This window comes from Myxine glutinosa, chromosome 5 (assembly GCF_964187855.1).
Source record: "Myxine glutinosa chromosome 5, kmMyxGlut1.1, whole genome shotgun sequence".
NCBI classification, from domain to species: Eukaryota; Metazoa; Chordata; class Myxini; order Myxiniformes; family Myxinidae; genus Myxine; species Myxine glutinosa.
The window spans coordinates 103,405,695-103,549,557 of record NC_136265.1 but is presented as its reverse complement, the minus strand read 5'-3'; the positions used below and the strand labels follow the sequence as shown (position 1 = coordinate 103,549,557).

The following is a 143,863-nucleotide window of genomic DNA, read 5'->3' as shown; positions in this document are numbered from 1 at the left end:
CATGTCTCAATTTTTTCTATTCAGCACTTTCGGAGATATAGAGGTGCAAAATGTTTCGATTTTATCCAAGATGGCGGCCGAACCACATGACCTATTGTTACGTGTTCCTCCCTGACCTCCTGGTCTCGGTATACCTCCGAACCCCGAGAGGAGCCACGGCAGAAAAATACGTTACTCTGGGTTAGAAATCAATAGTGAAACCACACCCATGATTATAAACAAACAAATATTGTATTGAAAATCACACCAGAATAACGGTACAACCAATGCAATAGCAATCAAAAGTACACTTCATACATCTTATGATGGTACCATCAGCTAACAGGCATAAGGTAACTCACTGCGTTCCCAGTGAGTGAAAAAGAACCCTCCTCAATGTCTCTATAACTCCAAGGTGATCCCCTCCAGCGAGTAGTGATGAGACGATGAGGCGAGTAATGAAGCGTAGGCAAAGCGTAGACAGTCACGTGGTCCAAACCAAAGGTAAACTGGCAGCGGGATGGGAAGTCCCAAAGGCCCCCTCCAGACGTGCACGTTCACAGCTCAATCAGCAAACCGCAACGTAATTGGAGACGAAGCAGTCGCACACACACATCCCCGACAGACGGTAGGCTGTAAAGCTGACGCGAAGCAAAACCCTTGTAGGTGTCCGAAGCGCGAGGTTCAAAATGGCCGACGGCTCTTACTTGAGTCGATGCGACTAGGCGAGGATTCGTCGAAATCTCAGCGCCCAAACCTGACTAAGCAGATTTCTCAATTCCAGTGATAATTCCTATCGCCGGATGTCCTTTCAAGGAACTCAAAATTCCCTCACGACTTTCGGTAGACCACGCTCGCTACGGAGCCTCGACGTCCCCCGTCTTTGCTCGCCACGCCTCCTCCTCTTTTCTCCTTGTCTTCCGGTTCCCGATCCTGCTTCCTGTCTCTTTTTTACCATGAACGCTTTTAACCTTTTAACCACAATAACCATTTCCCTTAAACAAGAACAATTATAATGCATAGAACCAGAAGGGTTTCAAGTGGATGAAAATCACAACAGCGGAAGGGACGAATCCGTAACAATATGCCATCATAATGATCGTAAAGAATTCTGCAGGTGGGGCTACACCTATGGTGAAAAGTCCCTGTCAATCGGACCAAAGGTTGCAGAGAAAATCATATTTATTGTGTGGACAGACAAACAAACAGACTCAAATAGAATACCCTCTCCGAAGGTGAGGGTAACAATGTGACTGTCACCAATATGCCTCCGCATAGTCCCACAATGGGTAGTAGGGCGGGCCATACTTTTTTTTTTTGTAAATCAATCGAGAGTGGTGTTCATATTGTTGCGGATATGGGATTTGGCCTCCATCCATATCCGCTTGTAAATATTCCCCTATTTCCCCAATACTCCCCAACTATCCCCAATCCCCCATTCCCTAGTCCCATTGTCTGTAAACAACACTCTGTAGAACCGACCTTCCCCTTTTTCCCCCATTAAATGTCGTGCCCAGGTTCACCGCATCTCACGTAGACAACTATAGGACATCTTGCTAGTTATTCTTAGTCTATGTCAGTTAAGGACTCGTTTCCATTAATTCTGACTCTTCGTTGCACCAGAATGTGATTGTATGGCACCAGTAGTGAGTTTAGGACCTCCCCATACCTCCTCCCATCTTCCTCATGAAACTACAACAACAACAACAACTACAACAACAGCGCGCGGGGAGTGTGCGTCCTCACTCCGGCTTGGTTAGCCGCCATTGCCCATGTGCTCGACGGGGTTACCAAATAGGGGCTCCCTGTCAGCTCCTCGTCAAGGACGGAGCCCGGTAACCCCCCGCACCCAATAAGAAGCGGCGGGCCGATTCCATCTGGGGCGGAGCTAACGAGCCGAGGGCGTGTCACTCCCCGCTGGATATACGCAGCCACTTACCGGACGTGACGTGAGATGCGCCCCCAGCTTGAAGAGAACCAGACGCCACCTCCAGCGCGACGATACCTCCCTGCATCTTTTGGACCGCGCTATCCTGTCCCTGAGCCAAGGTGCACCTTGTGCTGTCCATCGACTACCTGCCCTTCCTTGCCATCAATCCCTGTGTGAGTCAGTCTTGTCCCGTTTATCTGTGGTCTGTCGGGAATAAGATAAGTGTGTCTAAGTGCCTACCTTCCTATGCTGTACCTCTTGTCCTTGTAATCTAAACGTTCCGCATACAAATATTATAACCTCCTCCGGAGGTCTTGAGAACTGTACCCCTGGTGTCGTGTCATCTAACCCAGCCGTTGTGTCCTTTCCTTCATTGATTTACCATAGCGCGATTTGGCCAACGTTCGAGTGTAATCGGGTAAACTGTGCAGACGCGGTCATACCAAACCGCTCGGTGAACTAACATCCAAAACCGCGTCTGTAACATTTGGTGTCAGGAGTGGGATTCGGACCTGGGACTAAATTTGTTAGGCCCAAATTTTGGAACACCAATTGTACTATTAGAGTAACATTTGGTGTCGGGAAGTGGGATTCGATCCGGAGCGCGTTTCACGCGCTCGAAATTATAACAGCGAAATTTGATTGTGTTTTACAAAAAAAAAAAAAAAAAACCCGAATTTTGAAAGTCGCACTATGGCAGACCAAGACGGCTGGGTTCCGGTAGAGGAGAGTGAGGCAGGGTCGATCCAGGACCAAATTGAGGGACATGAGGAGAGCGAAGCAGTGAGGGTAGCAGACGCACAAAATGGCGCCTCGCACATGGCCACGGCGACCATGCCCGCGACCGTGGTAGCGCCGCTGGTGGATTCGAACCTTTTCCTCCTGCAAATGAGGGCCCTTATAGACCAAATTGGAGGTTTGAAAAACAGTATAGAGGCTCAGGGTGAGCGGTTGGGAAACCAAATTGTGGGAATGAGGGCTGATAGTGAGCGATTGGAGGGCCAAATGGGGGTAATGAGGGACGAAGCGAGGGGTACTGGTGAGGGGTTAGACAACGGGATAAAAGAGGTGAAAAATGGGTTAATGGGGGTAGAAAACAGAATGGCCGCTCAAGAGAATCAAATGGAAGGGATGCAAAAGGGGTTAGAGGGGTTAGAAAACAGTATGGAAGGCAAATTGAGGGACATGAGGGACCAAGCGGAAAGGGAAGTTAAACAAATGGGGCAACAGATAGAGGGGGTCAGAATGGGGGTAGAAACCAAACTGGATGCTCACAGGGAGGAAATGGAGCAGATGAGGGTGGCATCTGGGCAGGAGATGTAAGTGATGGGAGAGGAGATCAGAAGAGGTGTGAGTGAGGAGGTCGGAGGAGTGCGCGAGGAGGTGAGGCACTGTAAGGAGCGCATGGAGAAGGAGGTGAGAAAGGGGACTGTAAAATTGCAAGGGGGTATAGAGGAGTTGACGCTGGGAGTTGAACAACTGACAGAGGGACAAAAAGAACTAACGGACCAGGTAAAGAAGAACACTGCGGTATTAGGAGGGTTAAAAGCGACACAGAAAGAACTAAAAGACGACTTGATAGCGACGAAGAGGGAATGTCAGATGGTACGTGAGGGACTGACAACGAGGTTGGACGAGGTGACAGAGGTAATGGAGACGAAGGACCGGCAGGTGAGGACGCACATGGAAACGGTCAAGGTAGCCTTGGAGGACGAGCTTGAGGAGACGTACCGGGAAATAAAAGAGGTGAAGCAGAAATTAGAAGAAGTGGAAGAAGGGGTGAGCGAAATTAAGAAGCGACGGAGAGGGGATAAGAAAGAGATAAAAGAGGAGATAAAAGTATTGGTCCAAAGTCTGTGTTTGGATCGTGATGATGTGCTCATTAACCGGATGAGGGATTCGCAGGTGATGGAGGTGAAGCGAAGAGGAAGAGGACCCGGTGTAAGTGGTGACCAATATGGTCGTGCGTATGATGCGCCAGGTGATTTAAGAAGCTTGGGGGTCGAGATGGACCCGGGTGTTCGTGAGAGGCCGTTGGTGAAGTGTGCGACAGGTCTGGGGTGCGAAAAAGGAGGTGTGCGAGAAAGTCCGACTCTGGGGTGTGTGAGGAAAAAGTGCGTGCCAAGGAGTGAGGGTGCTGGCGAGAGTGAGTCGGTCGTAGCGCGTGTGCGAGGGAGCACATGGAAGCGCGGTGTGGTAAGTGTTACAGAGGGTGTGACGGGAGAGTGTGCGCAGGAGTGTGCGCAAGAAAGGTGTGTGACGGACAGGTGCATGGGGAAAGAGTGCGCTGTCAAAGGCAAGGAAGAATGCACGCCTGTGGTGAGTGTTACAGAGGGTGTGACGGGAGAGTGTGCGCAAGAGTGTGTGGGAGAGAGGTGTGTAACGGACGGGTGCATGAGGAAAAAGTGCGCTGTCAAGAGTAAGGGTGAGTGCGCTGTCAAGAATGGAGGTGAGAGTAGTGAGAGTGACAAGGAGCGTGAGTTGGTTGTGACAGGTGAGAAAGGATGCACACCTGGAATGGTAGAGCGTGAGTGGGAATGCACGCTGGAATTGGTAGTGAGGCACGTGGTTGGGTGTGCGAATGAGAGCACACCTGTGATTGTCACAGAGGAGGTGACCGAGGAGGGGGCGCGAAGAGGTGTGTTGGTGAGGTGTGCGAGCGGCGAATGTGTGCCAAGGTGTTCGGTGGTCAGGTGTGTGACCAAGGCTGGGAGTGGAATGAGTGTACCGAGGTGTGTAAGGAAAGGTACGAGGAGCATGGAAACGGCTGGATGTGTGAGCAAGGAACGGGCTGCGGGGTGTAAGCATGCAGGTGAGGCATCGAAGGTAACCGGGTTAGAGGTTAGAGCGACTTTTAGCCGAATCGGGCCCTCGGTGCGTGCTGGGCCTCGCTTTGAACGGCCGCGTCCGTGCTCCACTAGGCGGAGCGGGCGGCTGGATAGGAAGGGTCGTCATGGCGACCACTTTTTGTTGAGGCATTCCGGCAGGTCGAGATCGAGCCATGGGATGGCTCCGTGCCGAGATGGTGCGTGGGATCTCGGCCCGGGTAAACCTCCTTCCCTGCACCGAATGCGGGACGTATCCAGCCGCTGGCACCAAACAACCCGCATTCATTGCTCGGCTTTACGAAGCCGGGCTTTGGACAGGAATTGGCGCACCGAGAGGCATTAGTGAGTAGACTGTGTGATGAGGTTAGTGTTTTGGCCCCGAAATTAGAGAAAAACAAAATTTGATGATTGGCAAAGGATTGGCAGTAATGATTGGCAGATGATGGGTAGTGATTGGCAAATTTTTGATTTGTTGAAATTTGATGTGCAAAATTGGTAGTGAGCGATGGGCCCGGTGGGTAAGGGTGGCATCCCTGCCACCCTTCCCATGGTGGGGCAAATGCGCACTAGCTTATGGGGTTGATGGCAGTGAAAACTAGCCCGGGTGGGTTAGGATATATCGTGTGTAGGGCCCTAGAAGAGATTGACATTAGGTGACGTTAAGTTTAGTTAGTGACTGATACCTGTAGTGGGGACGCAGGTAGTTTAGTGTGGATGATAATGACGTGGGAGCGCAATAGTTTAAAGGGACGACTGGGAAGCGCAAGTTTCAGAGGGGAGTAGTTAGCTGAGATGATGCCGTGTGTTTGAGAATTGAACAGGTGTGATTGCACAGGTGTGCAACTGGACAGGTGTGTGGAGCAGTGTGTGAGTAGTGAGTGTTGTGGATCAGCGCGAATGCGCTTGGGGAGAGAAGGGTGCAGGTGGCACCAGGTGTGAGAGCACAGGTGTGCAAGTACAGGTGTGTGGAATATATGGAGCAGGGAATGAGTGGTGTGGAGAGAGTTGGAGTAAGTGGTACGGAGTGGTGTGCATGGTGCGAAGGTGTGGATGGGGGAAGAGTGGACCCCTTTCACGAGTACCCGGGGCGGGTAGTGTAAGTGTTAGGTAGAGGGTATAGGTAAATTGTGGGTGGTGTGGAAGTGTAACTCAGTGTAACGTATTGATTGGCCCTGGTAACTCATTGATTAAATCTGGTAACGAAGCAGAATGTGCATGAACATGATAATCTCTTGAAACACCTGGTCAAGGCCCCAGGCTAGAGCACCCTCCTACTGTGTAAATGGAAATCACAGCAGGAGGGGAGCGAGTTGATGCCAGGACTTGGTGCAATGCATGACCTCGGGGCATCAGCGGAGAAAGGATTAACGTTTCAGCGGACAGAGGATTAAGTCCAGTTCGTCCATATAAACTAGAGCAAACGTGGAGTCGACAGGACTTGCTACGAGAGGCGCTGACCGAACGGGAGTGTCGGATGAACGAGAAGGACCAGCGAAAAGAGTTAACCTGATCCATTATATTATGCGGTATCATTTTGGTAATTGGAATGAAGTAAATACAGTTAATAAACTAGACCTTTTGTAAACCTGTGTGCGGTCATTGGAGTCCTGTGAGTCATACACAAAATTCTTCCACAATCTGGAGGCACCGCTGAGATCAATTGTACAAGCAAGTAAAAGGTGAGTGTGTCTTGTTTTGTCCAATATGATTTACGAACTTGGAAGTTATGTGTACATACATGGGGGAGCAGGTGGTCTGGGGCTTCTTTGCGCACCGATGCCGCGATATAGGTGGCGTGAGCCATCACGAATGGGATTTCGATAAACAACTGTAGCAATTTATTCGTTTTTTTTTCTAAATGATTTCTGTAAATACGTATTTTTGCGCTGGTTATTAAAGGGCCTTGCTGTGACCTGGAAGCAAACGGAGCAAGTGTGCACCTTGCGACCGCTTGCTTCCAGGACGTGTAAGGCCGGTACACTCGTTTACCCACCCGCACACGACACGTATAAAGTACTTCTTTTTTTGCACTTGTTCAAAGCACTCGGCGAGCGAGCGACTTGCTCGACGCTCGGCGAGCGACAGGGAACCGGGAAAGGGAATTATATTTATATATATATATTTTACCTCATTCCAATTTATGGTATTGCGACAAAAAGGCTTATATCTTTGGAAACGACTGGTCGGATTTAGACAAATTAAACCTCGTTCGATCAACAAATAAATTCATGACAGACAACCCCCCCTCATGCCGGTCCAGAATTATGATGAAAGATGGCGATGGAGAAAAAAAAAAAAATTGCATAAAATTTTGTCCAGGTCCATCACTACACGTCGAAATGATTGGATTTTGGTTCAGGTCCGAATCCAGATCCGGCCTATCAGTGGGATACAAAACATAAACTGGTCACCAAGGCGGAGATATAATAATAATAATAATTCTGTATTATTTAGTTAACCAGTTTGTGTAAAACCTCAACCTAAATATAAAAATTGATCTGCTTGATGTTAGTTTAAGGGCTGTTCCAAATTTATCCTGATTATGAGACAAAAACAGCAGAGTGGGAATCGGCAGACAATGGAACAGCTAGCGACGAGTGTTTTGTGAGTAGCAACCACTCTCTGGTCGAGGCTCATAGAGAAAAAAAAAAATTGATACTTATTGATTTGGCACGCTTACAATAGATATTAATGGCGAGGGTTCTGTGGTCGTAACTGCCACGTGGTTTCAAAGTTTTGTTGTTGCTTGCACGCATGTGTGTTTTTTTTTTGCAAGCACGTACGGGCAAGCACGTACGTGCGGGCACGCCCTAGTATATATAAATAGAGGTAATTATGAGAGATAATTACAGGAAATGTGTACTGTTCTTGTTGTGATTATGAGAGATAATTACAGGAAATGTGTACTGTTCTTGTTGTGATTACTAGGGCATTGCCCGTACGTGGGTGCCCGTTCCGTGGCCAAAAAAAAAAAAAAACGCTACCCGTACGCTCTACCCCGCCCGTACGCCCGTAAACAAAAAAAGCAACGCTCTTCGCTTCCGCCCTTCGCTCTGACTGAATTGGGAGAAATAATGCGCATAAGAAATCGAATTACGTACCGTAATGGCGGTCAGCTCGTAACGCGCTCAGCTCCGCTCGTCTCACATCGGCCACGCCTACGCAACAGAGCGTTCTGTGATTGGCTGCCGGAAGATAAGTCGTCACTGTCCGGAAGTTCGCAAATCGCAGTTAGGATGAATCGTTTTAATTTAATCGCAGTTTGAATTCGTTTTAAAACATAGTTTAACGGCAACATAGTTGAAAAGCCTTGCCTTGCTGCAAACAGCTGCTGCAAACAACAACAACATGGAAGGCTGCACTGTCCGGAAGTTGGCATATCGCAGTTACGATTATTTTAGTGTTAATGGCCAATTATTCAATTAGCGCCAACGTATTTTGGCTGTTTGCAATTTAATCGCAAGGAAAAGTAGAAAGAGAAGAGGGAAAAAAAGAAAAGCCTTGCATTAACGCATTAACGCTTGCATTGCATTAACGGTTCGGCACACGTGATAGCTCGCTGCTCTCTGATTGGTTGAAGCGTTTTTTGGACATAGCTCGGTAGGTACTTGTCCGATTAATTACAAACCTTGAAAAGGCACATCCTCGGGTCCCCAGCAATATACCTGGCAAGTTTCAAGTATATCGGACCCGTGGTTGTCGAGAAACAGCGGTCACAGACACACAGACAGACACACAGAGATTGCTGGAATTATAGATAGATGAGAGATAATTACAGGAAATGTGTACTGTTCTTGTTTGGTGAGTATGAGAGATAATTACAGGAAATGTGTACTGTTCTTGTTGTGATTATGAGAGATAATTACAGGAAATGTGTACTGTTCTTGTTGTGATTATGAGAGATAATTACAGGAAATGTGTACTGTTCTTGTTGTGATTATGAGAGATAATTACAGGAAATGTGTACTGTTCTTGTTGTGATTATGAGAGATAATTACAGGAAATGTGTACTGTTCTTGTTGTGATTATGAGAGATAATTACAGGAAATGTGTACTGTTCTTGTTGTGATTATGAGAGATAATTACAGGAAATGTGTACTGTTCTTGTTGTGATTATGAGAGATAATTACAGGAAATGTGTACTGTTCTTGTTGTGATTATGAGAGATAATTACAGGAAATGTGTACTGTTCTTGTTGTGATTATGAGAGATAATTACAGGAAAAGTGTACTGTTCTTGTTGTGATTATGAGAGATAATTACAGGAAATGTGTACTGTTCTTGTTGTGATTATGAGAGATAATTACAGGAAATGTGTACTGTTCTTGTTGGGATTATGAGAGATAATTACAGGAAATGTGTACTGTTCTTGTTGTGATTATGAGAGATAATTACAGGAAATGTGTACTGTTCTTGTTTGGTGAGTATGAGAGATAATTACAGGAAATGTGTACTGTTCTTGTTGTGATTATGAGAGATAATTACAGGAAATGTGTACTGTTCTTGTTGTGATTATGAGAGATAATTACAGGAAATGTGTACTGTTCTTGTTGTGATTATGAGAGATAATTACAGGAAATGTGTACTGTTCTTGTTTGGTGAGTATGAGAGATAATTACAGGAAATGTGTACTGTTCTTGTTGTGATTATGAGAGATAATTACAGGAAATGTGTACTTTTCTTGTTGTGAGTATGAGAGATAATTACAGGAAATGTGTACTGTTCTTGTTGTGATTATGAGAGATAATTACAGGAAATGTGTACTGTTCTTGTTGTGATTATGAGAGATAATTACAGGAAATGTGTACTGTTCTTGTTTGGTGAGTATGAGAGATAATTACAGGAAATGTGTACTGTTCTTGTTGTGATTATGAGAGATAATTACAGGAAATGTGTACTGTTCTTGTTGTGATTATGAGAGATAATTACAGGAAATGTGTACTGTTCTTGTTGTGATTATGAGAGATAATTACAGGAAATGTGTACTGTTCTTGTTGTGATTATGAGAGATAATTACAGGAAATGTGTACTGTTCTTGTTTGGTGAGTATGAGAGATAATTACAGGAAATGTGTACTGTTCTTGTTGTGATTATGAGAGATAATTACAGGAAATGTGTACTGTTCTTGTTGTGATTATGAGAGATAATTACAGGAAATGTGTACTGTTCTTGTTGTGATTATGAGAGATAATTACAGGAAATGTGTACTGTTCTTGTTGTGATTATGAGAGATAATTACAGGAAATGTGTACTGTTCTTGTTGTGATTATGAGAGATAATTACAGGAAATGTGTACTGTTCTTGTTGTGAGTATGAGAGATAATTACAGGAAATGTGTACTGTTCTTGTTGTGATTATGAGAGATAATTACAGGAAATGTGTACTGTTCTTGTTGTGATTATGAGAGATAATTACAGGAAATGTGTACTGTTCTTGTTGTGATTATGAGAGATAATTACAGGAAATGTGTACTGTTCTTGTTGTGATTATGAGAGATAATTACAGGAAATGTGTACTGTTCTTGTTGTGATTATGAGAGATAATTACAGGAAATGTGTACTGTTCTTGTTTGGAGAGTATGAGAGATAATTACAGGAAATGTGTACTGTTCTTGTTGTGATTATGAGAGATAATTACAGGAAATGTGTACTGTTCTTGTTGTGATTATGAGAGATAATTACAGGAAATGTGTACTGTTCTTGTTGTGAGTATGAGAGATAATTACAGGAAATGTGTACTGTTCTTGTTTGGTGAGTATGAGAGATAATTACAGGAAATGTGTACTGTTCTTGTTGTGATTATGAGAGATAATTACAGGAAATGTGTACTGTTCTTGTTGTGATTATGAGAGATAATTACAGGAAATGTGTACTGTTCTTGTTTGGTGAGTATGAGAGATAATTACAGGAAATGTGTACTGTTCTTGTTGTGAGTATGAGAGATAATTACAGGAAATGTGTACTGTTCTTGTTGTGATTATGAGAGATAATTACAGGAAATGTGTACTGTTCTTGTTGTGAGTATGAGAGATAATTACAGGAAATGTGTACTGTTCTTGTTGTGAGTATGAGAGATAATTACAGGAAATGTGTACTGTTCTTGTTGTGATTATGAGAGATAATTACAGGAAATGTGTACTGTTCTTGTTGTGATTATGAGAGATAATTACAGGAAATGTGTACTGTTCTTGTTGTGATTATGAGAGATAATTACAGGAAATGTGTACTGTTCTTGTTGTGATTATGAGAGATAATTACAGGAAATGTGTACTGTTCTTGTTTGGTGAGTATGAGAGATAATTACAGGAAATGTGTACTGTTCTTGTTGTGATTATGAGAGATAATTACAGGAAATGTGTACTGTTCTTGTTGTGATTATGAGAGATAATTACAGGAAATGTGTACTGTTCTTGTTGTGATTATGAGAGATAATTACAGGAAATGTGTACTGTTCTTGTTTGGTGAGTATGAGAGATAATTACAGGAAATGTGTACTGTTCTTGTTGTGATTATGAGAGATAATTACAGGAAATGTGTACTGTTCTTGTTGTGAGTATGAGAGATAATTACAGGAAATGTGTACTGTTCTTGTTGTGATTATGAGAGATAATTACAGGAAATGTGTACTGTTCTTGTTGTGATTATGAGAGATAATTACAGGAAATGTGTACTGTTCTTGTTTGGTGAGTATGAGAGATAATTACAGGAAATGTGTACTGTTCTTGTTGTGATTATGAGAGATAATTACAGGAAATGTGTACTGTTCTTGTTGTGAGTATGAGAGATAATTACAGGAAATGTGTACTGTTCTTGTTGTGATTATGAGAGATAATTACAGGAAATGTGTACTGTTCTTGTTGTGATTATGAGAGATAATTACAGGAAATGTGTACTGTTCTTGTTGTGATTATGAGAGATAATTACAGGAAATGTGTACTGTTCTTGTTGTGATTATGAGAGATAATTACAGGAAATGTGTACTGTTCTTGTTGTGATTATGAGAGATAATTACAGGAAATGTGTACTGTTCTTGTTTGGTGAGTATGAGAGATAATTACAGGAAATGTGTACTGTTCTTGTTGTGATTATGAGAGATAATTACAGGAAATGTGTACTGTTCTTGTTGTGATTATGAGAGATAATTACAGGAAATGTGTACTGTTCTTGTTGTGATTATGAGAGATAATTACAGGAAATGTGTACTGTTCTTGTTGTGAGTATGAGAGATAATTACAGGAAATGTGTACTGTTCTTGTTGTGATTATGAGAGATAATTACAGGAAATGTGTACTGTTCTTGTTGTGATTATGAGAGATAATTACAGGAAATGTGTACTGTTCTTGTTGTGATTATGAGAGATAATTACAGGAAATGTGTACTGTTCTTGTTGTGATTATGAGAGATAATTACAGGAAATGTGTACTGTTCTTGTTGTGATTATGAGAGATAATTACAGGAAATGTGTACTGTTCTTGTTTGGAGAGTATGAGAGATAATTACAGGAAATGTGTACTGTTCTTGTTTGGAGAGTATGAGAGATAATTACAGGAAATGTGTACTGTTCTTGTTGTGATTATGAGAGATAATTACAGGAAATGTGTACTGTTCTTGTTTGGTGAGTATGAGAGATAATTACAGGAAATGTGTACTGTTCTTGTTGTGATTATGAGAGATAATTACAGGAAATGTGTACTGTTCTTGTTGTGAGTATGAGAGATAATTACAGGAAATGTGTACTGTTCTTGTTGTGATTATGAGAGATAATTACAGGAAATGTGTACTGTTCTTGTTGTGATTATGAGAGATAATTACAGGAAATGTGTACTGTTCTTGTTGTGATTATGAGAGATAATTACAGGAAATGTGTACTGTTCTTGTTGTGAGTATGAGAGATAATTACAGGAAATGTGTACTGTTCTTGTTGTGATTATGAGAGATAATTACAGGAAATGTGTACTGTTCTTGTTGTGATTATGAGAGATAATTACAGGAAATGTGTACTGTTCTTGTTGTGATTATGAGAGATAATTACAGGAAATGTGTACTGTTCTTGTTTGGAGAGTATGAGAGATAATTACAGGAAATGTGTACTGTTCTTGTTGTGAGTATGAGAGATAATTACAGGAAATGTGTACTGTTCTTGTTGTGATTATGAGAGATAATTACAGGAAATGTGTACTGTTCTTGTTGTGATTATGAGAGATAATTACAGGAAATGTGTACTGTTCTTGTTGTGATTATGAGAGATAATTACAGGAAATGTGTACTGTTCTTGTTGTGATTATGAGAGATAATTACAGGAAATGTGTACTGTTCTTGTTGTGATTATGAGAGATAATTACAGGAAATGTGTACTGTTCTTGTTGTGATTATGAGAGATAATTACAGGAAATGTGTACTGTTCTTGTTTGGAGAGTATGAGAGATAATTACAGGAAATGTGTACTGTTCTTGTTGTGATTATGAGAGATAATTACAGGAAATGTGTACTGTTCTTGTTGTGATTATGAGAGATAATTACAGGCAATGTGTACTGTTCTTGTTGTGATTATGAGAGATAATTACAGGAAATGTGTACTGTTCTTGTTGTGATTATGAGAGATAATTACAGGAAATGTGTACTGTTCTTGTTGTGATTATGAGAGATAATTACAGGAAATGTGTACTGTTCTTGTTGTGATTATGAGAGATAATTACAGGAAATGTGTACTGTTCTTGTTGTGATTATGAGAGATAATTACAGGAAATGTGTACTGTTCTTGTTGTGATTATGAGAGATAATTACAGGAAATGTGTACTGTTCTTGTTGTGATTATGAGAGATAATTACAGGAAATGTGTACTGTTCTTGTTGTGATTATGAGAGATAATTACAGGAAATGTCTACTGTTCTTGTTGTGAGTATGAGAGATAATTACAGGAAATGTGTACTGTTCTTGTTGTGATTATGAGAGATAATTACAGGAAATGTGTACTGTTCTTGTTGTGATTATGAGAGATAATTACAGGAAATGTGTACTGTTCTTGTTGTGATTATGAGAGATAATTACAGGAAATGTGTACTGTTCTTGTTGTGATTATGAGAGATAATTACAGGAAATGTGTACTGTTCTTGTTGTGATTATGAGAGATAATTACAGGAAATGTGTACTGTTCTTGTTTGGAGAGTATGAGAGATAATTACAGGAAATGTGTACTGTTCTTGTTGTGATTATGAGAGATAATTACAGGAAATGTGTACTGTTCTTGTTTGGTGAGTATGAGAGATAATTACAGGAAATGTGTACTGTTCTTGTTGTGATTATGAGAGATAATTACAGGAAATGTGTACTGTTCTTGTTGTGAGTATGAGAGATAATTACAGGAAATGTGTACTGTTCTTGTTGTGATTATGAGAGATAATTACAGGAAATGTGTACTGTTCTTGTTGTGATTATGAGAGATAATTACAGGAAATGTGTACTGTTCTTGTTGTGATTATGAGAGATAATTACAGGAAATGTGTACTGTTCTTGTTGTGAGTATGAGAGATAATTACAGGAAATGTGTACTGTTCTTGTTGTGATTATGAGAGATAATTACAGGAAATGTGTACTGTTCTTGTTGTGATTATGAGAGATAATTACAGGAAATGTGTACTGTTCTTGTTGTGATTATGAGAGATAATTACAGGAAATGTGTACTGTTCTTGTTTGGAGAGTATGAGAGATAATTACAGGAAATGTGTACTGTTCTTGTTGTGAGTATGAGAGATAATTACAGGAAATGTGTACTGTTCTTGTTGTGATTATGAGAGATAATTACAGGAAATGTGTACTGTTCTTGTTGTGATTATGAGAGATAATTACAGGAAATGTGTACTGTTCTTGTTGTGATTATGAGAGATAATTACAGGAAATGTGTACTGTTCTTGTTGTGATTATGAGAGATAATTACAGGAAATGTGTACTGTTCTTGTTGTGATTATGAGAGATAATTACAGGAAATGTGTACTGTTCTTGTTGTGATTATGAGAGATAATTACAGGAAATGTGTACTGTTCTTGTTTGGAGAGTATGAGAGATAATTACAGGAAATGTGTACTGTTCTTGTTGTGATTATGAGAGATAATTACAGGAAATGTGTACTGTTCTTGTTGTGATTATGAGAGATAATTACAGGCAATGTGTACTGTTCTTGTTGTGATTATGAGAGATAATTACAGGAAATGTGTACTGTTCTTGTTGTGATTATGAGAGATAATTACAGGAAATGTGTACTGTTCTTGTTGTGAGTATGAGAGATAATTACAGGAAATGTGTACTGTTCTTGTTGTGATTATGAGAGATAATTACAGGAAATGTGTACTGTTCTTGTTGTGATTATGAGAGATAATTACAGGAAATGTGTACTGTTCTTGTTGTGATTATGAGAGATAATTACAGGAAATGTGTACTGTTCTTGTTTGGTGATTATGAGAGATAATTACAGGAAATGTGTACTGTTCTTGTTGTGATTATGAGAGATAATTACAGGAAATGTGTACTGTTCTTGTTGTGATTATGAGAGATAATTACAGGAAATGTGTACTGTTCTTGTTTGGTGAGTATGAGAGATAATTACAGGAAATGTGTACTGTTCTTGTTGTGATTATGGGAGATAATTACAGGAAATGTGTACTGTTCTTGTTGTGATTATGAGAGATAATTACAGGAAATGTGTACTGTTCTTGTTGTGATTATGAGAGATAATTACAGGAAATGTGTACTGTTCTTGTTTGGTGAGTATGAGAGATAATTACAGGAAATGTGTACTGTTCTTGTTGTGATTATGGGAGATAATTACAGGAAATGTGTACTGTTCTTGTTTGTTGGGTTTTGCTGACGTTTCCACAACGTCGCTACAACGTTTCACTTTCGTTGTTGCAACGTTTTGCTCCAACGTTTTGGGGACACTCAAAATGTTAAGTGAATCGGATAAGAATTCAGGAATTATTTCATTATTAGCGATTAATGAAGTACTTATTTAATTAATTACATTGCTTATTAAATTACAGTAATTACATTACAGTAATTACCTGAGGTAATTACAGTAATTACAGTTCCGGTAATTACAGTAATTACAGTAATCATTACAGTAATTGCAGTAATCTTATTACAGTAATTACATTACATTAACTCAGGCACCTTTTGAGTAAGGAAGCTGATATTTGGACATGACACTGACCGAGTGATATGGCTGTCAAGGAAAATTTTGATTTATTGATTAATCATTTAATAAATTAACTCGTTGATTTATAAATGACTTATTTAATTAAAAGTCCTCAGAGACACATCTTCGGATGAAATACTTGCAGATTGGTTATGCTATGAGCCAATTGATTAAGGAAAATATTTTGTGATGGCCATATTGGCAATTTCATGGCCATATTCGTGGCAACTCAGTTAGTGCCACTGCACCTTTAAAATGCATCCCTGCGTTCATTTTTCGATCGATTGAGTTGAAATTTTGAACAATCGGATCTGGACTGTCGTTGTTAACGACTCTAGCACGCACTCGTCCAATCAGGATGGAGCGGTATGGTCCCCGGATCATCACTGCCCGCAGTTTTAATTAATTTTACTTTTTCTCTTGGTCATATAATTATGAAGACATGCGTGTCATGATAGAGGAAATGTTTGTTCTGTTGAACGGAATAAATGTTGTTTATTTGTGTGGGAGTGTATTTTTGTGTATTTTTGTGTATTTTGGATATATTTTTCACGACTAATTCCAGTTAACATCCTGCACAATTTGCTCGTTTGCTGGCCGAGTCGAAATTGCGTTGAGTTTCTATGGCATGCGCCATTAAAAGCGCTGTGTAATGGTTGAGCTCCCTTTATTTCGTTTTGGTCATGCGGATGAGCAAACAAAGTGACAAATGCTGCGACTGGAGCAGTAAAAGCGATGTTTTTTTAAATGGAAACGATTTAATGAGGAATTAAAAGTGGGAGGGGGCAACACCACGCATACCTCTTTTAAGGTGTGTATAAACCCTGGAATAAACGTGGGAGGGGGCAACACCACGCATACCTCTTTTAAGGTGTGTATAAACCCTGGAATATTTCAGCAATCAATACAATGCTGAAACTATGTAAGTTAATTTAATGAGTAATTTAATGAGTAATTTAATAAGTAATTTAATAAGTAATTTAATGAGGAATTAAAAGTGGGAGGGGGCAACACCACGCATACCTCTTTTAAGGTGTGCATAAACCCTGGAATAAACGTGGGAGGGGGCAACACCACGCATACCTCTTTTGAGGTGTGTATAAACCCTGGAATATTTCAGCAATCAATACGATGCTGAAATGATGTAATTTACTGTGTAATATGGTCGACCTTGGGTTTGTTTGGGTTTGTTGTTTATTTTTGTGGGTGTCTATTTTTGAGTATTTTGGATATATTTTCACGACTAATTCCAGTTAACATCCTGCAAAATTTGCTCGTTTTCTGGCCGAGTCGAAATTGCGTTGAGTTTCTATGGCATGCGCCATTAAAAGCGCTGTGTAATGGTTGAGCTCCCTTTATTTCGTTTTGGTCATGCGGACGAGCAGACAAAATGACGAATGCTGCGGCTGGAGCAGTGGAAGCGATTTTTGAATTGTTCAATGATTATTCGATATTGTTATGACTTATTGTCAATAGGTATACTAAGTGGCCATGAGGTAGCCTGTTGCTATGTACAGTTTTATTATATTGTTGATTATACCACATAGCTGTGGTGATAAAGGAAATGTTCGTTTTAAATAGATGATTATGATAGGACCATGACGATAAAATCATGATGATTATTATGAATGATATCATAGGGTTCAAATGCAGAATGATTGCATGAACTTGGGAAAGAACTTTCAAGCCCTATGGGATAAATTGGGTGTTACAAGCGATGGAGTTTCCAAATTTAGCATGATTGAAGGAATTTTACAGTCTTATTTCAGGAGTTTTACGAAATTTAAATTGCCAAGAGATTTGGGTACTATTAAAAGAAAAATGATGAGATATTTTTCCCAAAGAACTTTAATATCTGCCATCCATTTTGGCTGTCTCACGAATGAAGGATGAGTTGCCTTTAGTGGTTGCAAAGAAAATTTGTGGAGACCAGGCAAAATGGGGAAATATGTCAGATATGACCCTAGGACAGGACGGTGATTCATCAATTAACATGAGGTACGAACCAGAGGTGACGACCGATGAGATTCGATCTCAGTCAATGGATGGACCTGTCCTGACACCATTGGGGAAAGGGCTTATGCAAGGAGTCATCCAAAATGATTAATTTGATTTATTGATGAATATTGATGAATTAATTGAAATTGAATAATTGATTGAATTGTTAATTGATTGAATCTAATTGACTGAATTTAATTGAATAAATTTAACTGAATAAATTGAACTGAATAAATTGAATTGAATATATTGATTGTTTGATTGATGAAAATGCGGTCTCAAGAAAGAAGCTTTGATATCTTTGCGAGATATTAACAATGTGGAGACAACCTGGGAAAATTGAGCAAGGGGGTGAGTTTATATACAGATATACATGTGCGGTTACCATTGTGTGATTTCCCCGTCAACAGAGCGGACACCTGAGGATTCACCCATTTCATACTGACCCTCCGGCTCATCTGCAAATACTGATCTGTGAGATTGGATTGTGCAAAAGCCACAGCTGAGGGAGATTCTCTGGAAATCACCGTGTGAACAGGTGGAGAGACCCTTCCTGGAGGTACGAGTGAAGCTTTAGAGGAACAAACTACAACACATCCAACGCTACTTTGATAAAAGGCAGAATGGGAAATGGAGCCTGCAAGAACACACAAGGACAACCAGAGATTCCACAAAAAGGTACTTGTACACATCATATGTACGACCGTTATGGTGCCGAAGCTATAAGGCAGGTCGAGAATTGGTATTTGTGGACAAAGGGACATGATGAGGAGTTTCCAAGAGATGGTACATTTGAGCGAAGTCGATTGGAAAGATTGGAACAAAGATTGAAAGCCAGGAAGAGACAGAATCTAACGGTAGACTGGCTTGCATTCCATCTTTGGGATGGTGAATCCAGACAACGGGAACAGCAAGAACGGATAACGGATCTAGAACTTAAAATAAAAAGGATACAGGATACAGTGGAGGAGACAAATGCACAACTGCCCTCGAAATTAGGAATGAAAGTGACAGTTGTCCCATCTGATTTCCAGTTGTCTCCCCAAAAAGGACGGTACAGAGAATTTTTTCGTGTTTCAGGAGACAACGAGAGATTGCAGTGGCAACTCAGGGATGTAGAGATGCAGCCCAGCAATACAAATGCACAGGTGCACAGATCAGACAACGACAGAAACCGGTGTTTCAAGTGTGGACGGATGGGACATTGGAAAAGAGGATGTCCGTATACCAAAAGGAAGACAAGTTAATAGGGTAAACCAAGATCAAGGGTACCAGTGCTGACCGATACCTCAGACAATGATTAGGCCTTCATTGCTGCAAATCCCAAATGATGATTGGCCTCAACAGATTCGATTACTGGACAAACATGAATAACTGTCGATGATTCTTGGGTCTGAAAAGTTTTCGGAGCAAGAATTATTCATTCTTTCTTTTGCTTGTAAACAAATTAGTAATAATTGACCAAATGCCGAAATTGGATCTTTTATGTTGGGCACACAATTTTAAATTTACAAAGTTGGAACAATTGCTTTGCAAATTTTTGAAACTAAGTGACAAGAGTCACATGATGATCAGGTGGGAATTTCGGACTAGTGTTCCGCATGATTGATAGGTCAGTGGTCGACTGACATGCAAATGGGTGTGTAGTCAAATTAGGATAAATTATGGTGGGAACTGAAAGGGTAATTTCAATGTGACATTATAGGGGTTTTTCTAAGAATAAACTTTTTGGTCTATTTGTGTATTAGCATTTATAAAATTGAAGGACAAATTTTATGAAATTGAAATAAAATTGACACCCATCTTGATCTGTAAATAATGGTTCCAACGCAAACAAATATGCATAATGCATGTGTGTGTGTGTTTTTGTGTATCAATCTTACAAGATTGTTGACACCGACAGTGTGCCTGTCTGGAAATGGATAGTTATATGTGGATGGGATTGGGATATGTGGATGGGATTGAATATCCAGAGAATCCGTAAAATAAAATAGAAATATAATTTGATTATGAACATTATCTCTTTTGTCAAGGGAAATGGAATATAAAAATTTGATGTGCTGGGTTATGAGCAGCCATTAATTAATAGTAAAATTGTGAGTAATTTTGGGATTCCATTTTTTGATAGAATGTATATGAGAATAACATCTATTTATGGATATGAGCTTCATAAAAGGAAATGAGGAAGTACAAAATCATCCAAATTTGGGAGAGGTCTTACACTGACTTCCCAGAATACTCTGCTCATGGATTTTATATATATGGATGTGTTTTAGGCATAGATGATATGGGAAAATAGTAAAGAAAATTTTGCTGGTTTGAACTATTGTGGGTTTTCAGTTCTGGAGTTTAAACAAAGTCACTGGTTAACAGATGAGAAAGGATAGTAAATAAATTATTCTCTGCTGGGCAAATTAAGTACGATATTACTAAGACTTATGAGAGCTATTGTTCCGCCTTACAGCAGTGGAAAATTATTGGGAAAAATTAGATCCAACATAATGAATCTATAAAAGAATGTGATAGGGATAATATCCTCAATTTGTACTAATTATTTGATTGTGGGTAAAGGAATTAAGTCATCGTAGTGGATTGTTAACAGCAGCCTGAAAATGTCCTGAGAGTGTGCATCCATGTAATCAGAAATCCCAGATGTGTTTTTTACAAACAACATTTTGGTAGAGGTCTTGTGTGGAACACTTCCTTGGTAGATAAAAAACGGTACTGCATGCTGGCAGCCACTTTTGCGGCCAGTTAGGCCAAACAAATTGAGAGGAAATTGTAGTTAAATACGTAAGTTACACATGGCTATTTGTAAAAAAGGAAATTTGTTGAGATGGGAAACATTTTTTCGAAGGTTTATTAAGGTGTTATAATATGACATGTGGCAAGGCAAACTATTGGATGGGAAAATTAGATCTGGCTATAGAATAAATTTATTGACCCCTTGAAGTTAATTCTTCGAATCATTGTTTCACTGGCATTTTTAAAACCTTTGGTTGCGGTATCTTGGAACGAAATGATAAACCATAGGAGATTGATAAGAATAGAAAAAAAGATGGACCCAAAATAGAAAGTTGGATTCATGCCCCTCATTGCAAACAAGCACATGGGGCTAAGGTGGACGATCCCACAGAAAATGAGGCTGCACCTAGCAGCCCAGCAGAACATTCAGTGGTAGATAAATGATAGTCGTGATTTACAGTCATTTGAATTACATTTTAACACCCCTTGCATTGATAAACATTACATTTTCAACATGTGATATTCCTACTTGGAATAGTGACATTTATTTGCCTACATGACATACAATTACCTGCTGATATTAATACAGCATGAGTGAAAAAATGTATCACAACTACACTCATGATCAGGGGATTGAGTTCAACCCCGGGAGATAGGGGGATCAGGGTAAGACAAATAATCTGATTATGTTACATATTAAGGGATTTTCTTTATTTACCTTTTAGGAAGCTTGTTAGTTTGGTATATAATGTTAAATGTCATCGACATATAACTATGTCATAGATATGAATATATACAAGGAGTAGCAGACTTGTTTGTTGGTTTAGTAGTTATATTGGCAATTGTTTTAGTGGTGGCTTGCTTGAAAGCCTTAGTGACGGTGTGTTTGAATAAGGTAACCAACAACACGATGATAACGCATGAAGTGACAAATGAGGAAAGAAATGTGGAACCAGAAAAGGAAGACTTTTATGGCGACATAAATACTGAGATTAAAAGATTAAATCAAGTGATGTTGCAAATGAATACAGTAGAATTAAGATAATGGCATAACGACAATGTTATGAGTTGTGTCAATTACAATATCAGTGAACTCATATCACCACGAGTGCCACACTGTTAAGGGAAAAAGAGGGAAAAGAAAAAAGTGGAGAGGAATTATGGTAATAATACATTATGTTTAATTTGTTGGTTTGGGAAAATTGTTGTTGGGAATTAGGTATTCCCGTTTGTGATTGTAATCATATACAATTTATTTTCTTAGAGTAGTGCTAAAATACCTGCATGAGTTAATTTTTGAACTATATTAACCTGAAAGCAATTGTGGATGCTATTCTTAGTTTAGTAATAAAATACATACCTGATTGAATATTATTTGTGTGACGCATATAAATGAATATAACTTTTTGTGTTAAGGAAAAACAACAAATTGTTGAATGTGAAACTGTCGGAAGATATACATGATTATGCTGATTTCATGGTAAGATGCACCCTATCTGATCCAGTGTGTGCGGAAAGCAGATTCAGATGTGACTGAGCATAAAGATAAGACGAGATCACATTTTGGAGGGATTGCTAACGGAATTGGGAAGAAGTTCGAGAAAGAAAATTTGTGGCTAAAAAAATGAAGTTAATCGTGGCATACACCCTCTTTCTCAAAGAATGATGAAGACATTCTCCCGTGTAACTTGGAGATGAATGCTTACCTTCACCAAGGAAATTTATGTGACCATTTGCCTGGATCACACTGCAACATATGAAAGAAAGGCGATCACTTACTCTTGTTCGAAGACTTCGAACATTCACCACATCAGAAGTTGCAGGACAACGACATTTTACCTGCAACCTCTGTGAAATGCGGGGACATATGTTATTACTTCACCAACGTCCGGGGAACCAGCATGGAGCTGCAAAAACGGCTGTGCCCTTGTCACAACAGCTGTGCACGATTCTGCTGGTTGCTCCTGGTAAGGACCATGAATGACCTGAACACCATGGTCCCAACATCAGTGTGGATGCATCCGGCATCCCTGTTCCACATCTTGCTGGCCAATCAACGTCACACCAATACTTGCTGCCCACTCACAATGAGGGAGGAGGCAAGTCGACTACAACTGGGTGAAGGCCTTGTTCAAGGAATCATTATGGTTCACAGCAAAAAAGTGGCAAGAATGCTACATGGAGAGAAGGGTCAGTCTATGACTCCGCAGTGTTACCACAACAGCGAAATCCTACACGAAGTAGTGCAGGAGCTATGAAGACATTAGGAGAAAATGTTTCATACCTGGATTCAAACACAAGTGATCAGCCCTTCCTTTCAAACAAAGTCAACATTTGTGTGGAGGCAAACGTTTTTTGCCAGATGGTGCAGATGCTTTACAAAACTTGAAAATGAAGTGAAATTGTTGTATCTTGGTGATGGTGAAGTGTTGTTTTGAAAATATATTTGTGATGCAAATGCAATAGATTGAACAATATGGAAGGAGTCAATGACCAACGAAATGTTTTGTGATTCTTGCAGGATGACGGTGTATGCCTAAGGGAATTTGATTACCAAAGTGATTGATTATTTACTTATACTTGTAATGATGTTTACTAGTAGTGATTGATTGTTTACTTATATTGATGTTTAGATTAATGGTTAATATAAACAAAAACAAAAAGATGAGGGAATTGTGGAAGTGTAACTCAGTGTAACGTATTGATTGGCCCTGGTAACTCATTGATTAAATCTGGTAACGAAGCAGAATGTGCATGAACATGATAATCTCTTGAAACACCTGGTCAAGGCCCCAGGCTAGAGCACCCTCCTACTGTGTAAATGGAAATCACAGCAGGAGGGGAGCGAGTTGATGCCAGGACTTGGTGCAATGCATGACCTCGGGGCATCAGCGGAGAAAGGATTAACGTTTCAGCGGACAGAGGATTAAGTCCAGTTCGTCCATATAAACTAGAGCAAACGTGGAGTCGACAGGACTTGCTACGAGAGGCGCTGACCGAACGGGAGTGTCGGATGAACGAGAAGGACCAGCGAAAAGAGTTAACCTGATCCATTATATTATGCGGTATCATTTTGGTAATTGGAATGAAGTAAATACAGTTAATAAACTAGACCTTTTGTAAACCTGTGTGCGGTCATTGGAGTCCTGTGAGTCATACACAAAATTCTTCCACAGTGGATATTGGCATTTGTGGTGCGGTTGCAGAATGGTATTGCGGATGGGTGCATTAGTGTTGTGGAAATGGCTGGGCGTGTAGCCTGTTAGTGTGTGTAGTTGGTTGGGCACTCCACCACTGTGAGGATGTCGGCCAGGTGAGGCCGCAGGTGGGCTCTGGGAGCCGTTAGTGTCAGTGGGGCCCGAGGATCCGGAGGACGGACCCGGGTAGCCCAGTGCCAGAGAGGGCACCGAGTGGGGAGAGCGCCAGAGGGCCTTCCCCAGGTAGTTAGGTTAGGGTAAGGAGCAGGTAAGCTCGGAGGCAACTGCAGTGGTGGAGGTGTGCAGGTGGGTAGACCGGCTAGGAGAGCTACACGTCGCAGCCCAGAAATTGTACGAGGGCACCGGGAGATGAATCGGGGGAGTGAGGCCCCAAATTGGAAAGCACCACAGTTTGGTCAATGGGAATTGGTTTTTAGAACCCATAGTGTAAGAGGGCCAATGGTTTGGCAGGAGAAAGACCCCGGGTAGTGTAAAGTTGTTAAAGTCATTTAGGAAATAGTTAGGATTGATGAACCTGTCGCACCATACGCAGCCACTTACCTGTGGTGATGATGATGACTCCACACCTGTGTTTTCTTTGTTCTGTGTGCAGGAAATAAGAATTGCTGTTTGGATTTGTGAGACGCATCACGACGTGGATGAGACATTGGGGTGATTCCATCTCTCCCTCCTTAGGAGGGACTGATGATGAATTGGTGATGGCAAATTTTGATGTTGAGTTGGAGATGGCAAATTGTGATGAGAGTTGAAAATGGCAAATTTGATTGGTTAGGAGGGAGAGAAGACGAATTTGGTTTATGGGAGGAACGGGGAAGACAGTAGGGACGTTTGTTGATTTGTAAAGTAGACGTTTATGGGTAGTGTTGTGTTTTGTGGATACAGTAAGGGGTAAGGGAGGGGCCATGTAGGTTACCTGGTGGGGGGGGGGGGGCGTACGGTAGGAACGTACCTGTCTCACCTGGTTCCCATGTGCCCCCAGTGTGCATTACCTTACATTGCGTGCACTTTTGCGCCCTTACCACCTTACTCACTTGTCTTTTCTTTTGTCTCCCACCTCCGAGGATCTGGCTTTGGGGCAGAGAGAGAGGAGAGAGAGGTGCTGGCTCCGCAGTTGTGGGCCTGCACTTTCGCTGCTTGCTGCCGGGATCGATACACCATATGGACCGCAATTTTGGTGGCCACCCACAATGGACCGCAGTTCTTTTGCGGCCAAGCACCACCCATGGATGGACCTATGGGTCAACGTGGCACCTATGCCATACAGGTGAACCACTAATAGTTGGCCCCTGACGGCCACAATAAAGAAATGGACGCGGTTGGCGCCTTTCTTTATTTTTGAAAGAAGCAAGAAGGCCAAGTGCACCACATGAAGGCAAGACCAGCGGCAGAACATCGGCCGGCTGCGACACCACCGGTGATTTATGAACGCTTTATTGGTGCACCGGATGGTGCTGACTGTGTTATGGGGTGGTGCTTTTGGTGCTTGAATGGGGTGCTCTGCACATTATTAAAGGCCGTAAGGCCACAGAGCACTCGTGGGTTGGTGTATCGATGCTGGCATGCGTGCTCTCTCTATGCATAACATCTGCATGTGTTCCTCCAAAAACAGGTCCTGGATCGTAGTGTAAATATCAGTGTAGTCTTATGTAAATAATGCTCCCTACCGGCTGTATGTTTAGTTTGAGGATTCTTTCCGCGATTTGGTTATCCTGTGGGTGTGTTTCTGTGAGGAGAAGGGTGCAACGTCGCAGGGGGACATATTTACTCATTTGTGAACATCTGTAAAACTGTCGCACTCAGGGTAGAGTTAATAGTAGAGGGAACTACATCTGAGTGCCACACTAAAGTAGGTAAAGATTTATCGGGTCGGGACGCCCCGAGGTAGAGAAGGGTGCAATGTTGCGGATATGGGATTTGGCCTCCATCCATATCCGCTTGTAAATATTCCCCTATTTCCCCAATACTCCCCAACTATCCCCAATCCCCCATTCCCTAGTCCCATTGTCTGTAAACAACACTCTGTAGAACCGACCTTCCCCTTTTTCCCCCATTAAATGTCGTGCCCAGGTTCACCGCATCTCACGTAGACAACTATAGGACATCTTGCTAGTTATTCTTAGTCTATGTCAGTTAAGGACTCGTTTCCATTAATTCTGACTCTTCGTTGCACCAGAATGTGATTGTATGGCACCAGTAGTGAGTTTAGGACCTCCCCATACCTCCTCCCATCTTCCTCATGAAACTACAACAACAACAACAACTACAACAACAGCGCGCGGGGAGTGTGCGTCCTCACTCCGGCTTGGTTAGCCGCCATTGCCCATGTGCTCGACGGGGTTACCAAATAGGGGCTCCCTGTCAGCTCCTCATCAAGGGCGGAGCCCGGTAACCCCCCGCACCCAATAAGAAGCGGCGGGCCGATTCCATCTGGGGCGGAGCTAACGAGCCGAGGGCGTGTCACTCCCCGCTGGATATACGCAGCCACTTACCGGACGTGACGTGAGATGCGCCCCCAGCTTGAAGAGAACCAGACGCCACCTCCAGCGCGACGATACCTCCCTGCATCTTTTGGACCGCGCTATCCTGTCCCTGAGCCAAGGTGCACCTTGTGCTGTCCATCGACTACCTGCCCTTCCTTGCCATCAATCCCTGTGTGAGTCAGTCTTGTCCCGTTTATCTGTGGTCTGTCGGGAATAAGATAAGTGTGTCTAAGTGCCTACCTTCCTATGCTGTACCTCTTGTCCTTGTAACATAAACGTTCCGCATACAAATATTATAACCTCCTCCGGAGGTCTTGAGAACTGTACCCCTGGTGTCGTGTCATCTAACCCAGCCGTTGTGTCCTTTCCTTCATTGATTTAGCATAGCGCGATTTGGCCAACGTTCGAGTGTAATCGGGTAAACTGTGCAGACGCGGTCATACCAAACCGCTCGGTAAACTAACATCCAAAACCGCGTCTGTAACAATATTATGTACAGACTTGGCATTTAATATGGAATATTTTTTTTTTCTTGACTTGGGTTTACTTTCTGAACTCAGTATATCAATCTGGTGAGTTCTTTTTATGCTTCGGTGATTTCTTTGTTAAAATAACCATGTCACTGATTGTCTGTCACAGCAAGAAGTCAATAACAGGATTATATCACAGGTGGCGTGACAAAATATACGGACAGGTACATTTGACGATTGGCTTCACAATCGGGTATATAAGGGTTGTTGCATTCTGTATTAGTGGAAAACAACTGCTGCACATCTACAAAAGTTATTGCCGCATCCTCTGGAGATGGTCCGTCAACTCGACAATGCTGTTTGTCATGGAGTGGTGGCTTTACGAAATTCCGGCATGAAACAGCGTGCTATTGTTCGGCAGTAAGGCATCACTCAAGGTCAGGTGTCAAAGATCCGGAAACGAAATGCTCAGAGGGGTGTCCCTACTCCAATATCAAGCTGCAACGGAGAGGGGTGTCCCTACTCCGTTGCCAGCTGCAACGGTTGGTCCGCAATGGCCGTACCAAGTCAGCTAATTGGCTTAGGGCTGAGTGGCAGCAACTGACAAATGTGCCTGTATCCAGAAGGCTAGTCAACCAAATGACTGGTTCAAGCAGGCTATCAGGGCAAGCATCCCCTGAGAAAGCCACGCCTGACCAGACAACACCACCAGCGCCGATTGCAGTGGGCCAGAGAGCACCGTCAATGGCAGCCAGGACACTGGAATCACGTGATCTTCAGTGACGAGTCTAGATTTCTGGTCTGTCGTCAAGATGGCCGTGTCCGAGTGCGCAGACAAGTGCATGAAGCCTACAATGAAGATTGTATAGTGCCAAGAGTCCAAGCTGGAGGTGGTGGGGTGACCGTTTGGGCTGCTTTTCATGCAGGTGGCAAAACTGACCTGGTTGTTCTGAATGGAAACCTGAACCAGTTCAAGTACAGGGCCATTCTGTAAGAAACATTGCTTCCATTTGCTCGTGCAGCCTTTCAAGGAAACTTTGTCTTCCAAGATGACAATGCACGGCCTCATCATGCTCGCATGATCCAACACTTTCTTGCTGACCATGGTGTAGAGCATATGGAGTGGCCTGCCATGTCCCCGGATATGAATCCGATAGAGAACTTGTGGGCAGAATTAACGCGTCAAATCGACAACTTGGACCAGCAGCCGACCTCTGTGCGTGAATTGCAGCAGGCTATTGTCACTGCATGGCAAGAAATTCCTGTCCAAACCTTGGCAAATCTCGTGAACAGCATGCCTCGACGTGTACGTGCTCTCCTGAATGCTCGTGGGGGTTACACGAAGTACTGAACTGTAATTTTACTGTCCGTAATCCCAGTCATGATTTAACTTTTGTTTTTGTTAAAAAAATTTTTGGCTCATGTGCAAAATAAGGAGTTACTTCTGGAAAACGTACAGAAGTTTAACACAGTACTGTCCATGAATTGAGTTCGATATCAGTTTACATCACTTTCAAGGATCAATTTATTTGCTTCGAAATGTCAAATGTTATGTGGTTTTTGTTTATTTTAAAGGTCACATTAACAAAATCTAGAATAATTTCAACATAATTCCAATGAACTTTTGGTTCTAAGACATCTTGAAAAGTAAGTTCACCCCCACAAAAAAAGTGTTCCATATTAAATGCCAAGTCTATATTTTGGTGTGTAGAACACAAATCTGAGGTTTTAAAAAAAAATTCTGATAACCCTAACCTACATCAATTTGCAGTTGATTATTATTAAATTTTTGATTATTTTGCTATTCTTCTAGAAAAAAAGAGACGTTTTTTATTTTGAAGTTAGGGCTTTTATTTTGGTAACTTCCTGTTGGGACGGCAGTTGTAGCCATCTTGTTGCTGAAAGCTCGATGTTGAGGAGATTGGCAATCCTTATCCATCCGTCTTCTCTTCTCTTCTTATGGCATTGCCAGTAAGTACATTTTTGATTCGGAACCTGAGGATTAGGAACCTGAGGAATAATAATTTTAGATGTAAATTACCTTGTTTTATATTATATTTGTTAATTGATTTGTGTACTTACCTATTGCTAGCCTGAGTTACATGTGAAGGAAAATAGTGACCTGTGAAGTGAATATTTTGACGGTTTTCTGTAATACCTGTGTAATACCTTAATATCTGTCTGTAGTGGATACTTACCTGTGTATTATTGTTTTTATTTGTGTGAACTACTAAAAATGGCTCAAGTCAGAACAAGGATGAAATCAAGTTCTCATTTAAGTAATCTTGTTGGCACTGGGCAGGAGCTGTTGATGTCTGAACTGCCAACTGTGAGGGATATCCTGAGGTATGGCATCTACTTGAGGGAGCAAAGTGAAGATGACAGGAGGAACTACCCAGTGGACCAGCTCGTGCCTGACATCTACCCTGGTCTGATTTGTCAGTGGAGCAAAGCTAATGCTCTTTTCAAGCCTCCTGTTATCAATGAAAAGGTTACCATCATGTCCAAGCTCAAGGAGGTCTGGAATCAGGCAGTGAAATTTTCTCTTGGGAAGGGCAAACTTGATGCCAAAGTGAGGTTCATTGTCAAGTTAGACAAGTTATTTGATATTTTGACTTGCAAGTGTCAGATTACCAGTTGTGAGGGGGGAGGCTGTGAGGCCGGTGAGGGATGTGTGATCCAAGCCCACATTAACTGTTCCTGCAGCAGAGAGAAAATGATTCCTGTGAAAGATCTTGCCTACATCAAGGGACAGAAAGAGAAGGTTGGAAGTAAAGGACCCCACCAAATGGGGAGCCCTGATCTGCCAGAGCACAAGAGACAGGTGAGGACATTGGAAAGGCAGGAAAAGAAAAAGAATGCAGAGAAAAGGAGAAGGGGCAGGGAGGAAAATGCTGCAGCAGCAGAGAAGGCAGCCAGGAAGGATGTTGAGATTTTTGTCAGATGGTGATGAGGATTGAGGAATGGTTGATCAGAGTAGTGATGGCAATGTACAAAAGAGCACGCACAGCTGTAAGGACGAAGGATGGGAACAGTGGTGAGTTTGAGGTGAAGGTGGGAGTGCATCAGGGGTCGGTACTAAGTCCACTACTATTTGTAGCTGTGATGGAGGTGCTGGCTCAGACCGTAAAGGAGGGTTTACCGTGGGAGTTGTTGTATGCAGATGATCTGGTGTTGATTGCGGAAAGTATGGATGGACTGAAGGAAAAGATGAACAAGTGGAAGGAATGTATGGAGACAAAAGGTCTGAAGGTGAATATCGGAAAGACAAAGGTGATGGCAAGTGGTAAAGCATGTGGTGAGGTGGAAAGAACTGGGAAGTGGCCGTGTGCTGTGTGCAGGAAGGGTGTCGGAGTGAACTCCATTCAATGTACAATGTGTGCTGAGTGGGTTCATCAAAAATGTAGTGGTCTGAGAGGGTCATTAACCAGTGTGGCAGCTACATTCAAATGTAAGGTGTGCACAGAGGGAGCTGCAGATGGAGGAAATGTTGAGTTGGATCTTGGAGACGGCGTGAAGCTGGAAGGTGTGAAAACATTTTGCTACCTCGGAGACATACTGAATGGAGAAGGTGGATCAGACTCGGCAACGGTTGCTCGAGTGAGATGTGCATGGAAGAAGTTTCGGGAACTGAGTGGCGTGCTTATGAGGAGGAGAATGTCGCTGAAGCTGAAGGGAAAGGTGTATGCTGCATGTGTGAGAAGTGTTATGATTTATGGGAGCGAGACATGGGTAATGAACGTAGAGCAGCAACGAAGGCTGGAAAGGGTGGAAATGCGAATGGTTCGATGGATGTGCGGAGTATCGTTGAGAGAGAGGAAGACAAATGATGAATTGCGAAAGATGATGGGAATATTGCCTGTGATTGATGCTGTGAAGAGGAACAGGTTGAGATGGTTTGGTCATGTATTGAGGAAGGATGAAAGTGACTGGTTGAGAAGAGTGATGGAAGTTAATGTAGAAGGAAGTAGAGGACGGGGAAGACCGAGAAAGACTTGGCTAAAGATGGTGGAAGAAGAAATGCGGGCAAGGGGGTTAACAAGGAGAGATGCAGAAAATAGGGCAAAATGGAGAAGATCGTCATGGGGACCGCAAGGCTAACCCCCGCTCTAGCAGGGAACATGGCCTTAAAATGCATGTTGTTGTTGTTGTTGGTGATGAGGATCTGGAATTGGAGAGAAGTGGTGCTGAAGATGAGTTTGTCACTGAAGTTTTTTTTTTTTTTTTTTTTTTTTTTGTATACTGAATCGAGGCTCGTAAAAGAGCTAACATTTATTTCACAAACAAATCAACCAGACAAACAAAATATACAAAAAGAGGGAGCGGAAGACAAGATGGGGAGAGAAGGGGAAGCACACAACCACAACATTTGAGAGCAGGGAGAAGTGTGGGAGGGAGAGGGCTTGGGGGCAGGAGGCGTGGGAAGGGGGGGGGGGGGGGGGAAGAGGTATAAAACACAAGGGGACCGAAATTAGCGGGGGTAGCGTGGAAGTTGAGCTCTTCCCTGAAACTGACACTGAGCCTGCAGCTTCAGCAAAGGTCCAGAAAAACTATGATGAGATTCCAAACATTGCCCTTGCTAGTGTAAGGTATGGCATAGGGCTGAGGCCAACTGCAGCGATAGCAACTGCAGCTCTGATTGATGCAGGAATCATCACAGAAGACAATACAAGTAAAGTTATTGATAAGAACAAGGTCAATAGAGCACAGGAGAAGTTGATGATAGAGCTGGGGGAAGAGTTTGATGAGAAGTGCAGGGAGGAGGGGGGGATCTCCTGCATCCTCTTTGATGGGTGGATTGACCTGACCAATGTGATGATGGAAGCTGAGGGCAGTGACCAATCTTTTCCTGCAAAGATCAAGGAAGAACACTATAGTGTTGTTAGTGAGCCTGGTAGCTACTATCTGTTCCACTTTACCCCAGAGAAAGCAACTAAAGAGGAGTCACATGCGGAGCAGATTGCTAAGGTCCTGTTTGCCTGGCTGAAAGAGAGGGGTTTTGATAAGACCTTGTGGGCCATTGGAGGAGACTCAACAAATGTCAACACTGGTGTGAAAGCTGGAGTAATGCGGAAGCTGGAGCTGCACCTGGGGAGAAAGCTGGTCTGGTTGGTGTGCAACCTGCACACTGGTGAACTTCCCCTGCGCCATCTCATTGTTCACCTTGATCGCCCTACTCTGTCAGACAACACATTTTCCGGGCCAATAGGAAAGCTCCTTGCTTCTGCTACAGACTTGGATATCAATCCAAACTTCACCCGGATCTTTGTTGGCCCTCCACTGATCAAGCTGTCTGACAAGGCCATTGAAGATCTCTCAACTGATCAACACTATGGCTATAAAATTGTCTGTGCAATCAGGGATGGAGTGCTTCCTGCAAAGCTGGCTCTAGTGGAGATTGGACCAGTAAACCACAGCCGCTGGCTCACCACAGCGAACAGACTTCTCAGGCTCTGGGTGTCAAAGCATGGACTGAAAGGAAAGAACCAGAAGAATCTGTGGAATCTCCTGCGATGTAGTCAACACCGAGGGCCTTTCACTCACTCACCGCAGGCAGGTTGGTGGTCTTTCTGTCTTCTACCGACTCCTCTCCGGCCTTGCTCCCCCAGCTCTCTCTGTGCTCTGTCCCCCCAATATTCCTTCAGGTCGCACAAGATCTGCCTGCAACCCTCTTATGGTTAAACTGCCAAAGTCTAGGCTCTCTGCTCACCTTCACTCTTTCATTCCCCTTTTCTCCCGCCTCTGGAACAAACTCCCCCACTCCCTTCAATCCCACTCCTCCCTCCAGGTCTTTAAAACAGCTGTTCACCACCATCTCTTATCTTCCCCCATCGAAAACCTTGATCTTTTCTACCCCCGGTAATTCACCCCAGAGTCCTTGCAGTGTTCATATGTTTTATTCCTCTCCCACCTCCCCCCCAAGTCCTCCCGATGTCCCTGCTCTCAAATGTTGTGTTTGTGTCCTTCCCCCTCTCCCCCCTCTCTTTTGTGTCCTTCCCCCTCTCTCCCCATCTTGTCTGCCGCTCCCCTTGTTTTTTGTGTTTTGTGTGTCGGTTTGTCTTTTTGTGTGATTAATGTTAGCTCTTTCACGAGCCTCGATCTTGTATACAAAAAAAAAAAAAAAAAAATCTGCAATTCATTGTGGAATTCATCATTGGAGTGTATTATCCATGTTGGTTCAACGTGAAAGTCAAGCACTCCTGGATCGAAGGGCCTAGGCACATCTTGTTTCAGCTGGACTGCCTCAAGTCCCAGAGGAAGGAGGTGCTGGACCTTGTGATGCCGACTGTGAGAAGATCTGCTTGGTATGCCCACAGTGAAGCCATCCTCCAAACACTGCTTTGCTCTGAGGATCAGAAGGAGAGGACTGAGGGGGTGGAGAGAATCCTGGCCATCAGGGGAGAGGGGGACCCAGACACTCGGCTGGGGGACTCCTCTGTCAGGACCAGAAAGACACCTGACATCAACTGTGATGTTTCCAGCATTGGTAACTTGATCAGCTGGTCAGAAGGTGTGTCAGAGCCACCTCTCACCTGCTCCCTAAGCACCTCGGAGGTGAAGAACTTCATCAACACCCCCATGGAGGTGCTCAACTGGCCTTGCCACACACAAAGCATTGAGAGGGTTGTTAAAATGGTGACTGAGGCTTCTGCTAAGTACTTCTCACAGGAAAAGAGGGATGGAGGCATCAGGGCTCAGGAGACCAGCAGGAGGCTGATGTCCAAGAATGAGTCAAAGCAGGACTTGTGCAACCTGGTAAAGTTCAAGAAGTAAGGAGATTGATCTTTGTAATTGTAACCAGTGATATACATGCAGTTCACCTGTTAATAAATATGTACATTTGATTTGGCTGTGTCAATATGAATGATTTCCCTTATATCTTTTAATATCTTATAAAGGGGTTCGAAAGGGTAAAATTGGCAATTTAGAAATACAAATTGATGTAGGTTAGAGTTATCCTATCCAAAAAATAAACTCATATTTGAATTCCCCATAAACAAACATAATATAGACACCCCTCATGTTCGGATTTCCTTCAGATTCATTTTGGCACCTGAGTATGACCCGCCCTAATGGGTAGGTGCCCTCGTTCACCATCCTAAAAATAAACAAGTTTGATTTAAATCCTTCAGCTGTTTTCAAGTATCACATTTTACCAGATTTTACCAGATTATCCCTGGTGTTGGGCTAGTGGCTAGGGTGCCGGCTTAAGATACCTAGGATCCTGGGTTCTAATCCTGGTCGATCGCTGAATTAACAACCAGGGGGGTTGACTCAGCCTGTTCATCCTTCTGAGGTCTGGCAAATTGAGTACCAGTTCACTGGTAATCCCCTGGTTGTCGTTAAAGGTGGCAAAAAGGGTTGGCGTCAGGAAGGGCATCCGGCTGTAAAACATTGCTTCAAAAAGGGGACCAAAAAACAACAACAACCACGGTTCCCGAAAAAGGCCAACCCCTGCTTTGCGGGGAAAAATGGCCTCTAAACGTGGTTATTTATTATTTATATATACATTTTTACCAGACATGACAGATTTCACATTGACGGGTGAACCGGTTTCAGAGAAGGGAATTTTTTAAATATCTGCTTTCAAGCTAATATGGCTGACATAGCACATGAGTTGACATGACATATGACCTTAAAAATGTACACTCTGCATATGTATGGGTAAGGGATCATGTTTGTGAAGTGTTGTGTTGATCAAATAATGTTAGTTTTCTATACAAGATGGCTGCCAAACCACGTGACCTATGACATCATGATTTTCAAACGATATGCAGCAATGGTGCTCGATGATATTTGTAAAAATTCGCATCGATAGGGTAAGCGGTTTCAGTGATATAATTATTTAATATTTTCCTTCAATCCAATATGGCTGCCATACCATGTGACCAATGATGTTTTCTTGATATTATTAATCTTTTAATCGCCATGCCAAGTCAATAGCACACGTAAAGTTTCGAGTCAATCGATTTGGTGGTTTGGGAGAAGACGCTTTTTTAAGGTTTTAGGTTAAATCCAATATGGCTGCCAAACCATGTGACCGATGATGTCATAAATTTAATATTTCAATACAAATGGGTCATAGATCATGGCATGGAAATTTCAGATTTTTAGGACAAGGAATGTATATGAATGAATGATCGTTTTAAGGCCATTTTCCCCGCTAGAGCGGGGGTTAGCCTTGCGGGCCCCATGACAATCATGGTTCCCTGTTTGAGGCAATGTTTTTATGGCCGGATGCCCTTCCTGACACCAACCCTTGGTCACACTCCTACGATGCGCAGGGATATGGTTTTTTTTTTTTTTTTAGGATAAGGAATTCGATTAAAACATTTTTGGCTGGTATACCACTTCACCTATGTCATCATTATGATGCTTTTGTTCCCCATTGGGAGTACTTGACAATGTGCCAAGTTTCAAAAATTTTCATTCAGTGGTTTCCGATAAATAATTTTTGAAATATTTGCTTTTAATCCAAGATGGCTGCCATACCACGTGACCTATGACGTCACAATTATCCTAAAAACATTCGGCATGGATGTCACTCCTACCCTGAAAGTTTTGTCTCAATTGAACATGTGGTTACTGAGAAAAACTAGGTTTAGCTAATACGGACGGTCGGACGGACGGACGGACACCCCGAAAACATAATGCCGAGTTATGTTTAATCCAAAAGTTAGTTTAACCCCCCCCCAAAAAAGTGGAAAATCCAAAAATATTCCATCAGGTGTGTGACACAAGACGTCCCTCGTTTGAGGGTTCACTTAATGCATTTTGAAGAATCACCATGGTCTTCTGTTCTTCAGGAAGATAATTCAGCAAAGGGATAAGGATTACTCAAATTCACAAGGAGTTAGGAATTCTTCCACATGGTGACTTTCACGGCAAATGCAACATCACAGATCTGGACCTTACAAAGAGAAAATCGGGATTGCAGAACAATAAACCAACTTATTGAAGGATGAATCACTGCCTGGAGGTTTCTCCACGAGTTTGAACCTAACTTTTCCAAAATAAAGCAAACACTGCCAAACATTGTGGAAGTAGCAACCATGGGGATGGATGAGAACCTTAATCAAGGATTCACAGAAAATGAGAAACGAGGCAGAAAACTGCTGGAAAACATTTATGGGCACAATGATGAAAAACATGAAAAACAAGATTTTTGGAAGATAATCAAGAGGTATTCACATCATTTTCTACCATCTTCAACCCAGTGTTATACTCCCAAAAATGTGCAGCCCGACAATGAAAATGACAATCGTTTTGGTGGAGAAATCAAGTACACCAGTGATCATTACTCTGAATTTCCAGGTTTCACAAACAGCATCGCACAGCAGGATTCACACAGTTCAAAAGGAGGTAATAAAGTGTTGAAGTAAAAATTCACCATTCATGCCAGAGTTGTGCAGACTATTCTGACTTGGCCACAAAGAAGACCTTCCACAGTTGGTGAAACTGATTTAAATTGTAATGGGTCCTCCTTTGTCCACTGGAGATGCTGTGAGGGGATTCATCAAGCAGAACCCGAGAAAAACTAGAACAAGTACTCAACATCAGTCAAAAAATTTCAACATAATTCTGAAGATTGCAATTGAAGGACCCCCGATAGAAAAACGAATTGAACGGAGTATTGAGTAATTAATTGAAAGATAGTCTCTGCTCACCTGCCTATCCTGGTCTCCCACTCTACTGTAAACCCCCTGTCTTCTCGATTTGGGCTCTGTGCCGTCTGCTCTCGGTTATCTGGCCGAACATACCTGGATAGTGGTCCGCACCATTTTCTAAGCTGTATTGCGGCATCACCATTGGGCAATGCGGGTCGAGCCACGATCTGAATTCACACCTTGTTATGCAGCCTCCCTTCTTCCAGTCACAGGGTAAGAACTTCATGACCTTCCACTCCTCAAAGGCCTGTGGTACACCTGCATATGTATGGGTAATGTCGTCATCTGCATGGGTCCTTGCTTTCAATTTTCGCATTTGGTTCGTTCTTCATCGATTTATCTGAGACTAGGATATTGAAGTTTTTGCAGATGTGCCAGTGGATTACTCCACATACTTTGGTGTGCCTTTGGCTGTACAGGTGTTCTGACAATTATTTGTTTTAGCTCACCTGGACTTTAGTCCAGTGAGTTTATGCAACCGAGCAGTGTCCGTAGGTAAGTCAGTGCGCGAATGAGTCCGTAAACACTTCAGTAATAATCGCTTGAACCAAACACAGGGTTTTGATGAAACTTGACCACAAGCTTCATATCTGATGCCCAAGGAAGGCATCGATTGACCGCATCAAAATCTACACTGATTAAGGGGGTCTTGGTGTTTGACCCACCCCCAAAAAAGGTATTTGAGCTCTTTTCTGAAAATGCACACACAATTTCAATTAAACTTGATCACAACCTTCATCACCCATGATGTACCAAAGTTTGTTCACGGCATTAAAAATATCAGGGTCTGAGAGGGTCTGCGGGGGGTTTGAGTGACTGCTGCTTCTCATCTGGTGAGCTTCAAGACCCTTGGTCCTATTTTTTAGGATGTGGCTTTCTCTTTATATCTTGCAAAACCTACACTTGTCCGATTGACTCAGTCCCGCGATTTATGTTTGTGGTGACTTTGGTCAATTCCCAATCTGTCTCAGCTCTTCCTTTTTTGAATCTTCCTGCTCTTCTATCGTTTTTCCAGTTGACGGCATATATATTTGTTGATATTTCATCTTGTATTTTTCCTTGGTCTTCTTTGCAATCATTGTGGCCGTATTCATTGATCTGTGCAATTCTCTTGTTGGTCGTTATCTCCATATGTGGGTTGTAGGAGGTGTGAGGAAGTTCTCCCAGAACTCAAAATCTCCACCTCCTTTTTCTGTAAAGGATCATTATTTATGAATCAGCTTGTGAAACTTCATTCTCATAGCTTCGTTCCAAGGATTCTTGTTAGAATCCGCACTGAACCTCTGACACCCTCCACTTGTAGCTCGTTTGTCGTGATATTCCCCTGAATGGTTTTAAGTACTCCATCAGGGTTTTCTTGATCATCCCTGTTGCTCCGACTATCACTGGTACAATTTCAGCTTTCTTCAATTTCGAAGTCCTCTTGAACTCATTTTTCAGATCCTGGTATTTGAGCATTTTCTTGGTTTCTGAAGAATTTAGTGCAAAGTCATTGGGAACCGAAACCTCAATCAACAATGCTGTATTTTCCTTTTTGTGTTTGAGCACTAATGTCCGGACACAATGCTTTGTTTGCAATGTCCACACTTGATGGGATCATCTTGTCATGAGTGAGCACTACATGTTCATTTTCAAGGTTCAAATTTGGTTGGTGTTTCCATGATTGTTCTGCAACGGGAATGTTGAAATGTTTACAGATGTGCCAATGGATTACACTACAGACGCTGTCATGCCTTTCTGTGTACAACTGTTTTGACACGAGTTGTTTTTTTACATCCCAAAAGGAGGCGACTGGTCCTGTAAAACCCGCATTTGTCCGATTGGCTCAATCCCGCCATTTTCTTTAAGCCATTAGTGTAGTCACTGGTCTTGGGCATTATGATGACTCGTTCTCCATCCCAATTAATTTGACCTCTTCTTAGCCATTCCAATGAGCCTCCCTGCTCAATCTCTATTCTGTCAAGCTCTTTTTTTAATCTTCCTGCTCTTGTTTTTTTTCTCTCCAGTGTGTAATTTTTGATGATTATGTAAAGTTGATGAATGAGCAAACACTTTACTGCACACAGAACACTTGTATGGCTTCTCACCGGTGTGTGTTCTTTGATGAATATCTAAATGTGAAGAACGAGTAAACGCCTTCATGCAGAGAGAGCACTGGAATGGTTTCTCAACGGTGTGTGATCTTTGATGAACATCTAAATGTGAAGAACGAGTGAAGGCCTTCATGCAGACAGAGCACTTGTACGGCTTCTCACCCGTGTGTGTACTTTGATGTTCATGTAAATGTGAAGAACTACTGAACGCGTTTTTCGAAGGTTGGTCTCCACGTTTTTCGAAGTTAAGTCTGTTCACAATTGTATTTTGTCGAAACTGTATTTATCTTTCGGTGTGTGAAGTTATTGTGTGCAACTTTGGTTGTTTCTCGGTGTTTATCTTTCATAAATTGATCGTCTGTTTGCCGTGTCGTGTCTTGAGGCCTTGTACAGTGTGCACTGTACAACCTTGAGGCTTTGTTTTTCTCTCAGCGGTCCGTCGTTTGTGATCCATTAACTTTCGTTCTCTGTATTCCCAGGCTTTTCACCCATAGGTGAAATCTGTGTAAATTGTGTAAATGTGTAAATTTCTTTTTGTAAATGTAAATTTCTTCCTTGTGTAAATCTCAACTCGGGAAAAAAAAAAAAAAAAAAAAAAAAAAAAAAAAAAAAAAAAACATTTCCTTCTCTGTTCTCATTCGTTTATTCATTCTTATTCGTTCGTTCGTTCTTCGACCACGTGTTTCTCCCCCATTTCCCGATAGTTTTCACTCATTAACCTTCAATGTTTACACTTTCCCCTCAAGTTATGTATTCCGTCATATTTTATAACACCTTTTTCTTCTTCTTCTTTAAAAGGCTGCTTTCGACTTGCTCACCAAATCAATTCATCCCAAAAAAAATATCCATCTCCTATAGTGCCTTTTTTCTACATTCCCTAAACTCTCCTGCACTCCATCCTCCATCCAGCGTCCTTAAACGTATTTTTAACTCGAAGGTCACAAGAAACTCATTTTGCAATAAATGTTCGTTTCCCATAAATCGTACACTTTCAAAAATCCAATCTCACCCCTCCCCTCCAAATCTTCCCCATAACCCCTCCCCTCCAAATCTTCCCCATCACCCCTCCCCTCCAAATCTTCCCCATCACCCATCCCTTTCAAATCTCCCCCCTTGCCCCCTCCCTCCTAAACTACCCCCTCACCCCTCCCCGCCAAGACGCCCCCTCGCCCCTCCCCTCCTAGACTCCTGCCTCACCCCTCCCCTCCAAATCTCCCCCATATCCCATCCCTTTCAAATCCCTCCCCTTGTCCCTTCCCTCCCAAACTCCCCCCTCACCCCTCCCCTTCAAATCTCCCCACCCTCATTGCTTCTCAATTTCCCCCCTCTCACTCCCCCTCCTCAAAGCGTCCTCCCCGCTTCTTCCCCCTTCAAACTCTCACCTCCATCTCCCCCAACCTTCTGCCTCGCTCTTCCCCCTCCTCAAATAACACCTCATTGTGGCTCACCCAATCACCATCAAACCTTTTGTCCGCCCCATCCTTCCCTTTCTCCGAGCTATTCTGAAATCTCTGACACACCTTCAACAGCTCTCCCTATCTCTTCCACCTCTTCCACATCTTACCCTACCCCTCCTCCCCCCTGTTCTGTATCTGATGCTCCCCCTTCCTCTTCATTAACGGTATGGACCTCAAACATCCGGGGCCTTCGTTCAAACTTAACTGATCTCTCCATACAGGTTGCTTCTGTCAAACCAGACGTGATCTGCTTAACAGAAACTTTCCTCCTTTATGATGTCTCTGATTCCATAGTATCTCTCCCGGGCTACTCCCTCCTCCGGTATGATAGACCTGAGCCTCGTCCTGGAGGCGGGGTTGCTATCTTTATCAAAAACTCTCTTCCTCACTCGCCCTGCACTGCACTCTCTCCACCTCACCCCCAGGAATACCTCTGGCTACGGCTTCCCCTTCGCTCCCACCTCTTGTTCATATGTGTGTTGTACCGTCCACCAAACAGTGATGACTCCATCTACATCTCGCTGTCTGATGATATGGACCAACTTCTATCTACTCATCCCAACTCTCTCTTCCTCATATGTGGTGATTTCAATTGTCACCATGCCAGTTGGCTGGGTGTGGGTACCTCTCTCACCAGCCATGGCTCTTCAGCAAAGGACTTCTGCGACTCACTGGGACTGACACAATCTGTCAATTTCCCGACCCGGATCTCAGTCAACGGAACATCTTCTCTTCTGGACTTGGTTATGACTAACTTCCCTGAAAATGTCTGCTGCTCTTCTTCTGCTCCGATCGGATCATCTGATCATGTCCTTGTTAAAGTGGACATCTCTCTGACCATCCTCAGGGAGCCTGCTCAGCGTCGACGAGTCTGGCATTTCACTCAGGCCAACTGGCACGGTCTTCAAGCAGCCATCAATCATCTGGACTGGTCTCCCATCTCTACCACCTCTGACATCAACTCATCCTGGGAATTCTTCCAAAGTAAATTGCTCTCTCTCATGCACAGATTTATCCCATCTCGTCTTCAGTTGTCATACCCTTCCTCCCGTCCATGGTACACGGAATCTTGTGGTGAGGCTGTTGCCCAGAAACAACTTGCCTTCGTCTCCTGGAAAGCAAATCCAACGGAAGGAAATCTCATTTCCTTTCACAAAGCCCGAAACAAGTGTGTGTCCACCCTCAGGAGAGCCAGGAAACAATATCTCTCCGTTCTCAAGACCGAACTCTCTTATCTGTCTCCCTCTTCCAAATCCTGGTGGCGTCTGGTCAAATCCGTTTCTGGTGTTTGTTCCCCCTCCATCCCCTCCCTTACCTCAAACGGCTACACAGCTGACTCCGCACGTGAAAAAGCTGAATGCCTCAACTCTGTGTTTGCCTCTAAATCTTGTGTCCCAAACCCATCCCTCTCTGTACCCACCATACCCAGTCGTACCCTGCTGCTCCTGGACTCCGTGTCCTTTCCTCCTGACAAGGTGGAAAAGTTTCTGTCAACCCTCGACTCTGATTCTGCAACTGGACCCGACGGCATCAGCCCACGGGTCCTAAAATCCTGCTCTGCCGCTCTATCTCACCCTCTCTCTGTTCTCTTCACCCTCTCTTTTGCTCAAGGTCAACTGCCATCTGCTTGGAAATCAGCCAACATCACCGCTTTGCACAAAAAAGGTGCAAAAACAGATCCTAGCAACTACAGACCAATCAGCCTTCTCCCAATTATCAGCAAAGTCATGGAATCCATCATTGCTTCGGATATGAAATCTTTCCTCTTCTCCAATGGCTTGTCCTCTGATCATCAATTTGATTTCAGACCAGGTCACTCTACTCTGGACATGCTGCTTCTGCTGTCTCAACAATGGATGGAGGTCCTCAATGCCAAACAGGAAATTAGAGCTGTCTCCCTCGACATATCACGTGCCTTCGACACGGTCTGGCACCCCGCTCTGCTCACCAAACTCTCCTCCTTTGGTATCCATGGAAATCTCCACGCATGGCTGGCGGACTTCCTCTCTAGTCGTCGTCAACGTGTGGCCCTGAATGGGTTTCTCTCATCTCCTCTTCCTGTTCAGGCTGGAGTTCCCCAAGGCAGTGTTCTGGGCCCCGTGCTTTTTCTGGTCTTCATCAATGATCTCTCTGACTCTCTCGAAAATCCTCTCTATCTCTTTGCTGATGACTCCACTCTCTGCCGCTCCATTCCTCTTCCCTCAGATCGGCAGTCTGCTGCCTCCTCACTCTCTGAAGACCTGGACAAAATCACAGACTGGTCAAACAAGTGGAACATGTCTTTCAATCCTGACAAATCTCACACTCTTACTATGTCTCTCCGAAAAGATCGACTGGACAACCCTCCCATCTACTTTCTCAACAATCCTCTCCAAGAAGTTCTGTCGCTCAAGATTTTGGGTCTCACTATCTGCCATGATCTTTCTTGGGAAAACCACATTTCCAAGCTGGCCTCCAAAGCCAGTCGCCGACTGGGCATCCTCCGTCGTGCGAAGTCCTTCCTCGGCACACCTGAGCTCCTCACCACATACAAGGCTTTCATCCGCAGCTCAATGGAATACTGTTCTCCCCTATGGGCCGGTGCTCCTGCCTCACACCTAGCTCGGCTTCACGCTGTTGAAACCAAAGCTTTCAGAATTATTGGAATCTCCCGCGATGAAGCTATCTCTGAGGGCCTTTCACTCACTCACCGCAGGCAGGTAGGTGGTCTTTCTGTCTTCTACCGACTCCTCTCCGGCCTTGCACCCCCAGCTCTCTCTGTGCTCTGTCCCCCAAATATTCCTACAGGTCGCACAAGATCTGCCAGCAACCCTCTGATGGTTAAACTGCCGAAATCTCGGCTCTCTGCTCACCTTCACTCTTTCATTCCTCTTTTCTCCCGCCTCTGGAACAAACTCCCTCACTCCCTTCAATCCCACTCCTCCCTCCAGGTCTTTAAAACAGCTGTTCACCACCATCTCTTATCTTCCCCCATCCAAAACCTTGATCTTTTCTACCCCCGCTAATTCACCCCAGATCCACCTTGTTTGAAATTCCAACTTCTTTCCTGGAAGTCCTGGCAGTGTCCATATGTTTTATACCTCTCCCACCGCCCCCTTCCCATGCCCCCCCCCCCCCCCAAAGCCCTCGCCCTCTCTCAGATCTCTCGATGTCTCCATGTCTCTCGGTCCCTGCTCTCAAATGTTGTGTTTGTGTCCTTCCCCCTCTCTCCCCATCTTGTCTACCGCTCCCGATGTTATATGTTTTATGTGTCGGTTTGTCTTTCTGTGTGATTAATGTTCGCTCTTTCACGAGCCTCGATCTTGTATACAAAAAAAAACAAAAAAAAAAAAAAAAACGCCTTCATGCAGACAGAGCACTTGTACGGCTTCTCACCCGTGTGTGTTCTTTGATGAACAACTAAACATGATGAACGAGCAAACGCCTTCATGCATACAGAGCACTTGTATGGTTTCTCCCCAGTGTGTGATCTTTGATGCATTTTCAAATGTGAAATAAAATGGAAATCCTTGCTGCAGAATGAGCACTTGTGCGTTTTCTCAGGTTTTTCATCATCTCCATTTCTGTTTGCATGCAGTTTTTGATGTATGTTTAAAGGTGTTGATTGCGGAAAGGCTTTAGGACACAAAGTACACTTGTACGGCTTCTCACCCGTGTGTTCTTTCATGAACATCTAAATGTTGAGATCTGGCGAACACATTCATGCAGAGAGAGCATTTGTATGGTCTCTCACCCGTGTGTGTTCTTTCGTGTATTTTCAATTGCGAGATAAAAGTGAAAGCCTTGTTACAGAGCGAGCACTTGCATGGCTTCTCAGGCCGGTCACAATCTCCATTTGCGCTCGCGTGTATTCTTTGATGGAGGTTTAAATGTGATGATTGTGGAAAGGCTTTAGGACACAAAGAACACTTGTACGGCTTCTCACCCGTGTGTGTTCGTTGATGAACATTTAAACATGATGAACGAGCAAACGCCTTCATGCAGAGAGAGCACTTGTACGGTTTCTCACCCGTGTGCGTTCTTTGATGTTCACATAAATGTGAAGAACGAGCAAACGCCTTCATGCAGATCGTACACTTGTACGGCTTCTCACCCATGTGTATTCGTTGATGAACATTTAAACATGATGAACGAGCAAACACCTTCATGCAGAGAGAGCACTTGAATGGTTTCTCACCCGTGTGCGTTCTTTGATGTTTACATAAATGTGAAGAACTACTAAACGCTTTGTTGCAGATAGAGCACTTGTACGGCTTCTCACCCGTGTGCATTCTTTGATGAAGATTTAAATGTGAAGAACTACGAAACGCCTTCATGCAGATAGAGCAATTGAACAGCTTCTCACCCGTGTGTATTATTTGATGTGTTTTCAATTGCGAGATGAAAGCAAAAGTCTTGCTGCAGATTGAGCACTTGTGTGCCTTCTTGCGTTGGTTTCCATTTGCGATGTTGTACTTGTGTGGTCTCTCACTTCCTTGGTTATTCTTGATGGTCTCTGTACAACTCTTGCAAGTGTGGTAGGAAGACACAGTTTCTTGACAAGCGTTCTGGGACATGTGTGGATTGAAAACTTCCAGGTCAAAGACCTGGGAACACTTGCAACAACAAACGAGTTTCTTTTGTTTTTCTGTAAAGAAAAAAGCATCACACATTAATTCCAACTTTGAAAATGTAGCATAATCGACAAGTATTTCACTCAATTTGGATTGAACGTTGCCCATAATTCTGTCTTCCATTCAAGAGAGTCACTCCAGATTAAGGATTCAACAATGGAAGCATTTTGGACCTGCCCAAATGGATCAGACATTTTCTGAGCACAAACAAACTACCTTAACAGAAGGTATTGTTATGTCAGGTGGGATAGAGGAATATCTAGAGCCAGGTAGATCTGCATAGGTAGGTACTCGACTGTCGCGATAGGGAATCTACCTGTAATAAGTTCTATGTTTAGCCCGGATGTCGGTACAAGTCGTATCTGTGTCCCTGCCGCGAGGGGGTGGGGCGTGCTAAGTAGTGCAGGGATTATGGATAAAATTCCTTCGTTTGTCATTCCCCCTGTCGCCAATCCAGTGTCCATTATGGCAACGCACTCATTTAGGCACTGAGATAGGTCCCTTAGTGCACACATTAATTAAATCCCCTCCGTTACAAAAAGACTTACAGGAAAGACGAGCAGGAAGCGGCCGCGTACAATGCTGGCGTGGGCGTCAAACATCGTGCAAGGCAGTCTATAGCCACGCCCAGGTAACGTGTGATTGGTTGAGGCGGAAGGCGCGAACATTCGGCCAGTCAGGGCGGAAGGCGCCAAACGACCATTTAGAAACAGGTCGCTAGTTGGAGGACAAGCGCCAGTGACGTCGGAAGGTGGGACAGACCAGAAAGAAGGAAGGAACGGATTGGGAACGCGCCAGAATTGACGTCACAGGGCGAGTGACAAAACGTCTCGTTCACGGGCATTCTGGCGCTTCGCTCTTCGTTCTGCGTTTGTGCTGGTCCGTTCGTTCGGAGTTCTTCATTCTTTGTTGGTTTGAAGCTCTTCGTTCTTCACTTTTCGCTCGGTTGAGGCATCTCTGAGTTTGAGGCTCTTCGTCCTGGGGTTCTGGCTTGTGCTTCGCGTGTTCGGTGATCGGCTTGGCTGCTTATTCTTCCCTGCATTCCTCCCTGATGGTCGTTGGCGTCGTCCCTGAATCTTCGTGGTGCTTTTGGTTCTTCGTGGTGCTTTGGTGCTGGGAGCGAGGTTCGGTGCTGCGAGCAAACGGACCTCGCGTGCGAGCGGAGCGCACAAACGAGGCGGACTGAGGCCTTCTTCGCACCAGCATCGGAGACGGACGGAGCCACGTTGGATGACGGACACACCATACAGACAGATAAGCTCGCACACACAGACGCGCACTACACGACGATTCTTTTATTTAATTCATTTCCTTTGTCCTGTTGTTAAGTCTGGTGTGGGGACGTCCCGATTTAGGACATTTATTTACAGGCGCGTTATTTTCCTGTCCCCCTATTAATTGTAAATAAACCCTTGTATTATTTTCCTTTCATTCAAAATCCTGCGTTCGTTTTGAGTTTATTCCCTGCAGGATCGAGGGCTGCCATCGGGGCGTCAGGTAAGCGCTTACCGCTTCTTCCTCTTCATTCTTCCTCCCGTGCTTTTATAGTCGAATCCGCATTGATCGTCGCCTCAAGTAAAGCCGTTCGGTCATCTCCAATCCTAAGGTATTAACCGAGGGATTCGCACGACAGTATTAAATTTTTCTGGACAATGCATAGCAACGAAAAAGTTTACTTAGGCTAAGAGTTACTGCCTGAAACGTCACCTTATCCTTGCTTCCTATGGCAAGCAGCACACTTTGATCAACATTCCGTGAAATACATCCATTGCTCAACCCGTCTGGCAATGTAGAAAGATTTTCAGAGCTTTTGCCTCTGCGATGTCCAAAAAGGAGATGTGGGATAAAGGGTTACTGGCCCACTATGGATAAAAATACCCCACAGTGATGTAAAATGGTATTTTAATTAGCTCAGGGATTATGTTAATTAATCCCTTGTATGTTGTTCCCTCTGCGATTTATCCCTTTGTCCCTTATGGCACCGAATTAGACACGAGTTAGAATCGCACATTTAATGGCACTCAATAACAAAACATACCGGAAGCCAGGACGTTAAGCCCTACCACTGACAATCCCGACTTTGGAGGCACACACAGGACGGGCAGGCCGAGGCCATGCCCCGAGGAGCAGTGATTGGCCAGGGTTCTTGATCGACAGGACTGGTAAGAAGCAACTCGCTGATTGGCGAGGAGGACAAATGACATTGTGGCGGACACAATGCCAGCGGGTCATAATTCCGCGCACCAGTGGGTGACGCGAGCGACCGGACGTGGAAGCAAGGCTCGAGCCACGCCCGGAGCAAAGGAGTCATGAGGCTAAGGGTTGAACTGGAATACATGCCCCGCCTTTCGGCCGACCGGCCACGCCCGGGGGCAAGGCGTGGCCTCGGGATATATACGCGGGCTCGAAAGTCGAGCCCGCCCAGTGCTTACGTGCGAGCATAGAATAAAGTGTTTGGTTTTGTTCAACGCGTGGTGCCCTACCTTCTTGGCAAACGAATTGTGTGTGCATAGCACCACAACATAAGAGTCTGGGTGATAAAAGAACAGGCAAGCGGACATTTCGCTCTCTTCTTCTTTGCTCCACTCTTCTTCTTCGCTTCTCTCTGCTCTCTGCTCTCTGCTCTCTGTGTCTGGTCTGGTCTGGATCATGGCAGTCGGCATTGATCCCTCTCGTTCTGGACAATAAAGCAAACGATTGTGCTTGGACGACGGGCTCCAGGAAGCGATCGGACCGACCATGTTCAGAGACACCACTTGCAGACGTGCAGAGGCAGAGCCGTGGACCGAGGGCTGCAGTTTCCCACCAAAGACGACGAAGACAGGCACGGCTGGAGGAGCGAGCTGCAGTGCTGCACGCAGCCCTTTCGATTCGTGCGGAAGGCCTGTTGCGCACTAGCGGGCATGGCCTAGTGAACGAGGGCGTATGGAGGGTCCAGCAGCGCGGGAGTGAGCAGATTTCCCGCCAACACCAGAGCCGCGTCCAGACTGCGCGCCCGAGGCCTGAATGATTCCTGACAAGACCCCACCAGTGATCAGAGTTAAGTGCACCCACACACACATTCTTTTCAGTTATCTTTCCCTGTGTCCGCATTTCAAGTCTGTTTGTGAACTCTGGTTTAGCAGTTTTCGTTTTATCGTGTTTTTCTTTGTGACTGGCATCTCATTAATAAAGCCGGCATTTTTGTACATTTTAATCTCGCCTCGGTTTGAGTTTATTTATTGCAGGGTTTGGAGACTGCCGGTGGGATCCATGCAGGTAGGGTGCTCTTCAGCATCAACTTCCTCCCCCTCATCCTCCTCTTTCTCCTCGCCGCATGTATTAACTCCGCCACATATTGAACTGAACGCTTCGGAGTAACAGCTTGTTTAGCTATCCGTTCCTTGGAAAGATTTTAAATCGCCAGAAACGTGACAATATATTTACACAGCAAGGCTTCACAGTTGGTAAACCAGTATAAACTATGTAGGTTTATTTCATTTTCTTAGCCGAAGATGAAAAGGAACTTTCTCAGCTCATGTCCTTGCTTCGTCTGATGTTTTTCATATAACTGGCGCGATATATCTAATTATGAAAACGCAACTGTTAACGTGAATAGGTCCTCCCCTATTCAAGCTTACACAGAGAATGTGGTCAATGTATGTGCTAAATACTGATAGGTCTTCATGATTATAAGATTATAAAGATTATTGCAATATTCACTTGAAAAACCCACATCTTTCCCTTTACAAACAGGCAAGTGGCCTCTGGTGTGCAGGACAGGGGGGAAGGCCCATCCCACTTCAAAGTCACCGGGAGAGATTCCCCCCTCCTTTCCCCTGTGTCTTATCCACCCGGCATGCACGGGAGTGTTTTCAAGCAAGCTTGGATGTAAACAACCACTTGAACTGGATTTCTGTGCCACCAATCGAATTGCACAAGTTTTGATCAATTTCAATTAAATTTAACCACCACAAGTTTTATCTTGTGGCAGTTGATCGAGGTGCTTTCTCCACCATTCGAACAATCCTTCGCTGCAATCTTCAGTCAAGTTTTCTCTTGCGGCCACGACCACGTCCAGGGAGGTTGGCTACAACGCCATGGGCCTTAAACTTCCTGATAACATTTCGTACGGTGGACACAGAAACATCAAGGTCTCCGGAGATGGACTTGTAGCCTTGAGATTGTCCATGCTTGGCTGCAATCTTGTGTCTGACTTCCGCAGACAATTCTATGGTTTTATTTATTTTCTCCCTGCTCATTGCAGTACACACAGTGAGACAAAACAGCAGAATGACTCCTTTTCTCCATTCAAACTGGATAAATGAGTGATTTTTTTTATTGCAAGCACCTGCAACTCACCATAGGTGAGTTCAATTCCAGAGTAAAGGAGAATCGCCTACTTGAAATCTAATTATTTCTAACAACTTCTTGGAGGTGCCAATAATATTGTCCGGACCATTTTAGGATTTCTGTGCTGAATAAGCTAAGGTTTCGTAATTTTTTCAGCTTTTTTTGTTTTGTTCCACTGAAAACCAAAGAAATACATATGTAGATACCAAAAGATTTTTTAATTTCAACAATTTTCTGGAAGAAATTTTCTCCTCAAAGTGTCCTCCCCGCTTTCTTGCCATTCCAACTCTTACCTCCATCTTCTTAAATCTTCTTCCTCACTCTGCCCCCTCCCCCCTCAAACAACACATCACTGTGCCTCATCCAATCACCATCAAACCTTTTATCCTCCTCATCCTTCCGTTTGTCCTAGCTCTTCTAAAATTTCCGACACACAATCAACAGCTCTCCCTACCCCCCTCCTCCTCTTCCTCATCTTACCCTACCCGCCTCTCCCCTGTCCTGTATCCGATGCTCCCCCTTCCTCTTCGTTAACGGTAGGGACCTCAAACATCCAGGGCCTTCGCTCAAACCTGATTGATCTCTCCACACAGGTTGCTTCTGACAAACCAGACCTGATCTGCTGAACAGAAACATTCCTCCTTCAAGATGTTTCCTTTTTTTTTTTTTTTTTTCTTTTTTTCTGTATACAGAATCGAGGTTCGTGATAGAGCTAACATTTATCACACAAACAAATCAAACAGACACACAAAGTATATAATAAGGGGAGCGGTCGACAAGATGGGGAGAGAAGGGGAAGCACACAAACACAACATTTGAGAGCAGGGACATCGGGAGACCTGTGGGAGGAAGAGGGCTTGGAGGGAGGAGGGATGGGGAAGATTTGGAGGGGAGGGGTGATTTTGTATTCTAGAAAGTGTTGTACGATTAATAGGGAACGAACATTTATTGCAAAATGAGTTTCTTGTGACCTTCGAGTCAAAGATACGTTTAAGGACGCTGGAGGGGGAGGGGGGAGTTGGAGTGCCAGTGAGTTTAGGGAATGTAGGAAAGAGGAACTGTAAGAGATGGAATTTTTTTTTTGAATGAATAGATTTGGTGAGCAAGTCGAAAGCACCCTTTTAAAGAAGAAAAAGAAAAAGGTGTTATAATATACGACAGAATACATCACTTCAGGGGAAAGTTTAAACATTTTAAAATTGAACAGTGAAAACTATCTGGGGAAATGGGGGTGAAACACGTGGTCGAAGAACGAATGAATGAATAAGAACAATGAATAAACGAATAAGAAGAACAAAGAAGGAAATGTTTTGTTTTGTTTTTTTGTTTTTTTTGAGTTGAGATTTTAAACAAGGAAGTATGGGGTGAAAGGACTGGGAAAAACTGAGAGAAAGAAAGTAATTGGACCACAATCGACCGCTGAGAGAAAAACAAAGCTTCAAAGTAGGACACAAGGTACTCGGCCTCAAAAAACGCGGCACGAAATAACCGACGATTTTTTTAATGCAGGTATGAAAGATTAACAACGAGAATCTTCCTAGGGACACACTATAGGTACACACAACGAAAGATAAATACAGTTTCGACAAAAATAAAATTGTGAACAATTACTTAACTTCGAGAGCGTGGAGAGCGTGTGCAGCTTCGAAAAACCGTGCCGTCGCCCATCGACGAGTCTCTGATTCGTTAATATCTCTCCCTGGTTATTCCCTCCTCTGGTATGATAGACCAGATCTGAGTCCTGGAGGTGGGGTTACAATCTTTATCAAAAACTCTCTTCCTCACTCTCCCTGCACTGCCCTCTCTCCACCTCACCCCCAGGAGTACCTCTGGCTACGGCTTCCCCTTCGCTCCAACCTTTTGTTCATCTGTGTATTGTACCGTCCACCAAACAGTGATGAGTCCATCTACATCTCGCTGTCTGATATCATGGACCAACTTCCATCTACTCATCCCAACTCTCTCTTCCTCATATGTGGTGATTTCAACTGTCATAATGCCAGCTGGCTGGGTGTGGGTTCCTCTCTCACCAGCCAGGGCACCTCAGCAAAGGACTTCTGCGACCAACTGGGACTGACACAATCTGTCAATTTCCCGACCTGGATCTCAGTCAACAGAGCATCTTCTCTTTTAGACTTGGTTACGATAAACTTCCCTGCAAATGTCTGCTGCTCTTCTTATGCTCCAATCGGTTCATCTGACCATATGCTTGTTAAAGTGGACATCTCTATGGCCACTCAGAGAGCCTCCTCAGCGCCGACGAGTCTGACATTTCACTCAGGCTGACTGGCACGGTCTTGAAGCAGCCATCAATAATCTGGACTGGTCTCCCATCTCCACTGCCTCTGACATCAACTCTTCCTGGGAATTCTTCCAAAGTAAATTGCTCTCTCTCATGCACAGATTTATCCCATCTCGTCTTCAGTTGTCATATCCTTCCTCCCGTCCATGGTACACGGAATATTGTGGTGAGGCAGTTGCCCTGAAACAACTTGCCTTCGCCTCCTGGCACAGGAGAGCCAGGAAACACCATCTCCATACTCTCAAAAATGAACTCTAAAACCTGTCTCCCTCTTCCAAATCCTGGTGGCATCTGGTCAAACCTGTTTCTGGTGTTTGTTCCTCCTCCATCCTCTCCCTTACCTCAAATGGCTACACAGCTGACTGGTCCTAAAATCCTGCTCTGCCGCTCCTTCACACCCTCTCTGTTCTCTTCACCCTCTCTTTTGCTCAAGGTCATCTGCCATCAGCTTGGAAATCAGCCATCATTACCGCTTTACACAAAAAATGTGCAAAAACAGATCCTTGCAACTGCAGACCAATCAGCCTGCTCCCAATTCTCAGCAAAGCCATGGAATCCATCATTGCTTCTGATATCAAATCCTTCCTCTTCTCCAATGGCTTGATCTCTGATCATCAATTTGGTTTCAGACCAGTTCACTCTACTCTGGCCATACTGCTTCTGCTGTCTCAACAATGGATGGAGGTCCTCAATGCCAAACAGGAAATCAGAACCGTCTCCCTTGACATATCACGTGCCTTCGATACGGTCTGGCACCCGGCCCTGCTCACCAAACTCTCCTCCTATGGTATCCATGGAAATCTCCACGCATGGCTTGCCTACTTCCTCTCTGGTCGTCGTCAACGTGTGGCCCTGAATGGATATCTCTCATCTCCCCTTCCTGTTCAGGCTGGAGTTCCCCAAGGAACTTGCTGATGACTCCACTCTCTGTCGCTCGATACCTCAACCCTCAGATCGGCAGTCTGCAGCCTCCTCACTCTCTGCAGACCTTGACAAAATCACAGACTAGTCAAACACGTGGAACATGTCTTTCAATCCTGACAAATCTCACACTCTCACTTTGTCTCTCTGAAAAGACCGACTGGACAACCCTCCCATCTACTTTCTCAACAATCCTCTCCAAGAAGTTCTGTCACTCAAGCTTTTGGGTCTCACTATCTGCCATGATATTTCCTGGGAAAACCACATTTCCAAGATGGCCTCCAAAGCCAGTCACCAACTGGGCATCCTCCGTCGTGCGAAGTCCTTCCTTGGCACATCTGAGCTCCTCACCACATACAAGGCTTTCATCTGCAGCTCAATGGAATACTGTTCTCCCCTCTGGGCCGGTGCTCCTGCCTCACAACTAGCTCGGCTTCACGCTGTTGAAACCAAAGCTTTCAGAATCATTGGAATCTCCCGTGATGACGCTAACTCCGAGGGCATTTCACTCGCTCACCGCAGGCAGGTTGGTGGTCTTTCTGTCTTCTACCGACTCCTCTCCGGCCTAGCTCCCCGAGCTCTGTGTGTGCTCGGTGCCTGAAATATTCCTACAGGTCACACAAGATCTGCCAGAAACCCTCTTTGGTGAAACTGCCAAAATCAAGACTCTCTGCTCACCTTCACTCTTTCATTCCTCTTTTCTCCCACCTCTGGAACAAACTCCCTCACTCTCTTCACTCCGTCCAGGTCTTTAAAACAGCTGTTCACCACCATCTCTCGTCTTCCCCCATCCAAAACCTTGATCTTTTCTACCCCTGCTAATTCACCCCAGATCCACTTTTTTGAAATGCCGACTTCTTTCCTGGAAGTCCTAGCAGTGTTCAGGTGCTTTATACCTCTTCCACCCTCCACCCCCCCCCCTGCCCCTCTTCCCATGCCTACTCCCCCTCAGCCCTCTCCCTCCCACATTTCTCCCGATGTCCCTGCTCTCAAATGTTCTGCTTGTGTGCTTCACTTTCTCTCCCCATCTTGTCTCCCACTCCCTTTATTATACGTATTATGTGTCGGTTTTTTTTTTTTTGTGAGTAATGTTAGCTCTTATACGAGCCTCGATCTTGTATACAACTAACAAAAAAAACAAAAAAAAACAGAGGAATTGTTAAGTTCTATCAGATGGCCAATGAAATGACAACAACGGTTTTCCAGAAAAACAGTGAGGGTCAAAACTGTAACCAATCTTACTATAAGTCACCAAATGTCCGTCCGTCTGTCCGTTCGAAGGTACCGCAAAAACGGCTGAACCGATCGCAACGATATTTTGGGTGGGTAATCCTGGGACCCCCTGGAGTAAAATAGTCCATATTGTTTTTCCAATTTCAGCTTTGGTCTCCAGCATTTTCAGGTTTGGACTCCCGCATAACGTTATTTTCCCGGGTACCGCACAAACGGCTGCACCTATCGCAACCTGACGAATGAAACACACAGTTAAAAATAATGACCTCGGACAAAGACCTTTTATAAGGACATGGGTTGAATCCCTGCTTGAGAGAATGCCAACCCCCTCACCGCCATCACGGTCATCTCTCCAACCCACAATCCCACGAGATATGCGGAAAGGACGACCCAAAACCAATTATCTTCTTTTTGATTCGTATATAAACATCCTTTTAAAGTAAATAATGACCTCGGCCAAAGTTCAAACGACGTGGGTTTCACCTCTACATGAGAGAATTCCACATAGCTATTTGGGCGGTGTATAAGCTAACAGATCGCTGTCTCCATCAATCTTGCCAAGGCCGTAACACCTATCGGCTCAAAATCCTTTTAACTGTTGACTTGGTAGTTTTTACAACGAGCAACGGTACCCGCCCTATGGGCGGAGCTTCAATTGGGAAGCCCAAATGATAAGGCAAAATATCAGAAATTGAAGGTTTTTTTATTTAAAATGATTCATATAAACATCCGTTGAATCATATCACATGTAAATCATCAAAATCTAAACAGTACATGGCGCCCATTTTGAAAAAAGATTGAATTCTGCAAAACGGAAGCGGCCGCTACACGTCTTTCTCAGTCGCACGTTTGTGTGTGAAGAGTGTGCGACGAATCTGTAACACGGAAGCGGCCGCTACACCTGTTTCTCAGTTGCTTTGCACACGCTGCCGTGTTACTTCGGAGCCGCACGTTTATATCGGAAAAGTTCATCAGGAGTTGATCTACTCTCTCCTGGTACGTATAATTTCAATAAAAGCCACATCACTATTCATGTCGGTAAATATTATTCCATTGTGTTTGGAAAAACTGGAAATTTGGAAAACTTAGAAAAATTGGAAAAACAATCTAGCCTATTTTACTCCAGGGGGTCCTAGGATTACCCACCCAAAATATCGTGGATTTTCAATTTCAGCCCATAAAAACTGATCTAAGATGTTGGAGGAAAGTGTCCAGGTTTACTGCATTGCAGTTGAGGAACGATCAGATCGTAGATGTGTTTGAGATTATCACGTAACTGGGTTACAGAACACAATTCCGCAAGATACGTAAGTAAGTTTAACAATGCGGAACTAGGTCACAAGTTTTTGAATTGACTGTGACAGACTTGTCCGATGTGATGAAACAATCTGGAATACGCATCTCATATCAAATGATTAGAAAGTCATTTACATGTCTTTCAAACTTGATGAATCAACGTAATTTCAATCGATTTCCAACTCTATTTCCACAGCGTGCCGTGCATTGGTGAAACTTAGATGTTTCAAACTTTGGATTAATGTGTTCAATAAACCCTTAGCAAAGGCCAGAAACACAAAGTCCAGAATGCTTTCTGGGTATTTGAAATGCATCCGATATACATGTCTCGATCACACAAACAACTCCACTTGGGTGCAAATCATTCAAATGGATTTGTAATTTTGGATTTGAACAGTCATTTTGTTATCCAAAGAACAAGTGAAACAAGTAAACAACATGACGTGTTCTCGATGAAGCTCGGCTTACCTTCGAGCAGCTGAGCAGCTTTGCTAGACTCTCTGGGAGGAGAATCACGTGCTTCCACCTTCACACGCTCATTGCTCAAAGCATCCTGGGAAGTCTGAAGAAAGGAACTTTTGAATTTTTTGGACTTAACCAGGTGAGCATCACCTGCAAACCATAAAACAGGTAGTTATTTTTTACTCTTGAATGCATTTGTATCATTGTTATTCACATTGAACTTTAATAGAAGGATTGTTGAGGTTTTTGTTGTGCAGACCTTTGACAAGTGAAGAATAATCATCAACGAACTCGGACTCCACCTTCACTTCTATAATATTGTTGTGGATATGAGAATGTTTTTATTTATTTATTGTTGTGTAATGAATTGTGGTAAAATGTCACCCTCCTTCCTGCATTTGTTGTTGTATAAAGGTCAAAGGGCGTTCCCGTAGTTAATTCCATAAAGCATACACGAAGGACACCATATATCTTTGTTGACAGTTATTTCCTTATTATGTGTATTAGGGTAAGGCCTTGTCTTCCATTAACTTAATACTCCATTGCACTGAATTACATAAGATAGATCCCCTTTCAATTCCCTCAAAGCCTCCATTACCAACTGCATTCCCCTTTTTGCATCCTTTGCCAACTGAATTGGGCAGTTTGCTGCAATTGCCGCCATTGAAAATGTGCTCGGGTCGGGGAAGAAAGGCGTGTCCCCACCTCGTCATAGAGGGGAGGAGTGAGTCAGCCCCACTCAACCAACCAAGAACAAGGGGTTGGACTTGGAGAGGGTGTGGAGAGAAACATCAAGGAGGTTCGCGAAGGTTCAGGGGCGTGGCATATATAACCCGCAGAAGACGCCCCCACCTCAGACGAGTCCTGGCCAAGCACGGGACGTCCCCACAGCGGCACGAGCAGACGATTGAGGCAGCAGATGAGTTCGGAGAAGTGCGAGAGAAGCGCGGGGAAGCCTTTGACAGAAGTGGGAAACAGAAGCGCGGGGAAGCCTTGACAGAAGTGCGAAACAAGAAGTGCAACGAAAGAGTTGCGCCCCACCAGTAGTTTTGGCTCCACCAGCAGTTGACTCCACCAGGCCGCTTCGACCCGTTACCCCGCGGGAACCAGATTGCGGTGGCATCGGTGGCCGTCGAGGTCCAGCCCGACGTCCCGTGCGGGATCAAGCCCGAACCATCTGCCCCAGCTGAACCTTCCCATTCCTCCTTCCAGCATTCATTCCTGCCATTCCATCCTTCTTGTGTACGTGAGTTTGTTTTGTTTGTCTTGTCCCAGGGAATAAGTTAAACTTGTATAGTTAAGCTAGTATTTTCACTGTGTCACCTGCTTTTTCCATTTTCCCTGTATATAACCTTGACTGCTCCTTTTGCTTTAGTGTGTGTAAATAATAAATCTTGTTATTCTTCTGTACGTCTTCTTCTTCCTCTTTACATTCGGTCGCTTTAGAGGTTTCCATATTGAATATCTGTGGCGCGATTTTGGCCAACGTCCAGGAATCGGGTTAGTCGGGGTAACTGTTAGGGCCGCGGCGCCATCCGCTCGGCAAAACAACATCCTATCCACGGTCCGTAACAATATAATCTGAAAACAAACATCCCATTGAAACAATTTTAAGGGGTATTTCTAAACAAACTCTTATAAAAGGCTTCACGCTGTTGAAACCAAAGCTTTCAGAATCATTAGAATCTCCCGCGATGAAGCCAACTCCGAGGGCCTTTCACTTACTCGCCGCAGGCAGGTTGGTGGCCTTTCTGTCTTCTACAGACTCCTCTCCGGCATTTCTCCCCCAGCTCTGTCTGTGCTCTGTGCCCCAAATATTCCTACAGGTCGCACAAGATCTGCCAGCAACCCTCTTCTGGTGAAACTACCAAAATCAAGACTCTCTGCTCACCTTCACTCTTTCATTCCTCTTTTCTCCCACCTCTGGAACAAACTCCCTCACTCTCTTCACTCCATCCAGGTCTTTAAAATAGGTGTTCACCGCCATCTCTTGTCTTCCCCCATCCAAAACCTTGATCTTTTCTACCCCCGTTAATTCACCCCAGATCCACTTTTTTGAAATACCGACTTCTTTCCTGGAAGTCCTAGCAGTGTCCATGTGTTTTATACCTCTCTCAGCCCCCCCCCCCCCCCTTCCCAGGCCTCCTCCCCCCAAGCACTCTCCCTCACACAGATCTCCCGATGTCCCTGCTCTCATATGTTGTACTTGTGTGCTTCCTTCTCTCTCCTCATCTTGTCTCCCGCTCCCTTTATCATGTGTTTTATGCGTTTGCATTTTGTGATTAATGTTAGCTCTTACACGAGCCTCAATCTTGTACACAAAAAAAAAATAATAATAATAATAATAATAACCTCAACCACAACACAAGTCCAGCAAGTAATTTCTTGACTGCTGGAATGAACGACTGAAGCTTAACTACAATAGCGGCTGCTAATGAATCAAAACAGCACAATGATCACATGATCACAGAGAACAAGGGAGACACTTAAAGAAATGGTGTAGCTGGATATTTACTTTGACGATGACACGAGTGAAGGAGAAGACAGTTTCAACAGTGGAAAGCAAGTTGGTGAGTGAAGGCCAATGAGGGCCCAAAAGTGATACGCACAGTGTGCAGATCTGATGGTAGCCGGAGCGGGGTTGATTAAAGCTTCTTCGGTCCCTTTGGAGGCCAGCTTGTTTCTTCAGGGTCTGAGTTTACTCAGCATGTAATTCTCCAAATAGGCCAAGAATTATAAGTTAAACCTGGAAAAAATTTATAACAAGCTGAAAATTTCAGGAAAGGTCCTTAAAAACGAGTTAAAAAACATACCAAAAGTCCCCGAAAATCCTCCTTGTGCTTTTCAAGATGACCGCCAAAATGGCCGCCTTTTTGTTTTTTATCATATCTTAACAAGTAGACATGGTAGAAATGCAAACAAAGTGTCGAAACGTAGGTTTTCAAACACAAGCAATCCAATGAAATCATTAATTACATGACTAAAACACCCAAAATATCCAAAACCAAGATGGCGGCCAGTATGAACGTCAGTGTGGCCGACAAATCCAAGCCAAATCAAACCTTACTTTTATGAGTAGGCACATATAAATTATGTATAATATAAAAGGAAATTAGGGAAGCCTCAATACCCTCTAAGCTTAGTTCTTTTCATAGTTTATGAATTGAGCATAAAGTCATTTATTACCATGTTGCTTCATGGATGATCCTCATTGTCATCTTCAGTCTCGTTATCCAATGGTATTGGTGCTGTATCTTCATCATCCATATCCAACAATGTTGGTGTAGTATTCTTGCATGATTGGCCAGTACATTTGCTGCACATTGAAGTGCAAAACAATCTCTGTTTCTTGCATCCACATGACATACCACCACATCCATCAACTTTGCACCCGCATGAAACCATGTTGAGCAAAGTGTCAGGGGCAACAGGGAGATCAGTTTCCACTGGCGCGTATTATCCTGTGACCTCCATCCCCAATCTGTTGGTGGCAAAGTATTTCCCATCCGCATCAAGAATTGTTCAATGGTCTGATCGGAGAAGTTTCCACCCAATAATGAATCAAGACGACGGATGGTGAAGTACCCCTTCTCTGTGAATAGTTTGTACTCAGCTATCGGCATGATTTGCTCCAAGGCTTCCATCTGTTGCAAATACAGTCTGGCAGATTTGGCGTAGGGAAGATGTCCTGCAGCATGAAAATGTGGAATAATTTCCCTCACACAGTAGAGATGGAGCTTCCAGTCGCCTGTCCTTTCGGCTCGAATGAAGTGTTGCAGAAGGGCCACTTGTCGGATATACTGCACCCAGAGCTTCCCAGTTCTGCTCTGACTTGCAGCCTGGTCAAGGAGTTGGGAAATGGTCTGACTTAACTGTTTAACACACTCCTCCTCGGCTATGTCTTCAAACCTATGCATTTCTATCACAAGTGGTTGCTAAGATATGAAATTGAGAACAGCGGCCATATTTACTGCCATATTGGCCGCCATCTTGGTTTTGGATATTTTTAGTGTTTTAGTCATATACTTAATGATTTAAATGGATTGCCTGTGTTTGAAAACCTATATTTAGACACTTTATTTGCATTTCTACCATATCTGGTTGCTAAGATATGATAAAATAGAGAACGGTGGCCATATTTGGGGTCATACTGGCCGCCATCTTGGTTTTGGATATTTTGAGTGTTTTAGTCATGTAATTAATGATTTTATAGGCTTGCTTGTATTTGAAAACCGATGTTTCGACACTTTGTTTGCATTTCTACCATGTCTACTTGTTAAGATATGATAAAAAACAAAATTGCGGCCATTTTGGCGGCCATCTTGAAAAGCACCAGGAGGATTTTCGAGGACTTTTTATATGTTATTTATAATACCCATAGGCATCTTTCCTGAAATTTTCAGCTTGTTATAAATTTTTTCCAGGCTTGGGCCTATGTACACTACTACTCTTGGCCTAAAAATCGGACCAGGTGATGCCACTGTACATAACACCGGCTGCCACGAGATGCCTTTTTGTACCGACAACGTATTTGTACCGCAACCGCTGACTACCTCTTGCTCTAGAGTCGGGGTTCCCAACCTGGGGTGCGACATGGAATATCTGGGGGTGCAACATGGAATATCTGGGGGGGCGACAAAGAGTGGCTTGTGTCCTTGTCGTCGTGTGTCACGAGTCATCACTCAGCCATCTGCCAACATGACATAAAACTTTTAAGTTTTTCTACTTTATTCATTTTTTGTCTTTTTCAGCACAAACTCTTATCGTGTAGCAACTTGTAACCTGTATACACCATTGTATACTTTTTACATATTTTTTTATTTTTTCTCATATTAGCTCATATTTTTCTCTTTCTGTTTTGCAGATTAACCCTTCATCATGTCAAAATGAAGAAAATGGAATGATGACTATGTGCACTTTGGTTTCACTTGCATAACGGGAAATGATGGCTTGCAAAAACCCCAGTGCACTCTTTGTAGCGTTGTGTTTTCCAACTCAAATCTGAAACCATCCAAGCTTCAAGAGCACTTCAAGAACAAGCATGGCGGAGCTGATGTTGAAGGACATGATGTTGGGTCATTGAAAATCAAAAGAGCTCGTTTTGATTCGGTTGGAACTCTTCCAAAGTTGGGTTTCGTTTCTGTTGAAAAACCACTACTTCTTGCTTCATACCAAGTGGCATATGCAGTGGCCAAATCCAAGAAGCCACATACAATTGCAGAAAATCTCATCAAGCCATGTGCACTGGAAATGGCAACAACTATCCTGGGCAACGAAGCAAGAAAAAAATTTGAACACGTGCCCCTATCAAATAATGTCATTCACAACCGAATCGGTGATTTGAGTGAAGATATTTTGGACCAAGTCATCTCAGATATCAGAGCTAGTCCTCTTAAAATCTCTTCAATTGGATGAGTCAACTCATGTCTCCAGTTGTTGTCAACTCATAACATTAGTGAGGTATGTCAATGATGGTGCTGTGAAGGAAGATTTCCTGCTTTGTGAAGATTTGAAAACAAGCACAACTGCAAAGGATGTGATGCAGCTGGTGAAAGACTTCTTTGCCAAACATGATTTAGATATCAAAGTCTTTGGTTCTGTGTGCACTGACGGGGCACCTGCAATGCTTGGAAATAAATCTGGCTTTTCTGCATTGATGAAAATGGAGATTCCAGACTTGCAAGTTACCCATTGTTTCCTTCATCGGCATGCTTTGGCATCAAAAACATCGCCTCCAAATTTGAAGAAAGTCCTTGACACTGGTGTGAAGATCATCAACTGAATCAGGGTGCGAGCTTTGAACCATCGCATCTTCAAATCATTTTGTGAAGATCTGGGAAGTGAGCATTCAGTTTTGCTTTTCCACACAGAAGTCCGTTGGTTGTCACGAGGACAAGCTTTAACCCGCTTCTTTGAACTGCGGGAAGAAATCAAAGTTTTTCTGGAAGAGCGTGAATGTGATCTGGTTGGGGCATTGGAATCACAGCAATTCGCCCAAATGCTGGCTTACTTAGCTGACATTTTCACTCGTATGAATGACCTGAGTTTCTCTTCAAGGAAAATGGATAAACATATTGAAGGCTTGTGAAAAGTTGAATGCCTTCAAAGAAAAGTTACGTCTTTGGCGTCAAAGGATGGAAAGAGGCAATCTCTCAAATTTTCTTTCACTTGAAGAGATGGTTGATGATGCTGGATCCATGACTCCTACTGTGCGTGAAGAAATTGTGGCTCATTTGGAAATGCTGTCAGAATCGTTTGATGGATATTTTGCTGCTGGAGACCTGAAGATTTCAGAAGAATGGATCATGAATCCATATTCCTACAAGATAGAGAAAATGTCAAATGATGAAGAACTGAAGGAAGATCTTATTGATTTGCGGACAAATCGAGCTTTTGAAATGCAATTTGAAAGCAAGACTTTGGAGGAGTTTTGGTATGCAGCACTGGATATGTTCCCAAGACTTGGTGGAAAAGCACTCCGTGTCCTCATTCCATTTGCAACGACATACTTGTGTGAATCTGGATTCAGTTCTCTTTTGTCAATCAAGACAAAATCTAGGAATCACCTGAATCCACAGGCAGACCTGCGGATCGCAGTCAGCAAGAATGTTCTACGTTTTGACAAAATCATGAAAGAGAAGCAGGAACAAAGAAGTCATTGAATTTTATGTTCACAATTGGGATTGATTTTACTGTTTCAAATTTTTTCTGTGTAAATTAAAATCTAATTGCTCAATTTATATTTGCATTTCATGCACTGAGTTAAAATCTTATTTTTTAGTTCAATTTGTTCACCCACAGTATTGTATGTGGTTCAATTTGTGGTTCAAAAATTTGACTTCTTCATCTTTAAATGTGATATTACTTTTGTAGGGGTGCGAACATTAATCAAATATTTCCTAGGGGTTTGGGGCATAGAAAAGGTTGGGAACCACTGCAGTCTAGAGCGAACTGAAAGTTCTCCACAGAATACTGCTTGTGGTAGTCTGTGCTCACCCATTGCTGTTTTCCATTTTTTTTGAACAGACACTTGAAGCTCATGGAAGAGCTGCAGCAGAATGCAATGGAACAAAATGGAGAGTTATATTGTTTTGTTTTAGTCACATGAAAAAGTAAGTACACCCCATGTAAAGTTTTGACTTTTTCAACATATTTAAACATACAGCTATTTGATCTTCATTTCAACAATATTGATAGATAAAGGTGATATAATATAACAAATATCATGAAACATTTACATTTTGTAGTCCATTGTATAATTTAAATAAACATAATGCAAATTTCGCACGTGGAAAAAGTAAGTACACCCTTGGCTCTAATAGGTGGTATTGCCCCCTTTGGCAGAAACAACCTCAAGTAGGCGTTTCTTATAACGGTCTACCAGTCTCTGACATCGACTGCGAGAAATTTTTGCCCACTCCTCCATGCAGAATTCTTTCATCTGTGCGATGTTTGAGGGGTTTCTTGCATGCACAGCTCGTTTCAAATACCCCCACAACATCTCGATGGGATTTAGATCCGGGCTTTGACTTGGCCATTCCAGAACTCTCCATTTCTTTCTTTTCAACCATTCCTTGGTGGATTTACTGGTATGTTTAGGGTCATTGTCAAGTTGCAAGGTCCACCTTCAGTTGAGCTTCAACTTCGCCGACAGATGGCCTCACATTATCCTCAAGCACCCTCGGGTACAATGAAGAATTCATAGTGGATTATATGATGGTGAGCTGCCCAGGCCCTGATGCAGCAAAGCTGCCCCGAACCATAATATTTCCACCACCATGCTTTACAGTTGGTATCAGGTTCTTGTGGTCAAATGCTGTCTTTGGTTTACGCCAAACATGTCTTCTGGTACTGTGGCCAAATAGCTCTACCTTTGACTCATCTGTCCTGAGCACATTGTTCCAGAAGTGCTGGTCTTTGCCTCGGTGTTCATTGGCAAACTTTAGTCTTGCCCTGATGTTCTTTCTGGACAGCAAAGGTTTCCTCCTGGCACACCTCCCATGCAGATCAAATTTGTGCAGCCTCTTTCTAATGGTGGACTCATGCACTTTTACATCAACAGTGGCAAGAGCTACCCTTTAGGTCCCGTGATGACATTCTGGGGTTCTTAGAGACTTCTTTCAGCATCTTGCGGTCTGCTCTTGGGCTGAACTTGCTGGGGCGGCCTGGCCTGAACAAGTTGGCAGTTGTTTGGAATCTTATCTTCTCCACTTGTAGATGATCTTCAGGACAGTCGAATGATTGATTTCAAATTGTTTGGAGATCTTTTTAAATCCCTTCCCAGACTTGTAGTCATCTATAACCTCCTTTCTGAAGGCCTCAGAGAGCTCTTTTGATCTAGGCATGGTGATGCCGCACACTTCAACAACAAAGAGCTAACCAAACTAAATATCTGAGGTTTAAATAAGACAGGTTCCTCCAAGATCCTCTCTAACGATGTTATAATCATTTGAACCTGAGCTGGTGCACCTGATTCTAATTTTATGTATTTGAAGTAGTGATAAATGTAGGGGTGTACTTACTTTTTCCACATGCGAAATTTGCATTTATGTTTATTTAAATTATACAATGGACTACAAAATGTAAATGTTTCATGATATTTGTTATATTATATCACCTTTATCTATCAATATTGTTGAAATGAAGATCAAACAGCTGTATGTTGAAATATGTTGAAAAAGTCAAAACTTTACATGGGGTGTACTTACTTTTTCACATGACTGTATGTCGTCCTGTGCCACCAACAAAGACCACTAGTTATGTGCTGGAATAAGCCACTACCCTTGTTCACAGAATGCTTTGATTGGGCTATCCATGGGAGGGAAGAGCAGGAAAGAAGTGTTGTAGACCAGGAGCCCAGAAGGTTTATTCAAGTGAAAAGCACCGAAGCAACTGACCACGTGGGTTGAAAGGGTTCTACCCCTACATCACAAAAATGCATTGCTGCCGGGTCAGGGCCGGTGCCTTCCCGCCCAAATCGCCCAAAATAGGGACACCATTACCAAAAATCCTATTTTCATCAATATCTGGAAAACTATACATGGCAGTATCACAAATCTGGTGTCTACGCCCATGTTTTCATGGTCAATCATTATAAAAATGCATTTCTCCTTAGCCAGGGTTGTGTCTTTCCCACCCAAAAGCACCCAAAGTGCCCAAAGTAAGGAAACCATTGCTGAAAATCCTATTTCCCTCAATATCTGGACAACTATACATGGGAGTATCACAAATCTGCTGTCTACACCTATGTTTTCATGGTCCCTTCACCTTAAAAATGAGACTTTGTAGAGTGTACCTATCAATGTCATCCTGTGTTCCTCCAATGGAAAGAAACTCTTCTTTGTACAAAGTGAAAATTACTGTTGCCAATATGGGAGTTTTGTTATTGATGACTTCATTCTCGAGGAACATTGACAATTTTTGGAAGGCTTCAGCATGCGTCTTCCGATTGGATGCTTCCTCTTCTTGCGTGTGTGTCGCATTCTGCCGCACATAGTCACGGCGACAACTGTTATGGTATTTTGCTTCTTTTGTAATTAAATCTTCACCAAGTGCAATAATCCTGCCATCACCCTGTCCATTGGCAGCAAGCATGATTGCCTTACTCCCGTCTGTGGTCATACATTGGCTGAGGGGTTCATATTTTTGTGACCTTTTCTTTCTGATCTTTCTACAGAAGAGGCATTCCGGTCCAAGGACACCCCTTGTGTTGCTGGACGGATGACTGAAACTTGAGCGAGTGGCTTTGCGGGGTGGTTCAGAAGGTTCCTCGGTAGGTAGTGCTTGCCTCTTAACAGCACAAAATCGACTGAGACAAACTGAGTGGTAATATTTGCCTTCTGGTGCCTTCGTCTTGGTGATCTCTCCTGAAGTGCTGGAAGACTTGTCACTTTGCAGTGCCATTCGACGTCTAGCAGCATTTTTAGCTGTTTCCCAGATTTCCAAAGTGAAAGACTTCAGGCCAGGCTCCTCCTCTATTGTCTCTCTGCAAATCATGCAAGCAGGGTTGTTATTTTCCATGATCTGGAAATAACAAAATAAGACAAAGTGTTCATTATTTGCTTCAACTGCAACCACAAACACACGGTGATCTGACTCTGATAGGAACATTTCTGGATGAAATACATAGTTTATAAGCACGACAATAATTTTCTCAATGTAATGATTGACCATGAAAACATGGGTGTAGACACCAGATTTGTGATACTGCCATGTATAGTTTTCCAGATATTGATCAAAATAGGATTTTCGGTAATGGCGTCCCAATTTTGGGCGATTTGGGCGGGAAGGCACCGGCCCTGACCCGGCAGCAATGCATTTTTGTGATGTGGGGGTAGAACCCTTTCAACCCACGTGGTCAGTTGCTTCGGCGCATTTCACTTGAATAAACCTTCTGGGCTACTGGTATTTTGGTGAAGAAATCAGAAGGATACGGGGTAAGGGAAGAGTATTATTAATTATTGGAGATTTCAATTTGCCAGGGATATATTGGGTCCATGATCAGGGAGCGGGGGGGAAGGGTGCAGTGTATGACATCTTTCTAAGTAATTATCCCAATATGGTGGAGGAGGTGGAAGTAAGAGTGCAATTTGAGACAAGTGACCACAACTTAGCATGTGCAAGACTTGTTAAGAGCTGACATTCGGGAGAGTTAAGTAAAGGTAGCTTTCTTCAGTGTAATTTCTTATTACCTCTGCCTTCGAAGGTGTATGGTGATTTTTCTTTTTTGAATACACTGGCGTAACTTGTCGAAGAGCTATTTCAGTGAACGGATCAGAACATAAACAAAAACAGGACACAAGACACACATGCATGGCTTGAACAAAATGGATACAGAAGGAAACTCCAAGGAGGGAAAACTGGAAAATTGCAAGGACGATGGCCTTGGATGGGGTTAACGAGGGCAGAAAAGATCATTGTTTAGGATCGGGGATGGTCTGTGATGGTGGTGAACAGCTGCCTTGAAGACCTGGAGGGAAGAATGAGATTGACGTGGATGTGGAAGTCGATTCCACAGGTGGATGAAAAGAGGAACAAATGAGTAGAGGTGAACAGTGATCCTGGATTAAGGTAGTTTTACCATTGATGGTGGACTGTGTGAGCCCTGCAGAAACCTGGGAGGGACAAAGCATGGGACGAGCAGAGGGGACAAAACCAGAAAGGAGATGGTAGAAGACAGAGAGACCACCGACCAGTCTGCAATGGCGAATTGATTGACCCATTGACTCCAATTATCTTCTTGGAGATTCCAATGACCTTAACACCTTGATTTTCACGGCATCAATCTGAGCAATATGTGAAGCAGGGGAGCCAGCCCAGAGGGGAGAGCAGGACCCTATCAAGCTGCGGATGAAGGCCTTGTCGGTGGCTTGGAGTTCAGGTGTGCCAAGGAAGGGCATTGTACAATGGAGGATGCCCAGTTAGCATCTGGCTTTGGTGGCCAACTTTAAAAAGTGGTTTGCCCAAGAAAGATCATGGCTGATAGTGAGAACCAGGAGATTAAATCACTGAACGTCCTCAAGAGGATTGTTAAGAAAGCAGATAGGAGTGTTTGCCAGAACACTCCTATCTGAACAGTCACAGGTACTAGATGTAGAATCCTCGGTCGCTCTTACTGGGTCCAAAGCAAGTGAGCCATGCATGTGTAACGTCATGCAATGCTCTTCAAAGCGCATCTCCTACCATGTGATTAGATAGTCATAAATTTGTCTTTAAAACTCGACCAATCCCAGGAACCGTAATATCAAATGGTATTATATTTCCAATGCTATTTCCACAGAGCATGTTGGTGAAACAGAGACCTTTATAACTTCAGTTTCCCATGTCTGATCAATCCTTAGTAAAAGCCAGAAATATGCAGTGCAGTTTTAAATGCAACCGAGGCTCCTGTCTAATTGTTGTAAACAAACCCAGTGGGGTTCACACAATTTCAATGGATCTGTTATTCTGCATGGATTCGAACTAGATTCAAAAGAACAAATAAAACAAGTAAAAACAAGTACAGATACATTCAAAGTACACCGCCCCCATGCCAAATAATTAAATATCCTCCAGCGCGGCATTGCCGGGGCGCCTCTGGCACCCGGCAATACCGCCGTGCAGCTCATGGAGACTGTATTTGGAGGGAGAAAAACAAAACAAAACAAAAAACACCTTTAGAGGCCATTTTTCCCCGCAAGCGGGGGTTGGCCTTTTTCGGGGACCGTGGTTGTTGTTGTTTTTTTGGTCCCCTTTTTGAAGCAATGTTTTACGGCCGGATGCCCTTCCTGCCGCCAACCCTTTTTGTCGCCTTTTTACGACAAACAGGGAATTACCAGTGAACTGGTACTCAAAATTTGGAGGGAGAGGTGCACAATAATTGATTGATTCATTGCATAATTAAAATCAAGAAAAAATGTCATAAAATATTTTCTTAATCAATTGGCTAATGCATAACTAAACCAACAGTGCTTCATCCGAAGATGCATCTTTTAGAAATTTAATTAAATAAGGCATTAATTAAAAAAAAAATTGATTAATCAATAAATGAATCGATTAAGTGATTAATCAATAAATCAAAAATATCCTTTGTAGCCACATCGCTTGGTCACTGTCATGTCCAAATATTAGCTTCCTAGCTCAAAAGTTGCCTGTGATATTGCCCAGATGAGAAAGAAAATAAATAAATGATTAATAATGAAAATAAATAAATAATAATCATAAAAAAATGAAATAATTAATCAATTCGCTAATATAACACATAAACCACCACCATTTCATCAGAATCTGTAACTTAAAAAAAAAAAAAGTTTTAGTCATTAATCGAATAATTAAATAATTAATCGATTAATTAATAAATCAAAAATAGCCTTTGCAGCCAAATCACCTGGTCATTGGCATGTCCAAATATCAGCTTCCTAACTCAAAAGGTGCCTGAGTTAATGGTCAGAAGAGAAAGGAAATTTGATTAATTAAATAACTCCTTAATTAATTGATTATTCAAAAAACAAAAAATACCGTTTTGGACAAAGGACTTGCTCACTATTGTGCCGAAATGTCAGCTTCCTAGCTCAAAGGATGGCTGAGATATCACCCGGACAAACAAGAAAACAAACAAGTACACATACATTCAAAGTACACCGCCCCATGCCAAATAATTAAATATGCTGCAGCGCGGCATTGCCGGGGCGCCTCTGGCGCCCGGCAATACCGCAGTGCAGCTCATTAAGGCTGCATTGGGAGGGAGGGGTGTACACTAATTGATTGATTAATTGTATAATTAAAATCAATAAAAGATTATCACAAAATATTTTCATAATCAATTGGCTAATCGCATAACTAAACCACTAGTGCTTCATCCGAAGATGTATCTTTTAGAAATTTAATTAAATAAGTCATTTATAAAAAATTAAATAATTAATTGATTACTCAATAAATAATTAATCGATTAATCAATAAATAATTAATAGATGAAATGATTAATCAATAAATCAAAAATATCCTTGATAGCCACATCACTTGGTCACTCATGTCCAAATATTAGCTTCCCAGCTCAAAAGGTGCCTGAGATATTGGCCAAATGAGAAAGAAAATAAATAAATGATTAATAATGAAAATAAATAAATAATAATCATAAAAAAATTAAATTATTAATCAATTTGGTCAGAGAACACATAAACTACCACTATTTCATCAGAATCTGTAACTTTAAAAAAAAAATTTTTTTTGTCATTAATCGAATAATTAAATAATTAATCGATTAATTGATTAATTAATAAATCAAAAATATCCTTTGCAGCCAAATCACCTGGTCATTGGCATGTCCAAATATCAGCTTCCTAACTCAAAAGGTGCCTGAGTTAATAATGGTCAGAAGAGAAATGAAATTTAATTAATTAAATAAGTACTTAATTAAACGCTAATAATTAAATAACTCCTCAATTAATTGATTATTCAAAAAACAAAAAATACCGTATTTGACAAAGGACTTGCTCACTACTGTGCCGAAATTTCAGCTTCCTAGCTCAAAGGATGGCTGAGATATCGTCCGGACAACCAAGAAAACAAACAAACAAGAAACCAGAGTGAAAACTGAGTACTCTCTTTCAGCGTGCGTCACTGCCGAGCCCCCTTTGGTGCCCGGCAATGACGATTTGCAATGCCTGGAGATGGCATAGGAAAGGAGCGGTGTACAACAAGTAAAGATACATTCAAAGTACACCGCCCCCATGCCAAATAATTAAATATTCTACAGCGCGGCATTGCCGGGGCGCCTCCGGCACCCGGCAATACCGCGGTGCAGCTCATAGAGGCTGCATTGGGAGGGAGAGGTGTACACTAATTGATTGATTAATTGTATAATTAAAATAAATAAAAGATTATCACAAAATATTTTCTTAATCAATTGGCTAATAGCATAACTAAACCACTAGTGCTTCATCCGAAGATGTATCTTTTAGAAATTTAATTAAATAGGTCATTAATAAAAAATTAAATAATTAATTGATTAATCCAAAAATAATTAATCGATTAATCAATAAATAATTAATCGATTAAATGATTTATCAATAAATCAAAAATATCCTTGATAAACCACCACCATTTCATCCGAATCTGTAACTTAAAAAATTAATTAATTAGGTCATTCATCGAATAATTAAATAATTAATCGATTAAATGATTAATCAATAAATCAAAAATATCCTTGATAGCCACATCACTTGGTCACTGTCATGTCCAAATATTAGCTTTCCAGCTCAAAAGGTGCCTGAGATATTGGCCAAATGAGAAAGAAAATTTAAAAATGATTAGTAATGAAAATAAATAAATAATAATCATAAAAAAATTAAATTATTAATCAATTCGGTCACAGAACACATAAACCACCACCATTTCATCAGAATCTGTAACTAAAAAAAAGAAATTTTTTTTTTGTCATTAATCGAATAATTAAATAATTAATCGATGAATTGATTAATTGATTAATAAATCAAAAATAGCCTTTGCAGCCAAATCACCTGGTCATTGGCATGTCCAAATATCAGCTTCCTTACTCAAAAGGTGCCTGAGTTAATGTTCAGAAGAGAATGTGAATGTGAAGCATTTCTGAGGTGAATGTGTAGGCCCATAAAAAAACATTTGACGTGAATGTGTAGGCCCATAAAAAAACATTTGACGTGAATGTGTAGGCCCATAAAAAAAACATTTCTGACGTGAATGTGTAGGCCCATAAAAAAACATTTGACGTGAATGTGTCGGCCTATAAAAAAAAAGCATTTCTGACGTGAATGTGTAGGCCCATAAAAAAAAACATTTCTGACGTGAATGTGTAGGCCCATTAAAAAAACATTTCTGACGTGAATGTGTCGGCCTATTAAAAAAAGCATTTCTGACGTGAATGTGTCGGCCCATAACAAAAACATTTCTGACGTGAATGTGTCGGCCCATAACAAAAACATTTCTGACGTGAATGTGTAGGCCCATAAAAAAAAACATTTCTGACGTGAATGTGTAGGCCCATTAAAAAAACATTTCTGACGTGAATGTGTCGGCCTATTAAAAAAAGCATTTCTGACGTGAATGTGTCGGCCCATAACAAAAACATTTCTGACGTGAATGTGTAAGCCCATAAAAAAAACATTTCTGACGTGAATGTGTAGGCCCATAAAAAAAACATTTCTGACGTGAATGTGTAGGCCCATAAAAAAAACATTTCTGACGTGAATGTGTAGGCCCATTAAAAAAGCATTTCTGACGTGAATGTGTAGGCCCATAAAAAAAAACATTTCTGACGTGAATGCGTAGGCCTATGAAAAAAAGCATTTCTGACGTGAAGGTGTATCGTGATGTCTTTACAGGTGTGCTTCATCAACTGTTAAGGTGAAATAAATTTACCTAATTGAAGACACTTATTGCAGGAAACCCCTTTTCCGTAGTCGATGACAAGCCTGCGTCTTGGCTGCAGTCTCACAATTTCCCACAATATCCTCGCGTGTTTCAGTCACGAGCTTCACCATGGCGACGACTGGGTGGTGTCATTAACGTCCTTTCCGGCGTCATGTGCATCAGCGTTTTGCCTCGTCCGGCGCGGGTTGTAATCGATTTGCGTTTCCATGTTTAATGCCTGAGGCGAAGGCTGCGTTATCCAAAATATGGTGAACGAGAACGGCACTTGGTAGAACGACCCCCGCCAGGCTAAACAGTTTATGTTTGTACGCACTGATAGACCAGATCTGGATTCGGACCTGAACCAAAATCGAATCGGCTTGTTCTTGTCAAGACCAACTCATCCACCTAGTTTAGTCATAACTCATCCATAATTTTTTTTATATCATGTTATTTATCGCTTTTGGTTCGATCTCTCAATGGTGAAGAATTACTTACGAAATTAAATAATACTTGTATCCGAATCCATATCCACATCTTCACCAAAATCGCGTCGATTCTGTCTTGTCACACACCCAACCTGCCGTCAATTTTCGTCCAAATCCGTCCATAACTTTTTTGAGATATCGTGTTTATCGATATCTATAGATTTTAGCCCTGCAACTCAATGGTGAAAAATCACTTAAAAAATTATCTGATCAAATACTTGGCCAAATCAGATATTGGCCAAATGATAAAGAAAATAAGTACTTAATTAATCGCTGAAAATAAATAAATAATAATCATAAAAAAATTAAATTATTAATCAATTCGGTCAGAGAACACATAAACCACCACTATTTCATCAGAATCTGTAACTTTAACAAAAAATTTTTTTTAGTCATTAATCAAATAATTAAATAATTAATCGATTAATTGATTGATTAATTAATAAATCAAAAATAGCCTTTGCAGCCAAATCACCTGGTCATTGGCATGTCCAAATATCAGCTTCCTAACTCAAAAGGTGCCTGAGTTAATGGTCAGAAGAGAAAGGAAATTTAATTAATTAAATAAGTACTTAATTAATCGCTAATAATTAAATAACTCCTCAATTAATTGATTAATCAAAAAACAAAAATACAGGTTTTTGACAAAGGACTTGCTCACTACTGTGCCGAAATTTCAGCTTCCTAGCTCAAAGGATGGCTGAGATATCATCCGGACAAACAAACAAGAAAGAAAACAAACAAGAAAACAAACAAGAAAACAACCAGAGTGAAAACTGAGTACTCCCTTTCAGCGTGCGTCACTGCCGAGCCCCCTTCGGTGCCCAGCAATGACGATTTGCAATGCCTGGAGATGGCATAGGAAAGGTGCGGTGTACAACAAGTACAGATACATTCAAAGTACACCGCCCCCATGCCAAATAATTAAATATCCTACAGCGCGACATTGCCGGGGCGCCTCCGGCACCCGGCAATACTGCAGTGCAGCTCATAGAGGCTGCATTGGGAGGGAGAGGTGTACACTAATTGATTGATTAATTGTATCATTAAAATCAATAAAAGATTATCACAAAATATTTTCTTAATCAATTAGCTAATAGCATAACTAAACCACGAGTGCTTCATCCGAAGATATATCTTTTAGAAATTTAATTAAATAAGTCATTAATAAAAAATTAAATAATGAATTGATTAATCAATAAATAATTAATCGAATAATTAAATAATTAATCGATTAATTGATTAATTGATTAATCAATAAATCAAAAATATCCTTGATAGCCACATCACTTGGTCACTCATGTCCAAATATTAGCTTCTGAGCTCAAAAGGTGCCTGAGATATTGGCCAAATGAGAAAGAAAATAAATAAATGATTAATAAGGAAAATAAATAAATAATAATCATAAAAAAAAATTAAATTATTAATCAATTCGGTCAGAGAACACATAAACCACCACCATTTCATCAGAATCTGTAACTTAAAAAAAAATAAAAAAAATTGTCATTAATCGAATAATTAAATAATTAATCGATTAATTAATAAATCAAAAATAGCCTTTGCAAACAAATCACCTGGTCATTGGCATGTCCAAATATCAGCTTCCTAACTCAAAAGGTGCCTGAGTTAATGGTGAGAAGAGTAAAGGAAATTTAATTAATTAAATAAGTACTTAATTAATCGCGAATCATTAAATAACTCCTCAATTAATTGATTATTCAAAAAACAAAAAATACAGTTTTTGACAAAGGACTTGCTCACTACTGTGCCGAAATTTCAGGTTCCTAGCTCAAAGGATGGCTGAGATATCGTCCAGACAAACAAACAAGAAAACAAGAAAACAAGCAAGCAAGAAAACAAACAACCAGAGTGAAAACTGAGTACTCCCTTTCAGCGTGCGTCACTGCCGAGCCCCCTTCGGTGCCCAGCAATGACGATTTGCAATGCCTGGAGATAGCATAGGAAAGGTGCGGTGTACAAAAATAGCCTTTGCAGCCAAATCACCTGGTCATTGGCATGTCCAAATACCAGCTTCCTAACTCAAAAGGTGCCTGAGTTAATGGTCAGAAGAGAAAGGAAATTTGATTAATTAAATCTTAAGTACTTACTTAATTAATCGTACTTAATAAATAAATACCTAATTAATCGCTAATAATTAAATAACTCCTCAATTAGTTGATTAATCAAAAAACAAAAAATACTGTTTTTGACAAAGGACTTGTTCACTATTGTGCCGAAATTTCAGCTTCCTAGCTCAAAGGATGGCTGAGATATCGCCCGGACAAACAAACAAACAAGAAAACAAACAAACAACCAGAGTGAAAACTGAGTACTCCCTTTCAGCGTGCGTCATTGCCGAGCCCCCTTCGGTGCCCGGCAGTGACGATTTGCAATGCCTGGAGATGGCATAGGAAAGGAGCGGTGTAGAACAAACAACCAGAGTGAAAACTGAGTACTCCCTTTCAGCATGCGTCACTGCCGAGCCCCCTTCGGTGCCCAGCAATGACGATTTGCAATGCCTGGAGATGGCATAGGAAAGGTGCGGTGTACAACAAGTACAGATACATTCAAAGTACACCGCCCCCATGCCAAATAATTAAATATCATACAGCACGGCATTGCCGGGGCGCATTAGGCGCCCGGCAATACCACAGTGCAGCTCATAGTCCTTGAGCCAACCGGCCATTTTTTGAAGTGAATGCTCCGGGGGGGGGGGAGTAATTCTCATTATGATTTTCCATTAGACCAATGTCTCAAGTGTCAGAAAAGGTGTGATGGACATCTGAGAACGGTAGCTTAGTGCCCGGATGGACGCCATCTTTGAAACCACCCAGCTCGAAAATGCCCATTTGGTGGGGTACATTGTTGCACGTGTATCTGGACTTCTATACTAGCTATCGATGTGCGGTTGATGACTAAATATACGTCCGATGTGTACCGTCTAAATAAAAAATAATATGAAGCATTTTGTTTTAGATTAATTATTATAAAAATCAATTATCGAAAAAAAATCATATATTTTTCAATATTTTATTATTAGACTTGTACTTTTTTTAGTGAAACAACACTGGTATGATTTTCCAAATTATGCATTGTGCTACACCGTTTATCTGTCTATAAAAATAACTCAAAAACTAAAACATATCATCCACCACGAGTGTACACAAAAAATATATGAAAAGGCATGCACTTTCCACAAACCGAAACTATGTCAGTTGGAATTTCCCGCCGATAATCAACCCACAGAACCCAGTGCCGAAAGTGACGTCAGTCTATTCTATATCTATATTCTATATTCTATATCTCAGTCTGAGATTTGTTGCGGTGACCTGATTAATTTCTGAGGGGGGGGGGGGGGGGGGGGTGGGTGGCTTAAGAACTAAAAGTGAACATGTTAGATGGCGCCACATACAACTCTATTATAGAGTTGTATTGTGGCGCCATCTAACATGTTCACTGACTTGGATGAGTATGTCTATGTAAGCTGGCGAGCTTTTCGGATATCGGAGTAATCTAACGTCAGTCTTTTTGTTCTTTCAGCTGAGATGGCCGGTGTCGAGGCGAAACGGGCGAAGATTGAACCTGAGTCCGGAACGTGCATCCTGTGCAGCAAGAAGTCGCCACTCTCTGAACTAAGCAAGGCAGCGGGCAACAGTTCTTGGAAGACATTGTGTGACGCAGCCGCAGTTAGAAACTTTTATCCAATTCTAAAGCTAGTCCAAGAAGGCGCAGTTGAACTTCCTAATATTCCAATATTATACCATAGGGCTTGTAGATCAGACTTCACTCACAAAAACCACCTAGCTACTTTGACCAATGCAGCTAGAAGTTCTTCAGTTGATACTGGCGATGCGGTGCGACGGCGATCATCACGGGAAGAGACAGGATCAACTTCAACGGTCTACGATGATAAATGCATTTTTTGCCAGCGTGCTTCAAAATTCATAAAAGGCAGTCGTACCCGTGAAACAGTTGTCTTGGCTGTTGAACTTCGAGCAGATAAGACAATAAGAGATGCTGCGACAGCTCGCAATGATGAGAGAGTTTTGGCATTGACTACACGAGATATGGTTGCAGCTGAGGCTCACTACCACTTCTCCTGCTATAGAAACTACACACGGCCCCAAAAACCTCAAGTAGAAACTGACATTGAAGATAATATCGAGAAAAAAGAAATGATACGATGTATATTCAATTTCATTCGCACTGACTTGTTCTTGAACCCGAGGATTGTTCCAATAGTTGATGTTGCAACAGATATCCTGTCTTCAGATACATTTTCAGTTGATGTTCGTGACTCCATCAAGAAGAATCTGCAGCGCACATTACAAAGAGAGTTTGGAGAATCGCTCATCTTCTTCAATGTGCAACACCGTGTATACTTGATGCCCGATAATCTGACAAAGCGAGAGATTGCTGCAGAGTGCGTAAACCTGAAAGCAGAAGTGAAAGCATTTGAACGAACGGACGGTGAAAGTAACATTGTGCGTGCAGCTACTTCACTGCGACACCAGATCAAAGATGCTCATTACAATGAACGTTGGCCGCCTCAGCCAGCAGAACTCACTTCAGATTACGTGAAGATACCAGATTCTCTTCGTGTATTTCTGCATACTTTGATTTGCGGGAGTGGGGGTAGCTCTGCGCGTGCCGACACACTGGTATGATCGATGGCTCAAGATATCATCAATGCTGTACACCGGGGTACCATCAGAACATCGAAGTATGTCCTACTTCCGTGGGTCATGAAAACGCTCACCGGTAATACAGAGGTCATCAGAATATTGAATCGACTCGGGCACGGATGTTCGTACACAGTTCTGGAAGAAATCGAGACAGCGCTATGCATAGACAAATTAGCAAGTGTGGAGAAAGATACAGTACCACTTCCGTCACATGTGCACCCTTCGGTCCCGACTGTATTAGCATTCGATAACATCGACAGGCTAGAGGAATCGCCGAGTGGTGGCGGAACATCGCATCGCGTCAACGGTATCATCGTCCAACCGAAGTCGCAGTCGTGTTTGCCGCCCCAACCTCCATCGGCAGTATCCAAAGCAGATAAGAAGCGATCTATCCCGTCATCCAGCGATTTAGTTCCAATATACAGCGGTGGGAAACGAGAGGGCCCACCTGCAATCAAGCCTGCAGATCTTTCTGACACTCTTGCAGGCGCAACATCCCTTGCGCAGCGCCGAAATCACGTATGGATTATGACTCGCATGCTGGAACCATGCGACCAGACAATCAGTTCGTGGACTGGTTTCAACATCATGACTAGAGATCGTGTTCAGGTGACGGAAGATGTAGTTGGCTACCTGCCGACTATAAACGCGCCTGCCACAGATATGGCAACAGTGCAAGAAATCCTCAGAGAAGCTCTGAACATCATGTCATCACTTCAGCTTGAGCGTATACCGGTGGTGCTAGACCAGGCACTATTTGCTAAGGCGACCGAAATAGCATGGAAAGATGTCGATCGATATGGAAGAATCGTGCTCATGATGGGGAACTTCCATACCATCTGTAACTTCATGTCGAGCATTGGGAAAATGTTTGGAGATGCAGGCCTTCGGGATGTAGCTGTTGAGTCAGGAGTAATCGCTGAAGGTTCCATCAACAGGGTTCTGGAAGGCAAGCAATACAACCGTGCTGTGCGACTCCACAAGTTGATGTACGAGGCACTAATGCGCATCATTTGGAAGGGCTTCCAGGTGTGGATAGAAAGCAATCATCCTGACAAGGAACCCCAGATTCGAAGCACTGACCTCAAAATTCGCAGCATCAAGGAGGATGTTTGCCACGAGACTCTCGCTGCTGCTCTCGATGATGATTCATGTGTACAGAGCTTTGACATGTTCGCGAAATACCTACATTTTCTGCGAACCAAACATGGAGACCTGGCTCGCTTCTGGATGATGTATATTGATATGGTAGAGACCCTGCTGGGGTTGATTCGTGCGGATAGAGAAGGCGACTGGATGCTTCACTTGGCTTGTGTCAGAAGAGTGATCCCTTGGTGTTTCGCAATGAACAAGGTGAACTATGCTAGATATCTACCAGTGTACTATGCACAGATGACGCAACTCCACGAAACATGCCCCGAGTTGTACAGGCATTTCAATCAAGGCTACTTCTCCGTACAGCTTAGACCAGGGAATCCATTTGCCAGAATCGCTGTTGATCAGACAACAGAAGAAACAGTAAACAAAGATACGCAAACAGCTGGAGGAACACGAGGTTTTAGTCTTCGACAAGGGGCTGTGTCACGATACTATCTAACTGCAGAAAATCGGGCTACTGCACTGAGGCAACTACGAGAAACTATCCTTGTGAATGGCAGCGACACATCTCACGCCAAGCACCCTGACTTGTCTACTTCTCGCATCAAACGTGATGAGTCTGGCGTCACAGCTATCTGTGATCTACTGGAAAATGACTGGACCAATCCATTCGCCGATGATCCGTCATGTCTTCTCAGTATATCTACCGGAGCGGCTGCGAGGGAGGACGTTTCTAATGACCTACTCAACACCCTGCAAAAGGGGGAAGCGGCGTATCAAAGCTTCCAGAAACGTCTTGAAGAGGGAACAGGCTTTCATGACACATTGAACAAGCTAAACTTGAAGACCTTTGGTAAGATCAAGCAGAAAGTTGTGAAGGGCACAAACAAGGAGATCGTCCTGAGAGCTGACAGACAACTGTTTGCCACCATGATACTCATCGCCAAGACAAGGAACCTCGACATGCAACTTGTCCTTTGTCACCCACTAGGGCCGTTACCATGGTCTTTGGCAAACGTTGATGGGTCAATGAAAAAAACGAACAAAGCTGCACTTGCGAAACACATGGAAGGTCTTGTGGAACCAGCCGAGAACGTTGACAAGCGAAGTGCAACAATTAATTGATGCGATGGCTCTCATACAAAAGATGCATGGCGAGAACGACACGTTCGAAGAACTATCTGACCGCATCCTTGCTGCAGCGCTTCACGCTGGTCAAGGCAGTGAGCGCATCGATGTTGTCTTTGACACATACACAGAAGAATCCATCAAAGCAGCTGAGCGTGTGAACCGCGGTTCAAATGAAGGCATCAGTTTCAGCGAGATCAGACCCGCACACAAAATCATGAACTGGCGGCGTCTCCTTGCTTGCAGCCAGACAAAGGAGAAACTGGTTGTGTTTCTGGCGGAGTCGTGGAAACATGAAACAAATCGCGAAAAGCTAGGCAACAGAACACTGTATGTCACCTGTGGTGAAAAATGTCTGGTACTGACCCGCGATAGGTGGAAGTTGGTGCAAGCACTCGAATGTAGCCACGAGGAAGCAGACACGCGTATGTTTCTCCACGCAAAGCACGCCGCTACCCACTACAAGACGATCATCTTAGTGGCAGATGACACCGACGTTCTGATCATCAGTCTTCATCTCAGCAGAACCATCGATAGTCAGCTCTTCATCAGACGAGGAACAAAGGTTCGAGTCAGAATGATCGACGTTGGAAAGTTGGCTGCGGTATTGGGGTCTGGAGTTTGCAGTGCATTGCCAGGGCTTCATGCATGGAGCGGGTGTGACACTGTGAGTGCTCTGGCTAGCCAAGGAAAGATAAAGGCTTTGAAGCTTGTGCAAGCGAATGAGCTGTATCTTCAAGCATTCACAGATCTGGGATCTTCGTGGAATGTACCAACAGACGTCTTCAATAGCATTCAGGCCTTCACGTGTCAGCTGTACGCCAAGAACACGAAGATCGTCGGTGTTAATTCGCTCCGTTATCACATGTTCTGTGCAAAGAAGGGCCAGATCGAATCTGGACAATTGCCGCCTTGTGAAGACTCCTTGATGCAGCATACGCTTAGGGCCAACTATCAGGCGGCTATCTGGCGACACAGCCTTGAAAACCTACCAGACGTCCCAACACCATCAGCAGGACATGGTTGGGAACTCGATGATGGCGGTTCGCTCACAATCCGATGGATGGCGGGTCTACCAGCTCCAGATGTCGTCTTGAATCTCATCTCATGCACATGCAGAAGGACGTGTCGACCGTCAGATTGCTCCTGCATACTGAATGGGTTGAAGTGCACTGTTGTGTGTAAGCTGCAGGGATGCTCCAACATGGTGCAGGATGATGCTATCGTGGCTCAGGATGCCAATGACTCTGATGGCGACTCTGATGATTAACTTTGTGTGCACTGTATATTGTATAGCATATGTTGTTCTCTATTATAATGCAGGCCAAATTGCCTGAAAATCTTTATAGACAGATAAACGGTTTAGCAAAATGTATAATTTGGAAGATCATACCGGTGTTATTTGACTAAAACATGACATGTTCAATGATACCTCCGCTTGCTTATTAGGAATATACATCGTATGGTGTTAAAATCAGCTCCATACGTCTTTCCAAACTCTAGTAATGAAAAATTAATATAATTGGCGGCCATTTTGAAATCCAAGATGGCCACCAAAGTGCAGATTTCCTATGTAACAATTTCCGCCTGCTTATTAGATATCGTATGGTGTTAAAATCCTCTCCGTACGACATTCCTAACTTGCGTTATCGTCAGAATAGATAATGCCAGCGGCGGCCTAAGTCATTTTATGCCTCTTTACATTTATTTGTTGTAAACTCGTGGTGGATGATATGTTTTAGTTTTTGAGTTATTTTTATAGACAGATAAACGGTGTAGCACAATGCATAATTTGGAAAATCATACTAGTGTTGTTTCACTAAAAAAAGTACAAGTCTAATAATAAAATATTGAAAAATATATGATTTTTTTTCGATAATTGATTTTTATAATAATTAATCTAAAACAAAATGCTTCATATTATTTTTTATTTAGACGGTACACATCGGACGTATATTTAGTCGTCAACCGCACATCGATAGCTAGTATAGAAGTCCAGATACACGTGCAACAATGTACCCCACCAAATGGGCATTTTCGAGCTGGGTGGTTTCAAAGATGGCGTCCATCCGGGCACTAAGCTACCGTTCTCAGATGTCCATCACACCTTTTCTGACACTTGAGACATTGGTCTAATGGAAAATCATAATGAGAATTACTCCCCCCGCCGGAGCATTACTTTTGGTCTGGCTCAAGGACTATCATATTGACTGCATTGGGAGGGAGAGGTGTACAATAATTGATTGATTAATTGTATAATTAAAATCAATAAAAGATTATCACAAAATATATTCTTTATCAATTGGCTAATAGCATAACTAAACCACTACTGCTTCATCTGAAGATGTATCTTTTAGAAATTTAATTAAATAAGTCATCAAAAAAATTAAATAATTAATTGATGAATCAATAAATAATTAATCGATTAAATGATTAATCAATAAATCAAAAATATCCTTGATAGCCACATCACTTGGTCACTGTCATGTCCAAATATTAGCTTCCTAGCTCAAAAGGTGCCTGAGATATTGGCGAAATGAGAAAGAAAATAAATAAATGATTAGTAATGAAAATAAATAAATAATAATCATTAAAAAATTCAATTATCAATCAATTCGGTCACAGAACACATAAACCACCACCATTTCATCAGAATCTGTAACTTAAAAAAAAAAAGTTTTTAGTCATTAATCGAATAATTAAATAATTAATCGATTAATTGATTAATTAATAAATCAAAAATAGCGTTTGCAGCCAAATCACCTGGTCATTGGCATGTCCAAATATCAGCTTCCTAACTCAAAAGGTGCCTGAGTTAATGGTCAGAAGAGAAAGGAAATTTGATTAATTAAATAAGTACACTCAACCCTCGGCTATCGCGAACTCAGCTATCGCGTTTATCTGCTATCGCGGCTACCTAAAAAACTGCACAAACACGACTATCGCGCCCCAAATACGCGCTATAGCGCACCGGAAATGGTGGGGGGGAAAAAAAAAAAATCAAACAGTCCGGGTGCTACGTCATCACCGAGCGTTGGGTGATTCACGTGCTGATTGGTTGTGACGTCAGGACGTCAGGAGCACTGTGATTGTCCGCCCGGCGCCATTCAAGTGCGCGTCGCCTCAGAGTGAATACTGTATGTACTGTAAGAGCAGTGTCTAAACCTGTTTTTTGTGATATAACAATGGCCGATATACCCCGACCCCGACCCCCCACCATTGCCCAGCGTAATGCAGCGGCACCTGCAAGGGAAATCAAGAAGAGGAAGAACTTAACTTACGCTCAGAAATGCGAAATTGTGCAGTTGATCGACAATGGTGAAACAAAGCGAAGTGTTGGAAAGAAATTTGGGATAAATGAGTCAACAGTGCGAGGTATTTACCAAAACCGTGACCATATCAAGGCCCATATGAATCTTGCCTCATCAGATGCAGGTGCCCAAGCTATGCGAAGCCGTAATCAATTGCTCCTCAAGACAGAACAATTACTCGGACGATATCTGGAGAGGCAAGCAAAGCGAAACTTGGCGATTGATACTCGTGAAATTATGGACACTGCCAAGGACATTTATGCTGCTGTGGCTCGTAAGATGGGTGTGCAACAACCTCCAGTCTTTCTTGCATCCAAAGGGTGGGTAGATAGATAAGTTCATGTCCCGTCATAAAGTGAAAAGTGTGAAGATATCTGGCGAGGCGGCAAGTGGGGACAAGTCTGCAGCCCGTGAGTACCCTGAATCTCTAAAAAATATTATTGATGAAGGCCAGTACACTCCCGATCAAATTTTTAATATGGACGAAACCAATTTCTATTGGAAAGCAATGCCTCGGCGAACATTTATCACTACCAAGTCAGCCAAAGTTCGTGGAAGGAAGGCCATAAAGGAGCGTTTCACCCTGCTGTTCGCTATGAATGCGTCAGGAACATGCCGCCTTAAACCCACAGTTGTGCATCGAGCTAAACGACCCAGGGCCTACAAAGGATGCAACATGAACAAATTAAATGTGCACTGGTTGACATCAAAGAAGGGGTATATGTCGGCCAAACTTTCCCAGGACTGGCTCAAGGAAGCATTCATTCCCGAGGTTGAGGATTTTTGCAAGTCCCAAAACATAAGGTTGAACATTCTCCTGCTCCTCGACAATGCCCCTGGACATTCGCCACTTCTAAGGGCCGAGCATCCTAATGTGAAGGTCGAGTTTTTGCCACCAAACACGACTTCCTTGATCCAGCCAGTGGTCAATCCAGTGGTCAATAAGACTCCACCCAAGCCTGGGAACCTACCCAACCATCTAAGCCCCTCATCGTCCCCAAAAAGCAAATAAAATGGTTAAAGAAAGTACTTTTTTTATCATTTTATTTTTATTTACATATTGTGATTCTTGTTTTAATGTTTCTTTATATGTAAATGTTTCTTTATATGGTAGAAACACTTGGTAAAAAAAGTGGCAAAAATAGGTTAAATATGTGGTCAACTTGGGGGTCCTGGCACCAATTAGAATTATTACCATACGTTCTTCAGTTCGGCTATCGCGATTTCGGCTAACGCGCACCGATGGCGGCACCAATTAGGCGCGATAGCCGAGGGTTGAGTGTACTTAATTAATCGCGAATAATTAAATAACTCCTCAATTAATTGATTATTCAAAAAACAAAAATACAGTTTTTGACAAAGTACTTGCTCACTATTGTGCCAAAATTTCAGCTTCCTAGCTCAAAGGATGGCTGAGATATAGCCCAGACAAACAAGAAAGCAAGAAAACAAACAAACAAACAAACAAGAAGACGTCATGCGGAACACGATACTTGCAAAATACGCCCTCCCCAAGAAAAAAAATTCCATTGATACAGCAAATTGTCCATTTCATCAAGATTAAAATTGACAATCTTGATTAAAGCTCGGGTCAATAGGAAGAAAAGTGACGATTTTTCAGATGAAAAATGATGATTTTGGAAGGTTGACCTTGAGTTGACCTTGGAACCTTTTGACCTCAAAAATAGTTGGTTTCCCTATTTAGTGACTCAATGTGCAAATGCTGTTCAATTTTCAAGTCAATCGGTTGAGAATTGACGGCTTTTTAGATGAAAATTGATGATTTTAAAAATTTGACCTTTGACATTTTGACCTCAAAAATAGTATGTTTTCCAATTTAGTGACTCAATATACAAATGCTATTCAATTTTCAAGTCAATCGGATTTAAAATGGCGATTTTAGCAATTTGACCTCCAGATGACCTTTGACCTCAATCAATAGACTTCTCAATTGGGACGACTTATACAACGTGGTGAAGTTTCGTGACGATCGGTTTGGAATTGTGACCTGTAGGCCGGTGACAAACAGACAAACAGACAGACAGACAGAACCACAAACGGAACCGACCAATATACTTGAAAAATCTTCGATTTTGCAAGTAACGAACAAACAAACAACCAGAGTAAAAACTGAGTACTCCCTTTCAGCGTGCATCATTGCCGAGCCCCCCTTCGGTGCCCGGCAATGACGATATGCAGCACCTGGAGATGGCATAGGAAAGGTGCGGTGTACAACAAACAAACAACCAGAGTGAAAACTGAGTACTCCCTTTCAGCGTGCGTCATTGCCGAGCCCCCCTTCGGTGCCCGGCAATGACGATATGCAGCGCCTGGAGATGGCATAGGGAAGGTGTGGTGTACAACAAACAAACAAACAACCAGAGTGAAAACTGAGTACTCCCTTTCAGCGTGAGTCATTGCCGAGCCCCCCTTCGGTGCCCAGCAATGACGATATGCAGCGCCTGGAGATGGCATAGGAAAGGTGCGGTGCACAACAAACAAACAAACAACCAGAGTGAAAACCGAGTACTCCCTTTCAGCGTGCGTCATTGCCGAGCCCCCCTTCGGTGCCCGGCAATGACGATATGCAGCGCCTGGAGATGGGATAGGAAAGGTGTGGTGTACAACAAACAAACAAACAAACAACCAGAGTGAAAACTGAGTACTCCCTTTCAGCGTGCGTCATTGCCGAGCCCCCCTTCAGTGCCCGGCAATGACGATATGCAGCACCTGGAGATGGCAAAGGAAAGGTGCGGTGTACAACAAACAAACAACCAGAGTGAAAACTGAGCACTCCCTTTCAGCGTGCGTCATTGCCGAGCCCTCCTTCGGTGCCCGGCAATGACGATATGTAGCACCTCGGGATGGCATAGGAAAGGAGCGGTGTACAACAGTGTGATGCGTTCAACATGAAGCTCGGAGTGTCTTCAATCAAGGAAACAGCACGTACCATTTTTAATGTCTTCGGAATGACTCAGCTGGGATTTGAACCACTGAGTCAGAGCGGGCGCTTTAACCATTAAGCCACCAAGGCTAGCAAAAAAAGCGTAACGTCATGGACAGGATTCAAACCTGTGCAGGGAAACCCCATTGGATTTCCAGACCAATGCCTTAAACATTCGACCTGATTGACAAATATCATAAAATGGACACCATGTTGCTTCATGACAATATGGTGGTCTTAACGACACGGCCACCATGTTGTCATGGAAACTCTTAACATGTCAAAACTGCTAAATAATTCGTTCCGATTTTTGTAAACCAATTCAGCAACGCAATATGCAAACCCTATTCAAATTTCAAGTCAATCGGATAAAAATTTAGTTTGATACAATTTTGACCTTTTGACCTCAAAAATAACAGCCTTCTATTCTAGCCTTTGATTCGTGAAGCAATTCAGTGATCCAACATGCAAATTATGTTCAAATCTCAGGTTAACTGAATGAAAATTGACGATTTTATGTGACCTTCAACTTTGACTCTTGACCTGACCAATACGCAGGTTTCTAGCTCAAGCAGGATGTTACATTTTGTGAGGATCACGGCAAAATTGTGACCTGTAGGAAAATGAAAGGCAAACACAGACAGACCACAGAGACAGTCAGACAATCAGAATAGCAGACCAGACCAACCAATCTTCGATTTCACAATTAACAAGTAAACACAGTGTGATGCGTTCTCAGGGTACCTCGGCTTACCTTCGATCAGATGAGCAACTTTGCTGGAATTCTTGGAAGGTGAATCACACGGTTCCTGCTTTACATGTACCCAGGGATGTATGCTTAACGTATCCTGGGAAGTCTGAAGAAAGTTTCTTTGGAAAGTTTCTGACTTCACCAGATGAGCTCTTCCTGCAACCCATGCGGACATTGTTTTTTTCTTTAATTATTATATATTTTTTTAACTCCAGAGGGCATCTGAAGAGTAGGGAAATGTTGGTTCTAGGACCAACCACTCGACAGACACACTCTGTTGTTCACTGTCGCTCACTCATGTTAGCTCCCCGTCAGGCTTTTATCCTAAAACCAACATTTCCCTACTACTCACTCGTTGTTGGGACACACACTCACGTCTTTATTGTGTACTAGCGGGAGTACCTGGCGTTGCCGGGCTGGGGGGAGGGGAGTGGGAGGGAGGAGGCAGGAGAGGGAGGGGTGGGGAAGGGAGTAGGGGGCGTGGAAGGGGGAGGTGTGCGAGAGGTGAGTGGAGAGGGAGGGGAAAGATATACTACATCTTTTTTTGGGGGGGGGGGGGGTGGCTTTGACAGGCCCATCCGTTTTTGGGGAGAGGGGTGGGGGGGGGTCGGGAAGGAGGAAAAATTTTCCCCTGCAAAGAGTGCTTCATAACCTCAGTGGACGAAGGTAAAAAAAGGAAATTATAATACCCTCTGCCACCGTCACCAGGTTTTGGCTACACGGTACACATTTACATAGAGAATTTACGCCCCTCTCCCGGTCCCCCACATCCCGCATGAGGCCACGGCCACATAGCTTATGTTACCCCCCAGACAAAGTTGTATTTGTACCCCGAGTAAAGTATAAAAGTGTTTATAACTGGAGTACCCGGCGTTGCTCAAGTGAAAAAGAAACATCAACATATTTGAAATGAGGGCAAATATAATGGAAAAGCAATTACATCCAAATCAGAATCCATCACAAATGTCAAATCAGTAATAATAAATAATAAATACTGTAAATAACAATCTATAAAATAGGAAGAGGCAGAAGAAGAAGTCTTCCCACCAACTTCGTACACTTCCGGAATTGTTTGATTCATTTGTGTTAAAATGTTTGCGAATTGTTCTGTATTTATTTATGCGAATGTGTACTTGTATATAACTGTCATTAATCAAAAAGGCTTAGGCACAAAAGAGATTTTTTTTTTAATCCCCCCCAAAAAAAATTCAAAAAATTCAAAAAATATATATACACAGTCACGTGAAAAAGTAAGCACACCCCATGTAAAGTTTTGACTTTTTCAACATATTTCAACATACAGCTATTTGATCTTCATTTCAACAATATTGATAGATAAAGGTGATATAATATAACAAATATCATGAAACATTTACATTTTGTAGTTCATTGTATAATTTAAATAAACATAAATGCAAATTTCGCATGCGGAAAAAGTAAGTACTCCCCTACATTTACCACTACTTCAAATACCTAAAATTAGAATCAGGTGCACCAGCTCAGGTGCAAATGATTAGAACATCGTTAGAGAGGATCTTGGAGGTACCTGTCTTATTTAAACCTCAGACATTTAGTTTGGTTTGCTCTTTGTTGTTGAAATGTGTGGCGTCACCATTCCTAGATCAAAAGAGCTCTCTGAGGCCTTCAGAAAGAAGGTAATAGATGCCTACGAGCCTGGGAAGGGATTTAAAAAGATCTCCAAACAATTTGAAATCAATAATTCGACTGTCCGGAAGATCATCTACAAGTGGAGAAGATTCCAAACAACTGCCAACTTGTTCAGGCCAGGCCGCCCCAGCAAGTTCAGCCCGAGAGCAGACCGCAAGATGCTGAAAGAAGTCTCTAAGAATCCCAGAATGTCATCACAGGACCGACAGGTAGCTCTTGCCACTGTTGATGTCAAAGTGCACGAGTCTACCATTAGAAAGAGGCTGCACAAATTTGATCTACATGGGAGGTGTGCCAGGAGGAAACCTTTGCTGTCCAGAAAGAACATCAGGGCAAGACTAAAGTTTGCCAATGAACACCGAGGCAAAGACCAGCACTTCTGGAACAATGTGCTCTGGACAGATGAGTCAAAGGTAGAGCTATTTGGCCACAATACCAGAAGACATGTTTGGCGAAAACCAAAGACAGCATTTGACCACAAGAACCTCATACCAACTGTAAAGCATGGTGGTGGAAATATTATGGTTTGGGGCAGCTTTGCTGCATCAGGGCCTGGGCAGCTCACCATCATATAATCCACTATGAATTCTTCATTGTACCAGAGGGTGCTTGAGGATAATGTAGGGCATCTGTCGGAAAGTTGAAGCTCAACCGAAGGTGGACCTTGCAACATGACAATGACCCTAAACATACCAGTAAATCTACCAAGGAATGGCTGAAAAGAAAGAAATGGAGGGTTCTGGAATGGCCAAGTCAAAGCACGGATCTAAATCCCATCGAGATGTTGTGGGGGGATTTGAAACGAGCTGTGCATGCAAGAAACCCCTCAAACATCGCACAGCTGAAAGAATTCTGCATGGAGGAGTGGCCAAAAATTTCTCCCAGTCGATATCAGAGACTTGTAGACAGTTATAAGAAACGCCGACTTGAGGTTGTTTCTGCCAAAGGGGGCAATACCGCCTATTAGAGCCAAGGGTGTACTTTTTTAAAATTTTGTTTTAATTTTTTTTTTTTTTTTTGTATACAAGATCGAGGCTCGTGAAAGAGTGAACATTAATCACACAGAAAGACAAACCGACACATAAAACAAAAAGCATCGGGAGCGGTAGACAAGATGGGGAGAGAGGGGGAAGGACACAAACACAACATTTGAGAGCAGGAACCGAGAGACATGGAGACATCGAGAGATCTGTGGGAGGGAGAGGGCTTTGGGGGGGAGGCATGGGAAAGGGGGTGGGAGAGGCATAAAACATATGGACACTGCCAGGACGACCAGGAAAGAAGTTGGAATTACAAACAAGGTGGATCTGGGGTGAATTAGTGGGGGTAGAAAAGATCAAGGTTTTGGATGGGGGAAGATAAGAGATGGTGGTGAACAGCTGTTTTAAAGACCTGGAGGGAGGAGTGGGATTGAAGGGAGTGTGGGAGTTTGTTCCAGAGGCGGGAGAAAAGAGGAATGAAGGAGTGAAGGTGAGCAGAGAGCCGAGATTTTGGCAGTTTAACCATCAGAGGCTTGCTGGCAGATCTTGTGCGACCTGTAGGAATATTTGGGGGACAGAGCACAGAGAGAGCTGGGGGAGCAAGGCTGGAGAGGAGTCGGTAGAAGACAGAAAGACCACCTACCTGCCTGCGGTGAGTGAGTGAAAGGCCCTCAGAGATAGCTTCATCGCGGGAGATTCCAATGATTCTGAAAGCTTTGGTTTCAACAGCGTGAAGCCGAGCTAGGTGTGAGGCAAGAGCACCGGCCCATAGGGGAGAACAGTATTCCATTGAGCTGCGGATGAAAGCCTTGTATGTGGTGAGGAGCTCAGGTGTGCCTAGGAAGGACTTCGCACGACGGAGGATGCCCAGTCGGCAACTGGCTTTGCAGGCCAGCTTGGAAATGTGGTTTTCCCAAGAAAGAAAGGGGAGGAGGGGAGGAGGGAGGGAAGAAAGGGGACTTACTTTTTCCACAAGCAAAATTTGCATTTATGTTTATTTAAATTATACAATGGACTACAAAATGTAAATGTTTCATGATATTTGTTATATTGTTTCACAGACACAGACTGAGACAGACAGACCAACGGCTTTCTTATATAGTATATCATATTCCACCTCAACCCCATACTAGCAACTTGGCATCTTTGGTTTTTAAACTCGTAAAGAGAGCCAATAAATATTTGTTTGTGTTTTATCTTATTCTCTTGTGGCACTTATCACCATCAAGTGCCAAGTTTGGGTATATGTTAATCAATTCAATCTTAATTAACTAAAATTATGTATTGGGGGGTAACATTAATACAATTCAGACAGAAGGAGATGTAAGAATTGATGTTTTGCTTCCAAAAAAAACATGTGAAACCCTTGAACGATACTGGCTCGTGAAAAATAAAAATGACAAAACCTATGTTGAAGAAATCTATATATATAAAACACAGTTTGTGTGTGTGTGTGTGTGTGTGTGTGTGTAATGTTACCGATAGACTCCGAAACGGAGAGGCTCACGTGCTTGATATTTGGCATAGACATGGCCATTGAGCCTGGGACGAACATGGCCGAGACAATATTTGACGAGATCCATATTTTTTATTCATATTTACCTCAGTGCATTTCAGTGAAGTACCCGCTAATCTCAGCCAGTGCGAGCAGCTCGCTGATTCGCTCAGAGCGATCACGTGATGTTCCATCCCGTCACACGTCACACGTTTGCACGTAATTCAGGGCGAAAAGCCATTGCGTTTTTTCACCTTTATGCGATCGTGTTTTGTGTCGATTTTGTGCGATATGAATTAAATTTTAATTCATATTTCGTGTTTACGAATTCGAATACGAAGGATTTCCCCTTTCCCCTTTCGATTTTGAATACGAATCGAATACTAGCTTGAGTCGAGAGGGCGAATGTACGGGTTGGGAATGTGCGGGTCTCCTTTCCCCCGCCCGGCAACGCCGGTACTGGAGGGCGTGGGTCACAGGATCGGTGAGTCTCCAAAATCCGCTTCGTGCTCTTGCGAAGATGCAGGACGATGTCGCGATTGTTGTGCTGCTCTCCGACCATGAGAACTGCAACGTCATTGTTGACTGGCCCTCCCCTTCCCCCTCCCCCCTCCCTTCCCCCTCCGTCCTCGCCCTCCCTCCCCCTTCCACCCTACCCCTTCTCCCCTCCCCCCTCCCCTCCCCCTCCCCCTCCGCTCCCCCCCTCGCCCCTCCCCCTCCCACCCCCCTCACCCTCCCCCCTCCCCTCCCTCCTCCCCTTGCAGAATGGTGTTTATCAAACATTTTAAGTCCAAGACTTCAATTCTACAGACTTGGCATTTAGTATGGATTATTATTTTTTTTCTTGACTTGGGTTTACTTTCTGAACTCAGTATATCAATCTGGTGAGTTTCTTTTACCCTTCGGTGATGTCTTTGTTGAAAGAACATGTCACTGATTGTCTTTCGCAGCAAGAAGTCAATAACAGGATTATATCACAGGTGGCGTGACAAAATGCAAGGACAGGTACATTTGGCGATTGGCTTCACAATCGGGTATATAAGGGTTGTTGCGTTCTGTATTAGTGGAAAACAACTGCTGTACATCGACAAAAGTTATTGCCGCTTCCTCTGGAGATGGTCCGTCAACTTGACAATGCTGTTTGTCATGGAGTGGTGGCTTTACGAAATTCTGGCATAAAACAGCGTGCTATTGCTCGGCAGTATGGCATCACTCAAGGTCAGGTGTCAAAGATCCTGAAACGAAATGCTCAGAGGGGTGTCCCTACTCCAATACCGAGGCCAGGGCGTCCACGCAGAACCACAAGGAGAGATGATCGCCAGCTGCACCGGTTAGTCTGCAATGGCCGTACCAAGTCAGCTAATCGGCTTAGGGCTGAGTGGCAGCAACTGACAAATGTGCCTGTATCCAGAAGGCTAGTCAACCAACGACTGGTTCAAGCAGGCTATCGTGCCAGGCGTCCCCTGAGAAAGCCACGCCTGACCAGACAACACAGCCAGCGCCGATTGCAGTGGGCCAGAGAGCACCGTCAATGGCAGCCAGGACACTGGATTCATGTGACCTTCAGTGACGAGTCTAGATTTCTGGTCTATCGTCAAGATGGCCACGTCCGAGTGCGCAGACAAGTGCATGAAGCCTACAATGAAGATTGTATAGTGCCAAGAGTCCAAGCTGGAGGTGGTGGGGTGACCGTTTGGGCTGCTTTTCATGCAGGGGGGCAAAACTGACCTGGTTGTTCTGAATGGAAACCTGAACCAGTTCAAGTACAGGGCCATTCTGTAAGAAACATTGCTTCCATTTGCTCGTGCAGCCTTTCGAGGAAACTTTGTCTTCCAAGATGACAATGCACGGCCTCATCGTGCTCGCATGATCCAACACTTTCTTGCTGACCGTGGTGTAGAGCATATGGAGTGGCCTGCCATGTCCCCGGATATGAATCCGATAGAGAACTTGTGGGCAGAATTAACGCGTCAAATCGACAACTTGGACCAGCAGCCGACCTCTGTGCGTGAATTGCAGCAGACTATTGTCACTGCATGGCAAGCGATTCCTGTCCAAACCTTGGCAAATCTCGTGAACAGCATGCCTCGCCATGTACGTGCTCTCCTGAATGCTCGTGGGGGTTACACGAAGTACTGAACTGTAATTTTACTGTCTGTAATCCCAGTCATAATTTAGCTTTTGTTTTTGTTGAAATTTTTTTTGGCTAATGTGCAAAATAAAGAGATACTTCTGGAAAACGTACAGAAGTTTAACACAGTACTGTCCGTGAATTGAGTTCAATATCAGTTTACATCACTTTCAAGGATCAATTTATTTGCTTCAAAATGTCAAATGTGGTTTTTGTTTCTTTTAAAGGTCACATTAACAAAATCTAGAATAATTTCAACATAATTCCAATGAACTTTTGGTTCTATCTCGTCTTGAAAAGTAAGTTCACCCCCACAAAAAAATATTCCACATTAAATGCCAAGTCTGTAAATGTTGTGGTCAATTATGTTTGTATTCATTATTTCAATTCAACAATAATCAAAATTTTTACAATATAATTTTAATCTAATATAAATGACGTGTCAGAAAAGATGGTTCTACCTTTGGTGTATCCGAAGAGCTGGATTTTGATTTGTCAATTCATTATACGAAAGTACAGGCTGAACAATATAAATATATCTGTGTGTTTGTAAAATCTGTGTATATATGTGTTAAAACTCTGTGTTTGCCTCTAAATCTTGTGCCCCAAACCCATCCCTCTCTGTACCCACCGTACCCAGTCGTACCCAGCTGCTCCTGGACTCTGTGTCCTTTCCTCCTGACAAGGTGGAAAAGTTTCTGTCAACCCTCGACTCTGATTCTGCAACTGGACCTGACGGCATCAGCCCACGGGTCTAAAATCCTGTTCTTCCGCTCTTTCACTCCCTCTCTCTGTTCTCTTCACCCTCTCTTTTGCTCAAGGTCATCTGCCATCTGCTTGGAAATCTGCCAACATCACCGCTTTGCACAAAAAAGGTGCAAAAACAGATCCCAGCAACTACAGACCAATCAGCCTTCTCCCAATTATCAGCAAAGTCATGGAATCCATCATTGCTTCAGATATGAAATCTTTCCCCTTCGCCAATGGCTTGATCTCTGATCATCAATTTGGTTTCAGACCTGGTCACTCCCCTCTGGACATGCTGCTTCTGCTTTCTCAACAATGGATGGAGGTCCTCAATGCCAAACAGGAAATTAGAGCTGTCTCCCTTGACATATCACGTGCCTGCGATACGGTCTGGCACCCCGCTCTGCTCACCAAACTCTCCTCTTTTGGTATCCATGGAAATCTCCACGCATGGCTGGCGGACTTCCTCTCTAGTCGTAGTCAACGTGTGGCCCTGAATGGGTTTCTCTCATCTCCTCTTCCTGTTCAGGCTGGAGTTCCCTAAGGCAGTGTTCTGGGCCCTGTGCTTTATCTGGTCTTCATCAATGATCTCTCTGACTCTCTTGAAAATCCTCTCTATCTCTTTGCTGATGACTCTACTCTCTGTCGCTCCATTCTTCATCCCTCAGATCGGCAGTCTGCAGCCTCCTCACTCTCTGCAGACTGGACAAAATCACAGACTGGGCAAACAAGTGGAACATGTCTTTCAATCCTGACAAATCTCACACTCTTACGATGTCTCTCCGAAAAGACCGACTGGACAACCCTCCCATCCACTTTCTGAATAATCCTAACCAAGAAGTTCTGTCACTCAAGCTTTTGGGTCTCACTATCTGCCATGATCTTTCCTGGGAAAACCACATTTCAAATCTGGCCTCCAAAGCAAGTCGCCGACTGGGCATCCTCCGTCGTGCGAAGTCCTTCCTTGGCACACCTGAGCTCCTCACCACATACAAGGCTTTCATCCGCAGCTCGATGGAATACTGCTCTCCCCTCTGGGCTGGCGCTCCTGCCTCACACCTGGCTCGTCTCCACGCTGTTGAAACCAAAGCATTCAGAATCATTGGAATCTCCCGCGATGAAGCTAACTCCAAGGGCCTCTCACTCACTCACCGCAGGCAGGTTGGTGGTCTTTCCATCTTCTACTGACTCCTCTCTGGCCTTGCCCCCCCAGCTCTCTCTGGGCTCTGTCCCGCAAATATTCCTGCAGGTCGCACAAGATCTGCCTGCAACCCTCTTATGGTTAAACTGCCAAAATCAAGACTCTCTGCTCACCTTCACTCCTTCATTCCTCTTTTCTCCCGCCTCTGGAACAAACTCCCTCACTCTCTTCAATCCCACTCCACCCTCCAGGTCTTTAAAACAGCTGTTCACCACCATCTCTTATCTTCCCCCATCCAAAACCTTGATCTTTTCTATCCCCGCTAATTTCACCCAAATTCCACTTTTTTGAAATACCAACTTCTGTCCTGGAAGTCCTTAGTGTCCTTGTGTTTTATACTTCTCCCACCCCCCTTCCGACGCCTCCTCCCCCCAAGCCCTCTCCCTCCCACACATCTCCCTGCTCTTAAATGTTGTGTGCTCTCAAGTGTTTGTGTGCTTCCCCTTCTCTTGTCTTCCGCTCCCTCTTTTTATATATTTTGTTTGTCTGGTTGATTTGTTTGTGAAGTAAATGTCAGCTCTTTCACGAGCCTCGATTCACTATACACAAAAAATATTATAACTCAAGATTGATATGAGCAATGTGTATTAATTAATTAATTATCTGAGTTCTACAGATGCAAATGACTTCGTGAGGTTAAATGATTTGACAGAATATATAAAGTCCCTTCAGAAAGTATTCAGACTCCTTGACTTTTTCACGTTTGTTATGGTACAACCTGAATTTAAAATGGATTACATATAAAAAAAATTCTCACCGATCTACACAAAATACTCCAAAATGACAAAGTGAATACATATTTTGAGAATTTTTTTTACAAATTCATTGAAAATGAAATACAAAATATCTAATTTACACAATTATAAAGTACCGTGTACACCCTGGAATCAGTACCGTCGTACCCCGCTATTTCGGGGGGATGTGCTCCTTGAAAATCCCGCGAATTGCGAAACCGCGAATGGCGAGGCATTGTTTCAATGGAAAAAGGGGGGATAGGTTCCCGAGTGGCGAAAATCTGTGAATAGAGAGAGAGGACCAAACCGCGAATGGCGAGGCAAAATCCGCGAGTGGTGAGGCAAATCCCGAGAATGTCGACGATAGTCCACAAAGGTCGATGAAAATCCCACGAATGTATGCCGTGGCATTGTTTCAATGGGGAAAAGGGGGATAGGTTATAGGTTCATGGTGGTTCCTGATTTAAAGAGGAAGAATTTTAATGTTTAAAATATTTTCGACCACAAATGCACATGATTAGTTTCATAAAAAAATGCGTAAAAAAAATAAAATAAAACGACAACACCAGGTACCATTCCCAATTTATTGAAGAAATGCGCTTAGGGTTTTGTTAAAGTGCTTAACCATACCGTACCGTGAAACTAAAAAAAAAACACAACACCATCATGTACTATTTAAAAATTTTATTTTACAAACACACACAACTTTCAAATGATGATGATGATGGTGATGAATTAAAATCCGATGAATTCTTCGAACTTTGAGGGTGATCCAAATGATGGTGCTGCAAAATCATGCACTAAAGGAGAGGCAGAAGAGGCAGGAGAGGCAGGAGAGGCAGGAGAGTTAGGAGAAGATGAGGACACTGGTGAAAATGCTGGTTGAGGACACTGAGAGGGTGGCAGGAGAGGGTGTTGGTGGTCTTGAGGTGGAGGGAGCAGGGCTGAAGAAATGGGTGATGGGGAGCTGCCTGGCAGATTGCCGCAGGTTTTGATGCAGCTCTTTGTACGGGAGCAGCACATCATCCAAGCCCCTCTTGAACTTGTGGACCTCTCCATGACTGGGTCAGCATCTTGCAACTTGTCCGCAATCGCCCACATGTCCAGCAGCACCTCCCCCAGGAACTGGATTGTGAGGTTGGACCTCTGCACCTCTTCCTCATCATTGCCCACCTCCTCCCCCTCAAAAACCTTTGGAATGGCCTCCAACTCTTCCTTGGTGAGCGGGTTTAGAGAACGGTTCTGCATTATGGGTTTCAGCATGAAGTTCCTCGTCTGCATATTGTCCTCGATCCATATGCTGAGAGTCTTCTCCATCCTTTCCATGTGGACATTCCGGACATGGGTGACCACCTCCGTACTCAATGCAGCGCTCGCTGAAACTCTCTCACGAATAGTCTTCTCCTTCTTACATATGTAGCAAATGGTGGATTCGTTGACGCCATAATGGCTGCCCACAGAGGCCGCACTCTCTCCTCTCGAAAGCCGGTCGAGCAGCTCCACTTTCTAGCTCAGGCTCATCACTTTCTTCTGCCTCTTGGTAGTCGACGCATCTCCGGCACTGGTCTTGTGCTTGGGAGCCATGATTAAATGATGAGCAGAGCGAGAGTCAAAAATGCAGGTCTAAGCAACGGGACGAGAAGAATGATCGAGATCCAGGACACAGTCTGTATATGTAGGAATGCGAGCATTGTGGGTAGCTGCAAGAGGGGTGAATACTCTGCACATTGTTTGTGGGGGATGTTATCGGATGCTGTGGACGGATATCCCGCCGAGGTTTGGCAAACAGGTTGGACATGTGACAAGGACAAAATGATTCGATTTTGGTGAAGATCCGGATCTGGATATGAGAAATTAATTTGTTTTTTTTTAAGCGACACCATTGAGTGATAGATGGGGCCAAAAACGATATATAGCATCATATCTGAAAAAGTTGTGGGTGACTTATGACAAAACGATATATAGCATCATATCTGAAAAAGTTGTGGGTGACATGACAAAACGACATATAGCATCATATCTCAAAAAGTTGTGGGTGACTTATGACAAACCAATATATAGCATCATATTTGAAAAAGTTGTGGGTGACATGACAAAACGACATATAGCATCATATCTGAAAAAGTTGTGGGTGACATGACAAAACGACATATACCATCATATCTCAAAAGGTTGTGGGTGACTTATGACAAAACGAGGTGGATGAGTTGGGATGGTGACAAGAACAAGCCGATTCGATTTTGGTTCAAGTTCAAATCCAGATCCAGATCCGACCTATCACTATCAGTGGAAGAAAAACGTAAATCGTTCACCTGGCGGAGGTGTGCTCTCTCCCAAGACCGTTCTACTTTGAGGTGAGTGCACATTTGCGTTCCATTTCGTTCCATAATAAAACGATAATGTTTCAGACAAAGTAGCTTAATTTTACTAAAATATTGCACAGCACGGATCTCATTACCGTACGAGTTCCAGAAGAGCAAAGTAAACATAACTCGAGGATAAATAGGAAGGTCACGTACCGGGTCCCAACTCCATGTCCTCGGATGGACCGACCCTCGACCCGTGGACCCCATCACAAGCTCCCGGAATGAGCGCGTTTCCTCCATCGGAGCAGATCGGGGATCCCGGGGGGTTCGCTCTGTGTTCCTCACCGGAGAGATGTCGCTTCATGACGTACAGTGCAGTATAGTACAGTGCAGTACGGTAGAGTACAATACGGTACGGTGCAATACCCCACAGTATAGTAACTCACAGTGCAGTACAGTACAATACAACATAGTACAGTACAACACAGTACAGTACTTCACAACACCGTACCTTCACAGTATAGTACAGTACCTCACAGTGCAGTACAGCACCTCACAGTACCTCTCAGTACAGTACAACATAGTACAGTACAACACAGTACAGTTCTTCACAACAAAGTACCTCGCAGTGCAGTACAGTACCTCACAGTGTAGTACAGTACCTCACAGTGTAGTGCAGTACCTCACAGTGCAGTGCAGTACCTCACAGTGCAGTACAGTACTTCTATTTCTAAGTGCAGTACAGTACCTCACAGTGTAGTACAGTACTTCTAAGTGCAGTACCTCACAGTGTAGTATAGTACTTCACAGCACAGTGCAGTACCTCACAGTGCAGTACAGTACTTCTAAGTGCAGTACAGTACCTCACAGTGTAGTACAGTACTTCTAAGTGCAGTACCTCACAGTGTAGTATAGTACTTCACAGCACAGTGCAGTACCTCACAGTGCAGTACAGTACTTCTAAGTGCAGTACAGTACCTCACAGTGTAGGACAGTACTTCTAAGTGCAGTACAGTACCTCACAGTGTAGTACAGTACTTCACAGCACAGTGCAGTACCTCACAATAAAGTACAGTACCTTACAGTTAGTTCAATGCAGTCCAACAACACCGTGTCGGCCAGCGTGCACCAAACAATTATTCAGGTTTCCTTCAAAATTTCGAAGCCGCAGATTCGGCACAGATAGAACATTTCATTTAAAACATTCCGGGTTTTGTTTAAAAAAAACAAAAAAAAACGATGGTGGCCATTTATTTATTATGTACGAAAATACGGCGGGAATGAATCAAACTATGTCGGGAAGAAGAAAAATATGGCGCAAGTGAATCACCAAGATATGATGTCACGTGGCCCTACACGCATCTTCTTCGTCCCAGCCCTACCTCCACCATCAGAAGTACGTAATAAATTGACGGAGACAAACCAACACACGGCTCACCAGAACAGCTCCCCTCGAAATACGAATCGCTCGGTGCGTGTAAGTTGTTGGTGTTGTTGGTGTTGTTGGCTGCTGTATCCACACGTGGGGGGTGGGGGAGGGGGAGGGGGGTTCGAGAGATCCTTTCCAGGTGTCAAAAGTATCCACCTCCATTAGTGTGTGTCCACATAATAAGTGTGGAGTGTGAACGAGGGGATGAGTGTTTTATTCCAGCAGAAATTGACAAACCTTAATCGAGTTACGGTGAAAAATGTAAAAATGTATGAAATTGGGTCATGACCTTACAATTTGGGTCATGACCTTAAAATTAGGTCGAGGCAAATTATGTCAACTCCGCAAACCTTGTTGCACAAACCCCAGCACAGCAATGCGATAAGCCTTCCCGTATCCTGCAGTGCCGGATTAAGCCTCGGCTGGCCCGAAGGCACATTTTGAAATTTTAGAGAACGGCCTGAACAATTTAAATTAGATCTCGGGCTCATGGAAATGGACCCCAGACAAAAGATGACCTGATTCATGAACAAAATGTTTAATACAAAAAAAGACAAATATTTAATGTGAAAAGAAACTACTGTACTTTCATACTAGTTTAGTCCATTGGACTGCTGCTGGAGCCGACAATTTCGTTACTACCTCGAAATGACTGACCCCTCTCGCAAAGAAAAGTAATTGTGGCAACACATTTTTCCAAAAGCTGCGCTGCTCCAGCATGTTTTGATGCAATTGCTCATCAACTCGACCGGCATCAGCACTCCGCTGACAAAATGTTAGAACTGATTCTATGTGCTTTGGGCTGATTTCATGGGCCCTCAAGTACTGAGCCGAATTCTTCCAATCAGTAAATCCCGAGCCAGAAGGCTGTGCACCTCTGTCGGAGGACAACAGAGTGCATGGAAAACAGAAAACGCAAGTTTTGGCAGGAGAATAAACAAGCCAATCACGATAGTCAGGTTCACTATGTTTTTTCGTTCAAAATCATGGTAGATTAGCAAACCTATACATTTTTGGAAACGTTATTACATGGAAAATCTGAAAATCAATGTTTACATTTGCCAATTCCGACCAATTCCATTCGACCAATTCGACCATTCGACCAATCGTTTCGATCGACCATTCGACCAATTCGATCGATTCGATTCGATTCGATCGACCATTCGACCATTCGCTTTGATCGACCATTCGACCAATTCGACCATTCGACCAATCGCTTCGATCGACCATTCGACCATTCGACCAATTCGATCGATTCGATTCATCGAATTCGATTCGATCGACCATTCGACCAATTCGATTTGCCAATCAATTTGACCGACCTTTGCTTGTGTGGAACGGACTGTGAAAACGATGCGGACTATATTGTCGGATACGACACACAGGACAGTGATGACGAACTCTAAATGGCATATTCTGTAATCGTGTATGTTTGATGCCATTGACTGCCTGTGTATATTTTGTCATTGACTGCCTGTGTAGATGTGAAGTTATACTGACTGCATGTGTATATATGATTTTGCTGACTGCCTGTGTATGTTTGGTGATATGAATTATTGTGACACATTTTGATGTTATTAACTGCCTGTACAAAATGATAACATGTATTTGATTATGCAACTTATCGCGAATATAAAGACAGTATTTTGCAATTCAAAACCTTTGATTCGTGTCTTACCATTCCCCATAGCACTAATTTGATACTTTCATTGGATTCCTTGTCCCTGAAAATATAGGTTTAGTATATTTTAAAAAGTTTTTAGGGTAATTAGAGGCAGAAATAGAACAAAATATGTATTTTACAGTGGCCATTTTGAAAATCCTAAATGGCCGCCATACAGGTATCTCTCCAAATGTAAACATTGATTTTTAGTTTCCTTATGCTATAACCTTTCCAAAAATGTATAGGTTTGCTAATCTACCATGATTTTGAACGAAATATAATTTATTGACATAGTGAACCTGACTACGATCAGCTACCTCCCCATTTGGCAAAACCAGTTTGAAGGCACTGGCATTAAGAAAGCGACTCACCCCAGAGTATTCGCTTTTCGTTTCTGGATAACTGTCATGCAAGTTCCGAAAATGGTCAGTGCCCAAGCTGATGCACACATGGTGCAGTTTGTCTGTGATGTTACCAAACGACCCGACATCGTTGGGAATCAGTGGAGTCGATACTGAAGCACCTTCGCCCCGAGTGTCTGTGTCACCATCGTCGGCCGGCCTGTCTTCGACAGGATCAACTGCTGGGGATGTTGAAGGGGAGTCCTTAGTTGAATCTATATCATCATCACCACCAACACCAGCATCTTTCTCCACCACATGGAAAAACGATGTCAATTTATGAGTCGTCTTGAGTAGTTGATCATCCTTATGCTTCTTTTTCTTCAACTCCTGAGCTCGCTCCCAGCCACCTTTGCGTCCTGACATAACGATGGATTGAATCTGCAAATAGAACATCAGATGTATAAGTTTTGAAACCTTTTATTATAAAACTAGCCGAAACCCGTGGAACATCCATGGAAGGGAGGATGTGGTGTATGGATAGAGTGTACCATTATGGATGGCATAGGGGATTTGCTTGTCCGAGTAAGAGTTAGGAAGAAAGATGAGAATGAAGAGTGCGTATATGGACAACGATCGCCGACACCGGCACAAATGCATGCTCTGGATTGTCCACTCAGTGGACGGCTTGCTTTCGCCTTCGCCTGTCCAATCGGCGGACGGCTTGCTTCGCCTTCGCCCAGCAGACGCCAATACGATGGCGTCGTAAGATGGCGTCGTATCGGCAGTTAATCGGATGCTTTTGGGCCCCAACGTCGGATAATTCAGATTTGTCGAGTATGGCTGTACGTGATAAACAAAGAGCGCGGTTCATAGATCGTAAATCCATTAGTGCCGTGGGCATCGGGTCACTGGGTGCGGCGTAAAAGGGATAACAAAGTCGAGTCCTTACGCTATTATTATATAGATACAAACCACATTAAGCACTATACAGTGATGTAGCGCACCTTGAAAATATTTGCGAAAATTGAGATACATATATTACCCTGGCAGGGACAGAACTTAGAAATAATTTGTTTAAAATAATAAAAATTTGACGAAAACTTCTTGTCCATTTTTGTGGCCCGAATTTTTGTCTGGCCCTAAGGCACAAGCCTTGTCTGCCTAATGCTTAATCCGGCACAGCTATCCTGTAAGTGTAGGGGGACGTTCATGGTGGAGCAGATATGCGAGGACATTGATAGGAATTGTGGCTTTTGAGGTAAAAGCACCAAAATTGGCAAAGATAGTGTTTAATATGTACGGTACTAAATCATTTCAGATATAGCGCCAAGCTGAATATGTCTCCTTACGCCCATAATGGGGGAAAAAACATCCAAGATGGCCGCCGCACAAATTGCGCAAATCTATGAAGACACATATCTTCAGCAATTTATGACATAAAATAAATGAATGAAGTTTCCTTTTTTTTTTTCTTTTTTTTTGTATACTGAATCGAGGCTCGTGAAAGAGCTAACATTTATTTCACAAACAAATCAACCAGACAAACAAAACACACAAAAAGAGGGAGCGGAAGACAAGATGGGGAGAGAAGGGGAAGCACACAACCACAACATTTGAGAGCAGGGAGAAGTGTGGGAGGGAGAGGGCTTGGGGGCAGGAGGCGTGGGAGGGGGAGGGCGGGGGGGAGAGGTATAAAACACAAGGGGACTTTTCCATGTTTTTCAGAAATTGGTTGTGCCCAAGACAAAAAACAGCCTTTTTGATCCAATGGTGTCCAAATCCAATCCAACCTTGATTACCTGTCCACTGTTCAGAAATTTGATGGAATCATAGCCACAGATTTGGAATCATGAGGGAACAATGGCAGAAGTCATGTGATGGTGACGTCAAAGTTTCCTGGGTGCTGTGAGTTTGCATGGAATACAGCCCAGGAGGTTGGATCAGCGATGCTCTGGTTCTCTTTGCTTATGAGCTGCTATGTTACTTTTTGCCACCTGTTCTCATCTTCGAGGGCAGCCTTTACATGACAGTCATCACCCGTGAGAGTACCATGTCAATGGAAGGGACGGGAAGGTACTCGTTCCTCTCCCTCACAGGAGTCAAATTTGTGTACGACTCAGGTAGTGATAGGATCCGCTTGCTCGAAATTTGTCAAATTGTCATAGCCAGCTCCAACATCTGTCCATTTAGAATTTCCTGAACAATGAAGTGGAGCGGAAGAATATTCTTGACACAAGGCACACAGAGCCCAGGCAATAGTATCAGGTGTGGACAGAGATGACCGCAGACTCTCACAGGCGACACCTGCTCAGCCATCTGCAAAGAAAAAAAAATTATATGATTCCTAAAATTAATATCTAGATTTTTGCAATTTGTGCGGTGGCCATCTTGGATTTTTCCATTTATGGGAAATATTCAGCTTGGCACGACATCTGAAATCATGTCGGACATATTAAACTTCATCTACACAAATTTTGGTGCTTTCGACACAAAAGCCAGAATGTTATCTCACATCGGCCCCACTATTTGTAGGACATCATTGTATTTGAAATTGAAATCCGCAATTGGAATGTTTGGTAAACACCAAGCTCTATAAAGGAATTTCATGAATTTTAAAGGAGGAAGAAGAAGTCCAAAACTGTCAACATAATATTCTCTTTTAAAATGTGTCCCATGGTAGAGTTATCTGCTGTAAACAACATTATTCTAGATGCTAACCCAGCACGAGCTGTTTCCCTCATCATGGTTTCAATCATATTTTTGGTATTTCTTGGGAATTTTCAAAATTTGTTTTTCAGGCATAAAATCAAATCTTCCATTTGGAAACAATGGGCATCACTTACTAGTGTTCTTTTCCATGATCTCTCCCTTCAGGCTGGAGTTCCACAAGGCAGCATCTTCAGACCTAAGTTGTTCTTCTGATTCTCCTGAAAACCAACTTTACTATTTTTACAACGAATCCAACCTGTTTACAAAATAATGTAACAGATATACAAAAGAATGAAAATATCTGAGGCTGAAACGATATGAACTTACAAATATATATGTATACAGTCGTGGCCAAAAATATTGGCACCCTTGCACTTTTTTCAAATATAATGCATCATTTCTTCCATAAAATTGTTGAAATTAATAAATCTTTTTGTATTAGCGGGGGTAGAAAAGATCAAGGTTTTGGATGGGGGAGGATAAGAGATGGTGGTGAACAGCAGTTTTAAAGACCTGGAGGGTGGAGTGGGATTGAAGAGAGTGAGGGAGTTTGTTCCAGAGGTGGGAGAAAAGAGGAATGAAGGAGTGAAGGTGAGCAGAAAGTCTTGATTTTGGCAGTTTAACCATAAAAGGGTTGCAGGCAGATCTTGTGCGACCTGTAGGAATATTTGGGGGACAGAGCCCAGAGAGAGCTGGGGGGGCAAGGCCAGAGAGGAGTCGGTAGAAGATGGAAAGACCCTCGGAGTTGGCTTCATCGCGGGAGATTCCAATGATTCTGAACGCTTTGGTTTCAACAGCGTGAAGACGAGCTAGGTGTGAGGCAGGAGCACCAGACCAGAGGGGAGAGCAGTATTCCATAGAGCTGCGGATGAAAGCCTTGTAAGTGGTGAGGAGCTCAGGTGTGCCAAGGAAGGACTTCGCACGACGGAGGATGCCCAGTCGGCGACTGGCTTTGGAGGCCAGATTTGAAATGTGGTTTTCCCAGGAAAGATCATGGCAAATAGTGAGACCAAAAAGCTTGAGTGACAGAACTTCTTGGAGAGGATTATTCAGAAAGTGGATGGGAGGGTTGTCCAGTCGGTCTTTTCGGAGAGACATCGTAAGAGTGTGAGATTTATCAGGATTGAAAGACATGTTCCATTTGTTTTCCCAGTCTGTGATTTTGTCCAGGTCTGCAGAGAGTGAGGAGGCTGCAGACTGCCGATCTGAGGGATGAGGAATGGAGCGACAGAGAGTAGAGACGTCAGCAAAGAGATAGAGAGGATTTTCAAGAGAGTCAGAGAGATCATTGATGAAGACCAGAAAAAGCACAGGGCCCAGAACACTACCTTGGGGAACTCCAGCCTGAACAGGAAGAGGAGATGAGAGAAACCCATTCAGGGCCACACGTTGACTACGACCAGAGAGGAAGTCCGCCAGCCATGCGTGGAGATTTCCATGGATACCAAAGGAGGAGAGTTTGGTTAGCAGAGCAGGGTGCCAGACCGTATCGAAGGCACGTGAAATGTCAAGGGAGACAGCTCTAATTTCCTGTTTGGCGTTGAGGACCTCCATCCATTGTTGAGAAAGCAGAAGCAGCATGTCCAGAGTAGAGTGACCAGGTCTGAAACCAAATTGATGATCAGAGATCAAGCCATTGGAGAAGAGGAAAGATTTCATATCTGAAGCAATGATGGAATCCATGACATTGCTGATAATTTCGGTCCCCTTGTGTTTTATACCTTTCCCCCCCCCCCCCCCCCCCCCTTACCACGCCTCCTCCCCCCAAGCCCTCTCCCTCCCACACTTCTCCCTGCTCTCAAATGTTGTGGTTGTGTGCTTCCCCTTCCCTCCCCATCTTGTCTTCCGCTCCCTCTTTTTGTATATTTTGTTTGTCTGGTTGCTTTGTTTGTGAAATAAATGTTCGCTCTTTCACGAGCCTCGATTCAGTATACAAAAAAAAATTAAAAAATCCACATTTGTATTTTTTTGGTTTTCAGTGGAACAAAACAAAAAAAGCTGAAAAAATTACTAAATCTTAGTTTATTCCAGACAGAAATCCGAAAATGGCCCGGACAATATTATTGGCACCTTTTAGAAGTTGTTTAAAATAATTAGATTTCAAGCAGGTGATTTTCCTTTACTTTGGAATTGAACTCACCTGTGGTGAGTTGCAGGTGCCAGCAATATAAAAATCACTCATTCAACCAGTTTGAATAGAGAAAAGGAGTCATTCTTCTGTTTTGTGTCACTGTGTGTACTGCAATGAGCATGGAGAAAAGTAAGAAAACTAGAGAATTGTCTAAGGAGGTCAAACACAATATTGGAGCCAAGCATGGACAATCTCAAGGCTACAAGTCCATCTCCAGAGACCTTGATGTTCCTTTGTCCAATGTACGCAATGTTATCAGGAAGTTTAAGACCCATGGCACTGCAGTCAACCTCTCTGGATGTGGCCGCATGACAAAAACGTGATCGAAGATTGCAGCGAAGGATTGTTCGAATGGTGGAGAAAGCACCTCGATCAACTGTCAAACAGATTTAAGCTGACGTTCAGACACAAGGTACGACAGTTTCAACTCACACCATCCGTCGCCAAGTCAATGAAAGGGGGTTTTGTGGTAGGAGACCCAGGAGGACCCCACTGCTGAGAGAGAGACATAAGAAAGCCTGAGTGGAGTTTTCCAAAACACACCTGAACAAGCCAAAATTATTCTGGAGAATGTGCTGTGGACAGATGAGACCAAATTAGAGCTTTTTTGTAAAACACATCATCTCTATGTTTACAGAAAACAAAATGAAGTCTTCAAAGAAAAGAACACCTTCCCTACAGTCAAACATGGAGGAGGTTCAGTGATGTTTTGGGGTTGCTGTGCTGCCTCTGGCACTGGGTGCCTTGAATGGGTGCATGGCATCATGAAATCAGGAGATTACCAAGGCATTTTGGAGCACAATGTTCAACCTGGTGGCAGAAAACTGGGTCTCCATCGAAGGTCATGGGTCTTGCTGCAGGACAATGACCCCAAACACACTTCAAAAAGGACCCAGGAATGGTTGAAGACAAAATGCTGGACTGTTCTGAAGTGGCCAGCAATGAGTCCAAATATAAATCCCATTGAACACCTGTGGGGAGATCTGAAAACAGCAGTTGGGAGAAGGTACCCTTCAAATCTGGGAGAATTGGAGCAGTTGTGTCCAAAGTCTGTGCTACCAAATATTAAGTCTCGGGTGTCAATAATTTTGTCAATGCCATTTCCTTTTATTTTCTGATTTAAAAGGATATATATAATAAGTTCTGAATCAAAAACAAAGGTTCTGTAATATTAACAGTGAAATAAAGAATTGTGGAGACCAAATACTTTTGTCAATTTCAACTTGTTTTTGGAGAAAATTGTGAGTTATTTGAAAAAAGTTCAAAGGTGCCAATATTTTTGGCCACGACTATATATTTCCTTGAAGGGTGATTTGGCCACGTCTTGGACACTAAAATATAAATCACAGGGCAAAACTTGAACCAAGATGTTCTGAAAAAAAAATAAACCAAGATTTTCTCAAGGCATCCTGGTATTCAAACACTAAAAAATTCAAAATATTTCATTAAGTGGTTGGCAGAAGATGGCTCTTGGTGATTTTGAAGAATTATAGTGTTCTATTCTTCATGATGATAAATCAGCAAAGGGATAAGGATTAGTCCAATTCACAAGAAGTTAGAAATTCATCCAATTTCAAGGCAAATGTTACTCATGTCACAGATACAGTGGTGAGAAAAAGTTTGTGAACGCTTTAGAATTTTCTGTATAAATTTGACCGAAAATGTGATTAGACCTTCATTGAAGTCCTAATCTCTCTATATTATAAAAGAAAGTTTTTGTTTGTTTGTCTGCGCAAGCTAATCTCCTGAACGGTGAAAGATAGGAGGAAACCTCCAATACAAAAAATGTCGGGACGGGCCCCGGGAAGGTTTTAGGCTAGGTGGCGAGGTCGGTCGAGGCCCATTTCGCAATTAAAAGCTAAGCTGAATTATAGTAGTCAATCTTCTACAGCCACGAGTAAAAGCTGAATTGTAGTAGTAAATTCATTCAAAAGGAACTAAAAATGTCGGGACAGGCCCCGGGAAGGTTATAGGCTAGGTAGCGAGGCCTGTCGAGGCCGCTTCGGCCGGGCTGGGCCCATTTCACAATTAAAAGCTGAGCTGAATTGTCGTACTCAATCTTCTATGGCCGCAAGTAAAAGCTGAATTATAGTAGTAAACTCATTCAAAAAGAACCCGGGCAACGACGGGTGCTTTTGGCAAGTCTACTATATAAGAGAGATGTTGGTCTGTGTGTGTCGCCATTTTTCTCAGAGTTGGCTGAACGGATCTTCGTCAAACTTTCAGAGGCTCATCAGTGAGTGCCTGGGTGTGTTTTAGGCAAAAAAAAAAGAAAAATATATTTTTTTTTTTTAAAGTTCGTTTTTTGGAGTTAAAAAAAAAAATTCTCGTTAGTGCGGAAGCCTTTTTAAATTAATGACAGTTATATACAAGTACACATTCGCATAAATAAATGCAAAACAATCACCAGACATTTGAATACAAACAAATCAAACAATTCCGGAAGTGTACGAAGTTGGTAGTACGGCTTCTTCTTCTTCCTGATCGGCATCACACTTAACTCAGAAACGTGATGAACGCCAAATTCACCCACCAGCATATATATGAACCCTCTTCCTCCCCCTCTCCCTTCCCCCCAGCCTCCCCTCCCCCCCTTTCCTCCCCTTCCCCCCTCTCCTCTCCTCCCTTTCCCCCCTCCCCTGCCCGGCAACGCCGGGTACTTCTGCTAGTAATAGATAAAGACAATCTGATTGAACAAATAGCACAAAAAAAAAAAAAAAATCTACTTTTTCAATTATCTATGGAGCAAAATGATCCAACATTCAATTTCATTGTCAGAAAAAGTATGTGAACCTCCAGGTTAAACACCTGACTGTAATTACCTAATTTAACTCATTAACCTGGAGGTTTACAAATTTTTACAAAAAAACATTCTTTTACAAAACAAACAAAAAAAAAGTTTACAAAAAGTTTTTTAAAAGTAGTAAAAAGTAAAACGTTTTTACAAAAAGTTTACAAAAAAACCACATTCTTGGAGCAACTTTCCCAACTTGGAACAAATTCTGCCAAATATTGTGGAACCTTTTCAACGGATGGGCACCTGAATGAGGAGATTCACAGAAAATGGGAAATGAGGCAGAAAACTGCTGTAAAACATTTATGGACACCATTATCAAAAACATGAAAGTACGAAAGAAGAGGTTTTCAAAGGATGTTGAACCATCTTCATCTCAGTGCTATATCCCAATCATGTTGACTTCGAAAATGACATTGTCATCAAAGTTGCTAGGTTCAAAAACAGTGTCTTAAAGCAGGAATTCCCACAGTTCAAATGGATTGGAGTGAGGTGTTGAAGTAAAATTGCACTGTCCATGTCAGAGATGTGCGGACTACTCCGACTTGGCCACAAACAAGCCTTTCCACAGTTGGTGACACCGGCTCAAATTGCAATGGTTCTCATGTGTCCACATAAACCCTGTGATGGATTTTAACCAGCAGAACCTGATAAAGACTACAACAAGGACCAAACCTCTGCCAAAAAAAATTTCAACATCCTGATTGAAAAACGTGGTTTTCACTGCTGGTTGTAAAATTGTTTCAAAAAAAAAGAGAGCAAGATCCTTTCCCTGGATTGATGCATGGCACAGGATGCAAAATAGTTTTGAAAAATTGGTGCAAATCCTTTAGGATGGTTTTGCCAAGTTGCATTGAATCAGTTGCAGGTAAAATTCCATTGTGCACCATGTTTATTATGAAAGAATATGATTGATGGGATCGTTATGTCATTAATTGATGGACTCAGTGGAATAGCATTTCCAATATTGATGAAAACAAATTAGGTTTTGGCAAAAAAGGAATGGGTTTGCTCAACATTTAAACTTTGGTTGGTGAGAACATTTTTCCGAGGAAACCTGCTCGTGGCCATCCTTGTTTTCCTCATCTCGGCTCACCTGCCCATCCTGGTCTCCCACCCCACTGTCATCCATCGCCCTCACTTCTGTCTTCCCGATTTGGCCTCTATGCCACCTGTTATCAGTTAGCTAGCTGAACGTGCTCTTCCTCTGGAGATGGCTCTGCACCATTTTCCTAAACTGAATTCCAGCGTATCTTATCGTGTCCATCCATGGTCCAAATTCCCATCTCGTTGCACGGCCTCCTCACTCCTTTCTGGTACATAGGTTGGGACCTTTCTGGTTCATAGCTTCAAAAAGGTTGCGATTCCAACTCTTCTTGTGGACCTGACTCGTCATCAGACCCTCCTTCAAGTGTGCAAGTTCATCAGCGTGTCCTGAGATACATTTTAAAGTCTGTCTTGTGGGACAGAACTTCCAGTTTGACTACTAATGTTGTATTTACACTGGTATTTGTTTTCGAAATAACAACCCCATGTGTTTCCGTCTCTTTTTTATGTGCTTTCATTTTTTTGGGGGGGGTGAAAAGCCTGGTGTTGGCTTAACGGTTAGGGTGCCGGCTTGGGATCCTAGGATCCTGGGTTTGAATCCTGGTCGATCGCTGAATTAACACCAGGGGGGTTGACTCAGCCTGTCATCCTTCTGAGGTTGGCAAATTGAGTACCAGTTCACTGGTAATTCCTTGTGTGTCGCAAGAGGCGACTACCAGGGTTGGCGGCCGGAAGGGCATCTGGCCAAAAAACATTGCTTCAAAAAGGGGACCACGGTGCCCGAAAAAGGCCAACCCCTGCTCTGCGGGGGAAAAATGGCCTCTCAAGGTGGGTCTTCATTTTTGTTTTGAAAAGTTGTCTTGTCATGAGGTTAAGACCTTCTTCCTCATTGCAGAAGTTGCAGCTGTTGTTATTTTAGGCAAACATTTGGGTTACTCGTTGTGGCCGCACAGACTCTGGGCTTGTCCTTGGAAGGGGTCTGTCGTTTTCTTGAATTTTTGTGATGGTTGCCAGTCATTGATTGGCATTTCTAGTTGCAGCCTGCATTTTGGCTTTGCTCAAGGAGCTTGTTGGTCCACTTGTAGTCAGATCCACTTGTTGGTCCTTGTTGGTCAAGGAGGTCCTGCTTGTCAGGGGTTTCTGTGGAGTTGTGAAAAGAAGTAACACGCACAAACCCCTCTTCTCTCATTGGATGTAATCTCCATTTGTGGGTTCGGAGATGGAAAGGAGTCCTCCACGGATTCAGAGTATCGATTTGCATTTTGGTTTTTTAATGATGTTTCAAGGGCCAAAGTGGGAAGTTTTTTTTTTTGCAAAGTTTATTTGCAGGATCACAACTGAACCCCAGACAGCCTCAAATTGTAGTTTGTTTGTTGTAATTTTCCCTGATATAGTTGTGAAAATCTCAATGAGGTTCTTCTTTATCGCTTCCATTGTTCCAATTCTAACTGGCACAATGACGGCATTCTATGGCTTCCAGGCTATTTTGACTTCATTTTTCAGATCCTAGTACTTGGTCATTTTCCTGATTTCTGCATTATTTAGACAAAAGTTGCTGAGTAATGACACCTCGATTAACAATGCCATATTTCCCTCTTGTATCCGAGTACTATGTTCGGTTACAATACATTGTTTTCTATGCCCTCACTTGATGGGACGTCAGGTCATACGTTAGCACTATGTTCCCATTTCCAACGGTTGATTTTGGTGATTCTTCTGACACTGGGATATAGAGTTTTTTTTGCAGATGTGCCGGTGGATTACTCTACATACTTTGATGTGCCTTTGTATGTACAGCTGTTCTGACATGTATTTTCTACATCCCAAGAGGAGGTGGCTCATGCTTTCTTTTTCTACCTTGCCTACACTTGTCTGATTGAATCAGTTCTGCCGTTTCTCTTAAACAATTATATTTTTTGTCCTTGGTCTTGAGCATTTATGATTTGTTATCCATCCCAGTTAAGCGAGCGTTTCTTAGCCACTTCAATGAGCCTTTTGTCTATTCCCAATCTGTCGAGCTTTTTAAAATCTTCCTGCTCTTTTGTTGTGCTCCCAAATGTCGATGTATATTTGTTGACATTTAATTATATATTTTCCTTTGTCTTATTTGCAATGGTGGGCAGAGGTTATGTTTTCACATCTGTCCGTCTGTGAACAGGATATCTCAAAAAGTTGTGATGGATTCCGATAAACATTGGTGGACAGGTTGGATGTTTAACAAGGAAGAAGAATTGATTCTATTTTGTTGAAGATCTGGATACAAGAATATTTAAGTGATTCTTCACCATCGAGTGATAGGACTAAAACTGATATATAGCATGGTATCTCAAAAAGGTATGGATGGATTCAGACGAAATTTGGTGCACAGGTTGGGTGTATGAGAAGGACAAATTGATTCGATTTTGGTGAAGATCCGAAACTGGATGTAGATATAAGCATTATTTAATTTTTATGTGATTCTTCATCATTGTTGAGATGGGACAACAAAATGACAAGTTATAGCATGATATTTCAAACGCTGTGGATGGGTTATGGCAAAACCTAGTAGAGGAGTTGGTTAGGTGACCTTTTATATTCGAGTAGATTCTGAGTAGACAAGAACAGGTCAATTCAATTTTGGTTGCGGTCCGCAGCCAGATCCGGCGTATCAGCGGCCTGATCGTATCTGGCAGAGGTATGCGCTCTACTGAGAGCCGTTCTAATTGTGGTTGTATTTGTTGCTGTTACAATTTCATGCGTAGCATCCATCGTCTATTCGCACTTGTTAATTTTTTGCACAAGCAGTTAGAGATACATTTTCTGGCTCGTCTCTGTGTTTGTGTCCAAATTGGATTCAGTAGTCTGTTGAACTTTTCATTGACTCAACCAACACTACCATCATCATTCTGCGCACTTGTTTGAGCTCCATCAGGCCGCCACCTCCTTCTGGCCTCGGCAGGTACATTCTCGGGATGCAGAGGTTTTTAAAGAACATTTATGGAGAGTGAAAAGTGTCCTTGTTTTGGTACCTAGTTTGTTAATTTCCAATTGTGGGCAGTTTACTATTCCATAGGAACACTGGCACTGTGAGTTTGTTTATAGCTTTGATTTTGTTTCATGAGGAGAGGTGTGTTTTTAGAATGAGCCTCATTACCTCCGCCACCAAAAGTGGATGGAGGTTATGTTTTCACCCCTGTCTGTCTGTTAGTTTGTGAACAAGATATGTCAAAAGGTTGTGGACGGATTCGGACGAAATTTGGCAGAGATGTAGCGAATCTGTCAAGGACGACATGATTCGATTTTGGTAAAGATCCGGATTCGTGATTCTTCACCATTGGGAGATAGGGCCAAAAACTATACATTGCAGGATATCTCAAAAAGTTATGGATGGATGATTTTGATTAAATGTGATTCTGTATTGTGATGTTCTGGTCTACCCTGGGATACAAAACGTAAACTGTTCACCTGTATGCTCTCTACTGAGTGCTGTTCTAGTTTGGGGATTGATGTTGTATATTTGCATACATTTCATCATCCCCGAATGCAGGACACCATAAAAAGCTTTTTTTATAGCCTATCCAGGCCGTGGACAATTTGGTGCTTTGCAACTTGCCGATTTCAAGTACAGCCTTGTATTAGTAATAGGTGGTCCATAGTTCTGTGGTATCCGTTGTGCTCTGTCACGAGACCTCCTTGTTGTGTTATGTGGCGTTAAATCATTTCTGTGATGATGCCAGTTAAAAGAGTTGGCTTTCATCATATTTTGGGATGAGGAAGGTGTTGCCCTCTGTGAGCCACTCATCCAATGCCTTTTCCCTTGGATAAGTTCATTATATGCTGAAACGTAGCGATTGTGGACAACATCACGTGGCTTTAGCCATAAAATTGGAATTCCATTTGGGCCTGGACTTTTCACGTTTGCCATTTTTGCGAGTTCTTTTCAAAAAAAAAATTCTTTGTCTATCACTTGAGGGAATTTCCTCTGTGAGCATTTCCTCTTGATGAGCTCATTTCCTTTCCTTCTCACCTGTGTGCCTTCTTTGATGAGCTTTGAAAGAGGATAACGTCAGATATAGCTTTCTGCACACAGAACACTTGTAGGGCCTCTCACCAGTGTGCAATTTTTGATGTTTATGTAAACTTGATGAACTAGCAAATGCGTTGTTGCACAAAGAACACTTGTGAGGCCTCTCTCCATTGTGTATTTTTTGATGTTGATAAAAAGTTGATGAATGACCAAACACTTTGCTGCACGTCGAACATTTGTAGGGCTTCTCACCCGTGTGAACCCTTTGATGAATTTTCAATGATGTGGAACATGGAAAATCCTTGCTGCATACAGAGCACTTGTAAGGCCTTTCTCCACTGTGTATTTTTCTATGTTGATATAAATGCGATGAACGAGCGAAGGCCTTGCTGCAAACGGAGCACTTGTATGGCTTCCTCCCCGTGTGTATATTTTGATGATCGTAGAAACGAGATGAGCGAGCAAAGGCCTTGTTGCATATATAACACTTGAATGGCTTTTCACCGAGGTGCATTTTTTGATGGTAACACAAATATGACGAAGAAGGAAATGCCTTGCTGCACACGGAGCAATTGTACGGCTTTGCTCCTGTGTGAATATTTTGATGTTGATACAAATTTGAAGAAGAAGAGAATGCCTTCCTACATACAGAACACTTGTGCGGTTTCGCTCCTCTGTGAATTTTTTGGTGTTGACACAAATTTGAGGAAGAAGCAAATGCCTTGCTGCACACACTACACTTGTATGGTTTCTCTCCCGTGTGCATTCTTTGATGAACTATTAAAGATGACAAATCGGTAAATGACTTTCTGCAGACAGAACATTTGAACGGCTTCTCGCCCGTATGCGTTCTTCGATGATTCTTTAAATTTGTCGATTGACCGAAGGACTTGTGACACACGGAACACTTGTAGGGCTTCTCTCCCGTGTGTATTCTTTTATGCCCCGCCAAATGTGACGAACGAGCAAACGCCTTGTTGCATACGGAGCACTTGAACGGCTTCTCGCCCGTATGCAATCTTTGATGTATTTTCAACTCCGAGATGACCGTGAAAGCCTTGTTGCACAAAGAGCACTTGTACGGTTTCTCTCCTGTGTGCAATCTTTCATGTTTTTTCAAATTTTTTGATTGCGGAAAGGTTTTCGGACACAAAGTACACTTGTAGGGCTTCTCGCCCGTGTGTGTTCTTTGATGATCATCTAAATGTGAAGAACGAGCAAACGCCTTCTTGCAGAGAGAGCACTTGTATGGTTTCTCACCCGTGTGTGTTCTTTCGTGTATTTTCAATTGCGAGGTAAAGGCGAAACCCTTGTTGCAGAGTGAGCACTTGTATGGCTTCTCAGGCCGGTCACAGTCTCCATTTGCACTTGTGTGCATCTTTTTATGTTTGTTTAAATGTGTCGATTGCGGAAATGCTTTAGGACACAAATTACACTTGTACGGCTTCTCGCCCGTGTGTGTCCTTTGATGAACATCTAAATGTGAAGAGCGAGCAAACGCCTTCATGCAGAGAGAGCACTTGTGTGGTTTCTCACCCGTGTGTACTTTCTGATGACCATCTAAATATGACGAACGAGCAAACGCTTTATTGCAGAGAGAGCACTTGTATGGCTTCTCACCCGTGTGCATTCTTTGATGGTTGTTTAAGCTCGTGGATTGAGAAAAGGCTTTGGGACATGATGAGCACTTGTAAGGCTTCTCACCAGTGTGTGTTCTTTGATGAACGTGTAAGTATGACAAGCGAATAAACGTCTTGCTGCAGGTAGAACAATTGTATGGCTTCTCACCTGCATGTACTTTCTGATGTACGTTTAAAGATGATAACATGGCAAATGATTTGTTACATACAGAACACTTGTGCGGTCTCTCACTTCCTTGGATACTCTTGATGGTCTCGGTACAACTCTTACAGGTGCGGTTGGAAGACACGCTGCTAAACTTGTCAGCTTCTTGACGAGCGTTCCGAGTCATGCGCGGATTGAAAACTTCCTGGTCGAACAACTGGGAACACTTGGAGCAAGAAACCAGTTTCTTGTGTTTCTCTGTAAAGACAAGTCACAAAAAGCATCAAACATTCATTCCAACTTTGAAAAATGTACAATAATCGACAAGTATTTTACTCGATTTTAATTGAACAGAACCACCTTTAGAGGCCATTTTTTCCCCGCGGTGCAGGGGTTGGCCTTTTCCAGGCACCGTGGCCCCATTTTTGAAGCAATGTTTTATGGTCGGATGCTCTTCCTGCCGCCAACCCTGTTAGTCACCTCTTGCGACACACAGGGGATTACCAGTGAACTGGTACTCAATTAGCCGACCTCGGAAGGATGACAGGCTGAGTCAACCCCCCTGGTGTTAATTCAGCGATCGACCGGGATTCGAACCCAGGATCCGAGGATCCCACGTCGGCACCCTAGCCGCTAGCCCAACACCAGGGAACTTAATTAATCAATAATAATTAAGTAATTAATCAATTAATTGATTAATGAAAAAATAAAAATATTCTTTTTGCCAAAGCACTTTATCACTATTGTGCCGAAATTTCAGCTTCCTAGCTCAAACGATGGCTGAGATACCGCCCAGACAAACAAACAAACAAGAAAACAAACAAACAACCGGAGTGAACACTGAGTACTCCCTTTCAGCGTGCGTCATCACCGGGCCCCCTTCGGTGCCCGCTGATGACGTCATGCAGCGCCTGGAGATGGCATAGGAAAGGAGCGGTGTACGACAAGGAAAAACAGTATGATGTGTTCTCCATGGAGCTCGGTTTACCTTTGAGTGGCTGAGCAGGTTTGCACGGCTCCGTGGGTGGAGAATCGCGCATTTCCTGCTTCACACCCTCATTGCTCAAAGCATCCTGGGAAGTCTTAAGAAAGTTACTTTGTGAAGTTTCCGATTTCGCCAGATGAGCTTCACCTGCAAACCATGGAACAGTTCATGTTTACTCAGGAAGGCATTTTTGTGTGTGTTGTAATGGTGATTATTATTCACATTGAACCATAACAGGAGATTGTTGTGGTTGCTTGTGAGACCTTTGACAAGCGAGGAGTCATCCTCCACGATCTCAGGCTTCACCTTCACTTCCACAATCAAATCTGAAAATGAACCAACACATTCAAACTCAACTTCAAGGAGCATTTTGAAACAAACTCATCACAACACCAATACTGCAAGTATTTACTTTTATACCTCCTGACGTTTTGATTTGAAACTGTAATGTCCTCGTTATAAAGATGCGGACAGCCTGGTGTTGGCTTAGCGGTTAGGGTGCCGGCTTGGGATCCTAGGATCCTGGGTTCAAATCCCGGTCGATCGCTGAATTAACGCCTGGGTGGTTGACTCAGCCTGTCATCCTTCCGAGGTCGGCAAATTGAGTACCAGCTTGCTGGGATGAATGATCCCGGTGTGTACCCCGGCTTAGAATAGGTACACCGTATCCCTGCGCATCGTAAGAGCGTGACCAAGGGTTGGCGTCAGGAAGGGCATCCGGCCATAAAAACATTGCCTCAAACAGGGAACCATGATTGTCATGGGGCCCGCAAGGCTAACCCCCGCTCTAGCGGGGAAAATGGCCTTAAAACGATCATTCATTCATTCATTCATAAAGATGCGCACACTCAGAGAGGATCAAGCACCATCTTTATTCCAGGCAACGACAACACAGGCCTCGCCGGCCCCGCCCACAGCGGCCTCACTCGGCCGTACACGGTACTACAGAAACAGATTTGGAAAAGTAAACCTACCGCTTGAATTTAAAAAGAAAAGACAAAGGGCGGATGAACTCCCGAAGGGAGCCAGCAGCCATCCAGTAAGGAGATGGTGTCTCCTAAAAAACACCCATCCAGATTGGACCGGTTCGAGTCATTCCAAAGACTTTTAAAATGGTAAGTGCTGCTTCCTTGCTTGATGTTCAGCATTTAAAAAGGATAAAGCACAGACAATCCCCATTGATTGGCATCCTTGGGGAGGAGGAATTCCTCCCGAGAAAATACCCCGCTGAGTGCGGTGAGAAAAGTGGCACCATTGTTATGACGTCACTGGTACGGAGAGTATCCCGGGAAGTGACGGCACTTCCCCCAAGTTCAGTGGCTGTGTTAAGCGTTTGTCTCGTCAGTATGTCCTCAGTATGTCCATGTGTGTGTGTGTGTCCGTATGTGTGTGTATGTGTGTGTGTGTGTCCATATGTGTGCGTGCATGTGTGTGTGCAGCTCCATTATAAGCCTTAGGCCATGTATTAAAAGAAAACCCCAATGATCTGATCTTCTGTTGGTGAACATTTGACCTCCGGAATACAAATGTTGGAAAAGATGATTTTGTTGATCTCACTTGACCTGCAGCACCACCTCAACAACCTTGTCCACCACAAAGGTCCATACCTTGTCCAATGACTCCGGAGATACAAGTATTTGCTTGCACCTCAAATATCTCAGATGTGCATGTTCCTTTAAAGTTGAAAGCCTTGTCTTTGTAAATAAAATGTATTAAGAGGTACGGTGGCCTGCAAAACTATTCACCCCCACCAATAATGCCACATTTCAATGAATTACAAATGATGTAGAAACAATTTTTCCAAAGGCTTTGGATTTCGCGGTTGACACCAAAGCATTCAGAATCATTGGAATATCCTGCGATGAAGCTGATTCTGAGGGCCTTTCTCTCTCTCACCGCAGTCTTTCTGATGGTCTTTCTGTCTTCTACAGACTCCTCTTCAGCCTTGCTCCCTCAGCTCTCTCGGTTCCCTGTCCCCCAAATATTCCTGCAGGACGCACAAGATCTGCCAGCAACCCTCTCTTCTGGTGAAACTGCCAAAATCAAGCCTCTCTGCTTACCTTCACTCTTTAATTCCTCTTTTCTCCCGCCTCTAGAACAAACTCCCTCACTCTCTTCAGTCCCATTCCTCCCTCCAGGTCTTCAAAAACAGCTGTTCACCATCATCAGCAAAGAGATAGAGAGGATTGTTCCAGAGAGTCGGAGAGATCATTAATGAAGACCAGAAAATGCACAGGGCCCAGAACGCTGCCTTGAGGAACTCCAGCCTGAACAGGAAGAGGATATGAGAGAAACCCATTCAGGGCCACACGTTGATTACCACCAGAGAGGAAGTCTGCAAGCCATGCGTGGAGGTTTCCATGGATACCATAGGAGGAGAGTTTGGTGAGCAGAGCTGGGTGCCAGACCGTATCGAAGGCACGTGATATGTCAAGGGAGACAGCTCTGATTTCCTGTTTGGCATTGAGGACCTCCATCCATTGTTGAGACAGCAGAATCAGCATGTCCAGAGTAGAGTGACCAGGTCTGAAACCAAATTGATGATCGGAGATCAAGCCATTGGAGAAGAGGAAGGATTTGATATCCGAAGCAATGATGGATTCCATGACTTTGCTGATAATTGGGAGCAGGCTGATTGGTCTCTAGTTGCAAGGGTCTGTTTTTTGTACCTTTTTTGTGTAAAGCGGTAATGTTTGCTGATTTCCAAGATGCTGACAGATGACCTTGAGCAAAAGAGAGGGTGAAAAGAACAGAGAGAGGGTGAGATAGAGTGGCAGAGCAGGATTTTAGGACCCGTGGGCTGATGCTGTCTGGTGCAGTTGCAGAATCAGAGTCGAGGTTTGACAGAAACTTCTCCACCTTGTCAGGAGAGAAGGACACAGAGTCCAGGAGCAGTTGGGTTCGACTGGGTACGGTGGGTACAGAGAGAGATCAGTTTGGGACACAAGATTTTGAGGCAAACACAGAGTTGAGGCATTCGGCTTTGTCACGTGCGGTGTCAACTGTGTAGCCATTTGAGGTAAGGGAGGGGATGGAGGGGGAACAAACACCAGAAACGTATTTGACCAGATGCCACCAGGATTTGGAGGAAGGAGACAGGTTTGAGAGTTCATTCTTGAGTGTGGAGAGATAGCGCTTCCTGACACTCCTGAGGGTCGACACACACTTGTTCCGAGCTTGCTGGAAGGAACTGAGATTGCCTTCAGTTGGATTAGCCTTCCAAGAGGCAAAGGCAAGTTGTTTCAGGGCAACTGCCTCACCACAAGATTCAGTGTACCATCGATGGGAGGAAGGGTAAGACAACTGAAGACGAGATGGGATAAATCTGTGCATGAGAGAGAGCAGTTTGCTTTGGAAGAATTCCCAGGATGAGTTGATGTCAGAGGCAGTAGAGATGGGAGACCAGTCCAGATGATTGATGGCTGCTTGAAGACCGTGCCTGTTGGCCTGAGTGAAATGCCAGACTCGTCAGCGGTGAGGAGGCTCTCTGAGAATGGCCAGAGAGATGTCCACTTTAACAAGCACATGATCAGAATAACCGATTGGAGCAGCAGAAATTTGCAGGGAAGTTTGTCATAACCAAGTCTAGAAGAGAAGATGCTCCATTGACTGAGATCCAGGTTGGGACATTGACAGATTGTGTCAGTCCCAGTGAGTCACAGAAGTCCTTTGCTGAGGTGCCATGCCTGGTGAGAGAGGAACCCACACCCAGCCAGCTGGCATGATGACAATTGAAGTCGCCACATATGAGGAAGAGAGAGTTGGGATGAGTGGATAGAAGTGGGTCCATGTTGTCAGACAGGGAGATGTAAATGGAGTCATCACTGTTTGGTGGACGGTACGACACACATAAGAACAAAAGGTGGGAGCGGAGAGGAAGCCGTAGCCAGAGGTACTCCTGGGGGTGGGGTGTAGAGAGGGCAGTGCAAGGAGAGTGAGGAAGAGAGTTTTTGATAAAGATAGCCACCCCACCACCAGGACGAGGCTCAGGTCTATCATACCGGAGGAGGGAGTAACCAGGAAGATATATTAAGGAATCAAAGACATCTTGAAGGAGGAAAGTTCCTGTTAAGCAGATAAAGTGTGGTTTGTCAGAAGCAACCTGAATGGAGAGATCAATCAGGTTTGAGCGAAGGCCCCGGATATTTGAGGACCATACCGCTAAGGAAGAGGGCGTGGTAGCATCGGGTGCAGGACAGGGGAGTGGAGGGGTAGGAAAAGATGAGGGATGAGAGGGGGAGGTAGGGAGGGCTGTTGCTATTGTGTCAGAGATTGCAGAACAGCTAGGAGAAAGGGAAGGATGAGGAGGACAAAAGGTTTTGATGGTGATGAGATGAGGCACAAGTTTGCATGAATTACAAAACCAAGACCTAACTAGAAACATACAGTAACACATACACAGTAAAATAACCAGTGGAAATTTGACAAAGACACAAATGGGAAAATACTTAACTTTGATGATGTGGAGAGCTCGAGGACGCTTCCTCACCAGAGGAACCGGAAGCGGAAGGAACCGAAAGCGGAATTGTTGACCTAAAATATAATTGGCGATTTAATTCAGTGACCAGGTATGCAAAGTCAATCGGATGAAAATTGAGGATTTTAGACATTTGACAAAGTTGGTGACCTTTGGCCTCTGTTGACCTATTGACCTCTTGACCCCAAAAACAATAGGTCTCTTGCTTATGACCAACTCTACAATTTGGTGAAGTTTCGTGAAGATCGGTTGAAAATTGTGAGGCGACTGACAGACAAACAGACAGAATAACGCACAAGACCAACCAATATACTTGAAAAATCTTCGATTTTGGCAAGAAAAAAAGTCATACCAAAATGGCGGTGCGCCATCTTGGTCAGCCCTCTGTCACATCGCTGAGTTGAGAATACTCTCTATATGGGTTAATGATACATATCTAACTGTGAATACTCTCTATATAGGTTAATGATACATATCTAACTGTGAATACTCTCTATACTCTATATAGGTAAATTAGCCTGGTGTTGGCTTAGCGGTTAGGGTGCCGGCTTGGGATCCTAGGATCCTGGGTTCGAATCCCGGTCGATCGCTGAATTAACGCCAGGGTGGTTGACTCAGCCTGTCATCCTTCCGAGGTCGGCAAATTGAGTTCCAGCTCACTGGTAATTCCCTGTGTGTCGCAAGAGGTGACTAACAGGGTTGGCGGCAGGAAGGGCATCCGGCCATAAAACATTACTTCAAAAAGGAGACCACGATGCCTGAAAAAGGTCAACCCCTGCTCTGCGGGGGAAAATGGCCTCTAAAAGGTGGTTCACTCTATATAGGTTAATAATGCACCTCTAACTGTGATTCATGAGGAAGCCACATTGCATCTGGGACCCACAAGTGCCATTTGCCACATGGATGCATTGTGCTCCGCCCTTAGATGTTAAAGGAAAGGGTCCAGGCTTCATTTGTTGTGTTAAATGAAACAGCAGATAGTATAAACAGTTTAATGTGTTTTCCATGAAGTTCAGCTTGCAGCTGAGAAGCTTTACTCGGCTCTGCCAGTGGAGAATCACATGGTTCCTGCTTTGCACGTTCATTGCTCAAAGCATCCTGGGAAGTCCGAAGAATGTCACCTTGGAAAGTTTCTGACTTCACCAGATGAACTTCACCTGCAAACCATTTGATGCTTTATTTTACTATTGAAGGCATTTGTGTTGTAATGGACTCGATCTCCGAAGCATGTGACGTGAGACTGCTGGAGATATACTCCCAATATGGGAGCGATAACATCTGAAGGAGGCACTCTGAACTCGCAGCTGATTTGCGATGCGGTCATGTTTTATTAATTTAGCCACGTGACTAAATTAATCTATATCCCTATTTGTGAACGCCTGTTTGTTCGGTTGTGCCTCATGGACGGCGTAAGGAAGTGACTTAGAGAGGGGAGAGCGGGTCCAGGGGGGGTAACTTTTCACGACAAAAAACATGGGTGCATCAGATTTAGACTGGGGGCGTGCCCAAGGGGCGTGGCAGTGGGGCGTGGCTTCCTCCGACTATAAAAAGCCCACTACACACAAGTGACTGACTATTTATTTTCTGGGTAACGTCAGGTAACTCTGCTAGCTAAGCCTAAAAGGGAGAGTTTGATTATGCTTGAGGACTATACACGGCTCAAAATGCACAGCAACTCGTTTTAGAAACGTCACATTTAATAAATAACAACTATTCTTACGTGAGCAGACTCGGACAGGAACACAGGACGAACAGAAGAGTTGACAGCATAGTGTAAGTGCGTGCCTGGTTTTCCCTGGTAAAAATTCGGGAGGTGCGGGGCAGGCTGGTGTTGTGTGCCGGCAGAGTGCCGGTAGTGCAGGTACGCCTTCATACCACTTTCCACCTGGGCGTGTCTTATCTAGCGCTCCTCCAGTCTCTCTTGGGTCTCTATGGCACTGCGCGACTCTCCCCCTCTCTGGCTCTCTCTCCCATCAGCACCAATCGGCATGCATCATTGTCTTTTACAGCCTGGCTTCCCGACCACCCGTGGAGTGGTCTCTCCCCTCAACCTGCGAGTGTCGTGCATGCACGTCGTGGGTTGCCAGATCGTGTCCGAGGGTTTGTACACATGGATGCACCATTTGAGGTGTCGTAATATGGTGTGAAAGGACAATAGGGGTGATCCGAGAGATAAACACAGATGGAAGGATGAGGAGAAGACACACACACACGAAGGTGAGGATGGCGTTGGACGGTGGAAGGGGGAGCTACCTAGACATAGGGCATTAAATTGAGGTTACAAACACTTATGCTAACACTCATTAAGAGATAACTGATGAATAATTAACTCCTCATTAACCCTTAAGTCATTTTCATAACAGTGTTATCATTCACATAAATTGCAAAGAGGAATATATTTGTTGTTGTTGTTGTTGTTGTTGTTGTTGTTCAAACCTTTATCGATCGAGGATAAATCAGCAATGAACTCGGACTCCACCTTCACTTCCGCAATAAAATCTGAAAATAAAATCATTTTCAAACTCAACTTTCATTAAAACTTCATCCCATTCAAACTCGACTTCAAGGAGAATTTCTGAACAAACTCAAAAAATGTATGGTGATGGTGAACAAACAAACTCAAACCATTTCCGGGTGTTTCTCCATTTCCGTCGATTGTTGTCTACTCTTGTTTGAAGTGAAGTACCAACCGAGAATGAAGGTGTGGAGGTTGAAAGAGGTGACAGTGAGGGAGGCATTAAAAGAGAGGCTGAGTAGGGTAGAGGATGATGTGGTTGAGCTTGAAAGTGGTTGGATGTCAATGAAAGATAGTCTGCTGGGAGCTGTTGGTGAGGTATGTGGATGGACAAAAGGACCACCGAGGCACTCGGAAACATGGTGGTGGGATGAGGAAGTTGGAAAGAAGATTGACGAGAAGAGGAAGAAGTTCAAGGAGTGGCAGAAGACGAAGGGTACGGGGGCAGAAAAGGAAGAGCATGAAAGTTATAAGGCAGCCAAGAAGGCTGCAAAGAAAGAGGTAGCAAAGGCGCAGGAGGCATGTAGGAAAATATTCGGAGAACGCTTGGATTCGGAAGAGGGTCAGAGATCGGTATTCAGGATTGCAAAGCAGATAGCGAAAGAGAGGTGTGATGTGATGGGGGTGAGTTGCTTGAAGGATGAAGTGGGACAAATCGTTGTGGACCCAGATGGAATTAAAGGAAGATGGAAGAGATGTATGGAAATATTGTTGAATACAGAGAATGAATGGGATGGCAACATAGAGAGTAACCCAGTTTTCGGACCGGCAGAGAAGATAACTGAGAAGGAAGTTGAGGAAGCGATAAAAGCAATGAAGAGTAGAAAAGCGGGAGGGCCGACGGGAGTTGTGGGAGATATGTTGAAGGCAGCAGGAAGTTGGGGTGTGAAGAGAATGACAGAGATCTGCAATCTGGCGGTGAAAGAAGGCCGCATTCCAGTGGTTTGGGAACTGAGTACCCTTGTCCATCTATACAAGGGGAAAGGTGACCCTCTGGAGTGTGGCTCCTATCGAGCGATAAAGTTATTGGAGCATGGAATGAAGGTATTGGAAAGGGTGTTGGAGAGGAGGATAAGGAAGAAAGTGAAGATGGACGAAATGCAGTTTGGATTTGTGCCAGAAAGAGGAACGACAGACGCGCTTTTTATTTTGAGGCAGTTGCAGGAGAAGTACATGGAGAAGAGGAAGAAGTTGTTTCTTGGGTTTGTTGATCTGGAGAAAGCATTCGATAGGGTTCCACGTGAAGTAGTGACATGGGCATTGAGGAAGTTAGGAGTGGAGGAATGGTTGATCAGAGTAGTGGTGGCAATGTACAAAAGAGCGCACACAGCTGTAAGGACGAAGGACGGGAACAGTGGTGAGTTTGAGGTGAAGGTGGGAGTGCATCAGGGGTCGGTACTAAGTCCACTACTATTTGTAGCTGTGTTGGAGGCGCTAGCTCGGAACGTAAAGGCAGGTTTACCGTGGGAGTTGTTGTATGCAGATGATCTGGTGTTGATTGCAGCAAGTATGGATGGACTGAAGGAGAAGATGAACAAGTGGAAGGAATGTATGGAGACGAAAGGTCTGAAGGTGAATATCGGAAAAACAAAGGTGATGGCAAGTGGTAAAGCATGTGGTGAGGTGGAAAGAACTGGGAAGTGGCCATGTGCTATGTGCAGGAAGGGTGTCGGAGTGAACTCAATTCAATGTACAATGTGCGCTGAGTGGGTTCATCAAAATGTAGTGGTTTGAGAGGGTCATTAACCAGTGTGGCAGCTACATTCAAGTGTAAGGTGTGCACAGAGGGAGCTGCAGATGGAGGAAATGTTGAGTTGGATCTTGGAGATGGCGTTAAACTGGAAGGTGTGAAAACATTTTGTTACCTAGGAGACATACTGAATGGAGAAGGTGGATCAGACTCGGCAACGGTTGCTAGAGTGAGATGTGCATGGAAGAAGTTTCGGGAACTGAGTGGCGTGCTGCCGAGGAGGGGAGTGTCGTTGAGGCTGAAGGGAAAGGTGTATGCTGCATGTGTGAGAAGTGTTATGATTTATGGGAGCGAGACATGGGTAATAAATGTAGAGCTCAACGAAGGCTGGAAAGGGTGGAAATGTGAATGGTTCGGTGGATGTGCGGAGTATCGTTGAGAGAGAGGAAGACAAATGATGAATTGCGAAAGATGATGGGAATCGAGCCTGTGATTGATGCTGTGAAGAGAAACAGTTTGAGATGGTTTGGTCATGTGTTGAGGAAGGATGAAAGTGACTGGTTGAGAAGAGTGATGGAAATGAATGTAGAAGGAAGTAGAGGACGGGGAAGACAGAGAAAGACTTGGCTAAAGATGGTGGAAGAAGACATGTGGGCAAGGGGGTTAACAAGGGGAGATGCAGAAAATAGGGCAAAATGGAGAAGATTGTCATGGGGACCGCAAGGCTAACGCCCGCTCTTGCAGGGAAAATGGCCTTAAAATGCCTGTTGTTGTTGTTGTTTGTTTGTTGTCTACTCTTGTTTAGGTGTCGATTGTCATTTGTATAATTTGCTCATTGCTGCGTCTTTTGTATGCCGCCTGTTTGGTTCGTTTGATCATGTGGGAAAATACAACATCCATCCACCTTTGGTGGCAGAGGTAGTGTTAGAACAATGTAATGAACGGAATTCAAATTTTGTGATGACCTTTGACAGTGTGAACAGGAATGTGATGTGAAATCTATGAGAGGATTATGGAATACCTGGAAAATTAATCAAAAGGATAAAGAACAATAAATGCAATGGATGCAAAGGCAGTGTGATGTGTAATGGAATGTGACGTCACAAACAGGTGCCAGACAGGGATGCAATGTTGTCTCCACTTGGATTTGAGTGGATATTAAGGAGGCCAACAGAACATGCCAGATAAGGAATAGACTGGACGGGAGGTGACCATCTGGAGGAGTTCAGCTTTGCGGATGAGACATGTTTTCTATGGAACACCAAGCATAGAATGCAAGAGAAAGTAAATAGGCTCCAGGAATATGCCACGAATATAGGCCTGAACATCAACACCAACAAAACAGAGACCACGAGACTGCGTGTATCAGACAACAAACAACGCTGCCATTTGCAATGACCTGATTATACAAGATGTGAACAATTAAAATGAGAATGTGGAGATTGATTGGGCACGTACTGTGTATGGAAAACAACATCATCATCAAAAGAGAAAAATACATTGGAAGCCTGAAGGTCAAAGGAATGTTGGATGCAAACGGTCAAAGGTCAAAGGATTCCTGAAGGTCAAAGGAATGTAGGAATGCTGGTGGTGAATGGTGCAAACGGAACCGAGAGAGAAAGCTCTAAACAACCTGGACAGTGATCGGTCAGTAGGCCCAAGACAGAAGACGGAAGTGGTGCGAGTTCCTCGAGAGCCTGGCTACCTACGCATGACGTCAGGCATAACAGGATAATAAATAAGCAAGTAAACCCCTTAAGCTTAAAGCAACTTGGGTCATAATGCGAAGAAAGATGCACAGGCGAATATAATGAAGATAAACGAAGGGGTAGTCTTGTGGAATACAAAAGAGGGGCTGCTATAGCCAGACTCAGTGGCTTAATGTTGAGAGGGTCTGTCCGCTCCGAGTCTGGGAGGGCGGCGGTTCGAAGCTGATCACGGCTTAGTCATACCAAAGACTTCAAAAATGATACATACTGCTTCCTTGCTTGACACACAGCATTCCAAGAGGATAGAGCATGGACAAACAACCATGGACAAACAAGGACAATCTGGTTACCCTGGTAACCAGAGTGCAGGCTTTGACAGGTCTACAGGCCTCGTCCTGCGTTGAAGTTCCTTGTGAAGGAACTCGTATACAAGCCAACTCTCGTTTTTGGTGTGAGTCTCACAATTTTGTCTCCAGTCTCACGTTCTGAAGGCCACACAAGCTAATCTCACGGGTCCGTCGGCCTTCTGGAAGCAAATGTGAAAAAAACCCAATTGTGATGATCGGAAAGATTTTTCCATCGCGGTTTGTTTTTCAATAGTCTAGCCGACGTGACAAGACCACAAAACATAAAGGTATTCTTGAAGAATGTTGTGCTTTCTGTGAAAGTGATGTCATGTTGTCATGTATGTCAGTGTTCGACGCCTTAGCTTAGAAAAGCTGTGCATAGAATCACGCAACTCTGCAGAGGCTGCGTGCTGTGTTTGAATGTCTTATGACTGAAGTACAATTGCTTTTCAATGAGTGAGTGCTTCCTTCTTTCACTCGCATCAACCTACTCCTGCAGTGAGAGGATCCCAGTACAGTACAGGTAGGTAGGTAATTTGAACTCTTCAAAAATATGCTTCGGAAGTTTGTTACATCAGATGCCAACAAACAGGTAGATGATATCACAAAAGTGGACTTTGTAATCATCTAGGACCTAGGTGGTTTTGTAGTATTCACAAACTTGCAGCTGGGACAGTAACAAAGCAGAGGGTGCAAAAAACTTTCTAATGAAGGTGAAACTTGATGAAGGTTGTTAATGACAAAATGAATGAATGAATGATCGTTTTAAGGCCATTTTCCCCGCTAGAGCAGGGGGTTAGCCTTGCGGGCCCCATGACAATCATGGTTCCCTGTTTGAGGCAATGTTTTTATGGCCGGATGCCCTTCCTGACGCCAACCCTTAGTCGCCTCTTAAGATGCGCAGGGATACGGTGTACCTATTCTAAATCGAGGTACACACCGGGATCATTCATCCCAGCAAGCTGGTACTCAATTTGCCGACCTCGGAAGGATGACAGGCTGAGTCAACCCCCCTGGTCGACCGGGATTCCAAACTCAGGATCCTAAGATCCCAAGCCTGCACCCTAACCGCTAAGCCAACACCAGGCTTGGACAGTAACAAACAACACCAGGCCTAACCGCTATGCCAACACCCAAGCATGCACCTAAGGTTGCTAATGACAGGAAGTTCAATAAAGGAGTGAAAGCATTTTATGTGAAAGTTACTTTTCAGGCATTAGAGAAATTGCCCTTTAATGATGGTGTCCTCAACCATGATACTCTGCAGGAGCAGGTGGATGCAAGTGAAAGAAGGAAGCACTGACTCGACTACGATGATAGTGTCCTCCAGATGATCGTGCACATTTGACTTGGTAGAATATTTCAATGCAAACGACTCAAGCCTCACTTCAGTTTACACCTGTACAATTGGATAAGTTGCAAGAGGAATTTGAAGACTACCAAATTCTTGAGAATGATATTCCTCTTGTAGTCTGGGGAAAGTGATAGTGTATGGGGAAGGAGCAGAGGAAGAGGAAAGGGGTGTGGGGCATGGACGAGGAGAGGAAGGGGGTGAGGGATGTGGAGGAGGAGTGGGAAGAGAATGAGGAGGAGGACAAAGAGTATCATGGAATGCTTATGATATGGGGTTACATATTAGATGTTAACGAGAACTACACTCTTCGACTTCACGACGTCGTCCGACATGCCTCGGTCCACATTATTACATCATTATAATACTTGTACCACGTTTGATTTAAATCCATTCAGCTGTTCTCAAGCTATCACATTTTTACTTGGCATGACCTATGACCTTTGACCTCTTGACCTCTGTTTTTGTCCATCTCTCCGTCTATCTCAAAAATTTGTTGACGGATTCGGACGGAATTTGGTGGAGAGGTTGGGTGTGTGACACAGACGAAATGATTAGATTTTGGTGAAGATCTGCATCGATCCGATAATTTTTTGGAAAGCGATTCTTCACCATCGAGTGAAAGGGGAAAAAAAAACTACATATAGCACGATATCTCAAAAAGTTGTGGACAAGTTATGACAAATGTTGTGGACGAGTTATGACAAAAGCTGTGGACGAGTTATAACAAAAGCTGTGGACGAGTTATAACAAAAGCTGTGGACGAGTTATGACAAAAGTTGGTGGATGAGTTATGACAAAAGTTGGTGGATGAGTTATGACAAAAGTTGGTGGATGAGTTATGACAAAAGTTGGTGGACGAGTTATGACAAAAGTTGGTGGATGAGTTATGACAAAAGCTGTGGACGAGTTATAACAAAAGCTGTGGACGAGTTATGACAAAAGTTGGTGGATGAGTTATGACAAAAGCTGTGGACGAGTTATAACAAAAGCTGTGGACGAGTTATGACAAAAGTTGGTGGACGAGTTATGACAAAAGTTGGTGGACGAGTTATAACAAAAGCTGTGGACGAGTTATAACAAAAGCTGTGGACGAGTTATGACAAAAGTTGGTGGATGAGTTATGACAAAAGCTGTGGACGAGTTATGACAAAAGTTGGTGGATGAGTTATGACAAAAGCTGTGGACGAGTTATAACAAAAGCTGTGGACGAGTTATGACAAAAGTTGGTGGACGAGTTATGACAAAAGCTGTGAACGAGTTATGACAAAAGCTGTGGACGAGTTATGACAAAAGCTGTGAACGAGTTATGACAAAAGCTGTGAACGAGTTATGACAAAAGTTGGTGGACGAGTTATGACAAAAGTTGGTGGACTAGTTATGACAAAAGCTGTGGACGAGTTATGACAAAAGCTGTGAACGAGTTATGACAAAAGCTGTGGACGAGTTATGACAAAAGTTGGTGGACGAGTTATGACAAAAGTTGGTGGACGAGTTATGACAAAAGTTGGTGGACGAGTTATGACAAAAGTTGGTGGACTAGTTATGACAAAAGTTGGTGGACGAGTTATGACAAAAGTTGTGGACGAGTTATGACAAAAGTTGGTGGACGAGTTATGACAAAAGTTGGTGGACGAGTTATGACAAAAGTTGTGGACGAGTTATGACAAAAGTTGTGGACGAGTTATGACAAAAGTTGATGGACGAGTTATGACAAAAGTTGTGGACGAATTATGACAAAAGCTGTGGACGAGTTATGACAAAAGTTGTGGACGAGTTATGACAAAAGTTGGTGGACGAGTTATGACAAAAGTTGTGGACGAGTTATGACAAAAGTTGTGGACGAGTTATGACAAAAGTTGGTGGACGAGTTATGACAAAAGTTGTGGACGAGTTATGACAAAAGTTGGTGGACGAGTTATGACAAAAGTTGTGGACGAGTTATGACAAAAGTTGGTGGACGAGTTATGGCAAAAGTTGGTGGACTAGTTATGACAAAAGTTGTGGACGAATTATGACAAAAGCTGTGGACGAGTTATGACAAAAGCTGTGGATGAGTTATGACAAAAGTTGTGGACGAGTTATGACAAAAGTTGGTGGACGAGTTATGGCAAAAGTTGGTGGACTAGTTATGACAAAAGTTGTGGACGAATTATGACAAAAGCTGTGGACGAGTTATGACAAAAGCTGTGGACGAGTAATGACAAAAGTTGTTGGACGAGTTGGGTCGATGCCAAGAGCAAGTGGATTCGATTTTGGTGAAGATCCGGCCTATCAGTGGGATACAAAACGTAGTGTTCAGCCTGGCGGAGGTATGCGCTCTACCGAGTGGTGTTCCAGTTATCTACATCAGTTACAAAGCATAAGGGAGAATAAATGTCAGTTTCTGGTTAATAAATGTTACTAACATCATGATATCATATACAATACAGGTACCAACTTATATCGGTGTAAAAACATTTTCTGGTAAAACACAGACTTGTTGATCAGTGTTGTAAAATAGCTCCTGAAATTGCAAACAACTGAGAATACACCAGAGAGCACCTGTAACCTCCCCCCCCCCCCCCCCCACCACCCCCCTTTCCCCCGCCCCGGGCTATCGGGGCATGAACCCAGCCTGGTATAAAGGCTCGGCTCGCGCTGAGGTACTCTCTACCTTTGGCACGGCACGAGCACGTCGCAAGTTTATTTACCTGGCCAGGTTGGTATGGAAACCTGAATCCCGAACTCGTGTTACCATCAAAGTTCTCTCACAACTCGTCCGTTAACGAATCTGCTCTCAGGATTCGAAATCCCCGTTCGAGCTCAGATTACAACGAACGGAATCGCTTCACCGGCTCAGGGCATGGACACGTGACCCCATCCCCGTGTAAATGATTCTTTATTTACACAGAGCACAGCACGGACCCCGCACGGCAACCAGAACTTGACGATGAATTATAAATGACACGTACCAGATCCCCACTCCATATCCTCAAGTGGACCGACCATGGGAGACCCTCTCGGAGCGACCTTGGGAGATCCTGCCGGAGCGACCATGGGAGACCCTCCCAGAGAGACCATGGGAGACCCTCCCGGAGAGACCATGGGCATGGGAGATCCTCCCGGACCGACCTTGGGAGACCCTCCCGGAGCAACCTTGGGGGACCCTCTCGGAGCGACCTTGGGAGACCCTGCCTGAGCGACCTTGGGAGACCCTCCCGGAGAGACCATGGGAGACCCTCCCGGAGCGACCTTGGGAGATCCTCCCAGACAGACCTTGGGAGACCCTCCCGGACCGACCTTGGGAGACCCTCCCGGAGCGACCTTGGGAGACCCTCCCGGACCGACCTTGGGAGACCCTCCCGGACCGACCTTGGGAGATCCTCCCGGACCGACCTTGGGAGATCCTCCCGGACAGACCTTGGGAGACCCTCCCGGAGCGACCTTGGGAGACCCTTCCGGAGAGACCATGGGAGACCCTCCTGGAGCGACCATGGGAGACCCTCCTGGAAAGACCATGGGAGACCCTCCCGGAAAGACCATGGAAGACCCTCCCGGAGCGACCATGGGAGACCCTATCGGACCGACCTTGGGTTTGGGAGATCCTCTCGGACCGACCTTGGCAGACCCTTCCGGACCGACCTTAGGAGACCCTTCCGGATCGACCTTTGGAGACCCTCCCGGATCGACCCTGGGAGACCCTTCCGGATCGACCATGGGAGACCCTCCTGGACCGACCTTGGAAGACCCTCCCAGATCGACCTTGGGAGACCCTCCTGGACCGACCTTGAGAGACCCTCCTGGACCGACCTTGGGAGACCCTCCCGGATCGACCATGGGAGAACCTCCTGGACCGACCTTAGGAGACCCTCCCAGATCGACCTTGGGAGACCCTCCCGGATCGACCTTGGGAGACCCTCCCGGATCGACCCTGGGAGACCCTTCCAGACTGACCTTGGGAGACCCTCGTGGACCGACCTTTTGAGACCCTCCTGGACCGACCTTGGGAGACCTTCCCGGATCGATCCTGGGTGACCCTTCCGGGCTGAGCACGTTTCCTCCATTCGAGTCGCTCGTGGGTCCAGGGGGGTTCTCTCTGTGCTCCTCACCAGGGAGATATCGGCTCATGACGCACGCACGGTACAGTACAGTACAGTACAACAGCGCACCGTTCAAGGTTGTCGGACAATGTGCGCGTGAGGACTGCTCGAGAAGAATGCGCCCCAGCGATATCTCAAAAATGAACTCATTCATCAATTCCAATCCGCAGATTCGCCACAGATCGAGGATTTCATTTAAAACGTTTCGGGTTTTGTTTAAAACATTAAAAACGAACAGGAATTCCTGATCGAATCCCCAATGGCGCACCCACAGCTCGTCTCGGAACATTTCAAACAACAAAACTGGGACATTAACCAGTCCAGAACACCACAGGTATCTTCATCGAGATGGGACGCGTCACTTGACTATCTATCCATTTATTACGTACTAACATTCTGTGTGAACCAGAACATGCTGTGAATGAAACAAAGTACAATATTGTGGCGGACACAAAAGCCCACTGGCGTGGTGACATCATTCCGCGCACCAAGTGGGCGGTGGCCACGCCCGAGGGGTAGGCGTGGCCTCATGATATACACCGGGCGCGCAGCCCGGAGCGCGCCAGTGTTACAGTGAGCTCCTGAAATAAAGACGCTTATAAGTTACCGCTTGTCCGCTTCCTCCTTGCTCGCAAGCAGCGCGCGTAACGCCGCGCTTTACTGGTGACCCCCTCGACGTTGGATCTGCCGGAGCGATCCTTCCACACGCGACGCCATTGCCATGGCCAACTTCATCAAACTTCCCGAATTTTGGGAGGCTCAGGCCGAAGTCTGGTTCGTCCAGGCCGAAGCCCAATTTCAGCTTCGGCGCCTCACCGGCGATGACACGCGCTATTGCCACATCGTCGCCTCCCTCGGGCCCGGCACGGCCGCTCGAGTTGTGTCTGTCCTTCGCCACCCACCGGACGGCCACAAGTACGAGGCACTCAAGCGGCTACTCCTAGCCACGTTCGGCCTCACGGACGACGCACGGGCCGACCGCCTCCTGGATCTCCCCGAGCTCGGTGACACGTGCCCGTCGGTCCGAATGGACCATATGCTGTCACTGTTGGGCGACGAAGCCCCCGGTTCTCTATTCCGGGCACTTTTCCATCGCCAACTTCCAGCGCAGGTTCGCCTCGCGTTGGCCGGGACCGGGCTAACGGAACCCCGAGCATTGGCAGCCGAGGCGGACAGGTACTTCGCCGCTTCGGACACGCGGGCGAGAGTCGGCGTGGCCGTCACGGCCCTCGTGGCTGATGCTGCTGATGCTGCTGCTGATGCTGCTGATCCACAGCATCAGCTTATACAGCATACGCAGCATGCCGATACGCACCTCGTGACCGCCGCCACGCCCCGCCCACCGCCGCGGCGAAAACCGCCACCGCGGGGAAACCCGCCAACTCCACCGGCCTGGCGGAGCCAGCCGCGCTCCTCCAGCTCCACCACCTGGTGCTGGTTCCACGCCAAGTTCGGCTACGAAGCTCGGCAGTGTCATCCGCCATGCTCCTTCAACAGGTCGGGAAACGCCCGGGCCGGCGCTCAATAGTGGCGATGAGCGCCGGCCGTTCGAGCAGCCTGCTGTTCATAACGGACACCTTCTCCGGGCGCCGTTACCTGTGCGACACGGGAGCGCAGGTGAGTGTCGTTCCCGTCGGCACGTCAGACAAGCACGCCGCGGGTGGGGGCCCCGCGCTGCTTGCCGCGAACGGGACGCCCATCCGTACGTATGGAAAACGCTGCCTCTCTCTGCGGTTCGGAGGGCAGGTTTTCTGATGGACGTTCGTCACCGCCGACGTGCCCATGGCACTGCTTGGCGCGGACTTCCTGTGCGCTAATGGGCTCCTGGTCGACGTCAAGCGCAGACGTCTTGTCCAGGCCGAGACGTTCAGCTCGCTCGCTTGTGCATTGCCCAGCTCAATGAGCGGCTTGCCAAGCGGCTTGCCGAACGGTTCGGTTCCGGCCACGTTGGTCTGTACGCTTCCGGCAGCGGACGCATTCACCCGCCTCCTCGCCGGCTTCCCGGCCCTCACGCGGCCCACCTTCTCGGCGGGGGCCGTCAAGCACGGGGTGGCCCATCACATCCCCACCGTCGGGCCACCTGTCTACGCCCGGGCACGCCGCCTCGAGCCGACGAAGCTGGCGGTGGCAAAAGCGGCGTTCGCTACCCTGGAGCGACTCGGCATCGTTCGGCGCTCAGAGAGCGCTTGGGCATCGCCGCTGCACATCGTGCCGAAGCCCGGCGGGGGATGGCGACCGTGCGGGGACTATCGCCGTCTCAATGACGCCACGACTCCCGACCGCTACCCCGTCCCCCACATTCAGGACTTTTCCGCCCGTTTGGCGGGCATGTCCTTCTTCTCGAAGGTGGACCTCATAAGCGGCTACCATCAGGTCCCCGTCAGGCCGGAGGACGTCCCGAAGACGGCGGTCATCACGCCATTCGGACTCTTCGAGTTCCTGCGCATGCCCTTCGGTCTGAAGAATGCGGCTCAGGCATTCCAGCGACTGATGGACAGCGTCCTGCGTGACTTGGATTTTGTCTACGTCTACCTGGACGATATCCTCGTCGCCAGCGCGTCCCGCGAAGAGCACCTACGCCACCTCCGCACGCTCTTCGAATGCCTGGGCCAGCATGGCCTGATTGTGAACCCCGCAAAGTGCCGGTTCAGCACCACCATAATCGATTTTCTGGGGCACCGTGTCACCAGGCACGGAGCCGTCCCCCTGCCGGCCAAGGTGGAGGCGGTGAAGGGGTTTCCGCGCCCCCGCACGATCAGAGGGCTGCAGGAGTTCCTGGGCATGGTGAACTTTTACCATCGGTTCCTGCCCCGTATCGCCCAGCTCCTGCGCCCCCTGCACGAAGCTCTCCGAGGTAAGCCGGGCAAAGGCGACGTTACCTGGACCGAGCAGATGGACACGGCGTTCACGGGCGCGAAGCTCGCCTTGGCTAACGCCACCATGCTCGCGCACCCGGCGCCCGATGCACCGATCGCCCTCACCACCGATGCCTCGGACTACGCGGTGGGCGCGGTGCACGAGCAATGGGTGTGTGGCGCTTGGCAACCGCTGGCGTTCTTTAGCCGGCAGCTTCGCCCGCCCGAACGCCGTTACAGTACCTTCAACCGCGAGTTGCTCGGGCTTCACTTGGTGGTCAGGCACTTCCGCCATCTGCTCGAGGGCCGTGCGTTCACTGCCTTCGTCGACCACAAGCCGCTGATCTTCGCGATGGGCAAGGTCACCGAGCCGTGGTCGGCCCGGCAGCAGCGTCACCTCTCGGCCGTGTCCGAGTACACGACGGACATCCAGCACGTCGCGGGGAAGGACAACCCGGTGGCGGATTGCCTTTCCCGGGCCGTCGCCCACGCAGTCCACCTCGGCATCGACTATGCCCGGATGGCAGCGGACCAGGCCGCTGACCCCGACGTCCAGGCCTTGCGGACTGCCGTCACGGGCCTCCGCGTCACCGAGGTGGCGTTCGACGGCACGGGCGCGGCCCTCTTGTGCGACGTCTCCCTCGGGCATCCTCGCCCCATCGTGCCCGCGGGCTGGCAGCGCCAGGTGTTTGACGCCATCCACGGCCTGTCCCACCCGGGCGCGAGGGCCTCCCAAAGGCTGATCGCCGACAAGTTCGTCTGGCATGGCCTCCGGAAGGCCGTCCGCGGCTGGGCCAGGACGTGCCTCGCGTGCCAGCGTGCCAAGGTGCACCGGCACACCCAAGCCCCGTTGGCCCCGTTCACGGTGCCGGAACGCCGGTTTGACCACGTCCACGTGGACCTGGTGGGACCTCTGCCCCCCTCGCGGGGTTTCACCTACGTCCTCACCATGGTGGACCGCACCACCCGGTGGCCGGAGGCCGTGCCCTTGGCATCGACAACGGCGGCCGATGTCGCGCAGGCTTTCATCGCCACCTGGGTCGCCCGGTTCGGCGCCCCCTCAGACATCTCGTCCGACCGCGGCCCCCAGTTCACCTCGGAGCTCTGGGGGGCGGTCGCGCAGGGGCTCAGGGTCCGGCTGCACCGAACCACGGCCTACCACCCCCAGGCTAATGGCCTGTGTGAGCGATTTCACCGCTCATTGAAGGCCGCGCTCCAGGCCACCCTCCGCGACGGCGGCTGGGTCGACAGGCTCCCCTGGGTCCTGCTGGGCCTCCGGACGGCGCCCAAGGAGGACCTGCGCGCATCCGCGGCGGAGTTGGTCTTCGGGCAACCGCTGCGGGTGCCGGGCGAGTTCCTCTCCGACTCCACGGCACCATGGTCTGCGGCACAGCAGCGCTCCGCTCTGCAAGAGACCGCCCAGAGGTTCGCCCCGGTGCCAACGGCATGCCACGGGCACCCACCGACGCACGTCGCCCCGGAGCTTCGCACGGCGGAGTACGTCTTCGTCCGCCACGATGCCCACCGGACACCACTGCAGCCCCCGTACGACGGGCCTTTCCGCGTACTGGAGACCGGGGCGAAGCACTTCACCCTGGACATCGGCGGTACTCCTGACCGCGTTTTGGTAGACCGCCTCAAGCCGGCCCACCTCGACGTGGACCATCCACCGCCAGTGGCCCGACCCCCACGTCGGGGCCGCCCCCCTGCAGGCGGACCCCCGGCACCGCCCAGCCCCGCCGCCACGCCGCCCCCCGGTCCTGCACCCATCCCAGGGGCAGCCAGGGGCATCCCACCTGGCATCCCTGCACCCCGGACGCCGCCGATCGCCAGGGGGCGCTTCGGCCGGGTCATTCGTCTGCCCCGCAAACTGGCCCTCCAGGTGCGCGGGAATTCTGGGGGGGCACGTGTGGCGGACACAAAAGCCCACTGGCGTGGTGACATCATTCCGCGCACCAAGTGGGCGGTGGCCACGCCCGAGGGGTAGGCGTGGCCTCATGATATACACCGGGCGCGCAGCCCGGAGCGCACCAGTGTTACAGTGAGCTCCTGAAATAAAGACGCTTATAAGTTACCGCTTGTCCGCTTCCTCCTTGCTCGCAAGCAGCGCGCGTAACACCGCGCTTTAGTATAACCTTTCAATCGATCCAAACTTTATTTTCTTAGCGACGGCGTCACATGTGGAAAGAAAACAGACCGTTCGCCCCTACGAGGTCTTGCAGATGCCGGAGAGGACGTTCCTGCTGCCGTGCGACGCAATGCACAACAGGTGCTGCACCTGCACTTCATGCTGAATCAAATCGCTAATTATGGTCCAATCATCTCCAGAGGCTCTATTGTGAAGGCCTCTGCATCTTTGGCCTCCATTTGGCAAACCATTCGGCTCCATTACGGATTTCACCCATCTGGGGTCCATTTCATAGACTCGAATTTAATCAACTGTTCACCTGATGACCACCTGAAAGATAGTTCTAGTGTGCCGGGCAAATTGTGTCCACCGTGTCCGACAACTGTTCGGCCCCCACAACATTTCTTAAGTAAATGCGACTTTCTTCCCGAGCCTGACCACCGCTGTATGGCTGGTACTCGTCACGTGGGGATTAACAACTACAATAGTGAGGAAGAAGAAGAATACAACAGACTGTGGGTTACCGATTGTTCCGACGGTGAAGAAGAAGAACACGACTTTGAGGTGAAACCTGAGCATCGTGCCGAGGTCAGTGATTGTGTCATTCTGTAAGTCGGCGTGACGTCACAGCTCGGCACAGCGACGAAATTTCCCCCAAACCAAGATGGCGGCGCGTTGCCCCGTGACGTCACTACGTATTCACGCGCATGACCGACTTCCAGAATTACTTAACTTCGAGCGTGCGTGAAGATCGTGGACCGCTTCGAAAGAACCGTGACCTCCCCGACAAGATCTCGCGAGATCTCCAAGGTTCATTAAGGAATCGTGAGGTTTATTAGTATGACGAGTACGCCCGTTTATTGGTATTCTGGAAGTCATGCGCGTGAATACGTAAGTTATTGGTATTCATGCGCGTGAATACGTAAGTAGTGACGTCACGGGGCAACGCGCCGCCATCTTGGTTTGGGGGAATTGCGCCGTGGTGTGTAGCTGTGACGTCACGCCGACTAACAGAATGGGGATTAACAACAACGCATTAACGCTCAATGACTGCTATGAAGAAGAAGAGGAGGAAGCCAACCTTGGTGTAGAGTCTGACCCTCATGCTTATGAGTACCTTGATGTGAAACCTTTGTGGATTTATGACAGTGAGGAAGAAGAAGAATACAACAAACTGTGGATTACCGACTGTTCTGACAGGGAAGAAGAAGAAGAAGTAGAACACAACTTTGACGTGAAACCTGAGCCTCATGCCTACGAGGTCCGTGATTGTGGCATAGGGAGTAACGACTACCCATTAACCAATACCGATTGCAATGTAGAAGAAGAAGAGGAAGCCAACCTTGATGTTGTCCCTCATGCCTATGAGGTTAGTGCTCGGCACGTGGTCCAACCACTGTTCTGAAGAAGAAGACTACTTTGATGTGAGACCGAAACCTCCCAGCCCCAAGCTGGCTCAGAGATGTGTGAATGGGAATGTGCTGGGGGAACCCTGAGGGTGATTGTAAATGATATCAGCCTGCATCAAGCTTCGCATCTCATGACAACCTCTGACATTGAACAGATTTACTGTGGAGAGCAACCTACGCCATTTTGGCCTGAGCCTTGCTTTGTTCACTCTGCGGCTGATCAGCGCGGAAGTTCCAGCACCACAGACCTCCCCGTAAAGCTCGGTGCATACTTTCCATACTGGCTATTGAGCAGACAACTGTGAGCTCCCCGGACACGGTAGCAGTTCCCTTTGCTGCCGACATCCTTAAATACTACCGCCAGTTGGTCCTTGTTCTTCGGGGGACTGTCACTTCCTTTACTACCGCCTGTATTGTCAACGATGGGCATAGGGTGACACTGCTAGTGCTCAATGCTCTGACTCGTTTGTGTGTGGATTTGCCTCCCGTTGGTGGCCTTGTTTGCCTCGCTGTGGATTGTGGCGTGTCCTCTGGACGACACCGACATATTGTGGCGGGCACAATGATCAATAATTCCGCGCACCAGTGGGTGGCGCGAGCGTCCGGGCATGGAACTGAGATACATGCCCCGCCTTTCGGCCGATCGGCCATGCCCAGGAACAAGGCGTGGCCTCGGGACATATATGCGGGCTCGAAGGTCGAGCCCGCCCAGTGCTGATGTGCGAGCTTGTAATAAAGTGCTTTCGTTTGTACCACGTGTTGTGGCCTACCTTTTTGGCAAACGAGTTGTGTGTGCACAGCACCACACTGGTGACCCCGACTGGTTCAGCCATCGCTGACCCCCGAACGCGCCATGGGACTACGCGTCGGACTACGCGGTGGGCGCGGTGCACGAGCAGTGGGTGAGTGGTGCTTGGCAGCCGCTGGCGTTTTTTAGCCGGCAGCTTCGCCCGCACGAACGCCGCTACAGCACCTTCGACCGTGAGCTGCTCGGGCTCCACCTGGGGGTCCGACACTTCCGCAATCTGCTCGAGGGCCGCCCGTTCACGGCTTTCGTCGATCACAAGCCCCTTGTGTTCGCGATGGCCAAGGTCACCAAGCCATGGTCGGCCCGGCAGCAACGTCACCTCTCTGCCGTGTCCGAGTACACGATGGACATCCGTCACGTCGCGGGTAAAGACAACCCGGTGGCGGATTGCCTTTCCCGGTCCGTCGCACACACGGTCCACCTCGGGATCGACTATTCCCGGATGGCGGAGGACCAGACCGCCGACCCCGACGTCCAGGCCTTGCGGACCCCCGTCACGGGCCTTCGCGTCACCGAGGTGCCGTTCGACGTCGTGGGCACGGCCCTCTTGTGCGACGTCTCCCTCGGCCGGCCTCGCCCCATCGTGCCCGCTGGCTGGCAGCGCCCGGTTTTCGACGCCATCCACGGCCTGTCCCACCCGGGCACGAAGGCCTCCCAGAAGCTCGTCACGGCGAAGTTCGTCTGGCATGGCCTCAGGAAGAACGACCGTGACTGGGCCAGGACGTGCCTCGCGTGCCAGCGCGCAAAGGTCCCCCGCCACACCCAGGCCCCGGTGGCCCCGTTTACGGTGCCCGAGCGTCGGTTCGACCACCTCCACGTCGACTTTGTGGGACCTCTGCCCCCCTCGCGGGGGTTCACCCACTGTTACGTGGTCCTCCCGGTGACTACCTGGTCTTGGTGACCCCCGGACCGTGAGAGGAACTCCGCCAGAAAGATCTATTATTTATGCACTTTCGTAACGCAATCAATATGAATTCCAGTCAATAAGAAACCCCCACACCAAGGATCCGGAATAATCAATGATATATTCCCCGAGCAATCAACCACCATCAACAATCAACAATCAATATTACAAAGATGGCCATCTTATATATGTGTCCCCTTTCCCCACTCACGACCCCTTTTGGTCACTGTCCCTCACAATGTCTCTGGGCCCCTCCAGACCAAGGTGTAGGTCAGCTTCTCCGCACACGGGCGGTTGAACGAACCCCTGGCTGACGTGCTCCCAAACGTGCACGTCACGTACCGGGAACAACGGCTGCAGCGCACACCTCCTTGCCAAGCAAAGCGGGCAAAGCAACGCGCGGCTTGCCCAGCACGCGAGGCCCAAGGTGCGACCCGTACGCGTCCTTGTAGACGGTGAGGCGAACTGTGCCGGACGCTTGGTTCCGTGCACGCACCCACGGCGACTTGACGTGTAAATGGGTAATTACCCCGCGCAGGTAACTCCTTTCGCCAGACGGGCTTTCAAACGCAGCGTCCCCCCACGCTGCTCAATATCGATACCGCTCACGTCGGAGCTCGGCGAGGAAGAGGAAGATCGCTGCTTCTCCCGGACCTCGTGTCTTTTCTTCTTCCGTTTCCGGTCTCCTTTTCCCCAGAAGGGCTCCTGACCCTTTAATCACAACAACCTTTAATCGACTACACATTAATAAGCAAAGACCTGAATAGTAATTCACATAAATCCACATAAATCCGTAACACTCCCCCCCTTCAAGAAAGAAAGTTTGAACCCAGCGAAAACTTTCTTTGCCGGCCAACTTTGATAAACAAATCAGATAACTCCCACCCCCACATCATCAGTTCCCCCCGGGCACAGTTATCAGTTAAAAATAAAGCAACAAAATTTCACACAATCCCCTAGATTAATTCCCTCTGGACCCAGCGTCAACCACTTCTAGTTTCTCTTGAATGACGGTTAAGAAGTGGTGACCAAAGCCCCCAAATTTACCTCTCGATAGCACTTTTTCGGGAGGCCCAGCTGAGTATTCCCTACATGGACGCCTTAAGGAATGTGGAGTTCACGGTTAGTCCAGGGAGGAAAGTTCATTACATGGACGCCTTTAAGAACGTGGAGTTCACGGTTAGTCCGTGCAGGAAAGTTCACTACCTGGACGCCTTTAAGAACGTGGCGTTCACGGTTAGTCCGTGTAGGAGCCCCGGCTCGGCGGCTCCCCCGTATCTAGTGCTTCAACTTCTCCAGACTCCTAACAGTTACGGTGGGACCCCTTGTCCCAGCCGTTACTTGACTGGCGGTCTCCTTCTCGGCCAGTGCTCTGACATTCCTTCTTTCAGGAGGTGCCGTAACTCTGGGAGCCTCCATAGTAATATCAGCTGCTGCCAACCCCAAAACTACCGCCAAGTTGTCCTCTTCTGTAGACCTCTCGACGCCTACGAAATGCCTTCCCTACTGTTATGGTCCGACCCTCAAAAGCCTTACCATTCCAATTCTTCTCTGCCTCTCTGGCGTCTCTTGTGCTTGCAAACATGACAAAGCCGAACCCTCTTGACCGTTGCGTTTCCCTGTCTTTTACCACCCGCACTTCCACCAGCGGCCCATATCTGTTGAAGACAGAGGTCAGAACTTCTTCCTCTGTGTTGAAGTTCAGTCCCCCTACAAATAACTTGGAACTTTTGTCGCCATCCCGAGCGGGGGTGGTGTTATTTCCCCTGCGGGGCTCTTTACCCACCCTTGGGTTACCATAAATTTGCCCCCCGGCCAAATCATTCCCGATAATCACAGATACTCCCTCTACAGGAAGCGTGGCTTGTAAACCGACGGTGACCGGTCCTGACACCAAATCGGATTCCAAATGGATGACATGAAGTGGGGCACTAACACAGCCACCGATCCCTTGTAACCGAACACTATCACCAGTTGCGGTACTCTTTGACAATGGCAAAATGCCTTCAAGCATTAAGGATTGATGGGCTCCTGTGTCCCTCAAAACCCTAACCGGTCTTGGGTTAGTCAAGTCTCCCTTGAGTGAGACCAACCCCTCATAAATAAATGGTTGGTAACTCTTCTGTGGGCGATTTCTTACGCTTGCCATCGCATTCGGAGTGGTAATAGTCGGACTCCGCTCTGGGTTTTCCCTTTTCATGAGGTAACAACTGGACATCAAGTGTCCAGGTTTCTTGCAAGAAGCGCAAGTAGGCCCGGAGGAAAAACTCGTGGTCTGCCTCGGGCCCCCCGAAAAATAAGTTTGTCTTGGGCCCGTAGCCCCCTGATTTCGAACAGTTCGGGTATCAGCGTTGTCCCCATAATCATCTCGAGGCCGCCGCCATGTATTGTCGTTCTCCGCACCTGCTGTTCCACACCTCCCCTGCGGAGATCTAGGCGAGGAGTTAGGTTCGTGGACCCCTATCCAGTGTGTTAAGGCATAATCATCTGCCATGGTGGCTGCGTCCCACAACTTCGGTACTTTCTTTTCCTGCAGGTACACTTTGATGTCCTCGTGGACACACTGTTGAAATTCCTCCACCAGCATCAGGTCACGCAATGCTTCGAAGTCGTTCCCGACTCCTTTCGACTCACACCACCGATCAAACATGTTTTCTTTCACTCTGGCAAACTCCACATGGGTTTCACTCTCCCTCTTCCTGGCATTCCTGAATTTTTGCCGGTAAGCTTCCGGAACCAACTCATAGGCTTTTCTCTCCTCTGCTTCGAGTTCCCTGGCAGCTCTCCTCTCCTCTGCTTTTCTCCCTTCTAACCTTTCCTGGAGTTCTCGTTCCACTCTCCTTTCCTCTGCTTGTTTCTCTTCTCTCCTCTCTTTTGCTTTCCTTTCTTCTTCTGCTCTTTCCTTTTCTGCTTTCCTTTCTTCTTCTTTGATCCGTTCCTGGCTCCGTAATTGCAACTCCAGTTTCCGGAGCTCAACGTCTTCTGGTTCTTCGGGTAGCCAATCCCAGGCTAACTCGTCCCATGTTCCTAATCCCACCATAGATTGTATCACCGTGGTCTGCAACTCTGCCTTCCTCAAATTAGTTCGGACCTCCAAGTTAAAATGTTTGGCCAATTTCAAGAGGTCCGACTTTAGTAACGCTCGGAACTGTGCCTCACTCGGGGTTACCGCAAAGTTCTGTGCCACAAACGCCATGGTGCCTATCGTTAACACCTGTTAACCTTCACCCAAGACTTTACCCCCAATTTCCCAAAAATTTACCAATTAATACTTAATTAATAAATTTTAATTAATAAAAATATTATTTTATTATTTTATACAATTTTAGATCCCGGACGTAGACCCAATTGCGAATCCGCAAATCGTAATTTGGACGAGCCCCCAATTCTGTTACGTGGTCCTCCCGGTGACTACCTGGTCTCGGTGACCCCCAGACCGTGAGAGGAACTCCGCCAGAAAGATCTATTATTTATGCGCTTTCGTAACGCAATCAATATGAATTCCAGTCAATAAGAAACCCCACACCAAGGATCCGGAATAATCAATGATATATTCCCCGAGCAATCAACCACCATCAACAATCAACAATCAATATTACAAAGATGGCCATCTTATATATGTGTCCCCTTTCCCCACTCACGACCCCTTTTGGTCACTGTCCCTCACAATGTCTCTGGGCCCCTCCAGACCTTTCCTGGAGGTCTGGCTTTCATCGCTTTCATGGCTTTCATCGCTCAATGAAGGCCACGCTCTGGGCCAGCCTCCGCGACGGCAGCTGGGCCGACAGGCTCCCCTGGGTCCTGCTGGGCCTCAGGACGGCACCCAAGGACGACCTGCGCACGTCCTCGGCGGAGCTGGTCTTCGGACAACTGCTGCGGGTGCCGGGCGAATTTATCCACGGCTCCTTGGCCCGTGTAGGTCGGCTTCTCCGCACACGGGCGGTTGAACGAAC

General features: G+C 44.6%; 1 protein-coding gene across 1 annotated transcript; it reads right to left on the bottom strand.

The window, feature by feature from the left end:
* Positions 1-43,178: 43,178 nt before the first annotated feature.
* LOC137427311 (uncharacterized) lies at positions 43,179-131,884 on the bottom strand. The gene is given in 11 exon segments (XM_078777396.1): positions 43,179-43,711; positions 43,713-44,679; positions 55,218-55,361; positions 85,484-85,636; positions 96,956-97,183; positions 100,142-100,616; positions 112,849-114,908; positions 115,639-115,782; positions 115,899-115,961; positions 122,549-122,611; positions 130,679-131,884. Coding segments are annotated over 11 exon segments (5,868 nt in total). The 5' UTR covers positions 131,835-131,884; the 3' UTR covers positions 43,179-43,296.
* Positions 131,885-143,863: the final 11,979 nt, after the last annotated feature.